The following is a 141840-nucleotide window of genomic DNA, read 5'->3' on the forward strand; positions in this document are numbered from 1 at the left end:
TCAATAACTGCAGCAAGTCTGTGACCCATTGACGTCACCAAACTTTTGCATTCTTCCTTTTTGATGCTTTCCCAGGCTTTCACTGCAGCCTCTTTCAGTTGTTGTTTGTTTTGTGGGGTTCCTCCCTTCAGTCTCCTCTTAAGCAGGTAAAATGCATGCTCTATAGGGTTTAAGTCTGGAGATTGACTTGGCCAGTCTAATACCTTCCATTTCTTGCCCCTGATGAACTCCTTTGTTGTTTTGGCAGTGTGTTTTGGGTCGTTATCTTGCTGCATGATGAAGGCTCTGCCAATCAGTTTGGTTGCATCTTTCCTTAAATTGGCAGACAAAATGTTTCTGTAGACTTCCGAGTTCATTTTGCTGCTGCCATCATGTGTTACATCCTCAATGAAGATTAATGAGCCCGTCCCAGAAGAAGCCATGCAAGCCCAAGCCATGACATTACCTCCACCGTGTTTCACAGATGAGCTTGTGTGTTTGGGATCATGAGCAGTTCCTTTCTTTCTCCAAACTTTAGCGTTTCCATCACTTTGGTAAAAGTTAATCTTTGTCTCATCAGTCCATAAAACTTTGTCCCAGAATTTTTGAGGTTCATCTCTGTACTTTTTGGCAAATTCCAGCCTGGCCTTCCTATTCTTCTTGCTAATGAGTGGTTTGCATCTTCTGGTGTAGCCCTTGTACTTTTGTTCATGAAGTCTTCTGCGAACAGTAGATAGTGATACCTTCACTCCTGCCATCTGGAGGTTGTTGCTGATCTCACTAACAGTTGTTTTAGGGTCTTTCTTTACAGCTCTCACAATGTTTCTGTCATCAACTGCTGATGTTTTCCTTGGTCTACCTGTTCGACGTCTGTTACTTAGTACACCAGTAGTTTTCTTCTTCTTCAGGACATTCCAAATGGTTGTACTGGCTATGGCCAATGTTTCTGCAATGGCTCTGATTGATTTTCCATCTTCTCTAAGACTCACAATTGCTTGTTTTTCACCCAAAGACAGCGCTCTGGTTTTCATGTTGTTTTCACCTCTGAATACAGTCTGCATAGACAAAACCTATCTTACCCAATCTGAACCTGAGTGTAGACATTCAGTGGTATTTATTGATTGAATAATGTATGTAATAGGACACACCTGGGCAACAAAACACACCTGTCAGTCACATGTTCCAATACTTTTGCTCACGTGACAAATGGGTGGGTTCGAACAAAAAGGTGATATTTTCTAATTTGTGCATCAGATCCTGATGTAAATACCTGGAAATAAAAGCTGAAACGTTGATCTCTGGTTTCACATTCATCGTTTGATGTCAAGCCCAAATGTTTTCAGTCTACAGCAAAAATAAAGGAATTGGCCTCACTGTTCCAATACTTTTGGAGGGCACTGTACATCAGTTAACACAATTGAACAAATCAAGATGCCTTAAACTGTTACTAAATATGCTGCTGTTTGTTTGTGTATTTAATCATGTAAATGTCAGAGTATTGTATATATGTGTTCAAGGCTATCATTGTAAACATTTATTATTATATTTAATCATATTATTTTATGATACGTTTTCATTCTAACAGATTTTTATATCATGCAAAGACTTGAGTCTGTTTACTATATAAAAATCGAAGCCTATGTTCTGTTAGCTTTACATGGGCTTCGTTTGGTCAGGTGGCTGAACGGTGAGGGAATCGAGCCGGTAATTAAGGCCGCCAGTTCGATATCCGGCTGAGCCAAATGACGTTGTGTCCTTGGGCATGGCACTTCACCCTACTTGCCTCGGGGGGAATGTCCCTGTAAGTCAGTCTGGATAAGAGCGTCTGCTAAATGACTAAATGTAAAATATGAAGTTGTCATATGAATATGATGTTTTAACAAATGACTTTGTCAGTGCATTTCATTTAGATCAGTGATCCTCGACCTGCTATATGTAGATGATTCTGAACTAAATCATCTGCGAGATGAACGTGTTCTAGATTGATAATACTGTACAATTAACGCAGTATCCTAATCAATGCTAGTAAAAGTGTTTACCAAAAACTTCAATTGTTGCTTGCTTTCCTACAGGTACACTCTTGCACTTTTGAGGTTCATGTTGATTTATTTGTAATTTGTCTTATGCTCCTTCCTCATGGCACTTATTTGCTTTTCACATTGTATGCTTCATGTTTTGGCTACCAGCAATGATTTTGGGGCATTATTTATGATCATTGACCCATGCTCTTTTGTAAAGCTCTCTTGGATAAAAGTGTCTGCTAAATGAATGAACACATGTTAATGCGTTTGGCACCATACTGCTGAGCAAAAAGAACCCTTTGAAGTACACATGAACGCTGGCCACATACTGACTAGCTTAACTGTCCGTTTATAAAAGGATGGGGGGGGGGGGTTGAGGCCGGGAGTGAGAGCTGTGGGACATTGCAAGCTTCAGCTCTGGAAGCGTACCAGACAGGTTATCTAGAAGTGCACTCAAGAACCAGAAAAGGAATGCAAGTTTTAAGTTGAAAGTTTTATTTTGGTTAGAACCGTACAAAGACGGTAAAAAAAAAAAAGAAATCAGGCACTCCTTTGCCTTCGGATGAACCAACGACATACAGTGCTTTCAAAACCTCAACCTTACAATGTTTGACCTCCTAACCAATCAGGACGGGTCGCTGCAGGAGTGGCCACAGGTTGTCGGACAGCACTTCTGCTCTCCTGGACAAAACCCCTCAGGCCCAGAGAGGCGAGGTGCATTGGCGCCCACATCTGTTAGGACAGCATTTCTTTTTGTCGGGACAGTCGCAGTCCATGGAGCACAACTCAGATGGGCAGATCCCATTTACGACTGTCTTGCGAGGACACACTCCAGGCTTTCCTGGAAACGCAGCGTGTCAGGTAAATCATACTGTGAGCTCAGGGGGGGTATTCCAGAAAGCAGGCTATGCAACATAGGCGGCTAAATTAACCCACCAGCTGATTCAATGTTGCAGCAACCTAGTGGGATTAAGGATTCTTTGGGGACCCTTTCTGAACAGTTGAGATTGACAGGAGATTCAGGGGATAATCAAAGGGGGGGGGGAAGACATGTATAAAATGTTGCAAGTTGGATTCAAACCTGGGGAGCTGCTGTAAGGCCTCACCCTACATGGTAAGCGCATTACCCAGTGTCATTTTACATGTAACCCCTCAGCCCCTGATGTTTACCTGTGTAGGGGGCGATGCAGTGATGCCCACATCCGGTAGAACAGCATTTCTGGTTGCCGGGACAGTCGCAGTCACGGGAGCATATCTCCCCACAGTGCCGTGGTCCCCATCCAATGCAAGGACAAACTCCTGGCTTCCCTTTGGAAACACAGCGTGTCAGGTAAATCATACTGTGAGCTTAGGGGGGTATTCCAGAAAGCAGGCTATGCAACATAGGCGAGTAAGTTAACCCACCAGCTGATTCACAATGTTGCAACAACCTAGTGGAAATGTTGCTACAACGCTGGGTGTCAGCTGGGGAGTTAACATAGCCAGATATGTCACATTACCCCCTGATTTCTGGAATAGTTTTTTAATGGTCTATTATCTTAGCCATGTGGCCTCTGCAAAAAAGCCCCAAATACCTTCATGCAGCAATTAAGTTCATGCGCATAGTTTTTTTCTTAGAGCACTAAGGCCAACTGAAATCATGTTAACAATCACAAATCTGAATCACAGAATGACAATCAATAAATTAAAGAAACGTTGTTTGCAATAAGCACTGTCTGGGGATCAATGTCATTTTGTCCTAATTTAAGGATTAGCTACGCTCACGAGATGTTTATCGCTAGAGAAATTCAACAAAAAAAATACATGAATAATTAGGCTTAAGCGTACCTCAAAGTTAATAATTATGAACATAATAACATTCGTTTATAAAACATCTGCTAATTAGCTACAGCCTTTGCAAAACTCACTTAACGCACTTACCCAGTGTAATTTTACATCAAACCCCTCAGCCCCTGATGTTTACCTGTGTAGGGGGCGAAGCATTGATGCCCACATCCGTTAGAACAGCATTTCTTGTTCTTGGTACAGTTGAAGTCATCGGAGCACAACTCCACACACGGCCCTGGTCCTTTCTCACAAGGACACACTCCAGGCTTCCCTTTGGAAACACAGCGTGTCAGGTAAATCATACTGTGAGCTCAGGGGGGTATTCCAGAAAGCAGGCTATGCAACATAGGCGAGTAAGTTAACCCACCAGCTGATTCATAATGTTGCAGCAACCTACTGGAAATGCAACACACCATGTACTAATTAGAAACAGCAAAACTCACCGTGAACAGGTGGGCCTATTGAGGATCCTGCGGTACAAACTACAAGTGTTAAAAACAGAACAATAAACCCCCAAATCGCTGACGAATGCATCTCCATGCTGTCTTCGCTTCGAGCTCAATACTAATTGTTCGGACAAATATTCCAATATAAAGAGGCAGCGCGTGCACACACTCACGCACGGGGCCACCTGCGCTCTTGCTGGGTCCCTAAGCCGCTCATTTTACATTCTCGTTCATGCGCCCCTCAGGTCACATTCAGTAACTGTAATCATGGCCTACCAGTTTCCAGATTGACTTCAGTGCAGAGCAGTGGCGATTTCTTTAAGACGGCAAGGTTAACTCGTCTTCCGCTAAAATGGTCAACAAATTAATGGTCAAATATTTACTATTGTGTCAACATTTCAAATGCGTGGTTCCCAAACCTGGTCCTCGGGACCCCCTGTCCTGCATGTTTTAGATGTTTCCCTGCTCCAACACACCTGATTCAAATGATAGGTCGTTAACAGGCTTCTGCAGAGCTGGATAACGACCCATTCATTTGAATCAGGTGGGTTGGAGCAGGGAAACATCTAAAACATGCAGGACAGGGGGTCCCGAATACCAGGGTTCGTTCAGAATCAGCTACATATAGCAGGTCGACTCAGAGGCAACAGTTAAGGGACGCAAGTTTGATATCAGCTTTGGAAGGAAGATCAGTGCGAAAAAATCGCATTAATTCGAGCGCAAATATTGTTTTTTCATGTAATATAGTTTTTATGTTTTAATCTAAATACAAATTAACGGTAGGCCTATCATTATAAACCATCTTTAGTTTTGTAATGTTTTCTTAGACTACAGGCCAAAAGTATTGCAAATGCGTCTAGGACGAACCACAAAAGTAAAACGTGTTTTGCAAATGTAAAACTTGTTTCGCAATTATAAAACTGGTTCCGCAAATTTAAATTGCTTTCCAATTACTGAAATGGATTAGGTTATTTGACAGAGCATCAAATGGCCACCTGCAACAGCCATGAACAAAGATCCAGTTATAATAATCATTTCTTTGTTGCTAATGTTAATGGATTATGTCTTCATGTATTGATAGACTTACAGTGTTGAGTGAGAGAGAGGGATGTCCTGCTACTCTGTAAATAAAAGATGAACAAAACATGTATTTGGATGGTTTTATTTGTTGAACTGACACATTGATTCCGATGTTATTACATGCAAACTGCTTCTACTACACTGATGCTTTGCAGTTTGAAAAAGACTAACGAATCTTAACCTTTAACAAGTTATTTCTATATGGATAGGCCTACTTATTGTAACAGCAATAATGGAACCATCACACTTCCAGGGGCGTCGTTAGACCCTTTTTACTGGGGCATGTGCCCCAGTATAAATCGGCGGTGCCCCAGTGTAATACTGACTGAGGGAGTCAGATGGCTGAGCGCTGAGCGGTGAGGGAGTCGGGCTAGTAATCAGAAGGTTGCCGGATCGATTCCAAGGCACTTCACCCTACTTGCCTCGGGGGAAAATTGAAATTTGCCAGGATATTTTCAGTGACCTTCGGGTCTTGAATTTTTTTTTATCATGTTGACTGAAATGTTTGTATACTACTTTAATATTGGGGCTATTATTCGATAAACCAACATAACTGTGTTTATGCTTACCTATCAGTTTGAGTTTCTGTCATAGCCTATACTCTTCTAGGAAGAGTCATTGGATACTGATTCAACTTCAACTTTATGAGTCTCAGAGGGAAATTTGTTTTGCAGCAAGACATAGAAAACACATTTACAATAATAAAAAATGCTAAAACGTAAAGGCCACAGAAAACGGAGGTGGGATATACAGAATGTTACCGACTGAGGGAGATCAACAATGGTGCCAAATTTACTTTCCAATCATGGAATCATAGGAAAATGAAGTGCTGAAAAGTGCTTTGAGGAATAAAGTGCTAAATTTCAGGGCAGCAGTACTACAAGAACAAGACACTGTCACTGATATATAATATGGATGTATAAATACAATTCAACAACCTTACGTAAGCAACAGTGTAAACAAACAAGAACATCTAGTTTGGAACCTAGATTCACTATTCAGATGGGATACATGATGACATGATGTCAATGGGTGGTTAAACGGTATTGTAATTTACCCTCGTTGAAAACTCCGTCAGCATCTTAATGCCAGATCCGTATCTGGCGGGGCGTGGCCTTTCAATATAGCCTAGTCAAAGTGTTACGAACTTCAACCTAAAGCGTTAAACTGCTCCATACCAGCCAGAGTCATTAGTCAAGTTATTAGCTTGCATTTAATGTTCATGATTTGAAAGAGCCAGACATACTGACTTAGTTATTGAATTGCTCTATGATTGGCCTGCCTGCCTATGCCGTTTGGTTTCGTTACATTTTCTGCGCCACGCCCACGGTTAGACGATACTTCCCAGAAGACTTAAAAAGACAACCTTTGTTTTACTTTTCCTCTTCGAACATGTCGACTGTGAAAAATATTTCAGTGACTTATGATGCCATAAATGAAACCAACACCTTTTCCAGCGGAGATTCTATTTCGGGACGGATAACAGTAGAATTAGCAAAGGACTGCACGATCAAATCTATGTCAATCAAAGCCAAAGGGAAGGCCGACGTTTTGTGGACAGAGAGACATGGTCAAACTACTGTAGTGTACCATGCTAAAAACAAGTACTTTAGTATGAAACGTTTTTTAATTCAAGAGGAAAGGAAAGAAGGTATGCTCTGAAAAGTAGCCTAATCCGAAGTAAAATAGAGCCTCAGGTAGACCTACAGGTAAAAACGTATATTTTTTATTATCAACACGCTGTTGCTTTCTCCCCAGGAAATGACTATCAAACCTTCACAACGGATGAAAGTGAAAAAGCATGTAAGTGAAAATAAGTATGGTGTTTTGATTACAGCCCGCACCATCGCACAACAACAGCTATATGCGTAAAAGGACAAGCTTTAAAAAAAAAGGAGAGAAGGTTACATATTCTTCTGCAATTCAGCTGTGATGCGAATCACATCAGAATTGCATGTCTGAAAAAGAGAAAGTAACTAAAAACAGTGAGTTCCTTTTATTTCGTTCATTTGTTGTCATTGTGTGACCTCGTCTTACTGGTCGAAAATCGAAGCTGGCATGAACAAGAATCTACTTGTTCAGAGATTTTCAGAGAAGTTGTTATATTTAGAAAATTGAGTCAAAGTGATTTGATTTTTTTATTTATTGTATTTTTTTTCAGATTGCAATGTGGTAGCTCCAGGGTGCCATGTGTATCCATTCACATTCCAGATCCCTTCACAGTAAGATTGCAAATATACCAAGAAGAGTTAAAACAATGACCGGTATTGTCTATAACTATGTGCATTGTTTCTATCTGCGGTTACCAACTCGCCAAAGCATAAATTGCCATAAATAGTAGGTGTAGATTTAGGCTTGGAAGCGACCATTTGTTCATCTTTTTTATTTCCTACCAGAGAGATGCCATGCTCCTTCAACGGCAGCTCAGGTAAAATCATCTACATACTGGAAGCCAGGTTGAGCAGATCAATGAGGATTGACAGCAAAGCTGTAACAGAGTTCACCTTTTTCTCAAAGACTAACATCAACAGCATCCCTGAAATAATGGTATGTTTTTATTCAAACTACTCACAAACACACACACGCACACACACAGTTTGTATTACTAATATTATTGTTCTGATTCATCCTAGAGTCCTCAGCATGGCACAAAGGATAAGAAGATGACGTTCTTCACCTCAGGCACAGTGGCCATGGACATCAACATTGAGAGGATGGGTTACCACCAAGGTGAAGAGTGACACATCAACCATATCCACTTATATTTGTACATTTTACTTGTAGCAGATCTTTTGAGCCAATGCAACATAGAAATAGTGCATATATTTGAAGTACAACTGTATTCAAGGATTCAAAGTAAACGGATCTGTATATTACCAGGCACAGTGCAAATATAACATCTCAACTACAATATTACATGGTGGCACATCAAAAACCAAGATGATATCTTAAGTGCAAAATCATAATCAATGTCATATGTGCAATCTATATACGATGAAGCGCTACAACAGGATCTCATATGACCTGCGGAAAAAGACAACTCTCTTTCTTGAGTAAAGCCATGAAATGGCTAGATAAATGTGCATGTACATTATGTGTTTGAAGCCTACAGTGTAATATTGTTTGCTACAGCACTTGCATTATGGTGGGGAAGTTGTGTCTCTTAATTGGGATTTTCCATACACAAATATTCTACTGAACACTTGAGTGGCTGAACCAAACATTTCTATGTAAACATGCAGCTCCAGAAACCACAAATGCCTAAATTTTTTGTTCAATTACATCATTTACATGTTTACAATTGACGTACAATTACAGTATTATATGCATTTCAAAGATTCTATTGGAAGATATTTGCTGCACTTCTCTCTGCAGGAGAAGGCCTAAAAGTGTTTGCCGCCATTCAGAACAACTCTAGTCGTGAGATTAAGCCTAAATATTTACTGTACCAGAAGCACAGCTTCTTTGCAAGGGGAAAGAGGAGGCTTCACACCAAAGACATCCTGAAAGAAGAAGGAGAGCCAATCTCTCCTTCTACTAATCAGAACGTCACCAAGGTCCTCCACATCCCTCCTGACATTGGTGTTTCCATCCTCAACTGCAGCATCCTCAAAGTGGAGCACAGGCTCAGGGTGAGTATTCAACCCAACATGTCTGTTATATGAGGGCCTCTGGGGGTTCTGCCCACACAACACAAACGTATTTCAAAGAAACCCTTGTACAAATACTCTTGTCCACCAAACGTTGCTGTTGATCACTTTGAAATGCTTGGTAAAATATAACCATTTCTATCCAGCAAGACTTAACATGTGGGTTATATTAACAACACCTGCCTCCTAGATTGTTTTGTGAAGTTTAATTGATTAAGTTTAATCGCCACTTCTCAATTGTTCCACTCATCAAGTAGTTCCCACCTGTGACATTGAATTGCTAGGTTTTGGTTGGCATAGCTCATAGACCCAGAATGGGCAATTGCAGGCACATACAACTAGTTTCACCAAACAATTTGTCGGGGGGGGGGTCATATAGAAAAGAAACACAGGATATGCTCATAGCAAGACATTATAAAATAAATATATGAATGACAAGTAATGTAATACAGTTAAAACTATTATAAATGTGTGGCAGTAATGGCAGGGGCTGATTTTGCCTTGAGGCAGATTTATATAGATATAAAAATGGGATACAGGATAATATTGAATTTAATTTACAACATGCTTTTCTTGACCCAAAACCCCAAGTGACCTAAATGAACATAAGTCATCTGTGTCTGTTCTAGGTCTACTTGGACGTACCCTACGCTTCAGACCCAGAGATCAAGTTCCCTGTGGTCATCCTCCCTGCAGCTCAGGCTCCTGGTCAGGGGGAGCTGCAGGGACCACCTTACCCAGGATTTGGTGTGGATTGCTTTGGGAACCCAAACCAGCCTTCGTGGAACAGCTCACCTTCTGTTCCACAGTACCCAGGAGCCTCACAGTACCCAGGAGCCTCACAGTACCCAGAAGCCTCACAGTACCCAGGAGCCTCACAGTACCCAGGAGGGCAGCAGTTCCCAGGAGGGCAGCAGTTCCCAGGAGGGCAGCAGAAACCAGGAGCCTCACAGTACCCAGGAGGGCAGCAGTACCCAGGAGGGCAGCAGTACCCAGGAGGGCAGCAGTTCCCAGGAGGGCAGCAGTTCCCAGGAGGGCAGCAGTTCCCAGGAGGGCAGCAGTACCCAGGAGGGCAGCAGTACCCAGGAGGGCAGCAGTTCCCAGGAGGGCAGCAGTTCCCAGGAGGGCAGCAGTTCCCAGGAGGGCAGCAGTTCCCAGGAGGGCAGCAGAAACCAGGAGCACCGGTGTACTCATCAGTACCACAGTTCCCAGCAGCTTCAGCCTCTGGACCCCCACCAAGCTATGGATCTGTTTACCCATCCTTGTTTGATTATGAAAAGAAAGCATAATGAAATAGGTACTTTTTCACCCTTCATAAACAGCGATCACACAATATTGCCGCAAAAAAGTCCCCTCATTATGCTGGCTTTGCTTGCTAACACTGAACCCAACAAAGCCGGTATAATATCGCCTTGTGTGTGATTTTACATTTAGTAATTTAGCAGTCGCTCTTATCTAGAGCAACTTAAATCTCTCCGAGGCAAGGAGAATCTAGAATCAGCTCTAGAATCAGCTATTCATCTTCTGCTAAAAGTCTACAAAGTTAAACTTTGGCTAACTTTTTAGTGGACCTGGATGATCTTTGAGGTTATCAATTTTCACAGACAATCAGAATTTGACAGAATGTTCAGCAGTGCATCTGATTCAACTGATTTTCCATCAGCGGGTTGTGACATGGTTTCCCAACCACCTTCTGTGCTTTTCAGTTGACGGAGGAAATGTTTCATGCCCTGCTTTAACATTTTGGAATCCTTCTTACTCAAATATATTTGCATCATTTCCTGTTCCTCATATACATTATATTTTTCTGTACCATTTCCGCCAATAAGCAGGAGGTTCATGAACATCAGACCTCAAAATTATGTTTGCTTTTGTCCATTCTGGTACATTAGGTACCTGCGTAGTGGGCTGGATGAATTAATATGATTAGTTGACAGACTTGACACAACACTGTTTCCTATCTCCTGACTCATTTGTTTGATTAACTCAGGGAACCTTGCTGAGCATGACACAGACTCCCTCAACAAGGTGGTTCTCCCACTCTTCACCAATGCAGTAGTCCATTATGTCAGTCTGAATTGTCGAGTGTTATAGTACAATTATACCTATTTATTCCTGTGTTCACACATTTTGTCAAACGTAAAAAACAAAACAATATTGTGTTAACACTCCGACTGTAGTTTTATAATCTATACATTATGAAATACAAATGGACAAACCATTAATCTCGATATGTCTTAAACTATCACAAATATCCTGCCATTTATGTTTGAGAATGTAATCTTGTATAACAGAGGATATTATTGTATATCTATATTTCATAAAAGTCTAGGCTTCCTTTGTCACCTTTTTGTTTGTCAATGTTCATAATGCAACTGATTGTTTTAAAAACATACAAATAACTGAGTGAGTTTACTTTATCAGAACAAATAGGTTTACCTGGAAGACCATTTTAAGCATTAAACTATACTATAAGGTTATTTACACTCCCCTTCAGGCGTTTCCAAAACGAATCACATCATGTTAGTTCATGTCGGCTGAAATGTCATTTCAGTCAAGACAATCACGTATTAGATTTGAGCATTTATTGTTACATGACATGGACATGTAAATTTACTTTGGCGGAGTGGATGATCTAAGGGAAGCACTCCCTGCCTCCTCGATGCAACACATACATACATGACATATGAGGCAGGGAGCAATAGAGATATAATCCCCCGTTGGATATACATACAGACAGCATGGGGGAGAGGGGGACGGTGGAGGGTGGCAGCAGCACTGATCATGCAACGACCGGGGTGAGTGTGTGCAGATCCGCGCGTCTTTTAAAGACGCCTTATCGGACGTGGCCCAATAGATATGCGCTGCTAACATGGGTGTGGTAGTGGGTGGAGTAAGGAAAGTGGAGTGTACGTCCCCGATAACTGACTGACGCGCGCTGCCCGATTGCTCTGCCAGAACTAGCTGCTCTTATGTATTCTCATTTAATCAACAAACCAAGTTTTGAGTAGGACTGTCGTACACCTGTAGGGAGCGGCATTGTTAGTCTACATGTAATTTACTTTCATGTGTTCTTATTCAGAATCATAAGACCATGTCGTCTCCACGCATACACGGCGGGACGGCCTTTCAACATTTCTAAAGACAGTCAATAATTTATTTAGGAACTTCAAGCTAAAACGGTAAACCGCTCTAGCCGACAGTCGCACAGTTCACTTGATCATTATGATATGACTTTGCCAGACAAACAAACTTAGTTAATATTTGACATTACAATTGGACTTCCTAGGGAGGGTTCATATGTTGGTTTTCTGCGGCACGCCCATGTGGGGTTTAGACTTGGAGACCAAGCAGACCAGAAGATATTCTTTGCTTCGAACATGTTGTCGACTGTAAAAAACATTTCTGTGATATATGATCCCATAAATGAAAGCAAAACCTTTTCCAGTGGAGATTATATTTCGGGACGGATTTCAGTAGAATTGGCAAAGGACTGCACGATCAATTCTCTATCAATCAAAGCCAAAGGGAAGGCGCAGGTTCGGTGGACAGAGAAGCATGGCAAAACTACTACGACATACCATGCTAAAGAAAAGTACTTTAGTATGAAACAATTTATAATTCAAGAGCAAAAGGGACAAGGTAAGTAGCCGACGTTGTAAGAAGTTGTAGTATCCTTCTGTACAGATTTTCGGATTTAGGGAAACTACATTTTTGATAATGGTTTGCATCCATGTTTTATTAATATTTAAATTCTGTAAACACATTCATACATTTTGGCACATGTGAAACGGATAATTTGTGTCAACCCGCTATTGTTCTCTCCCCAGGAAGTGACCATCAAACCCTAGTAACTGGACAAAGTGGACAAGCATGTAAGTTAATTTAACATGATGGTATTGCTTTCAGTACACTGTTCCACCCCAACACTACTAGGCGTAAAAGGACAAGCTTGCCTTCAAATAGGCACATTTATGTAAACTTGAAATGCTAGAACAACATAGCCTCCTTGAATAACTTGTACTTTTCAGATTGTAATGTGGTAGCTCCAGGGTGCCATGTGTATCCGTTCACCTTCCAGATCCCTCCACAGTAAGATTGTGCAAACACACCAAGATGGAGTTAGAATAATTATTGTCTGTAACTATGTCCAGTGTGTCTATATCTGCTTTTACCGATTCGTCAAAGTATCATTTGCCATGGGTAGGGAGTGGAATATCGGCTTGGGGACCTTTATACCTATATATTCATATTTTTTATTTCCTCCCAGAGAGATGCCAAACTCCTTCAAGGGCAGCGTAGGTAAAGTTATCTACATACTGGAAGCCAGGTTGAGCAGATCAATGAGGATTGACAGCACAGCTGTAACAGAGTTCAACTTTGTCTCTAGGCCTAACATCAACAGCATCCCTGGGATACTGGTATGTTCTTCTTAAAAGCACACGCTGCAAACACACGCACAGTTTGTCGTACTAATATTACTGTTCTGTTGTGATTCATCCTAGAGTCCTCAGCACGGCACAAAGGATAAGAAGATGACGTTCTTCACCTCAGGCACAGTGGCCATGGACATCAACATTGAGAGGATGGGTTACTACCAAGGTAAGGAGCAGAACTCACGAAACACAAACTAATACTCCACGCCTTTTTCCATCCCTTTCACATTCAGTTTAATGTAGTTGTCTACAACACTTTCCTTATGGTGGGGAAGTCAATTAAAACACTATTCCAGATTGAGTTTAGCATTTGAGTCTAAAGTTTGTGCACGAGAACATTCCCTGCTATGATAAGAAAGGCCCGGTGTCGAAACGATGGAACGTAATTGTTAGGTTTAATCTGGTCAACATTCCAAACCTGCAACTGGTGAATGATTGTCTTTTGACCTCTGGGATTTCCCATACACAAATATTCTATTGAACACTGCTGAACCAAACATTTGCTTGTTAACTTTTTTGCATGCAGCATCATTGAGAACACCGCTTATAATATTATCAGTTCAGTTACATAATTGACATGTTTACAAATACAATTGCAGAATTGCATGCATCCCCCCAAAATACTGGAAGATATTTGCTGTACTTCTCTCTGCAGGAGAAGGCCTAAAAGTGTTTGCCGCCATTCAGAACAACTCTAGTCGTGAGATTAAGCCTAAATATTTACTGTACAAGAAGCACAGCTTCTTTGCAAGGGGAAAGAGGAGGCTCAACACTATAGACGTCCTGAAAGAAGAAGGAGAGCCAATCTCTCCTTCTACTAATCAGAACGTCACCAAGGTCCTCCACATCCCTCCTGACATTGGTGTTTCCATCCTCAACTGCAGCATCCTCAAAGTGGAGCACAGGCTCAGGGTGAGTATTTGACCCAAGAAGTCTGGAAATGCCATCACTTTGAAATCTTTACTTTTGGGGCATGGCCTATGGCGCCCCCAAAGGTCCATTCTTAGTAATGGCATTTTGTATCTATGTGCCAAATTAAAAAAAATGTTTTACCAATGAGTTATTGGGCCAAATAGGTAATTAGAATAATAATAAAGAATACTAACAAATACAATAGGTTTCTTCCTTCCCGTTGGAATCCTAATGAATAGCCATTCGTGTCCAGAAGCCTGGCATATTGTCCAGCTTTAGTATTAATAGATAGAATATCACTTACATGGTAGTCAATGTAACATTCATGTCAAATGTAATCTTAACATAAACCTTTTCTGTTTTTCATTGTTTACATAGAGAGGGAGTGGAAGTGAGGTCAATTGATTGTAAAACCTATTACACAACAATAAGAGTCTGTGGAATCCTGGACACTAGAGCAAAGGCTTTTTCCATTCCTGTGCTATTGAGTTTTTCATTTAATACAAAAATGTATAAGTTTTATGAATTCTTATGCAACAATATTTCAGTCAATTTTCAAGATTACACAGGACTAACATGTTAATAATTTTATTATCTATCTACGGGACCTGTGTCTGTTCTAGGTCTACTTGGATGTACCCTACGCTTCAGACCCAGAGATCAAGTTCCCTGTGGTCATCCTCCCTGCAGCTCAGGCTCCTGGTCAGGGAGAGCTGCCTCCACCTTACCCAGGATTTGGTGTGGATTCCTTTGGGAACCCAAACCAGCCTTCGTGGAGCAGCTCACCTTCTGTTCCACAGCACCCAGGAGCCTCACAGTACCCAGGAGCCTCACAGTACCCAGGAGCCTCACAGTTTCCAGGAGGGCAGCAGTACCCAGGAGCACCAGTGTTCCCATCAGCACCAGTGTTCCCAACAGCACCACAGTTCCCAGCAACTACAACCTCAGGCACCTCTGCCCCCCCACCAAGCTATGGATCTGTTTACCCATCCTTATTTGATTATGAACAGAAATCATAATGAAACAAGTACTGAAGTTTTGAAATTCAAATTAATCACTCAATGAACTACTCACCTTTTATACAACAGTGAATATCACTGTTTATACCTCATTGTTTTCATTTCCTCATCTCCTCTTAAAGCCTAGTGTGTGTATGTGGTCCGACTAACTCTTTCTTTGTGAAAAAAAAAAAATATATATATATATTGTAATTGTAGAATATTCAAATTTGGTTGAAAGTGTAAAGACAATATAAAGACAGTGTGTTTCCGCCCAGTGAAGAGTTTTAAAGATTCAGTTTTACGCTATACAATTGTGATACCTTTTGTTTGCAGTTAACAATTTCAGTATGACAATTAAAAGTTCGATTCGAAAAGTACGATTCGAAAAATGAATTAAATATGTTTTCAAGGGGAGATCATCAATCACCAGCCGCATTGTATTCATGATTTCTCATGAAACTGAAGTTCGTACTCTTGTCTGTTAGGGCCAAGGGGAAAGCAAATGTCATGTGGACAGAGTGTTATGGGCTAAACATTCGTTTAACTTATCATGCAAAAGACAAATATTGACTTTTTAAAATAGACTTTTCTGAAGGAATGCAAAAATAATGGTAGGGTTCCTCTTGTGTACCCTTTTTATATGAATAACTTGACCGAATATGAATAAATAATTTAATAATAAATGGACGAATTATGGAAATTGATTAAAATTGAATAAAGTGCACCCTGCTGTACATTTATTCTAGTTTGTTTTATAATTCCATTGATAGGATCCAACGTTTTGACACCAGGAAAACATCCTTTCTCTTTCAATATCCCTGGGGATATCGATTCAATTTGTCTCGTTAAGGATGCTAGTGAAAAAGATAGCTGCTCCCATTTTAGAGATCTATTAGTAAGAACATGCCATGTTATATTTCCTTGGAATAGTATGTGAAGTGAATACTTCACTACTTGTGAAGAGAATACTTCAGTACTTGAAGCATCTTATTCCATTCATAATTCAATACCTCCTTTAGAGATTTGCCCAATTCTTTCACGGGCACATGTGGTAAAATCTCTTATACTCTGGAGGCCAAGCTTACAGGCCTAAGAGGGTGGCATGCAAAGCCAGAACAAAGTTCACTTTGCCTGCAGAGGCAGACATGACAATCCCTGATCTATTGGTAAGAACATATTGTGAATAGCTTCAAATGCCTGTTTTGCACCCGGATGCTAGCTTAGATCAAACTGTGATCGGAGCAGCTCCATCTCATAGTTACCGCAGCATAGGAACACGGAAAAGCATGTGAAATTCTTTAAGCTTGGCAAGATTTCCATGAATGTTCACACAGGTTACATGCAAGGTAATCATACTGCACTGGTCCACACCTAAATAATGTTTAAATGGCAGGCAAATGTCAGGCTGACGTGAGGCTGTCTATATGTACTGCCAAACACTGTGTTTTTATAAAATGTGATCTTACAGAATTTCCAGTCATTCCACTGCCAAACATCCTTCTGATTCCCTTTGACAATCCAGAACCATAACTACACAGGAATTCCTTCGTAATCTAATCAATTGAGATTTTTTTCATTGCCATTTCTTCCTTCACCTTCCAGATCTTGTCCCCAGCCAGTGCTAGTGCAGTACAAGCCTACTGGTTTTCAAACCTTCTGGTTTTCAAACCTTCTGGTTTCCCAGTTGTGCGTTCACCTATCCGTCTGTCTTTATCACCAGATTCATCACAGATTCCTCAGAAAAGTTTGAAAACCAGTTGGCTTGTAACACCGGCCCTGTCCCCAGCAAAACCTGTTTGAGAAGTAGGCTACCACCAGTTTGCATTCTTTTGATGAAAAGTGAATATCTATTGTAGTTCATTCAATATGTTTGGAGGGAACATTTGGTTAGCAATAGTAGCAGTAATCTGGAAAGTGGAAGGAAGAAATGGCAGAGATAGTATTACTGGGAGGATCACAGTGGACCTATCAAAACAAATTAAGATTGAGTCTGTCATCTTCAAATCTAAAGGAAAGACCAATGTCTGCTGGACTGAATATTATGGGCAATACAGTCAATTTACATACCACGCCAAGGAGAAATACTACAGCATTGAGCACACTATACAAAGAGGAGGAACCGATGATGGTAATGTTAATGTTGAGCAAATGTGCTAGCTTGTCTCCTCATGACAGTTTCAAATGGTTTCACTTAGGCCTATATTTAATAATGAGAGATGTGACAGAAATGTCAACTTTACACTTGCAAAGTAGTTTACACAATGAGTGTTTGAAACAAAAGCAATGAAACATCATTTACTCCATAACGGGACAGGAAAATCATTGATGGTAATTAGGTTGAATTTTGAAATTCATGAGGTTCATGCTGTTTAATTGTAGCTTGTCTAACTACATGCTCTAATGGTTCTTCCCTTCTTATTTAGTTTTCACAATGTATGCTTCATTTTTGGCTACCCACAATGTTGTTATGATCAGTGATCTATGCACTTTTTTAAAGCTCTCTCTTGGAAGTCACTTTGGATAAAAACTTCTGCTAAATACATAATTGTAAATGTGATGATATGACAAAAAAAACATCTTGCTGACAAAATGATATTATGTTTAGTCATTTATGGGTTTCTAATGTACTTTAGCTACTTATGGTAGAGCCTAAATGGGATGTGAAGTCGTTTTTGCTTGGGTTGCCCTTGTGAAATGGACACCTGTACCCCTGATCACATGATGCATGACACAGATACACACTTCCTGGATTCCCCTCCTCCGCTAGTGAGTTAGCATGGATGTTATAGAAGACAAAAAAGCCTTCACAAGATGACATGACCTACATTCACTGACTCACTGTCTGGACCTGTGTGAGAATCATTATTCATTCTAGAAGCAGCTCGTCTGATCCTGGTCACCATGACAATCAAACAGTTCCAGTTGGACTACGACACAGTGAACAGCCGAGGCACCTTCTCCGCTGGCGACGCACTCTCCGGACGGGTCACCGTGAAAGTTTCCAAAGTAACCAAAGTGCAGTGTTTTTGGATTAAGATCAAGGGCAAGGCTGAGGTCATGTGGTCTGATCAAGATGGCCAAAGTCCTGTTCTCCACTGCAACAAGAAGAGATATTTTTGTTTTGAGCAAATCATTTTGCAGGAAAGGGGTGGAGACGGTAGGTTCAGTGGCATGGTCCTCAGTGGACTGTATCCAGTACTGTACCTGCACGGTGGATGCTGTGCTAATCCTGCTGTCCTCTCCACTTTTGTAGGCTCTGAGATCATAGCTCCTGGGAAACATGTTTACCCTTTCACCTTCCAGATTCCCAAAACGTATGTGTCCCATTTTGTGTGTGATTCTGTTTTTCTTGTTTGGATTCATTTGTAACAGCAATCATTTCTGTCTGACTAAATAAAATAACAGTACTTGTTTTCTCAGGAATATGCCCTCGTCCTTTAAGGGGAAATGGGGTCAAATCACATACAGTCTGAAAGCAAAGTTGACGCGGACTATTTGGATGGTGTACAAAGTCAAAAAAGAGTTTACCTTTGTCTCCAAATCAGACTTACCCATCACCATCCTAGGACTTAAGGTATGGAATGCTTTCTAACTTCACACCAGAAACTGTATAGTAATGCTGTGTGTTTCTGTACAGTATACTGACTCTCTGCTTTTTGGCTGAGATCATACAGGAACCTCAGCGCGGAACAAAAATGTCTTTCCTTCCTTTTGGAATTGTCACAATGAATGTTATCTCTGAGAAAATGGGCTTCATTCAAGGTAATTACATAAATAACATTAAGTCAGTTTGGTTGTGATGAATTGTAATCAGCTCCACACAGTAAGAAGAAGAGGGATTGTACGAACCAAGACATACACGAACATAGTACACTCATTTTGTTTTTCTGAGTGAATGCTTGAGTGACTTATTTTGACCTTCATAAATTCAAAGTAACATAACCTTCTCATTTTTGTAGGTGAGGCGTTTGAAGTTCAGGTTGAGGTACACAACAGCTCAACGCGTACGGTCACCCCTAAAATCTACCTGGATGAAAAGCAGACCTTTCTAGCCGAGACCAAGGGCAACGTCCACACCAACGAGATCCAGTTAGGAGCGTGTGACCCTGTCCCAGCCTCCTCCAGCCTCGCTGTGTCCAGAGTCCTGACCATCCCCTCTCACCTCCATCCCACCGTTTTCAACTGCTCCCTGATCAAGGTGGAGTACAGACTCAAGGTACATCATCGTGGGATACATTACACGCACAGGCCATCTGACACCACGCCACCTGGTGTCTGTAAGTGGACACTACAACCTTTGACTTGGGTTTTTCCATTGACAGGAATTGATGCTGCATACTTTGATGGTACGCTATATTTTTCCGTTGACGGGTATTGACGCAGCATCATATGAGTTTTCCATGAATGGAATTGACTGTCACCTGGTTTAGCCAAACCCTAACCATTCCCTCGCGTGGTAAGAGTAGATGTCATGTGATCTATCGTCACTTTTCTAGAGGCCCCCCCTATACATTAGAGGCCCTCTTCTGGGTCAGATTTCAGTCGAACCGGTTTTGCAGCTCTGGCCTAAATCACCTCCTTACAGTGCACACTGAAACAGCTCTAGGTCAACGTTACTTAACCAACATTAAATGTGGACTGGTATCATTTGTTTATTCATGATTTTGATGATGATCCTTGGTTCCTGTAAAGTACTCATTATAAATGTGTTTTATCCTTAGGTTATTCTTGATGCACCACTGGCCAAAAACCAGGAAATAGTACTACCATTGGTCCTTTTCCTAAATGAATCCAAAACACCAGAGGCACCTAAGAAGAAATCTAGATGGTCCAGATAAGGTTAATCTGCTTTCCTATTCCTGTGTGCTGCAAATACCAGGAGATGATATCATGACGTTTATCAAAGGTCATTTGTGTTAACTCCACCCCCGAGTGCACTTTACTGCACTATAACCTTTGTCCACTAGATGGCAGTATGTTGGTGGGGGAGCCAGTCGGACAAACCGATCAACACGACCGACATCAGTCTGTTCATGAACATGTCGACTTGACGTTCTTGTGCTGTAGGTATGCATGTTCGTGTGACTTCACAGGGGCAGGAAGTGCTGGACTCTACGTCCTGGTTCCCCTGCAAGGCACAGATTCAATAAACGAATGTGAGCCTACCTCGGTGTCCAACTCATTCATTCCTTTGAGACAGACAAGGCCCAAAGCTAGCACTTCTGCTGCCTCAAGTCTGCATTCGTTTGTTTACCAGGATGAGGTGTGAACGGTGCATGTCAGGTGGATGGATGTAAAGGGTGAGATGGGGCTTACCGCTACCTGACTTCTGGTGGTTCAGGGGAACAGGAGCACATTGGAGCACCGAGAGATAAGCTAAGACTGTTTTACAAGACACTCTCTCAATGCGGCTCATGGCAAAATGAATGACAGGCTGGCTAGGGAAATTCTCCCAATCCTCCACGTCCAAGAAGCACTTCATCAAACGTGTCAATTATTTTTTTAAGAAACAAAGAATCATATTCATGATTCACATGACATGTGTTACCCAATAAGAGTCCTGGGGTGAAACCATGCCAACGCTCTCGACAGATACTAAAGGGAGCCCTTCCCAGAAGGAGAGTGTGTTGCTGAACATTTTATGGCGCAGTTCCATGCTGAAACCCTCACATCAGGCAACTGGGACACTAGGACTGTGGAAACACACGCACACACACACACACCGAGAGCTCTGCTGACTCAGCAGAAAGATTCACAGGGGCCTAACTCTCAAGTTCATCCTAACTAAGGCAGGGGAGAACCGCCGGGGAGCAACTCTCATTTCTCCTACGCAATAACAAGTTCATAGTCCTTTCAGCCGCGCATGTGAGCATGTGAGCTGGAGCCCGTATGCGCCTGTGCCCCTTTCCGAGAATAGGTGCAAATTGGGAGCTTCGAAATCCTGTCGGCACCGATGCTGGACTGGTTTTCCGAACGCAGGACTGCAGGGATGAAAGGAGGGGGGGGGGGGGGGGGGGGGGAGAAAATGATTAGAAGCAGCTCAAATTTCCAATTGATTTCTCATCGGCCGTTCGCGGTTCTCGAGTCTACCCAAGTCTACAAAGCATCCTGTAACACCACACGACCACTGGATTATGTTTTAGTCATCCTAATAGCACGCCAGGCAGTCTGTGGATCTGCTAGCGAGCATAATGAACGTGAAACTGAAAGGCAGGAAGTGAGCCACATGATCGACACAGAGAAGCCAGTCCTATCCTGCTCCGGCATGCATGTGCTCATCCACAACACAGTCACCGCATGACACAACATCTGGATTGACAATGTCGATGATCACTCGCGACAACGATGAATCATGACGACGCCAAATGCACCGCACCGGTTGTCAACCAGAAAACAGTAGGATGGATGTGCATGTTTGACATAGAGATTATGAGAGCGTGTCATTATCTGTAGTGAAACTGAACTATGGTCTAATTCTACAGAGCTAACACTGCAGTTATACTCTTCTGCCTACATGTGAAAGTCTGGTCGCCAGTCTATTTTAATAACGGCTGATCTCGACTGAGGCACAGCCTGCCTGGTAACCACGCTGCCTACAGTCAGAGCTCCCTGTGCATGCCTCAGCCCCAACCCCAGCCTCAGCCTCGGCCCCAGCCTTAACCCCAGCCTCAGCCCCAGCCCCAGCCCCAGCCTCAGCCTCAGCCCCAGCCTCAGCCTGCTTTTGGAACGGTCTGGGGAGGGAGGTGTGGCCTCTGGCGTCTCCCGCCCCCGTAGCCAGAGTACCCATGACAACCGTACAGGCCTGCTGGCGACTCCCTGTCTTTGCCGGTCGGGGTTGCCATGGCGACTCCCCGCGGGGCTCCCGCAGATCAGCGGGAGGGGCGTCCAGTTGACTAACCCTCTCCCAGCTGGGGAGCAGCAGAGAGCAGCCGAGAGAGAGAGAGAGAGAGAGAGGGGAAGGGACAGACTGGAAGACAGGCAGAGAGAGACTAGGTCGGGAGCGAGAAGGGAGAGAGAGAGATAGAAATGTGAGGGAGGGAGGGTAGATTGGATGGCAGAAATGTGTGTGAGTGTGTGTGTGTGTGTGCACGCACGCGTGTGTGGCATGGCACAGCAGAGCCCGGAAAAAGGCAGGCAACCGAACGCAGAGAGAGAGAGAGAGAGAGAGAGAGAGAGAGAGAGAGAGAGAGAGAGAGAGAAAGGGAGAGAGAGAAAGGGAGAGAGAGAGAGAGAGAGAGAGAGAGAGAGAGAGAGAGAGAGAGAGAGAGAGAGAGAGAGAAATGGGAGAGAGAGACAGAGACAGAGAGAGAGACAGAGAGAGAGAGAGAGGAGGTTGAGCCGGGGGAGGAGAGGAGAAGCAAGGGGGGAGCGAAGAGACGGAACCCCCTAGAGATGAGCCCACATGAGAGGACGGCCCGACGGTCTGAACAATGAAAACATGCACTAACGACAGGCTCCACAGTCACTCTTTCACCTCCTGCATTGTGGCTGCCTGCCTCTCAGTCAACATTAAAGACAACAACACCATAATGACAGTGTGCCGAACTAAAGGTTGTAGTTTAAACGATCCGATTCTGCCGCTGTTCTCAATTGGAAGTCACTATGACTGTCTTTTACCCAACATAAACACGTCAATGTTCTTGGACTAAAGACGAGAATAAACGAGCCGGTTTCGCGACGCGACCTCTCTTCAACCTTAGTTTAATCTCTCGAGGAGAGCTCTCGGAGAGCCTTCTCTAACAAGAGGATACGGTTGAAGGAGTTTGCTGAGAGCAACTCTCTCTCTTTGACCTTTCCTCTCCGCTCCAACCGGTCTCTCTGACAAGCACCACTCCTGGGTAGAGCACCAAGGGGTGGCTGCTTCACAGATGGCTGTGCCGGGGTGAGGTTGGAGTGTCTCCCAAATGGCAACAGTGTCCACTGGCAGGGAGAACAACTCGGGGGGCTTTTTCTGCCCTGTAATTGCTCCAAGCTGTGCCCCCTTGAAGGTCTGGAACCAGCTTTACGTACATGGTTTGAAGAATCAAGATGGAAGACATCTAAATCCTGGTAAACCAAAGTGAATCCTGTTTGATGTCATTACAGCGCGCCTTGTTCTTCCCACATCCATTCGTCGGTTCATAGAGGGCCATTCTTTCAGATTTATACACAAGCTGTGTGAGAGTTAAGAACCTCGTCAAGAAGTATTTATTTTGGAAAAAAGGAGAGATAAACTTCCCACAGTAAACATTTGATGAAGTTAAGTGCAGAAAAGATGTCTTCAACGTTTGCTTTTCTCATGTACATATAAAAAATGGACACATTTTCATGGTATAAAAAGGTGTGACACAAGGCAAGTTTGTCAGTGTTATAAAAAGGCAATATGCCAAAAAACATTCTACTAATGCAAACGAACTACAGTATTTCTGTTTCTTTTCTCTAGTCATTCGTGCAATAATACATATTCTATTCTACAACTTAGAACAGACTACTTCTACTTTGGATAAAGTGTGGCTATACTGTGCGTCAGTAAGAGACAACCTTTGGATTTTATAAATTGTTTAAGTATAAAAAAAACAAAACAAAAAAAACAATGTATCCTTTTGACACACGTCGACACGTCTCGACGTCGAGATAGAAAAGAGGGTTCATTTGTGGAACTCGGAGAAGCATCCCCCTCGACACAGGTGCACGTTGCATATCTTGCATCCGAAAACGCTCTCGTGGCGCAGTCCCTTATTGGTACAGTTCCGGCAGCGGCGCGAGCGCTCCGACATGCGCTCCAGCCGGTGGCCGTACTCGATGGGCGAGTCAGCGTGGCGTTTGCGCGCCGCCCGCTCCATGCCCCTGGCCCCCTGGTAGTCCCCGATGAGCTGCTGGGCCAGGCGCACCCGGAAGTGGCGCTGGGTGAACTGCTTCCCGTTGAAGCCGGCCGGCGGCGCGCCCCCGCGGCTCTCCCGCAGCACCACGTAGGCGTTGACGATGCAGAGGTTGACGTAGAACCACAGGAAGTAGCGCCACCACTTCTTGCAAGGCCGCCCCACCTGGTAGCACTCCCTCAGCTGGTCGCACAGGTCCACGCCCCTCATGTTCTCCTGGTACAGCAGCAGGGGGAGGGGCCGGGGGATGGCCACGTACGACGCCTCGCCCCCTCCCGCCGAATCCACGCTGTCGCCCTCGCCGTCCCTCTGCTGCCGCCCCGGGCTGATCCCCACGATCCCCGGTGCCGAGTTGGTTGACAGGCAGCTGAGCACCTTGGCGTCCCGGGTCACCGTGGCGACCAGGTTGCCACGCTGGCACTGGTAGAACTCGCCGGGCGCCAGCTTGCCGACGTTGCGGGGGCGGAGGACCTCGGGGTATCCGCGGCGGGAGGGCTGGGTGGGGCCACAGGCGTACAGGCCGTCCCTAAGCAGCCTCTGCAGGAGGGGCACCGACGTGAAGAAGCTGTCCATGAAGATGTGGTGGTTCTGGCCCTCCAGCCCCCGAACCAGGGAGGTCACCACGCGGTGACTCAGGGCCGTGGCCGCCCCCTCTTCGCTGGGCTTGCCCACGTAGATCCGGGCCCTGTGGCAGTAGCCGGAGCGCGAGTCGCACAGCATCCACACCTTCAGGCCTTTCTTCAGGGGCTTGGAGGGCATGTACTGGGTGGGGGAAAAGCGGCCCTTCACGGCGATGGCGCACGTGTCGATGGTCAGGCAGCGGTTGGGCGTGTACGCGTCCCACATGGTGTTCTCCACCACGTCCAGCAGGGGGCGGAGCTTGAAGAGGGCGTCGTAGCCCCGCTCGCCGCGGCCCGGCTCCGACTCGCGGTCGCAGAGGTGCAGGTTCTGGGTAAGCTTCTCGAAGCGCCTGGCTGTCATTGTCTTTTTGAAGCCGGCGTTGCCGATGAAGATGTCGCTGGCCCAGTACATGCCAGAGTCAGGAAGCTGGTTGATTCCCATGAGGATGTTGAGACCTATGTAAGCTTTCATCTCCCTAAGGTCAGTGGGGTGCCAGTGAGGATCTGATTTCCCACTCCTCCTTTGCCGATAGAGGGCGTAATTGTTTGTTTGTTCTACCATGTGTTCAAAGAGTGAATCTGGGAAGAGTAACCGGAAATAGTCACGGCTATCAGCATCATCCCCAAGCGAATGCTGAGGGCCACTGACAGCGGAGAATGGCTCTATTGAAATCACCTGGTCGGGCTCTCCCCAGAAGTCGGGAGAAGTGCAGTCCTCATCCAAGTCATCATCAAAGCTGAAAAAACTCGTGCGCTCCTCCTCCTCCAAATCAGAAAAATCAATATCCGAGTCGTTTGACGTGGTGTCAGAGCAGTTGTTGGAGGCAGAATAAAAACAGTCCTCTGCGTACTCCTCCTCCTCGTGCTTGATTCCATTACCAGTGACCAGAATAATATTACAGCCGCCTTCTGCGATGAAACTGGCCGTGTCTGCAGTCTCCGCCGCGGCTTCAATCCCCCCCTCGCCGTCGTCCTGTACTTCTTCTTCCTCCTCCTCGTCCGAGTCTGGCTTTCTGAAAGGAATTTCAAACCACTTCACATCGGCTGATAGATTAAGTGGAGACTCCTCATTGTCGGAGACCGTGGTAGTTTCTGTGTCCGCGCTAGTTTCCAAAATAGTAAAAAGCTCTCTCCTTTTTCTTGCCGCCATGTCGGGGTATTGAACTGTCCCTGCATGAGTCTTTTATTTATTTTTTTGGCTTAGAAATTATCCTCAAAACTATCCCTTTCTACAAAATGAACGGACCTACACTTAAAGACGCCCTCGCAAACTTACTGGTCCCCTAACCACGCTGTTTCTATAGGCTTCATTCTCATTGTTTCCGCTCTTGGTTTTTCTACGCTTTGTAGCGCAGTGTGGCCGCAGACGTCAGAAGCTGCATGCATGTCCTGCTTTGTAGGGCGTTTTGCGACTGCAGCTGGTGGGGTTGCTAGTTCGCTAGGCTGGCAGATGGCCGCTTGCTGTTGTAATGCCCGCTGGCATTCGCCACTATCAATAGCTGGATACCTACCTCAGGGGGCATGGAGAAAAATAAGACTTATTTAATTCATATAGTGTGTCCACTCTTTGTTTAATAAAATAACGGTAGACCGCTATCCTCTGTTTCTGTGAAATTGGATGTGTTGTCTACATAATCAATGTTGGGAGTTCGCTTACTTATAATAGCCTAACAACACTACGTTTCTGTCTTTGACTTTTTCTTTGTAGCCGCGTAATTACGCATAACCTATTAATGGGCCATGATTGAGTTGTACTACTGACAAAATGACGAATGATGACATCCTACCATGGTGCAGACTATTGATTGCAGTCATAATAATACACCAGAGAGTTCAAGCAGAGCACGAACCCAGCTCATTCATTCATAAACATGTTTCCTCCAACAGGTTCTTACACGAAACTGAAGTCCCATAGGCTATTGTGGGAAGTTGGGCCGGCCCTCTATTCTATGAATGTGGGCTGTCCCTATTCTTCACAGGAATGTTTGAGATAGGCTATGGTTGATGTCTGTCTACTTAACTGTATACTACATAGAAACAGTTATCTCATTTGCAAGATGTAGTGACGTGATGCAATAATACAATTTAAACCACCCCCCCCAAAAAATGGTGTGCAGATGTTCTGATGTGTATACAAGGAAATACCCCCATGTTGCATTCCATCGAGTCAAACACTATAGCTCCGGTATGTTCTATTAGAAGGGCTTTCTAATACCTGCTTTTACACCTGAATCGTCAGATACTGAATGCACTGGTTGACATGACTATAGGAAAATCTGCCCTTATGGGTAAATAATACATACATTGGAACTAACCTGTGCAGCCCATGTTGACCTATATACCTATTTGGATCAATGAAAGTGAATGTCCGGTCATACTATGCCTGTATGGTACAATCACATGCACAATTCACTAACGGCTCCCTTGGCAAACCACAGGAAACTCAATAACCCTGACAAAGCTATTCCAGGTAATTAATTTTAGCAGCACTAGTTATTCCGTAGTGGTGCTGGTTTCGCCTTTGCTACAGCTTCACAGAGGTGCAGTTCACAACGGGGGCAGGAAGCTAGGAGGCCAGAAAGCCTAGCCGAGGCCGATTTGCCTGAGAAGAAAAAAAAGAGAGGGAGAGAGAGGGAGAGAGAGAAAACAAACCCTGGCCGTGGATTCCTTGCACAGGAGCCTTAGGTCTAGGAGGAGGCAGCCCAAACCGTGTCCTTCCACGGTGGGGGGATGGGCAGAGAGGGAAAGAGAGAGAGGGAGGGGGTGGGGGCGGAGGGGGGGGGGGGGGGTTTCTCCAGAAATTCTGCAGCCGCGGCGTGACTGCCTCCATGGTTGGGTGAGCACTTGGTCGCTGCCCCTAGGCCTCACGGGGAGCACAAGATTTATGTCTCCTCCTTTTTCCTTATTCATGCACGGCTGGCCGTGGACCGCGTGGTGTCATGTTGCCCACTGGCCTTCTCTGGGCCGCTGCTGAGTGCTCCTGGAGAATCTTCATTGTGTGTCATCCGTCGGTGGATCGGGACCCGCGTGCAGCCGTGTAGGACACAGTGAAAACGAATGTGCTAGGAATAGGAGGGGGTGGGTGGGGGGGGGGGGTGGGGGGGGACGGGGGGGGGGGAATGAGAGAGACTGTGGTCTTGTGCTTAAAGATATCCGGCCCTAAAATAGAAGTAGGGGAGAGAAGGAAGAAAAAAAAGGCTCGCTCCAGCGTTTCCAGGCCCCCGGAGCGCAGCACTGCAGCAGACCCCTCAGAGACTCCCGTGGTGGGGTGGGGAGACGCCGACCAATGGGGGCTCAGGCACCGCCAGTGTGCGTGTGTGCGAGTGTGTGAGTGTGAGTGCGGCTGACTTGAGCCTCACGTTTTCCAAACGGGCAGGATGGGTTGGGAGCTGGTTATAGACTGCGTGCGGAGGTCATGGATGTACCGGGTTCTCGACGCAGCAACATACACGGAATGAAATGTTTGTTGTTGGAGATGGACCTTTCAGACAAGCAAAATGACCGTCCTGATATCTCGAGGATGGCAGACATTGTAGTTATCGTGGTAACGTTTGCCCCTACATTCATCCACAATAATCTAAGCCTGGTTGAGTGAGGCACTGTTGCTCCTGCTCAGTGGATGCAGCCAGGGGCAAATTGTGACCTTGAATAACATTCACCTGGTGGCCTTATCCCTCCAGATAGCCATGAACACACCTCCCCCTTGTGGGGGACAATGAGAACGGCATGTATTTCCTAAACCACACTTTTGTCTTTATAAAAAAACTCATTTGTTTTGTAACTGTAATAAGCCTCAGATTAAAGTATGCTAGTAGTAAGTGTATTGAAAAGGAAAATGCTCACCTTTAGTGCAAAGTATAAACAACTGTCACCCAGTAATGATTTAAATAAAGGAATTTTGTGCAAGCATATGTATACATTGTCTGCATACATGTATGTTCAGATGTGTCCTAGAATGAGAGGTAATGCGAAGGCATGTTTATTTACTACAGTAGCAGTGAACTGGCGGCCTCAGCTGTTCTGTGAAGGGAGAACCATGGAGATGTTTGAATCTAAGCCACTAGATGGTGCTAAAACACAAGGCTGCAGCCGGAATAACTCTTGTCCGAACGGATGACGTCACGTACCCACACAATATTGTGGTTCCAAGTCCAGTATTTAATCATTCAAACGTGTTGTGGCGAAAATAAATTTCTAGGAAGAAAAGGGAACAGACTTCAGTCGAACAGATGATGATGTTAAATGATTTTGCTGCCACTGAACTCGTCTAAGAATTCAATTGTCAGGACATGGGTGACTGATATGTGGTAGAGAAAACCTGCCCCGTCACTGTAACAGGGGGAACCCTCCAGCTTTACGAAGGACAAGGCCAAACGTGTGCACAGCCAAGACAACAGACAAGTTTGAATGAGGTGTAGCTCTTCACCCCCATGCAGAGCACAGAGAGTTGATTAGATGTTTCTCTCTGCCTTACTCTGCTCTCTCTCTCTCTCTCTCTCTCTCTCTCTCTCTCTCTCTCTCTCTCTCTCTCTCTCTCTCTCAAACGCATACACACACGCACGTACACGCGTACACACACACACAGCTCTTGTTTGGTTGCCATCGTGGTGGTCAGGACATGTGTTCCTCATTAAAGCCACTTTGTTGGAGCACAACAGATGGACTGGATCAGAGTAGCCTTGTCCAGGGTCTGGTCCCTGGTCCAGGGTCTGGTCCAGGGACAGTTTCCGAGCCTTCTCTGTTTTAGACCTGCGACTAATTTGTCAAGGGTATTCTCCAGGATGGAATACATTTGAAGAATACATGGATATCATTGAACATGAGTGAGTACAAAGGAGAGAAAACGTGTGAAACCCAATGGAATGAAACAAGTGAAAAGCCCTGTTTCCATTCAATGATCGGAAGCAGTCCAGTTAGTCAGTACCGGGGCCCACTGGCTGCATCCACTGACTGTGCATGTACACACGAGCACCCATGAAAGTCAGCCAGTGGATGATTACGTGCAATTAAAACCCCATTTCCAATGTTAACACATCTCTACTGGTTCAACGGGCCGTCAGCCACCTTGGCCCCCACTGTCTGCCTTACTCTCCCTGCAGATGAACAGTAGTATCCCCCCCCCCTCATCCTCTGGTGCCAGACTAACAGGCAGAGACGGGGGTCCGGGGCCGACAACAGGTGAAGATTATGTTTTCATTATTCTACTTGTCCTTTCAGGGCAAAGGAAGATTACTGAATGTGTTGAGGTTTTTTATGGTGCTGTTGAGGAATACTGTAAAGCAGGGGTGTTCAAATGAATGGTGGTTATCAGGCTTCCACAGAGCCCTGTTGAAAAACTGTCTTTGCTTCCATTTTTATCTAAATGATTTTGGACGAGAACGTCCCTTACAATTATCCGTTATTCCATATCATCAGTTTGTTTCATAAAAAACGGTCCTGACTTTTAGATGAATGTTGTAGTCATATCCAACTTTTCTCAGGCTCTGGTGCTTCCATTCTCAATGAGACAGTAGGGAATTGGTTGTGCAAGAGTTTTATTGGTCTAGCCCATTAATTCGATTCATGATTACACCGCCGGAACCATTTGAACTCAGCCGAAGGTCGTAAACAAATAGACTTGCCTTCATTTTTTTTATGTTGTTGTCACAAATCCTTAAACCGTTTCCATAATTCATACCATCTTTTGTTTGCGTGCGAAAATAAGAACGGTTGTTGATATGTAGAGCCTAATAGACTAGAGTCTATTATGACATCCATTGTGTGAAATGTTGGCCTCACCCAAAGATGTGGTGGATCATCGGTTTATTTTCCCAAGCTAAATATTGCACTGCTTCTTTATTACATCCATAAATAGTGTTATGTCGTTTTGTGATGAAGTGCCCTTAATCAAATTAATTGTTGACATGTCACCTGTAAATTGGTCCTGTCGTGTATCTTTTGAGTTGACACTGAGATTGTCTAGGCCACAAGGCCTACTGTGAGCATACAGTGGTACAGTGCAGCACTTCTCAATGAATAATTTATCACTTAATAACCATGGGAAATCAGTGGGCAATCTGGAGTGGGTCAGAGAAGGTTTGTCTTTGGGAAGACAAATATGGCGCGAGCCAAATATTCAGGGGAGTCTAGATGTTTCTCTTTCGCTTTATCATCAGTCTAGACGCATAAAACCACCAGATTCTACACAGACATAGCTGAGTGGCTTTGTGTTTGTTTGATATCTGCTCTGAACCCCACCCAACAACTGACTCAGAGCAAATATTCTCTTTCTCTTTCTCTCCCTTTTCTCCCTCTCTCTGGGGGAGTAAATCACTAGTTTTCCTGCAACTGCCATCCTGTTAATCAGGACCTGGGGCCAAAGGCAGGAAGTGGCCACATATGGACCTTGTTACTGTCCCCTGGGCTTGGCACGTTTCTTACATCACAGAAGACCATCTATCTTCGGACGTGTCACCAGCTCCTCTACATGATCTAGTGGATACGCCATCTCTAACTCTACCTCCACCATCACATTCACAAAAGGGCTCCTGACCTTAAGCTTTGAAGAATCAAAGCTTAAGCTATTGTGTTCACTGGCTTCATGTGTCTCTGCCGAATGGAGTAGGAAGGGCCAATGCTTTCTAGTAAAACAGTCTCCTTCCACCTTCTGGGGGCATCATCTAAACTATGGACGTAGTTTGGAGCTTGGAGCAGCCTCCATCATCTGACAAAGTCTTCAAGTTGTTTTCTTTAACACCTCATGTACGCCACAAATACAGAAAAGGTGACAATTCCAAGATCAATGCGTAGACACATCACTGAAGGCTTGTTGTTCTGGTGCCTTTCCAAAAGGCCCTGTGCGTCAGTGGATTCTAATGCTGCGGGCTGTCATTGACGTCAAGAGTATCGCGCAAGACATGGGCGATTTGGGATTCCTTCCTTCTTGGGATGATGATGCTGGGGATATCCCTCTTCAAATCAGTCATTTAACCACTATTGTGACAACAAATTACATACCAACCCCACCCAGGGAAAGCAGGATATTAATGTTGGTTTGGGGGATTCAACAATGCAACTGAAACAAAACAACACCCACTTGCACAGTTATGGAATTAACAGCAGGACTTGTCACTCCTCGAAAGATATTCACTAAACCGTTACAGCTGTTAATAAAGAGTACCAAGGCAAAGAAGAAGAAGCTTGTGATAAATCAAGTGATAAAAAGTATCCATAGCAAAACATCTACCGCTATTGTTATAGCTTAGACAGCAGAGTGTAACAAACTCCTGTTATTTGTCATTTGTATGTGTTCAAACTTTCAGTTTTTTCACGGAACATGGTAATCTTAAAGCTCAGAGCTCTCTTTATAATTCTCAGTCAAGACCTCTGTTCTCAGACAGAGAGGAAGACGTGGCAGACTGTCTGGGGGTGTCTCCAGCGTTGCCATACCACCTGGTTCCCATGGTGACCTGAGCTGAGCCTGCAAGGCATCTCGAGTCCCTAACAACCTGTGAACTGGAACGCCTCCATGTCCAATCCAGGTGACATGCGATCCGGAAATATCCCTTGTACAGTACACACTCACGGTAACGGAAAGGCTTTTAGCCCGTACATTTGCATCGAACCCGTCATTCGTCACATTGAAAAACCATATGGGTCAGCCATGGAGCCAAATTGCGCATCTATTGTGGGCAAAATGTCGATCACTCGAGAGGGCATTGTGACTTCGGCTCACACGACGGCAGACCTTTCAACTCAGGCCCATTTTCACATCGCTGTGACACGAATACGCAAATACCTGCCATCCTTTCTCTCCAAACAGAAAAGAGCTGGCTTCCAGTGCCGCAGAAAGTCTGAACAGGGAGCTGTTTACTGTGGCCTGGACCCCCCCCCCCCCCCTCTCGCTGCAAGGGCATACCCTCTCTGACCATCACTGTGGATGGCATTTGAAAGTAAGGGTCCACAGCCCTCTATTTAGGTCTGACGGACCTTCACTATGTGTGGTACGATCCCGTGACCTCCAGCCATTTGACCTCTAACCTCTGACCTGCCCATCCCAGCAGAGTCCAGCTAGTTTGTTTTCGCCGCAGAAAGAAAGGCCTTCATCGCGGAATCCGGATAAACAAGGTGTCGCCCCAAAAATGAAATAGATCAATAAATAGCATCTGCTTTTGGAGGGATTAGAGAAGGGAATGATCACCAACCTCAGGCAGAGTGAGACACTCAAGAGGCCAGGGCTGGGTGGAAACAGCACTTCCTGTTGACTGATGAGTTGATGAGTGTGATTGATGTCGCCTCTCTTCTTCATGAGGGCGTCTTGAGGAGATGTGAGACACGCGTTTTCTCCGTTCAAGTTTTCACAAGGCTCTTTGTGAATACACAGATTTTTTTATTTTGAAGATTGGTTTTGAAGAAGTAAATCAGACTTGTTAGAGTGGACCTTTCCACAGTAATAGTAATGTGTACAGTGTGGGCATTTCAATACGTTTCCTGTTCGACGCTGTGATTGGACACAGCTGTAGCTTTGTGAGGAGAGACACGGTGAGATTGTTAGAAAACAATGGAGAGCAGTGTGTTTGTGTGTATGTGAGAGTGAACCAGCTGGAATAGTCTAACTGTCTGGATTCATCTAAAACGATGATGTCCCTCTGTCTTAAACCAGTCCAGAGGTGAGGGGTTCTGAATATCAGAGAACTCACCCAGACTACTCAATTTTCTTGCTTCTGTCATCATGTAGATTGAAGAGCACTGTCTGAAGTACTGAGATCTGAAGGGTCAGTGAAACAGCGGGATACCGCTGGAGGCCTGATATATTCCAATATGTTTTCCCCGTCTCGCTGAACGGTTTCTGACAGTGCTTTGGTCTCACAGTCAGGACAAGATCACTTCCTACCCTCATCATTAGCCAATTATCAAATCAACCATTGAATTTAAAATGACGTACCTCAAAAAAAAAAACATTCTTCCCATTTCCACAGATCAATCCAAAGACTGAGATCAGAGTGAAAGGGGATTAAACATCTGGGCAGAATGTTAGACGTTTCTCCCGCCTTAACGGATGCTTCTGGAAAAAAAAAACTGCTAATCCAACCCTTCTCACAGAGCTGTCATACAAGCAGAGGTTGTTCTTTGTCTCTTTCTCCCCTGATCCTAAATATGTTAAATAATAATTTCAATTGAATCATTTCATAATTTCAATCATGCTAAAGAAGCCCACATGTTCCACACATTCACAGCCAAATAAAGAGGAGACAGGGATTCTATGTCGCTTCAACGTGGAGAGCAAACACAAACAGTCTTCCTCTGCTTTAGCGTTAGCTGTTTTTGGACCGAGCTACAGTCGCCCAATGAGGATTGTACTGTGCCCAAAGTCGGATCACCCATGACAACGGCGATCCTCTGGAGGATTTGAGCAATGCAGTCCCTTTTTTATCTGTGCGAGCTGGGAAGTTACACAGTACTGCATCAGGGGCTTATCCAGTCAGCAGGGATGAGGATGGGGGGGGGGGGGGGTTGTGCAAGGTAAGGGGGGGGGGGGGGGGGTCATGTGTCATTGCACCACAATGACTCCTGGTTATGGTGTTTTTGTTGTCACTGTTCAAGTCTTTGGAGACGTGCCGGGAAAAAGACATACCCACATGTGCGGCCGATACAAACTTTGACCAAGGATTGCCAACGTCTCAATCCCATTTCTGTAAAAGATGATTTCTTCTTTCCAGTTTGATTGTTTTAAGGTAGGAACGTATCTTATTTATTCGAGATGGTGCTGAACAGGCTCAGCTATTTCTATAACGTCTCTGCTTCTTCAACGATAACTTAATTGTTTATCAGCCTGGGCTTTATGAAAGGCACCATTGTTCTTCATCCAAGAGGAGCAGGCTGGACGGCAGTGACCTTGTTCTGCAAGAGCTCTGAGGAACACTGAAAAAAAATAAAACCAGGACTTGGATGGAAGAGCACAGTTCCCAAGACACATCTTAGAACATCTCCCTCCCTACCTCCCTACCTCCCTCCCTCCCTCCCTCTCTCTCTCTCTCCCTCTCTTTCCTCCCTCCCTCCCTCCCTCCCTCCCTCCCTCCCTCCCTCCCTCCCTCCCTCCCTCCTCTCTCTCTCTCTCTCTCTCTCTCTCTCTCTCTCTCTCTCTCTCTCTCTCTCTCTCTTTCTCTCCCTCTCCCTCTCCCTCCCTCCCTCCCTCCCTCCCTCCCTCCCTCCCTCCCTCCCTCCCTCCCTCCCTCTCTCTCCCCTCTCTATCTGGTCTCAAGGACCCTGATGCCAAAAAAACGAGATATCAGCATGAGGAAATTGAACAGGAGCGTAATTCCTATAACAACAGCTCGGTGCCAAGTCCCTGAGAAATGGAGAGCATCAGAATAGGGGCTGATGGTTGTCTGGCTCCGTCCAGCCACACATGAAGGTTCTGTTGTTCCCGTGAAGCCCTGACAGATGAGGTAAGAAAGACGAGAAGGTAATGAAGACAGAAAATCCCTCGAGCTCTCGCAGCTCATGTTTGGACCCTTGCCAGCTGGACTCGGTAGTCCATATCAAGTGCCTGAGTGGAAACACACTTCAATCCCGGAAGTCGGGCCGAAACAGAAAAGGCTGCCGTTCAGCGGACTTCGTCTTTTTTCTTCATTGGTCTCCAAATCGTTTCAGCAGATTTAGAAACACTCGACGAAGCAATCGCGTCGCACACCTTTCTTGACATACTGCTGAGCAATTTTACCATGGGAATTCCATGTTATGAATGTGTAACTCTGCAGTTGAGAATGAGGCAGTGATAGTGGTGAGTGAAAGCAGTGTGAAGCTATGTTGGCTCCACAATACGAGCACAAACGACCATGGTTTAATAGGGAATATATTTGCTTGGGAACATTTATTCATGTATCAGGTTCACAGATCTGATGTCCTTCTGTTCCAGACTACAAAATCAAACTGCAGACATTCGACACACACACACACACACACACACACACACACACACACACACACACACACACACACCCACACACAAACACACACACACCCACACAGTCCAGGTGGGTGGTTGCTGGACCAAAGGAAGATGAAACACTCTGTTCCAAAGAGGAAAAGAAGTTAATGTTACTGATAGTCAGTCCCCCTCTCTCCTGTAAAACTTCAGTGAATCTTTAAATGGGTGGTGGGTTGTGTTCAAATGGAAAATGGGATTGGCTGACCGTAGTAAACATTGCACGCTCTTAAACAAGCCTGCTTGGGTGCCAACTGAGACCTCCCACACGTGCTGGCTTGATACACAGATATAACATTTGGACGTTTCTGATATCCAGTCCTGTTAAAGGTACTGTGGGTTTGGCAACAGTGTAATACGGAATTTTATAATTCTGACTTTCCCATGACGATGTATTACAGGAGTATTGTCAGAACCACCTCCACCATCCAGCCCTGCTCTAACGCCCATGGCTGAGACAAAGTCAAGCCCTCCTTGCATCAGTCACCATCTCCCCCTCAGAGATATCTCCTCCTCTCCGCTCGCTTGAGCCCCAGTCACGACCTGTCTCCCTGTTATCTTTACCTGTTCTACCATCCCATGATACCGCATCGCCATCAGAACGAGTCAAGACTCTAATGGTAGCCTGGTGTCAGCGCCATGGCAACAGCCACTCAGGAGTGAAAGGTTAAGATACCGCTTCTGTCTCCCTGAAGACCTCATTATCTGTCAGGGGTTCCCATACGGCACAGACTTCAGACCACACCTCAGTTTAGCTTGGGGTGCTGACCCGTCACATAAGTTCGAATCCAAAGAGAGATCTTCATTTGCTTTGACACATGTATTCACTGTCGTTTTCCATCAGGGTTAATGCTATAAATCGGACGTCAAATTTCAATGAGCCGTGTTCTCTTTGTAACTCGGTTGTATTTGGAAGTCACTGTAGACTTGACATGTTACAGAGTGGGCTGACTGAAAAAAAAGCTAAATCAGAAACAGAGTATCTCGTTCCCAGCATCTATCTTGTAGTCTGGGGAGCCGTGACCCAGATTGAGGACAGATTTCCACAGCGGGAGGCATTGGGGGGGGAGGGGGGGGGGGGGGCGTAGGTGCTCCCGGCGCCACCGGGTCAGGTGAGCTTTGAAGGTTCACCACAGCCCTTCCCAGCGAGTGCTGAGTCAGCGCCCCAGCCCAGCATGCGAAGACCGTTTTTTCTTCTTTTCCCTCCCAGGGCAGAATGGACCGGAACAAATCGTCCTGGGAGCGATCCTGTCTTCGGAGGACCTGCTCGCTGCCCCATTTTTCTGCGGCCGTAGGGAGCTACCCTGAAGGACTTTTGTTTTCGCTGTCTCCCTTCCATTCTTTGTGGGGTCCGAGCTTTTGATAGATCAATGACATTGAGTTGAAAGTGACCTACAGAATCAGAATCACAATCAGAATGGGATTTATTCGCCATGAAAGTTTGCACAGACACAGAATTTGCTTTGGCAGGAAGGTGCATACAGTAAACATATAGGAATCTTAAATTTAAATATGTGGTCTAACTATACTAAGGATACATAAACTAGCAATACTAAGTGGAATACAATTAAAATAAAATATACAATAAGTAAAATATAAGTAGAGTACAGTAGAGGTCGTCGGCGTTGATCCTCTTTGTGCTCGTATTGTAACGAAGCAACTTCATCTATGTCAGCGACCCCTGCTCTGGCTAGCCATTCTTCATCTTAAACTCCCTTCACTCACTCTAGATTTCTCTCTCTCTCCCCCAAACACAATTACTGTAGACACACACACACACACACAGTAATCAGGCAACTCACAGACCCTGCACAGCAGATATCGGTGGGGTTCCAGTTGGCCACAGCCCTCCTGTCACCCCTGCGTTTGTCCCCCCCCCCCCCTTCCTCCTCCGAGGCAAACCAAAGTCAGCAGAGCTTTTCATGGATACGTGTAAATGGAACAAAGGCAGGGCCACAGGACTGACGTCAACCCAACACACAGGGAGGATATTGTTGACGTTTTGTGTTCATTTCTGTCTGACTAAGACTCCAGTAGGGAGAAGTCTACTGCAGACTTAGCTGCCTGTGGCAGCCCATGTGATACCACAACAAGAGCAAAATATGCCCACAGCTCGAACAAACAACCGACCCGCAGATGAGGAAATACAAAGCAACACCAATAACAAACACAGGGTCAAAGAGAGGTGAAGAGAGACAGACTGTCTCACTGTAGGACAGATATGAGCAGATGAGTTCCAACCACACCACCACCAATGCTGTATGGCTCACTTCTATGGAACATGTCAGAACTGCAGGATTGAACCATCCCTTCCCTCTCTTTCTCTCTCTTTCTCTCTCTGTCTCTCTCTGTCTCTCTCTCTCTCTCTCTCTGTCTCTCTCTCTCTCTCTCTCTGTCTCTCTCCCTCTCTTTTCTCCAAGGCCTCTCCAGCCTTCCGGAGAGGTGAAGGACCGCACAAGCTCCTGTTTTCTTCTCAGGCGGTGGGACAAAAATGTATAAGCTACATTTCCTTTGAAGTAGTCCAGCTTTAGTCGACAGGATGTTTACTATTGGTGTCGCACAACCCGGACCCCACATGGACACACTGTGGCAAGTCTCCCCTCCCCCTGGGAAGAGATTGGACTATCACAACTGGCCCTAAGCGGTCAAAGATGCATGGCGTCGGCACGCTCATCCACCAAACACAGTCAGGAGACACATGGAGAGAACGTGACCCTACTACCGGGCCTTTGGAGAGTTGTAACTCGATTCCATGACACTGCTTGCTGTCATTTATCCTGGTTGTGTGTTTTACCTCTCATAACCCAGGAGGTCATCTGAGTTTATACCGCAAGAGGCCCCATTAAGTACCAAATTACAATAAATTTTTTATGTTTTTGTAAGCCACGATGAAACAGGAAATCCAGTGTATTAAGTGAGGTGGATGATCGTTAAAACTGATCAACCGCGACCAGAGAGCTCACCAAAAATATTCATTGCATGCGGTGTGTGCTTTTCTATCCACGGTTGACATGGTACAGAGTTTCTTTTCTTCAATTTTTTTTCTTGAGCAGCATCCAGAACGCTAACATGAGCCCAACAGCGACAGACACAGCTTTGTGCTCTCAGCTCGTTCTGTCATCATCAGTATGTGAGCCACCGTGGAGGAACTTCAACAGCTGTGGTTACCTTGCTCTTCACACATCCAAACGTCTGTTTCGCTCTGTACAGTCAAGTCCAGTGGGCTTAACAGTGTAACCAAATTCATATCTTAAACTTATCCTGAGTTTAACATTGTACAACTTGAATGGTTTCTGGGAATTCTGAAACATGCACTGTCTGTTGTGATAGGCTCTAAGTAATGAAACTACTGTAATGTCATGTTTAGTGTGTTTAAATGACATTTAAACACACTAAACATGACATTACAGTAGTTTCTTGTATTCCCTATGGTCCTTACCCATGTGGCATCCCTGTAGGTAAATATAGACTGGCCAACAAAAATACATTACCAAGAGTCAATAGAGATTTTATAGTTGGGTTTCTTTCTCTTTAAGATGTATACTAAGTAATATGAATTAGTGTTGTTTTTGGCAACCAATCATAAAGTAATTGCCAAGTATTCCTTCTTGTCACTGGCAGACATCAAGCTATCGAACTATAAACCAAACATCAGAGATCATTTACATGTCATGAATCTCAAAATCTGTGACTCTCTCATGATTTTCAAGTGACATCCCAAAAAATGAACAAAGAATTAGGCATTTAGAGACTGGAACCTCAATATCTGACTGAGCAGGGCCACCATGAAGACACGAGGATAATTATTTCCACACTCCAATAAACGACAAACTATCAACAACATGACCTCAGTTCACATGCGGTTTTCCTTTCATCCTGAACCAATTCATCAGTTTGACTCACTAGCACACAACTGCTTCCCCAGGTCCATATCAGGCCTCTTAGAGATAGCAGCACATGACTTGAGTTCATTTCTCCTCCGTGGTCAGTGTCTTCGTCACGGGCCTGATCATCACTGCATTACTGGCAGGCTTCGCTTGAAGAGTCATCTGGACCGATGTGGGCCGAAACAGATACACACTAAAACAGGTCAGGCCATGAGCAGTCACTGCCGGTAAAACGGTGTCTTAGGTTGTAAAAGTGTCCACCTACTCACCTATACTTAGAGGAATGTTCAAAGTTAGTGTCCGTAAAGTCATATTCTATTACACACAAAAGCATAAACTGTTTACCGTTGAGGTTTTATGTGGGAGACCAAAGACGTCTTAGACCATGAATCATCCCAAAATAAAGTCAGGTTGCACGTCTCAAACACACCATACAGTAAATGTTTTGAATAAACATTCTCAGCTGGATGACTCAGTAGAACTTCTTCAGTAATGGAGGAGTAACGAGTGTCAATCCAGTTCATAATGGGCTCTCCACAACACGCAAACAAATAAACCAGACTTCATATGGAGAATTTCAAAAAACGGTTATTTAATAAATAGCGCCAAAATGACACATTGTAAAAACCACCACTGCTCTCTGAGGTGAACATTAAGACATGAATGAAGCCCCTCGGCTGGTCGCAACCAGCTCGTTTGATCCGGAACCCTCACCGACATCCAAGTATATCATCGCTGCAAATGAGTATCCTAAAATACACAACAGATACCGTCCAGTCCGCACTACAGACAGCCAGATCACGTCGATCACGCATTTCCATTCCCAGACACAAAACTACTTGTGAAATTGATAATAGCTGATTATAAGACATTACAGATCTTACATACTGGATAGGGCTTACTTAGTTGATGACGATATTAAAAAAGAAAAGTGTTACAAAACAGGTTTAAGAACAACAAACAGATGCGTGAATTGCTTGGACCACCCCTAGCCCACAAGACAGTTTGTTTTCATGATACAGAAGAGGAAACATTGGTCCTACATAACATGACGGGTGTAAACACTGGCCCTGACACAACAGAATCCATGGTGAAAGTTGCTCACACTGCGGGGCAACGACGACCCTCCTGGCCCCAGCCCCTCCCACGTCCTCTCCCCACATCCATGACTTGTGGCGGCGATGGGTATCCCCCCCACAATCCAGGTGACTGGAACTGGATTTTCGGTTGTGCTTCTTGGATTATTTTTTAAGTCCGTGGTCTGTCTTTGTTTTTCCCTTTTCAGATCCTTGCGCTAGGTGTCATGCTACTGTACAAACAAGATGCTGAACGCCATGACGACACAGCAACAGGCCACCCAAGGGCTCTTCCGCTCACCTGCACAGGAAAAGGAAAGAGAGGGAGGGACTTCATTTGGGTTTGACAGCTTAGCATGTACGTCAATGTTATTCACAGTCCAACTGACTTACCTATTCTGGCACACTTCCAGAAAATCCCCAGGAGCCTAAAGAAAATAGTAAATACAAACAAATTGGTATGATTAAATATTTACACCTTCAACCACGTGAAGCATCGATGCAGCCTCTCATTATTGCAACCTGCGTTAACCCATTCCGAGGCCACATTTGTGCGAGCGAGTCTACAAAACCATTACGCGAACCAGGCTAACCCTCTTTTCCTTTTGAAGACAAAAGATCCAAACGTCGTCGGAAAACACTCGGCTCCCGATATAGCACCACAGTCGTTATCACCCGGCTCCTAGTGTGGGCCTGACTGGTGGTGGTGGAGGATTAGAGGGGTTAAATATAGGGGCCAGGCGCTGAGGATGAGCGGCCGGCGTGGGAGGGAGCCAGGCTTCCCTCGGTCACCGCGGTGACCACTGGACGATAACGCGGGCCAGAGAGACCGGAGCAGGGCATCGTCCACCGCGTGGTGCCGAGCGAACAGACAGGCAGGCCACATCCGCACCCTTGTAGGAACTCTCATTCCAGGCGTGGAGGATGATAAAAGATATCTCCTTTCCCAGTTGACAGTCCACACCGGCAACTCCTTTGTGTTTTTGTCAGTAGGGACGCTGTTTTTCATTCACGGGATGCAAATGAACCCGGTCCCTAACTCGCCAGAGGGTTTTCCGCATTCCATTCGAAATATCGCTGTTTTGGAACTATGTTGCAGGACGGCTTCTGCAGGCTGTGATCTCGCTTAAAGCTTTCTACATGAACACAGCTATCCTCTAAGGGACAATTACATGAGACGTCCTTTGTTTGTAAAAGTTTAAGCAAATTTTGTGCAAGAAATTGGGTTGTGACAGACCAGGAATAAAAACACTGACTCAAGACAACAAATTAATCTTGAGCAAAAGGATGCATTTCCCTAAGGGGAAAATCCTCCCTATATCCACTGATGCCCCAGACTTATTAGAGAGTATATTGTGGATGGTGTCCTCCCGAAAATATAATGACTCAATGGTAATGATGATGAATATTTAAATGGCTGGTCTCCATGCATGTTCATTAGTTCAGAAACACACAAACTTTCTTTCGGACTACTTGGTGTTGCTGGGAAGGGGGGGGGGGGGGCGTTGTGCGATGTACCTACCCCGTCTTGTTTTTGTCCAGCAAACTTGGGGCTAGGGCTCTCAGGTAAGCACATGTACAGATGAGCAACAGAATCACCGTCAGCAGACTCTGGAAGTTGAAAATGGCAGACTGCAAGGAGAGGGGTGGAAGAGGGCAAATGGCGCGGGTGGAAAAGGAGAATTACATTTATTCGCAACCAATATTGAATTACAGATACGTCCCAGTGTAATAAGCTTCAAAACAACCAACAGGTCAGCTGCATCCATATAATGCTTCCCCTACAAGCCATGCTCCGATCACACCTGGAGTTAGCTATAATAGTTAGCTACCAGCTCTATTCTACCTGTAGACCAGCTTCTCACTGAGAAACTGTAGGTGTCTCACTGACACCTACACATCTGTGATATCCAACGCAATGCAGACCAATCTCACTTGGCTCGCCCTATGCCTGTGGCGTGCATGCACTGTACATCGTAGACGTGGCACCGCTGCACACAGCACAAGGCAAAGGTTGTTATCATAGAATGGGTTGATTGTAAGATACAGCTAAAAGCTACAACTTCATGGATGTCGCCGTCTAAATGTAAGAAAAGCACCCCAGTACAATTAAGGGAGAGGTATAAGACTGTGACAAGCAACAACAAGAGTGTTCGTTCAATGGAATCCTCAAATGTTTAACTACTACTACAGTAGCTGCTAATATAACGCTTGCTAGTTTCCGCTAGATTGCTACTGTTTAGCTGGCACCATCACTACGAAGCTTCATCATAAAACAAATAAGACGTATCGCATTATGAAGTGAATAGCGGTGAAGGAGTGAAACATGGGCTTTGCCACGGTTAGAGTTATTATGTAGCTAACAGGTTAATTTCGTTTGAATGCCAACAACTTACCATTGTTGTTGGTTTTCTCAAAGCCACATCACACTTCCCTTTCGTCCCTGGAATTTACGTAATGCGTAGCTGAAGGGAGGCAGTCTGTGATTGGCTAACACTTGAATATGTTTTTGGGCTTGTCAGGCAACATGCTAAAATGCGCAGTACATGCGTTTGCTTGAAGAAGTAAAACAAACAATATTGCTCACTAGATCAAAATGATTTTTTTGTGTAATTCTTCACACATACGCTTAAACTAAATGTTCGGGGGGTTATTAGATTGTGTAGTCTTTACGTGAACATTTCTTGGTGTACAATGTGTACAATTCAGTTCTGATGCTCAACAGCAGAGCATTCGTGACGTCAGACTAAATTATATGAATTGAAATCAAAACTAAACCCATGTTTCTCAGGAACGCGGAAATCATTACATTTGAACTGGATTCAACAACCGAAGTTGGCTATAACAACTGTGCTATACAACTGCATGTTTGGGTTTGTATTTCCACACAACAGGCTACACTATACGTCATGTTTTGCTAATGAAATTCAGAAATTAGGTAAAAGGGTTATAACTTGACAACTAGGGTGGGCGTAAACTAGAATCGAGCACTTTGACAGTATAATTGCTGTAAATTATGGCCTTACATTAAATGATGGTGTTGTCTTAATTGTTCAATAGTAGTGTAATTGGAAAGGCAAAAGGAGAGGTTGGGTTAAGGGAAATCTGTCATGGAGCCATTGGAGGTTTACTGTAAATGAGGCCTCGGGAGTATTGTGCCCTGCTGACGTTAGACTGAAATGCTTGTGGTCCACTTCCCTCTGAAAGTTTTCACAATGGGTCTCCTCCCTACAGCCATGCACAAGTGACAGCATCTTGATCACATTTAAACCATGTTTTCTGATCCACCCCACCCCACTTCCCCCCCCAACCCTTGCGTCCCAGACACTCCTCTTGTGCCATGTAAGTAAGCAAGCAAGCGATGGGGTATTTCAACCACACATAAATCAATGTATTTTACAGCAAACGTGCTGATAGGATTTAGCTGTAAATAATGTTTTTCAATGATTTCTTGGAATAGAGACACTGGTACATGAGCTCCCAGATGGATTGTGGAATCCCTTAGGCAAGATGTGTAACATGGCTGGATTAGGAATCAGGCAGTTCCCACCAAGACATGATTATTCTGTTAGCCTCATGTTCTTAACCTTTCCTAAACAAACCCTTATTTTTAGGTTAGTGTCCTTGGTGTGCACTCATGCTAGTCCGTACCGTTGTTGAGGCCTCAGTAGAAGGTCCCGGTAAATTCCTTTTGTTGTCATAGTGAATCATACAGTAGGCCTAAAACGAGCTTTCTCTGATGTTTCCGCCTATGAGCAAATCACAAGTTAGTGCAAAGCATGAGTATAGGGAATGTGAGTTAATTACACTGCTGGTTGGCCAGCCGTGGCTGTGTTGGCAGTGGTCTGTGTTATTAGGGAACCACTAATCTCTAACAAGCACCTTGAATTAGGGGCTGAGGTTATGTATGGCTTCACCCCAGTTCTCACAACCGTAACTCTTTCTTACTGCTGAGTTCTATGCAAAGCTGTATTGTGAGCCGGCTCAATATAGATTACAAGGAGCTTCACAAGTCTTCAGGCTTGTCCTGTGTTCGTTGCTTGGCTACACGGGAACATTTGTTTGACTTCGAACAGGATTATCCGAGGTTGTTTCCAAAGATATTGAGCTTTTTATTGTTTTTTAATGATGATTAATTGTTGCTGTGCTTAGGCCAATTTTTTTTTGCAATAAATAAACCTAGCTGAAAAACACATCCTAAGAATAGGCCAAGGCTATCGGCTTGTTAGGTCTAGGTAAAGGGGTGAAGGGGTTTAGTCTTTTGTGGAACAGCTTCTTATGTGGCACCCGAAGAGGTGAATCACCCTTCAGTCGCATCCATCACCTGGGGACGGCAATGTCTTATCACGCCTATGTGGAAACACACTGTTAGGCTTTAACCAATCATCACCTCATTCCTATATCAACAGCGTCCGCTTTGGTCTGTAATCAGACTTGCTTTACATTTTGGCCACTTAAATCGGACCTTCTGGCCTTCGCATGTCAAGACGGAGGTACCGTGTGTACAGTACAGTGCGACAGCCTCAAATTCCTCGGATGCATGTCCAGGACAACGCTGCCCTTCTGTCAAGCTGTTTTTCAGGCTAGCAGCTCGTTTGGGGAAGTGGAGCTTGCTGAACATCGTGTGTTGAGACATGCAAAAAAGGTCAGGCCTCTTTTCCATGGCACTTTTTATGTCTCAGTCATGGACCCTTATGTCAACCAGTTTGACCACTCACTTGACTGCGCTCAGTTAAGGGGTTGTGAGTGACTGAGCATTTTGCCCTGAACCACACTGTGTTGAACTCTGATCCTCGCTTCCCTGCGGTCCATTATTCATGTCAGTCAGATGTTCTTCGCTGCAAGGCTTGTACTGGACGGTTTGTCCTTAGCAAGTCAAGTTACCAATGTTTTCAGTGCTTGGCCCCTCTGGTACAGCTGTTTTAGTCGCAAACCTGGTCAAATATTGGAAGAAGTTTGGCATTTAACCTCAGAACAAAGCGGGGCATCAGTGTTATTCAAATGTAACAAAGGTTGTCAGGTGAGATGTCCAATTTGTATGACGGCAGTGTCCACCCTCAGGCCCCCACCCTGACCTAACGTACAGCACTTAAACGGTCACTTCACTTCAAACAATGAACTATGGTGCTGACCAGTCAGGTCAGCATTGTGTTATGCTTTGGTAGTGATTCATGGATTTTATTGAGAGATCAACATTTTTTTTTTATATATGTGAGTGATAACGTAATATAGCACAATAAAATAACACTATTTTTTTTATTGAAAGCATCACAGAGCCTTTTTGAAGCTTCAGATGAAGGGGTTTGGACGTGCTTGCTCAGCAACATCCATCAACCAAATCACAGGTTGTCAATCATGAGTCTGCGAGCTGATTTGCTTGAGTCCACGCTGACTGACACATTGCACGGGGGTTAAATGCATTCTACTGATGTGAATGCAAACATACGCTCTTAATCTTTGGATTACTGTAATCACATTTTCTTATGACCCTAACCGAGGATTGGACCTGCTTCAAACCTGCTTCTCCAGCTGTACTCTACCATTGATAAGGGAAGCAGAACTGTCAAATGCAATTAGAATCAAAGACTATAAATATAGAAAATGTGATTACAGGAGCAGGGGGAATGGAGGTACCAACAGAGGATCAAAGAACAAAGAGAGGGGGAGAGAGAAAGGGGCAGACAAGTGTTGGAGGTGAAAGGCAGAAAGTTGAAGTGATGATTTAGGGATCCAGAGATTGGGTCCAAGTCAAGGGATAGGGCATGGTCAGGTATCCAGAGTTGGCTTTGAAGCCTGTCTCAGTGCGCTGGTCTCCATTCCTGAGAGAGAGAGAGCTCTGTTTATTTAATTGGAGTGTCCTTCTGTCATTACAGTAGGGTCATCGTCCCCCGAACAGCAGATGTTACCATAACTAATGAATAGCCAGGCTCCCTTTATGAGGTTAAAGTTGAAGCCCGTCCCTCCGTCTCCCTTAATCTCTCTGCCCCTCAATCCTGCCACACCCCCACACCCTGCGTGGGGCTCCTGAGGTCAGCTTTAATCTACCTGGTGCTCTGTGTGCGGACAGACAGCATGTGCATGTGTGTGGCGAAAGAACTCAACGTTCTAGCCCTGGTTTGAAGTCACCTTGACTTGCTCCTTGGGCGTCGCAACTTACGGCTTCCACTCCAAAAGGGCCAATTATCTTTTCTTCTTTTTTTTTTCAAACGTGTCCAAATGGCCAACTGCCAATTAAGCGTCCCTTTTCTCTAAGTCTGTACACAAGTTGCCTTGTACTTAGCAGGAAATATGTCCGACTCACTTCTCACCTCACGTGAAAGCTGTAATCACAGCTTCTGGCATAAGACATACGTAATCAAGTAAAAGTGTGGCCTCGTTTCCCGGGACTATAAAACTGATGATTTTTGTGATTTGCTTGATTAGAATGTGTTTGCATGCACACACACAGGCACACACACACACACACACATAAACACACACACACACACACACAATAGACAGACACACACTATTAGGCCAGTAGGCATTGTCCAATCCCTAAGATAATTTTCTTGGGGTCCGGTATGTACTATAAAACACAAGATACAAAACCACCTCGCATAGATAGAGCGGCTGCTAATAATTAAAGGCCTGTTTCTTTGCGGGTAAAAACACAGAGTAAGGGTAGAGCTTGTCCTTGTGATTTATCATGGTGGCGTTTATGACCCTCATCCGAAGCTCCTTGGGTGTTCATGGTGTTGTGTTTTTCTCGTCCACCCTTGCAGGTCTGCAGCGTCAGGCCCAGGTCCGAGCTGTGGGGGCAGACATGAGCACTACGGTCTGCCAGATCGACGTGTCGTCGGACCCAGATAAGCCCTACTTCCTGCGGGTGGACTGGGCCGCCGACCTGGGCGCCGGGTTCACTGTCGTCCTCAGTGACTGCATCTCTGCCTGGATGGGAGAAGGTACACAAACAGTGGGGATCGTTGGATATCCGTTTGTACACCCGTGTGGTCCCTCACAGATGCAATGGATGGCAGCACAGACTAAGAAAGGGATCAAAACTATTATATTAATAACTTTTATCATCATTTTTAAATATTTAAACACAAGATTTAAACCAAAAAAACACAACTTGACAAGTCTTCAAAGAGCCACAAAGACATGCCAAGCCATTGACGTACAGTGTAATACTGGCTAGGCTATATGACAGTTGTAATGACGTGAAGTTGAAGCTCTCTCCACAGAGAGCTTCCAGATCGTGTTGTCAGTAGATATCCCTCTCATCACTGTACTGAAGGAGGCACCTGGCCTAACTATGCATCCCAACACTGACTGGTGAACTGTTCCAGGAGAGCAGTCATGACCTTGTTTCATCATTCTTCCTCACTTGAGAATAACAGCTTACAGGTGTACAACATAGAGTTGTCTTTGTGTGTGTGTGTGTGTGTTTGTGTGGTGTATGTTTTGTGGGGCTTTGAGGAGTGTTATCAGCAGAAATGTAGGCTATGGGCAGAAATATCAGTGTCACTAGAAACCGATTTTGAATCATTTATATTTGAATTTGAATCATTCAACTTGAATATTCAACCTTACCAATTCAAATGAGGTGATTCAAATTCAGTTTTTTAATACAATTATCCAAGTTTAAACATTCAAACGATTCATATTCAGTGTCTAGTGAATTATGTCTGCCCATAGAGCGTGTTTTGCCACAGCTTCAGGGAAAAAATGAAAGTTCAGATGTAAATGTATTGTAATAAACGTATTTCTTTTTGCATGGATGACAATGTGCATCTTTTCTCTGTGTGTTTGGTACATGTTTGTATGTGTGTGTGTGTGTACGTAGGTTTATGACTGTCCTTCTCTCCCAGTGCACCTGGAACATACCTGCTCTCCACTCTGCTCCTGTCCACCTTCAGAGATGACAGGCGGAGAAGGGACTGTGACAGACACGCATGAATGTGTCTCTGTGTCCTCTGTCCGTGTCCGTATGTGCGTGCAGCACCGTTTCTGCGTTTGAACCTGTGCTAATTGGGCCCGTGGACCGACTGTGAGCAGCTGGAGACCAGCTGACACCCTTAGGCCCGGCTTCCTGAGGGCCGCGCTTCAAACTGCCGCACACGTGCAGCCAGCCTTTTTCTTTGTTTGTGCGTTTCCTTTCGGGCCTTTCCGTCAGTGGCAACTCGTTTCGGCCGTTTGTTCGTAAAGGGATGTTTAAAACTCCAAATTGTTGTTTACAGTGTCGGAAGAGGAGTTGACGAGGGAGGAGCGACGCGTGGGTGTGGAGAGAGACGCGTACGTCGAGGATCTCCATCAGGCCTTGACAGGAAAAGGAGGAAGACGAGGCGGGGGCCAAGGAGGCAGGGAAGCTTCCGGAAAAGAGGTGTACTCGTTCCACCTCTCGGCAGACCGCTGTCATCTATCGTACGAGAAGAACCTCAGGGGTGTCCAGGTGAACAGCTTGCACGGGGGGAGTATAAATTGATACAAACTCACAGTTACATGTGCGGTGAGGCATCAACGCCAGACAGCACTCCTTTACGTCCCCTTTGAAACGAGGCATCCCTACTCACTCTGCTATCTAGTCTCTCCATCACCTTCCATCAGGTCGACCCAAGGACGTTCGTCCATAACGGCGTGCAAGCACATAGTGAGGAAGTCCACGAGAGGTTTTACTGGGGGCTGTTTCTAGATAAGCTTTATTGTGTCTGGACAATAGCTACAGCCGTAAACCAATCAGTTCCCCTTAGGCTGCTAAGGTGGTAGCCCAAACAAGGGGCCTTAAATCAGGCTATTTGTTTACCAGTCATGGTGCTAGAACAGCTAGGTCATGATAATGGGTTTGGTTTAAGGATTAACCGTGCGATGAGTGCGACGGACCGGTGCTTTCTACACCATGCCTGTGTATATGTTAGGTGAGGCTTCTTGGAGTGCAGGTTACTGGGGGTCCTGAGGCCCTTTCCCAAGTAGACAACAGGGGGAGGCTGGAGGCTGCGGTCAAACAGGCCTGTTGTTAGCCGTGGACACAACAACTTGATTTATGATCTGCCCTCTGTAACAAAAGGTACAGGACAATAGAGTAATTTCAAAGGAATAGCCACAAGCACACTTCCGTGTTGTGTACTGCTGTGTGTGTAAATGTGAAAGAGAGAGAGAGCGTAAGCAGAGATTTAAAGGCGTGCTTACGTTTTTCTATTATGTGGCAGGATTTCCTTGTACAAACGCTCACACCAAACCCTCTTAAACTAAACACCAACAAACAAACAAAATTAATTTAGAAGTCATAGCCTAATTCTACAATTCTACAGTCTATTAACTTCACATCTGTTACATTGACTTTGCATGTCCCATATCCAACTTTTCACATCTCCTGTATCCTACATTTGATATCTCTTCAATTTCCCTAATCACATCGTCATCACAAGAGTATAACAGGGTCTCATGCATGAGTGTGTGTGTGTGTGTGTGCGGTAGGTAGGTAATCTCAGCAGGCTGTTTGCATTAAACGTGAACAACCTCTCTGGTTAACACCTGCTTCTTTTCTTGGCTCCTTCCCCCCCCCCCCCCCCCCACCCCCCTCCGCACCTCTCGGTCTTTTCTGAACATGTCCCCAAAGTTTAAAAGTGTAACATAACTTCTCAGCAGGATAATTTCAGGGTAGAGAAATGAGACAGGCTTCCTTCTGCTGCAGAAGAAAGACATCGAACCAGGTGGTGAACTTAACCTGACATTAATCTTTTATGAATATGACCCCTGTAGTCGTAATCATATGTGTAATACGCAATGTTGCCGTTAAACTGCTCCCAAGCAGGTGTTTAAGAAGTCCTACTCAAACATCAACTCTGCCCTAATGTGACTTTAACAGTCTCTTCATCACTTTTTGAAAATATATGGCTTTTCAACATCATGAATGCACTTTTCGCTTTTTTTATTTGATCTCCACATGGAAATATTTTCCAGTAGGTTATGGGTTTTCTCCAGTGATATTTGCGCTGTGCTTTGGGCATAATACAAGGTCTATACGAGTCCATATGAGATCTGCAGTGTGTTGTTCATTCAGCGACAGACAGACAGCTTAAAAAGGATCTCTGTGTTGGGCCAAACGAGCTCACCATCAACCCCAGCAGATGTCCTGCAGGGCAGAACATGTCAACAGAGACGAGCTCTGTCTGTACCTCAGCCTCCAGCAAAGGAGGAATACACAGAGGTCCTTCACAGTCCTCACCTGCCACCTACACCTGCCCCTGCAGCAGGACGTGAAGAAGCCTTGAACACGATGACACCGAGTCTGAAATCGGCTCTTTGTTTGGCCCCGTGAGAGCACAACAGATGTGATGATTGCCATGAGGATGAGAACAACGATTACGTTGAGGACGATGGTAATAATGATGACGGCTGTTAGACCAAGGATGATCACGATGATGATGCGAACGCGAGACTTTGCCATCTGGTTGTAGGGTTGCCAGGTTTGCCCCAGTGCCTCCCCCAGTCAGAGGCAGCTGATGAGCATTCTGTAGGAGTTGACTTCATCGACACAACAGCCTTCCCTGTTCGCCCCTGACCCCACCTGGGTATCACAGCTATGGATGGCACCCCTCTTCAACCCGCACCGGGGTCAGAGAAGCCCTTTTACTCTGAGGTTTCAGAGCGAGCAGCAACACCTGGATATTATCTGTGGAGGGGTTTGTTTACGGCTCACACAAGCACAGCTCCTAAATGCCTCTACTTCAAGGTTTAACAGAGTTAGATGAAAAGAGATATATCTATCTATCTGTTGAGCTGGACCCATTTTACTGGTGTAAAACAGATGTTTTACTGAACATCATGTACCGCTAGTGTGGTCTTGTTGACAAAGACCAGATAGCCATGACAGATAGCCATAAAGGGGGTGTAAAAGATAGCTATTTGTGAGTGTGTGTGTGTGTGAATGTGTGTAAGTGTGTAAGTGTGTTGTAAAGTGATGACAAGCCCACACACTGAGTCACCTGCATATTTGTGTATGTGTGAACATGTGTGTGTGTGAACGTGTGTGTGTGGGAACGTGTGTGTGTTTGTCTGCCTGTCATCAAGCAACAATTTGCTGGTTTTCGACTTCAATGTCATACACTGGATGCAAACTCAATTTGATCCCATTATGGTTACTGTAGTCTTTACAACCCTGCTCTCCCATCAGCTTCATCCCAGGCAGACCACCCTGATCCTGGGGAGAGGTGTTAATTGAGACCCCCAGCTCCTGGGTGACCCAGGCTGAATTGAGCATTGTCTCATGTTTGTCAAACAGCTCTAATGTTACGACTCACCAGGGACCCCTGACTTCCCAGCAGGACTCGGACTCCAACCAAATTAACCTCAGGCCTCCGACTGTCGGTGTGTGTGTGTGCGCGTGTGCGTAATGACACCGTGAGAAAGACAGTTTCAAGTCATCTCTGAGAGAAAGAAGGAGAAAGAAAACGATTTGTGACGGAATATTGCCCAGTATCAATCTCCAGCCTTAATTCCTTGTACAAAAACCTCAGAATGGCAGATCTCAAGGATCTCCCCATTTCCAGTCCAACTGGAGGCTGGAGCCTCAAAGGCTAAATTGCTTCAATGTTGAAGTAGTCTCCCTGTTACAGCCATTCCTGGATGGTTGTCTCCATTCCATAGACCACAGCTTAATGAGTGCGGCTCATTCTTTTGGCTGTGGAGGGGTGGGGGTGCCGGGTTTGGGGCGGGGCAGCCCCCCCCCCCCCACCCCCATCCCTGGGGGAAAGGTGGATGATGTTCAGATGGAGGAGGCTTCACGGATGAAGTCATTCTTGCTGCGTATCCAATGAGATGTTTGCCTTGTTCAGGGCCTGTGTCTTTCTGCCAAAGGCTTTGACGAAGGGAACGGACAACATTTTTTTTTTGGGGGGACGAGCGGTACTCTGCCTGCAAAGATGAACTTTATCCGTCCGTTTCTGATACTGTTGCTTCAAATCAACAGTGCCCGAGACTTGCGTCAGGCTAATCGCGTTTGGTAGGAAAAATCGTTTGTGCTGCCAATACATGCTACTTGGCATGCTACTTGGCTGTCTATAGGAGTGAGGTCTTCTAGGAAAAGCTCCTCATCTCGCGGCTCTGTGCGAGCGTGCTTATCCACGCGCCGATAACACGGGACCCCCTCCTGCCCCGTTGGGGGCCTTGCCAGCCGAACGCTGGGCCCTGCAACATCCAGGGGCGACTCGACCCCATCCTCACTATCAGTATTTATACCCCAGGACACCCCCGCTGCCGCCCTCTCCTCTGTCTATCTCCGCTGGGCACAGTGTCGTGCCAACGCGGTCAGACCCACCGTGGGAGAGGGGACGAGGGGAAGTGTGAGAAATCGGGATGGAAGATGGAAGGGTTTGATGGACGACGTCCACGCCCCCAATGAAAACCAACCGCAGATTAAAAACCGGCTGCTGGATAATGCAGTGTTGTGACGTGCTAGCCCAGGTCCTTGGCTATAGGGTTTGAAGTGTATGGATTGCACTGTGGGCTGATACGGAAGGGTACTGTTGGAGCTGCCAACTGATAGAGGGGAACCGTGCTGGAGGAAACTGGAGAGGAACACGCTGGGCAGAACAGTGACTCCATATGTTCCGAGAGGCCTGGCTGGGGGAGGGGGAAGGGTCCAGGGTCTGGATGTCTGTCTAGACTTGATGCTCTTGGTTGTCTCGTTCACGGCATTGTTCTGGGTTCTGAGAAACGACAATCCCGCATCAAGATGTGTTGTGGCTTCATGCTGAATAGTTTGATTCCAGGCCAGACCTCATTCGGTTTGGACAAGCTGAAACCGTAACAACAGATGGTGTCCAGTTTTGTTTTCCCATTTTTGTGACTTCAATTTGATGAGTTGTAAATTACCAAAACCAGACATCCAGACCAGAAAATTGTCCAATGATAAATTAGCATAACAAACCTGTGTGTTTGGCCTCCGATTTATGAAATCAGAGAGGAATACACCACAGCGGAATGCACGTCAATGGGAAAATAACAGTGTGGTCAAACTGAGAAGCGCTGTTCAAACGCAGCCCCAGAGAACACAGAAGCCCAGAACGTCCTGCCTTCTCCGTGTGTCCTGTGTTTAACTTCCTAACAAGGTTTGAGGCGACACACCTCTGCAGTACGCTGTGTTGTCTCGTCTGAGGACTGGATTATCCGACACGTACAGTATCTAGCATTGTGGGTACAGGACTTGTGACTCATTCTTGTTCCAGATGAACCACCCCCGTTATGGAAAGGGTCCGGCTTATCTCCCTCTCTCTCCCTGTCCTCTGACGCCTCTCCCTTCCTCCTCCTTATCTGAGGCGCCGCCTCACAGCGGTGGGCACGAGAGCTGGGGGGCACAGCTCTCTCCGGCGGGCACCCCCGCTTCCCATACTGAAGGCACGCTCGTCTACTCACCGGCCGACACAACCACACGCCACACACACACAGGCACACACACACACCGAGTGCCTGGGTTGACATGTGATGACAGGAAAAGAAAGGAGCCTTCGGCCAACATTTTTGTTGATGTTCAAGACTCCAGATAAGACAGGACAGCGTGTCCTGGGGAGCCCCTGTCCTGCACGTTCTAGATGTTTCCCTGCTCCAGCACTCCTCGTTCAAATGTTTGTTATCAGGCTTCTGCTGAGCTTTATAAACACCCGTTCATTAGCATCAGACGTGTTGGAGCAGGGGAACATGTGGAACATGCAGGACAGTGGGTCCAGAGGACCAGGGTTGAGAACCACTGTTCCAGAACACTTAGGACAGTGGTGTCATCAGCATCCTTTCCCCCTCCTGTGTGTCACTGTGGCTGCTCATGACCTCGTTACTTTGATCATTTACACCTGTTGCTGTTGGTTTCTCCATTTAAACCTTGTCTGTTCCTCTCCTCTTTGCCAGATTGTTTTGCAGAACTCCTGTGACTGCTGTGTTGGTGTCAGACTCCTCGTGTCTGGAATATTATTTGGAATATCCCGGAGCATGTCGTTTATTTGCAGGTGTGTTGAGGATAACCTCGAGCATTCAATATTTGGTGGTATTTTTCCGAGTTTGGAATCCTTGTTTTTGTACTCTTCGAGACCTGATTAAAGAATTCTTCTTTTTGACATCCGCCGCATGTGATTCCTACCACTCCCCCTGACAAGTGGGTCCCGAGGACCAGGGTTGAGGTATTAAGGAATGCTTTATTGCCATTGTGTTATGGTAACATTTTCACTGAGGTCAATGTTCCTTGTCTTTGTCTTCCACACCTACACCCACACACCCCTACGCCCCTGTCTTTCTCAGTGTCTGACCTTCACTATTGGGCACTGGCTGTCTGGACAAACAAACAGCCTCCCCCTCACACACACGCACACGCACACACACACACACACACACACACACACACACACACACACACACACACACACACACAGGGAAACACTCCCATCGCTTTTGCCTCTATTGAGGCCATGCTTATTAGTATCAGATACAGCTATTTACTTATGAAATCCACAGATCCCTGTTTCTCTGCGCGATTGCTTACACAAGTGCTTGAACTTATCTCTTCACATGCTATCTCATGTCAACGGTAGCTTTCTCACAGATTACCTGTGCTGGAATGATCTACCAGACCATCTACTGCGCAAATCCACCCGCAGGGTTAGCGCCATATGAAATGTTTGCTTCGTGGTGGTGTTATTGCTCAGGAGAGGACTGGGATTGAAGTGTCAGAGAGATGAATGACACCCATCCCAACAGTTTTGTGTTATTTGTCCTCCCGTGTAGCACAGGGTGGTAACTCCCATATTGCTCGGTGGCTCGCTCATGGGACAGTTAGATGCCAAGACCAGCTGGCACGGTCTGGCCGATTTGACCTTTTCGCTTTATCGCCGCTTCTCAGAAGGGCTAAAAGAAAGCACAGGGATCGTGGGAAAGAGACAATAGAGAAGGTGACGGCGATTGCGCCGGCAGCCTTTCCACAGGGACCCTCCACCTCGGGAAACGAGCGCGTTTGCCGCCGTTATCACTGATCACAGGGCCAACAAGGGATTTCAAGCCGTTTGTTTCCTCTGTTCGCCTGCTAGCTGTTGAGCACTCACTCGCCTCTGTACCTCCTTCAGTAGGAGATGGAGATATCTCTCGGAGAGGCGTGTTCACGTCGATACTTAAACAGTTCTACCGCCTCAGTCACTCGGAGGAGTAGACGTTTATTCAAACACAAATCTTTCCTTCACAGCGAAGCTTTGTAGAGTTGCCAAATGCTATGATTACCCCCGTATTCAAACTCGGATCTGTTATTACTGTTCAGCCATTGTTGAGACAGCACTTTTCTCCGACCCATTCGGGCGCATCCTGTAGACCTAACCAACAGGGTCAAAGGCATTTACAGTAGTTTACAGTAGAGAGCCCCACCAGACCTGTCATTAGAGCGCGGTAATGACTAGGAATGGGGACTAACCCCTATTGCACAGCGCATATACCAGAGGGGGAACGGGGACGTCAGTGTGACTGTGTCACTGTCTCTGCCCTTACATTAGGACCTCTCACCCGCCTGATTGATCACCTCAGCACTTTCTACTGGACGCGTCAAGGGGCTGACACGTCTTCTATGGCACGTGGGGCCAGGTGTACTGTGGGAGGGAGGGGGGGGGAGGGTCGCTGGTGGTAGAAGCAGAGGGGGGAGGTCAGGGTTCAAAGGGGAACTAGGCACGTGACCCAAAGCGTGAGCGGGATGTGTTGAGTAGATGCACACATGCACAGGTTCTCCATGGGATTGGTAGGTAGGTAGAGAGGCGCACAAGGATGAACAAGCATGTTTGTCTGTGCGTCACCTCTTCCCTGCTTAAAAGAAATACGTCAAAATGCTCGAGCTGTTTCCAAAACGCGCCATAGCAACAGTGCCAATGGTGTCGTTAAGGAGCATAATCGTTCTATTTCAAAGGACGGCGGCAGAGACTGTATCATATGTCTTTTCAAATGTTACAAGTCGCACGTTTTTGAGACCTGGGTGACGTGTATTCATCGTGATCAACAGTTGCAAAATGTCAGTACAACTTTGGAAATCTTGCCTCTCAACCACACGTTTCAGTGGAATGTAGAAAACAAAACTGCTGACAAATCTTTGTTTGTGTTTCCAGAGTTGAGGCTCTGGCCTCCTCACTCACAAACACATCCCTGGCGATCTTGATCTGCAGTTAAAGGCTGTACCGCTGAACTATACCTATCCCCGGAGACAGATGAAAAACACAGAAGCTAGCAAAGAATACATTGTGATTAGACAGAAACACAGAACTATTTCTTGACAGTTTCCCGAGGCAGAACGGTACAAATATTGCTGGCCTGCAGTTCATCAAGCAAAATGTGTCGAACGGCATGTTGTGTAAACCAAATCGATAGTCTGTAAACATAAATGAGTGCGTTTGCCTTGAATCAGGCTGCAGGCTGTTGATGAGAGACAGACACAGGGGAATAACGGTTGTGTGGGTTGGGGTGGGCTCCACAAGGGTCGTTTATCAAGGCAAATCGAAAAACGGTGAACTGGAATGACGATGACTGCGAGGATGCTGTTGCATTTGCCGTATCGAGTACCTGAGCTACGAGATGGAGCGACGATGGAGCAGAGGGGATGGACGGGTGGAGAGGGGAGGGAGGGATGGGCGGAGAGAGGGAAGCGGAGAAGAGGGGAGAGGAGGACATGCAAACAGGCAATGTCAGAGAGGCGGAGGGATGAGCCGTGTACTGTCCGTTCTGTTTTCTCGATCAGAGGAGCCGTGGAACAGCTGTATGACCTGCCCGGACAGCTCCATACCTGGACCAAAAATGGCAGGCATGTAACGGTGCCGTTTGAAGACGGCGGCTTTATTACAGTGGGTCGACGACCCCAACGCAGCCCGGCGAAGATTTAGCACCCCAGCCTTCTGGTTTGCCCTACATGGATGGGCCACTGTGGATAGGGCCTCTCATGTTCTCTCTATCTCTGGTTCTCTCTATTTTTCTCCCTCGCTCTCTTCTTTCTTTCTCTCACCTTCTCTCTCTCTCTCTTTCTCTCTCTCTTTCTCTCTCTCTTTCTCTCTCTCCTGGGTGCGATAAAATAAGCCTGCATCAGCTCTATACTGTACATGACAGTTGTTGACAGGGATTCAGTTGAGGCATGGTCCAAGTCCAGTATAAATGGCTCTGCTATTTCACCATCCTGTTTCACCATGTTCTCCATGGTTTTAAAGTTTGAAACAAAGCTGGAAATATACTTTTTTGGTGCACTAACGTTGGTATTTGATCCCCAGAAGCGAAAGCATGACCACATACAGCTGTAGGCCTACAGTCTATCTAAATATATTTGTGCTGGTACAGCTAGCCTGCATAGTTTAGCCACTGAACCTACAGCGAGCTGACCCTGTCAGACTTCCATGTTCTGGAACATTCTCTGCTGCAGTCTGAACCCCTCAGAGTCCTTCCTGCACAGAGACACCAGCTCACAGTGACATGACCACGCCATCTCAAAGCAACGTTTCGCTTTGAAGGCATGTCACGCGAAGAGAGGCTATAAAACAACTCCCATCCTGTCTCTGTCCAATGAGCTCATCCCTGGCAACATTTGATGACATCATCCTCATACTTGTTGAATGGCTCCTTCTTTTCAACTTGTCTGCAATGGTAAAATGCTCCTTCCCCCCACAGGACTGTAGAATGGCCTATAATCAGTTCTGTGCATAATCAACTTTCTGTCGGCGACTTTCTGCGTGTTTTGGTGCTGCGGCCTTTGTGGTGCTGTGCGTCCCGAAGTCAGAGACGCACACGGCCGTAGACGAACAACGCGCCGCCTGTTGTGGTGCTCTCGCTTGAGTGGCGGGATGGGACGAGAGGGACAGGTCAAAGGTCAAAGTGGAGTGGGTAGCTTCTGTCTTTCTTAACCCAGGGGTCTCTTTAAGCTCTGGTGTGTGTGGGTGTTTTTCGGGGGCGGCGGGGGAGGGGGGGTTTGGTCTCCCGAGATAACCGATAACCCCTAACCCCTCTGGGGGTGAAGAGGCCGCCTCCGTGGAGCTGGGTGTCCGCCGGAGTGTGTAGAGAGTGGGCTGCTTGATGCTGGAGGAGCTCCAGAGGTGATAGCAGGGAGGACCACACTGATAAGCCCTCCCCTATCCCTCCGTCCTCCAACTCTCTCTCCAAAACCCTCCAGTTCAGAGTCATGGACCCTTCCCCCTCCCCCAGCCCAGCCTGTGAAGTCCAGCCTATTCCCATACACTTACATGATCGCCTCTTCTGTTCTTCTCTTCCCCTATCTCCCCCCCCCATTCGCTCTCTCCTTCTCTAGATGAGTATGGGTTCGGTGGAGCTACTTCCTGCTCTCGATCACATGGCGATGACCAAGGATCTGATTGACCACAGCGTGGAACGCTGCTCTCAGCTGCAGTTGGAGAACAAACAGCTGTTGGAGCGGAACCACACCCTCAGACACAACCACCAGCATCTTCTCGCACAGTAAGGAAGCGTGTGCGTTGTTTGGCCAGCCCCGTTTGTTGTGGTCTAGAGGTTGTTAACAAGTCTACTTTGTTCAATGTTGGGCAGACAACTCCTTTCTGGACTCATCCAGCAATGACATCATCCTCTGACTCAGCCACAACAAGGAATTTGTGTCATTTCATTTGTATTTACTTCTGTGGGGAGAAGTCTATTCGCTCATGGGTGGATGGAGGAAGGTCAGCACACAGGCCAGACAGCACTGTCTCATCATGGGCAGGGACCTCTCTCTCTCTCTCTCTCTCTCTCTCTCTCTCTCTCTCTCTCTCTCTCTCTCTCTCTCTCTCTCTCTCTCTCTCTCTCTGTCTCTGTCTCTCTCTCTCTCTCTCTCTCTCTCTCTCTCTCTCCCTCCCTCTCAGGTGACCCCTCTGTACTGTTTCTCCCCCAGACTGGAGCAGTGTGTCGAGGAGAAGGTCGGCATGGAGACCGACCTGTACTCTCGTTTTGCCCTGGTGCTGCACGAGAAGAAGGCTCGGATCCGCGGCCTGCAGGACTCCCTCAGAGGGCTGCAGCAGCAGAGCAGCCTGGACCGGGAGGGGGAGGGGGAGGAGATGGAGCGGTTTAGAGAGCTTTAACACGCACACACACACACTCACTCACCTGCACATATACACACCCACTTGAACACACACACACTGACTCACAGAGGCTTTATGGCAGTTTTTATGAAAAAGTTATTGATATATCGAGCCTTTCAAAACTATTACATTATTTAAACACCCGAGTGCCCACTGTGAGAGCAGTGTGCAGGCCTCCTGGTCAGTGTGTGTGTGTGTGTGTGCCCGTGCGTGAGTGAGCGTAACCCAGCCACACCCATGGCACTTGTAAATATGGTGGTTAATATATTTCTACTTTTGTTTTTACACCTCCCCTAAGTGCTGTAAGTACAGTCAGCCTCATTGCTGAACAGTGGCTTGTGTTTGGCTGTCACTAAGGCCATCTTGGCTCACATAACACCTCTCTCTCTTTTTCTCTCTCTCTCTTTCCTTCTCTTTCTTCCTCCCTCTCTCTGTCTCTCACCTTCCTTCTTCCTCTCATTTTCTCTCATTTTTCCTCTCTCTTGCTCCTTCCCTCTCGCTCTCTCTCCTTCTGTCTCTCGCCAGGGAAGAGACAGTGACTGACCAATCAGAGTGTGGCGACAACGTTCCAAAGATGGGAGAATCATCCCAGAGCTTCCGTTGGTCCCAAGCCCCAACCGTCCTCATCCACAGAGGTGTGTGTGTGTGTTCATCAATCATCCAATTTGTGTGTGTGTGTGTGTGAGAATGAGTTTAAGTGCAATGTTTTTGGAACGAATGTTTAACACAGGCACGTGTGTGTGTAGCGTGTGTCTGAGTCTGTGTGCATGTTTGCATCACAACACCTACACGCTGTTGCAATTCCATTGCTACGCCATTTGCAGGGTTTAATTGATTGAAGTATCCCAAGCTTTTGAAATCGACTGTGGGTCAAGTCTTTTTTGGAATGTATATATTATTATCAGAACACAACTCACAAATGAAGGCTGAAAACAGACTAGAGGCCATTAGGGACAAGTCACCGTCCACGTTCCCATACTGTGTCTAGGGTTGTTCAGACCAGACCAGTGCGTACGTAGGTGTCTTCGACCATAGAAATGCACGACGGTTAGGATATCTTCAACTCTTGCCCAGTTCGCTGGTGTGTGGTACCAGATTGGGTGGACCACAAACAGAGCACGCTATCGCCCCTTCCCGGTAATGCGGGCTGATGAGGTCACGGGTCACGTTATGACTCAGCGTGACGACACCAGCGAACACGGTCTCTCCCACGCACGCGTCCCTCCCCTCCCTTCGCTACACAACACTTCACTGCTGTAGAAATCAGCCCCCAGATCCCAGGCAAGTGCACAGCGGAAAGGGGGAGGCAATGGGGCGTGGGAGGTAAGGATGGGGGGGGGGGGGGTTCAACTCAAACTGTCTCCCAGAGGGAACGGAGATCCGGGAAACACTCAAGTTCAGAGTCCTGCCCCCCCCACCCCCCCCTCCTCCCTCCAGCCCTCACCCCCCCCACCCTGTGAAGTCCTGCCCACCTCCCAGGACTCCAGCGTGGCCATGTGTGAGGTGGTCTCCCCCTGCGTCAATGAGAGCTGGTGATGATGTCACACAGGCGGAGTCACCCCTCTTATCCCTCTTAACCTAGTGGGGCGGGGTGGGGGGGGGGGGGGGGGTGCAGTTGTGAAACCGTGCTTTAGCTTCTTCTAGTTGCGGAACTAGACAAACAGTTATAGTCCTTTCACTGTGGAATCATTGAACTGGTGATGTGCTGTGCCCTACTCTGTTTCCTCCGGGTAGAGTTCCTATATAGATCTGTTTCGAAGGTTTTGTTGTGTCTTTTTGAACACACACCGAGGGGAGATTGAACCACTGTGGCCTACCTGGCAAATATCCCTGACTATAATAGTACCCATGAGCTCAGACCACCTACGATACAAATGCACGTGTATAGGAGTGTGCGCGTGTGTGTGTGTGTGTGTGTGTATGCTTGCACATGTGCGGCAGTGTTTACAGTCGTTCACCCATCCAACAAATCCTGAGTCGCTGGGCGTTTTCCTCTTGGCTTGGAGGGCTGAACTGAAAGACACTGCCCAGTCAGATACAGCCCCGGCTGGCTGCTGCAGTGTCAAATATAAATGTAAAAGAGTGCATATAGTAAGTAAGAAAGGCAACAAAGAAGCAGAAAGGCACAGATCTAGCTGTATTTCTGTGGTTGTTGCCATGAGACATGCATTTGACAGCTACATTCATGCACATTTTGTAAGTGCGGTTTGTTAACAGTGTTGATGCATTGTCACTCCATAGTGTTAATATAAGGCTTTGGTTTTGCTGTCTCCCTACAACCTGTAAAGAGAAGTGTTTTTAAAGGGTTCACAATGTATTTTTTAACTGTGGTGTGTTTGTGTGGAGTCATTTGACCTCCCTGACCCCGGTTGACCCTTGTCTTTTATAGCAGAGGTAACATTTTATTGGGCCTAATAAGAGAGATAAGATGGACAGACTCAAGCAGGGCAGGTAGATGAAGAGATGGCAATCTGAAGCACAAACCTGCAGCACAGGAAGAGCTGAAGACGTGTGAAAGGATGGATGGGTGGGTGGGTGGATGGATGGAAGGATGGATGGATGAACGGACAGGTGGATGGATAAATTGATTGGTGGCTGGGTGGATGGATGGATGGAGAGAGAGAGAGAATGGCAGTGAGCGAATCCTCCGAATGTTAGGATGATTTGGAGGCAGGTGTCAGAGGGCAGGAACACGACACGTCCTCTGTCTGTAGAATATTCACCGTCAGTTCAGCCCATATGTTCCTGCGCACAGCCCCACCTCTCTAGATGTGCAACTGTTGCCTGAGTCCAAAGGTAAAGAGTAGGACTGTGTATAAGAGTGGGGGTGTTCCATGTATCTGTGTCTGTGTGTGTGTGTGTGTATGGACTTGTTGTGGAATGCTCAGTCTGTTATCAGTGGTCATCAGGGTTATCTAAGGTCATCACCCCTCCTAGTAATTGGTCATTGGATGTGCGTTAATGTGTAAACAGTGTTAAAGCCCAAGCAAATATATACTTCAAGTACAAAAGGTACTTATATACAGTATATTCAAGTTTCCAGTAAGAATGTGAACATATGATTTCTCTTATACTTGTACCATATGCCAATGTTGTTAACAATCCCATGTGAAAGTTTGTATTATTTTTAACTAAGTGCGTGTGCATGTGTGTGCGTGTGCATGTACGTGTGTGGATGTGTGTGTGTGTGTGTGGCCTAGACGTCAGCCCGGAGAACTCCATGGAGGACAGTGTGTTTGACAACTCAGGTGTTCTGCCCTGCAGCAAGCCTCGTCTCCTCCATCTTCAAAGCCTGGAGTCTGGACAGGAAATGAACCCTGAGGTGAGGGAAACATCTCCTCAGACATTCGAGAAGATTCCTAGCCTGGGAACCAGACAAATCTGCCGATTCACGTTTTAGTTGCACTGGCAGATTGGTCTGGCCACCCTCCCATTCAAATGGATTTCCATCCAACTGGTATCTGGTCGGGCCAATCACATTGGTTTATTTGATATGGGGCGGGTTTAGTACGAGGACGACCGTTGAGGTATTGTAGTTATCAACCAAGATGATGTTTCGTTGCTCTGATTGGTTGTATCCATCCAATTCTATCCAGTCGCATTTTGGTCTGTGCCCGTTGAATAACGCCACTTGGATATGCATTTGCAAATTGGTCTGGATATGCCTGGTAAGATGATATCAAGTGTCTATTTTAAATAATAATAATTTATTTATTTTTTACTTTTATTGTAATTCTTATCGCATACTTTTCTACAGCCTCCAGGTGATTCGTCACTGAATTGCTCTTTGCAAAGTTTCTCCCGTTTTTTCTTTAGGGTTCTCAAGTTTTCTTTAGGGTTTAGGTTGGTTATAGCTGCTAAGCTGTGGAGGTCTGTGAAGGCCTCTGTGACATTGCTTGTAAAATAAGATTTGTTTCAGTCAGTGTATTTTGACATCGAAACTGTTGTAGTGTATGTGTGTTTACACAGCGGCCTCTGATATTAGCAAAAAAGAGAAACAGATGGTATAGGAAGACTGAGTTTCTAGTATGTTCTAGGTCAGAGAGTGTTGGTCTGACCCATATTCTTCTCGTTGGTTTTCCGATATAATCCATTCTAAATGAACCAAAGCCATAGATAAACATCTATCAAATGCAAAAATCATTATGTTTGTTTAGACACCCAAGTGGCTCCCAGAGAAATTCTCACAGGGCACATATAGGCCTTTATCTTGGACCTTGCCTGTCAGTGCTGTTCTCTGGAGGTTCTCATACGACATCCTGGCATCTGATTCCAATCATCTCCTGGAGTTATTAGACGTCCATTACACTACTCACTACACACATGTATCTTTCATACTGGGGCATTGAGTCTGAGGTAAATATCTGCAAACTAGGAATCTACAGCCGCACTGTATTCAGAGGGCATCCTGGATTTGAAGTTTACTGTCACTCATCGCAGCATAACCTAATGTGTGTACTGTTTACTGTCGCTCATCGCAGCATAACCTAATGTGTGTACCGTTTACTGGGCAGACCTTGTCTCTCATTCACAGCAATATGTAGTGACTCATCAGTTAGAATTATTGCAAATGTCCGTTTCTCGTTTCCTATCTCATACAGAGAACAAATAAATATATTTACCCCTTTTGTCCCCCGCCCCTCAAATAATGTTATTATTTGACGAGATGTGACAAAGAGATCCCCTAGTTCAACAGCTTTACGGCAGGAGAACATTGTCTGGCTCCAGTTCTGTGATGATCAGAACTCTCGTCTCTCTGTGTCCCACCTTCATGGACGTATCCCAGTGAGTTGTCTAATTAACCACCTCACCAAACACTGCGTGAAACAGCTCGTTCGGCGACAGGAGGTGTTGACAACAGCATCTTGTTCGCGTCATTAAAACATGCGGTTCTCTCATTTGGCACCCTAGCTCTTCCAGAAGGCCTGAGTTCGACTCTTAGCTTTGCTTTACTCTAAATAAATAGCACCGTTGCCCAGAGTGGGATATACAGTGTAATTGAGCTCTGGCTTGTGCGATGGCCTGATTGGAAAATATTAACTATTAGCTAGCTTTACTCTAATGTATTTCTATTGCTCTCTCTCTTTCTCTTTCTCTCTCTCTTTGTCTCTTTCTTTCTCTCTCTCTCTCTCTCTCTCTCCCTCTCTCTCTCTCACTCACTCTGCTTCTCCCTCTACATATTTCTCTCTCGCTTTCTCTGTGCCAGGAATCAGCACCGCCCTTGCCCGAACACAATAACAAACACAACCAAGCCATCTGGAGACAGACTGTATGTCTTGTCTGGACACTTTGATTCAGACTCTCTAAATCATACTCAGTATTGTGCATGTCGATTTTTCTCGTCAGTCGCAAAGGACATAAGTTGCGCTCCAGTTTCTTTCCGTGATCTTCATTCAGTGTTCTGGCAACGCGTTGGTGATGACAGCAACGGGGTGGCGGTGGTTAATGACGCCGAGGCCACAGTCGGGGCAGGGGGGGGCCTGGGATATGGAAGCAATTTCTCAACAAGAGTTTGACTGCGCCCTGAGCTGGAACAGGCTGCCAAGATTCCCAAGGCTCAGAGTGGAGATTCACTGAATGGATTTATACATGACATGATCTGCCTGCCTGCCTGCCTGCCTGCCTGCCTGCCTGCCTGCCTGCCTGCCTGCCTGCCTGGCTGCCCCAGAGGTGTTAGCTTAGCGAGGGCAGGGTTGGAGTGAGGCTTCCGTGTGTGCGACCTTTGACCCCTTGGCCCTCCTACAGTGCGCTAAGGACCCAATGATACCTACACATCTGCTCCTGACAACAGGAGGTTGCTGGGCTAATCCGACCACGCGCTGGGTAACCCGGGACCTAATCCCTGCAGGAATGTCCCTCTGTGCCTCTTCTTCCTTAGACACAAGACACATTTCCAGAAGTACAGAATAGTCTGAAATCAAGTTTTAGGGGGAGTCAGAATGTAATATGTAATACTTTGGGGGATTTTATTTTGGGGCACAGAGAAACTGGAAGAAAAACGAAGGAAGAAAACGCATCTGTATGTCTTATTTTGTTGTTATCTTGTTGTTATGCTTGTTCATCTTTAAGCAGATCTGAACCTTTAAAAGCATCGGATTTGACCTTGTGGGGACACAAAACACCAACTGGAGGTTGGTGGGTCAACGCTAGCTCGTCACCCTCGGTTGAAAAGGGTTAACCCTGTTGTGAGGGAGCGTTGACGGCTATGCTAGCTTTCAATTAAGCGTCCACTGACCTGCTTATCATTGTTATCCACTTAACCGTGCACCTGTGCCCTGCTCCCTATCCAGGGGGGAGGACCGGCCTCTTCCTGTCCTGCTCTGTTCCACCGCTACGTCGAGAACGAGAGAGGAAAACGAAAGGAGGGGGAGAGGAGGGAGACTAAGAGGTCTTTGTGTGCATAGGGAGCTACCCCGTTTTCTCACAACCTGCAGAGCTTACCCGAGACGGCTCTCACATTCAATAAGCCATCGTTTGAAATAAAGATGTGAAATAATGTGAACGACCTTGCTGGTGGGGATTTCCCATTTAGCGAGACAGACAGAAAAGGGGCTCAGCATGTCTGCATCGCAGACCCCGATTAAAATGGTCAAACAGTTTGACGTTCGACGAGTCAATCGTTTTTTTTTCCCCAAGATCCCCTCGTGGCTACACCAGCCCGACTTTGAAGTGTCAATTGACAGTCGAAACCCATAAAAAATGGAGGACGCACAAGTGCTTGTTTTCGCTTCTCGGCACGTCCTCTCTCAGCAGCTTAATTGGGTTTGTAGCCACAGTCGTGTCATAGTGCATTAGCCGTCTGGCCTTCGGGCCTCTGTGGGCCGTGTGGCTGTGCGTCAGGGGCGCTGCAGGTGTGCGAGTAAAGCAGCACGCTGGCAGTTGGATCAGAAGGAATACATTTCAGAGCGATTCAAGCGCTCCAGGAACCCCTTCCTGCTCTCCTGCTTTAAACTGACTGTGCCAGCGTTGGCAGATGTGTGTGTGTGTGTGTGTGTGTGTGTGACAGAGAGAGCTGCTATATCCACTTTATCAATCCCAAAACAAGTTGGATCCACATTAGGCATTCAACTTTAGTGTGTGGTAGACCTTCGTAGGCTTCGATCTTTTCCCATACTGTGTGAATCCTCACACGATTACTGAATGTTCAACCCAGGGCATGGCGTTAGAATATGCTTGTTTTGGAATAACAGGATTATATAGTGCTCACTTGGCCTTTGTCAGTGTCATGACATAGGTCTTCGAGCAAACTGCTACCAGATGCAAGAGAAAGACGTGAGATGGATATAGAATGTCTGCACAGACATAACTGTTTACCTTTTACTTCGATTATGTTATAGATGATGTCATAGACGAGGGAAATATAGTGGCCTGTTACTCTGAAGTTGACAAATTCAACTTGGAAAACATTTTAAAGTCGAATGGATTTGGGTCAACACATGCTGAAGGCAGGGCGGGTTAAACTCTCAGGGCCTCTGGTGTGCCTGTTAGGATGTATATTTTACTGGAGGACTCGGTCTTCCTAAGAGCTTTTACTGTCCTCAGTGGGGAGGACCTGACCTTGTGAAAAACCTGAGGTGTTTACTTTTTCCGTGATCAGAACCTTCTGGACCGCTATCTGTAGCCTACGTCTCCTTTTTAACAGGTTTTTAATGTTTAATGTGCGCCCCTATGTTCTTTGCTGGACCCCTAATTGCCTCACAGAGGACATTGAAGTCCTCTTTCCTCCTCTTTGAATTCATCATTCGGTCAACGAAACAAATGAGCCAACCAGTGGTTCCTGGTCTGATCACATGACCCATATATAACACTGCGTGGCTTCTTTGAAACTGGCATTTGATTCGTTACAAGTAACGAGTGGTTTGTCTGTATAAAAAAAAGAATAATCGAGTGCTTTCGGATTTGTCTAATTATGTGAAAGTAGCGCGAGTGTCGTTATCGACTCATGAGCTGTTTGTTTTTAATGATATAATAGCCTTGCTGATATAATTTTAATAGCCTTGCTGCCTAATGGCCTGGAGCACTGGCATAATAAGACCAGGGTTGAGATCAGCTCTGGATTATACCGTTGAATTTGCAGATTGTTTGAAGTGTAAACTCCCCTCTCAGTGCTTGACACCTCAGACTTTAGGTGGGTGGCCCTGCTCCTTTGACCGAATCATTTTTCACTTAAACTGTTGCTCATCGAAATGACATGATTGGTTGAATACAAGAATTTTCTTGTGAGCGGTTTGGCAGTCTTATGAGTCATCTTCGTCTTTGTCAGAAAGCACCCAGGCAGAAAGCCTTTCCTGGCTGGACAGTCGACTGTACTGTACTTCCTAAAACATCTGAACCAAGAACCAAGAGCTCACGTCTCCCTCATTGATGTAGCAATTGGGAACCGGGGGAATTTTGCGAGGAGACACATTTATCATGCCATGGTCAGGGGTGGGGGCCGGGGAATACACATAGCCCACACTCCAGCTATCTATTTACCTTTCATTCACACGTCTGTGAGTCAGTAGACTGGTTCTGGTTATCCAAAGCCCATTTGTCTTTGTTTCTGTCATATGTGAATGGGGTTAGTTACTAAAGGGTATCGGTTCTCAAAATAATTGATTGTTTCGGGCAGAACAGACAACAAACTTCATCTTGACTGGTATTAAACTCAGCCTGGTCGTTTTCAGTAAAGGTGTTCTAGTCTTTACTTTCCACACGCATAGTCATGTTGGATCAAAATGACTGTATATTTGATGTGGTCCATTCTGTAAATCCCATATAGTCACGTGAACGAATCAGAAATTCAGATTAGTGTCCCCTGCGTGGTGAGAAGTGAGCCTCCTTTGAAGGAATCTCTCGGCCCTGTTCTCCCCAGGCCCGTCTGCCTCGACCCCCAGGCAGAGGACAATGTCCACCTGCATGTGTCTGTACAGGAGCCCCACTAACCTGAAGCAGCTGTCTGGGTTTGGCCCTTCTGCCCTCCCCCACCCTCCTCCTCCCCCAGCCCCTGATGGGAACCGACCGACCCCCGTCACCGCCACTCTCTCCCTCTGTCTCGATGCATCCACCTGACTCCATTTCAATACTCTTGATCTCTTTCTCTCTCCGTTGGGTTAACCCCCCCTCTGTCCCCCCAAGTGGACTCATGGTCGTGGAGGATCCAGCTCTGAACAAAAAGGTATGGAGGTTAAAGGCCAGTGTGAGTAGCCCCCGTTAGGATGGTGACCTAGCCCATCCCAGGATGACCCCTTGCCATTGACTGACCCGTCAGCTGTCTCGACATGATTGACAGCTCTGTGATTGACACCTGGCGTCTGGCCCGCTCTCATGATTGACATCTGTTAAGGGCACTCAAGTCCGTTACCCTAGTCTTCCCTCGTCGCCTGACAAGATTGTTTCTGTTGACGTTCCTTTCTCCTTTTCATTATTTTTAAGGTGTTCGGAAGTGATAAAATAGAGGGCGGGGTGGGCTAGGGAGGACAGAGGCTCTCTGTCTAGCATAGCTGTGTCTGGACTGTTCTTCTGGAGTCAGACCCAAATGTTGTCTAAGTGCTGGCCTCTTGATTAGGGTCTGGGGCACAACAGCTCAGACTCGGTATAACAGAGGTTGGTATTACCAACTCCATATACACTGACTATTCAAAACATTTGAATTGGCAAATTTTTTCAGGAGATACAATATGAAGATCTTTCATGTAGATTGTTTTTTGGGATTCATTTACAGAAACATTCTTCAGTGGCTCATATTTGGTCAAGTCATATTTACAGCGCTGGAGCAAAACTGGGAAACATTCTCAACTCCAACAGGCCTGCTTTGACCTTGTTATGCTTGAGCCTTATGGAATACGATTAATATCAGCTCCTGAGCTGCCTGCTTAGCATACCTAGCCCAGAGCTAAGACTGGGGGGTTCGGCCGTGGTGGTCTTCCCCTGCATCACAGGCTTCTGGGGATCAGCGTCCAGCCCTGTCTGGGGGCAATGCTGCTTTCCCACATTTGGGCTCCGATCGGGGGGTTCACATCCTCCCTGAGCCAGCACCCCAGCAGCTTGGGAGGGCGTCGGCTCTCCGTCGGCCAGCATCAGCCATCTCGCCACGTTCGACACTTGAGTTGTGCACTTGAATGTGTTTTTTTTTCTCCCCCAAAGCAGGGGTGCAATGTGTGTTGAGTCGTGTGAGTTGTTTTGAGGCGGGTTAATCGTTTTGGTTTTGGTCCCAGTTGTTTTTAGCTCGATACACTGATTAGATGTGTGACTAAATGTTTCGGGTCGCTGGATGAATGAGAATGAATGAATTCCCTCATGGTTGCATGGGGATTGCTACAATGTACAGTACTGCATGTATAGGGAATGAAGTGCAAACTAGCGGGATTCAAATTCACCTGCAACCTCTCAAGCTTAAATCGCCGAACGTAATCAGATAGGCTGTGTGTAATTCGAACAAGACCCGTTTCCCAGACTGGGTTCGGCGATGGAACGTGTCCTGTCGGGTCAGGGAAACTTAACGGCCATTTTATTCCGTCTGAGGTGGCATGGTGCCGGAGGTGGACCACCTTTTATAGGTCATGTGATATGTGGGTCATCTCAGGGCCCCCCCCTTCAGCCCGGCCCATCTCCAGGATCAAACACTCTTTGATTCCCCGTTTCGCAATGATTTACAGGCTCTGGAAAGCAACAGGACTTCCTGAATTTCAAACAGACTCCTTTTACACCGCAGCGGCTCTTCACGCTGCCTGAACTGTGAGTCAGTAAAGCGGGTAAAATGACTCAGTGGTAGCCGTAACACCTATGGGAACAGTCAAATAATTTGAACGTACTCGTGTGGTAAAATTCACAGGATGAATCAGGTCAGTGGTGACCTGATTTTAGTTTACAGACCTGGGACGAGTCACGGGCCTCCCTTCGATGACATCAATGCAGCTTCTTTTTCAGGTTTCTCCCTTCTAGGGCTGTCCAGATCTTGGGCACAGTTGTCCAGTATTTAACTGGTGTTCAAGCCTGGGATTATTCCATTGACAGGCATGGAAAAGACACCTAATTATTTTACAAGGACCCTCAGGGTGGAGGCCTATCTTCATTCCAATATTCGTTCAGTTCACCTTTTGCTCTAGGTCTCATCTGGTCATTGTTACACACAACAGTTTCACACAATTAGCATGCGCCGCTAGCGTTGCTAACTTGACCTGCTTGTCATAGTTTGGCAGTGAATCAGAGAGCTCCCTGTCAACGGCCGTTATAAAGAGCTGTAATTAGGGCATTATTAGCACTTTACCGTGCTTAAGTAAACTAACCGACTCAACTTTTGTATGTGCAGGTGAGGGACCTTCCAACTTGAGACTGCCTTCATGAGAATGCTGCTCTGCCCACTGTATTCACAGTTGTGGTTCTAGAAAAGTTCACAGTTTTATTTGTAATGCATTGATGTTAATATTGATGTTCAGATTTTATGACATTTAAACATACCAATGTTTACAATTTAAGTTTTACAACTAAAACAATGTTTTACACGAACCTTTTCACAGTTTTATTGCACTTTGATTTTGGATGTAAAAAAAGATAATCCTGGCTGTTGACTAAAGCAGGGAAAACATTTAGTCAAAACCAGTGACACACAGGGGATGTAATATATATATCTTTTTTTTTTATCTTCTCATTTACAAAAATGCATGCAGAAATGAATGAATCCCAAATACATATTTTTTCCTGACCGTCACTGAATAGGTCTACTGATGTGGTTGTTTTGAATCCCCTTCCACTGAGATAATTATAAGATGTTGATCAAAGTAGATATACTGTATATCAAATTGTAACAACTGAGGTCAGCTGCTCATTTGGATGTCCAGGTCTTGAGTACATGGTGACTGTGCTAAACAAAATCTCAGGGTTGGGCAGCGATATCCAGACAATTGTGGGTTCTAATCACTTAACTGTTTTGGAAAATTGGTGTGCTGAAAGTTGACAACCAAAAGTCAATAACAATAATCCCCATTCTAGAAATCTAGTATGTATGATGTTTGTAATGCATCTATGTGTCTTGTCACCAAAATCCAGTTTGAGTGCCAACAAAGCTTCTATAAATAATAAATGGAAGTACTGATTAAAGAAGAATAGGAATAGAATAGCAAAAGTAATGTGAGTAAAAGTACAAGCAGCATGAGATAAAAGAAAAACATCTGTAATTTCATCCTTTATGTCAACAGGTATTTGCTGTAATCCCATTTTTTCAACATTAAAATCCTACAAAAACGTTGGTGGTTTTTTTCAACTTTTCAACATTGTAATAAACTATCACACTGACGTAAAAGATCATCTTGAACAACTGCAATCGTTTCTGGGCAGTAGGCTGCAGACATGTCTCCGAGGTTTGGACGCCTCCTAATAGAAGTAGCCAACGGCGGTGATTCTCCGACAGCAGGTAATGAACCGTACGTGGTCCGGTCTCTCCCCCGTGTGGAAAAGACATGCACAGTGGCTTCTCGCATGTCATCAGAGGCCCGTTACTGGCTCTCGCTGTTGCCTCGTGCTTCTGCTAAGACGCATCACAACGCATAACTGGGTTTAGCGAGTGCTCGATTCCCAAGGTGTTCTGTCCCCATTCAAGTGAACCTTTCGCGGCCACTGTGAAATGGTTAAATACTTTTGATTTGTTCATTAATTGATCTATTATTAGTTTATTTTCACGCACCACAAATCTTTACTGTAAAGAGCATGCGCAAAAACACATTTTAATGAATTAACCGTTATGGGAGGATACAAATGATGTCAGAGCAATATGTGTGACCTCCTCCCCCATGCCACAGTTGTGAGTGTGATGGCTCAACTGTGCGAGTAATGTTAGGAAGTTTATCCAGAGCGGAGGTGATCCAGTTGCAGCCTCTCCAATCTTCGTTCCAGTGCGCGCTTGGGTATGCGCTCTCATAGAGCATAGGTTTGGACACCGCACAGTTATCTAAGGTATTGGGTGATTTTCTAAATGTATGGGCCTAGAGTGTAATTAGACATGGATGCCATGAGCAGAATATCACCTGTGTTTGATCTGTAACGTAATAGATGGTTGTTTGACAAAAAATACATCTGACAAGATTGAGTGGCCCCACGTGAGGACAAACTCTCACTAAGTAAAGTCTGACCAGTGCAAGTGATTTGTGTGATGTAGCAACGACGTTATTGGATAAGGATGCTCTTGGACGTGTAATTATGCGTTTTCCCTCCCTCTCGTAGGTGTCCACTCACTTTCGGATGGGAACGGTGCCCCTCCTCTCCAAAACCTGACGAAATAACAGTGGATGTAAGGCGAAATTTACCTTGAAGACTTCTGGCACTTGTAAGTTTGTCTTGCTCGCATCAGAACATCCAGCGCTGTGGAGTGGTTCCCTGTGCAGCAAGCGCACAGGAGGACAGGCGCAACCGGGAAATAAGTGCCACTGCGCCCGATCTGAGGAGGACATAATTTGGGCACTTTTTACGCATGCCTAAAACTCACTGGGACTAACTGGAAACAAGGATATTACAGTTACAGTTTATTTTCATGGAATTACAACTTTGTTTACGGTGAGGTTTAGAATTATTATTACCAAGTTCAATTAATATGGCGTTTAGGTTGTTCATTTTACTATTTGAGTTGGAGTTGTTCAATTTATAGTCAAACCATTTTTCTTTTTTCACTCAAATATTACACCTGGAAATACAAGTGCTTAAGGAGACTGACCAACAAAAAAAAACGCAATCCCCAGAGTCCCAATCTGGTCCTCAACAGACATTGCTTTAGTGGTGTTAACACACAGTTTATTTATACTCCAAGTTTTTAGTTTAGTATTTTATCTTCAAGGACAGAGACTGCAGGTGTTTTTTTGAGCCACTTACAAACTAAGACTCTGGAATACTTTGTAATACATATTTTATTCGCAGGGACACATTGGCAACTAGGCAGCAGTCGGTAACCTCACACGCTCTAAAATCTGCGACCAATTAGACAGCCGTACAATGATGCTAAAGTAGATACGACGTGACTGCTAAACTTTCCAAGAGCGCAAGACCACGGCAAATGAGTCTGTGCGCAATGAGGTGATTAATAATGTAATTATAAAAAGAAAAAATGCGCTCCCCCCCAATAAAAGCCAAATTATATTTGTTTATTGATCATTTAAGTTTTGGTGTCTGACTCATCTCGGACACTTTTTATACATTTCAGAAACTTTTTCCCTTGCATGAATCGTTGGGGTTCGCTTTAATTTAAAACAAATCCAGTAGTAGCATTGTATCCAAACGACAATGTAACAGTTTTACAACCTAGGCAATCAATAAACGTCTTTTGTTGCTTTTTCATTTGGTTGGGAGACCAAGACCTGCCGTGGGGTCAAAATGCAACAGCCGCGAATGTGACCCGGAACTCGTGTTGACATAGCAGCGGAGCAAATGAGGGCACTCAGGAGGTCTGTTTAGTGTCCCCCTTTCTCCCTAAAGTCTGATTTAGCCCCCGTTGGTTATCTGTATGGGGTACTCAATCTCACCACCCACGCATTCAGAGTAAGTGACAAATTAGACCACCACAGACAGATAATACCCGCCAAAAGCCCCCTGGGGATGCTCTCGTGGACAAAAGCACAACACTAACACTCGGATAGAAAAGAGCATTAGGCCTACGTTAAATTCTATCCAAAATAGATTTTCAAGGATTTTCTTCCACTGAGATTGTCAACTAACATTTGTTGTTTAGTTTATTTTGCAAGGTAAGGATGTTCTGGTATCCATTACATGAATTCATTCATATTCTCCTTACATCACTCAGGCTCAAGATGATGCTGAACGTCAAACATATCCTGTGGTTATACTGTCTTTGCCAAACAGTATCTGGGAATGGTAAGTCTTCATCTTTAAATGAGAATTATGCAGAGACATAGAGACTACTATGTGTCAGTGAATGAGTGATTGATTGAATCATTGCCTGTAACCCTGGATGCAGTCCGCACAATGACTCTCCAAAGCATCTAGAGTCAAATCCTACCCATGACATAGGGTCACCTCCCTGTTGGGCTTGCTAGGCCTGAGCAGCAGGAGGTTGGGGGTGGGGGGTATTTGGGGGCCCAAGTCCCTGGCTGTCTCCATAGGTATCAGGGGGAGTTGGGGACACCTTTCAATTAGGGCATGGTCCCAGTCTGGAGCTAACAGCTGGTTTGACCTCTTATCCTAATAAGGCCCTGTATTTACTGCTCTCATGCCTCCAGGGCAGTCCCACCGCTATCCGGAGCATTCCCCACATTGTTACAGAGTTGTGTTCACCAGTTTCCCATCCGATGCGATAATTCCCTGCCTGTAGCCAATGATGATTCAGCCTGTTGTCATGGAGTTGCGTCTGGCATTTTCTTTTTTTTTTGAATCTGTGCGGCTGTGTGCTCAAACAGACCCCGTAGCTGTTACCCAGTAGCTTTGCACAGGGTGTATGACCTGACGAGGTGGGGGCGGGTGGGGAAGGATGGAAGGGGGGGGGGGGGGGGGGCCGGAGGAAGCACCAGGATTAAACGCCCACTGTTTACTCCTAAATGTAGCAATAACAAAAAATGGCTGACCAAAGTTGCCATGTTTGACTCCCATAAAGATAACAGAGGGGAAAACTGTGAATCAGGACCTTCAGTCATGGAACTACTTGGATGAAGCCATGCTTCACTAGCGTAACTCCTTTAAATGTCACACACGTGTTCACTGTATGACATGGCCAATCTCTACACCCATCATTTTAAGGGTGAGGATTGACTTTCCGAGAGCCATTTTAGGGCTATGATGCATGTTGTTTTATAGTCTGGGAGTTGCTGCTACACCCTCTGTGCTTTATTGAACAGGCAGCTCACAGCAAAACAGCAATACACATGACACTGTAAGCGAAGCAGTTTAAGGTGTCCACAGAAAATCATTTAAAGCCATGTAGATAAAGACTGATACAGCCTCACTAGTTATATAAAAGACCAAGAACCCTGACTCCAACCCCAAACATGTATTTTTTGGGTTTCCCAAATCTAATCCCACCTCACCCACAGTCACTGTAGTGCATCTAGCTCAATCTGTTCTTCTCTGCCTCCCAGCCTCCAACACGTTAACCATGATAAGACCAGTGAGTGGATCTCTCTCGGGGAAGGTCGTCCTGCCCTGCTACTTCTCCACCATCCCCACCTCCGTACCCGCCATCGGCGCCACCGCCAGCACCGACTACCTGCGCATCAAATGGACCAAGATGGAAAACGAGGTGGAGTCGACGGTGCTGGTGGCCCAGAACGGCGTCATCAAGATCGGCTCCAGCTACAGGAACCGCGTGTCGGTGCCCAGTCATCCGGACGATGTCGGCGACGCCTCCCTGACCGTGGTCAAGCTCCGGGCCAGCGACGCCGGCACGTACCGCTGCGAGGTCATGTACGGCATCGAAGACACCCAGGACACGGTCGACCTCGACGTGAACGGTGAGGAGTCGGCTCCTTCTTCCTATCTCCTGTCTCCTCTCTGTGGCGCTCGCCTCAACCAGTCCGTTGATCCGTTGCTCTGAGCAGTTTCGGGCGATGGTGTCTGTATTGTCTTACCATGACTTCTACCTTACTTTGGGGTGTTTGCCGTCCTAGAGTTGTTTTATCCTTTCTAGGTAAAGGTGCTCTTAGGAAGTTTAAGGACTGGAGTTAGTTCTCCTGTTTTCCCTCATGCTGTTGGACATATGTTAAGCACGTTGATGCACTGGAAAGTTACTGTTGGAAAAGGATCCTGCGTTTATGAGGTTGGTGAAAGACTGTCTGAGTGCAGCAGGAGTTGGGGTGGGGGGGATGGTGGGGGGGTAGATGAGCACTTTTTCCTGATGTGTCACTGAGGGATGATGAGAGGAGACCACATGTGGAGACTGGGAGTGTGTGTAGCTTTGCCAGATATCCTGTGAGGCTCCATAGTTCTTGATAGCTCTCCTGGGTTGAATGAACATGGTTATTCATCATTGCTGGAGTACTTACTATACTATACTAGCTATATGCTTGCCAGGATACTTGCTAGGATATTAGCCATAGTATCTAGACTAACAGATGCGATTAAAACCAAATCTTCTCAGATTTGCATCTGGAGGAGGGCAGTGGATACCATTGTGATAAATGTCTGCTTTATCTCTCACAACTTATCAACCTTATATTCCCTTATTTAAAGAGAAAGATTGAGTAGAGAGAAATCTGTAAGACATCATTCATGAACGACGAGGTTGGGGAACAGGCGTGATAGAATTTAGATAGTTTTGGCTATCGACTGAGCCCGCCCCAATGTCTCAAACTCTCTGCAATGTTAATTGGAGCAATCAGTCATGTCTTCAGCGTCTCATTGCTGTCCACAAGTATGAGGAGTCAGGGCCGTGGCATCGTCAAACTCATCCACAGATATCTTTGTGTTCACTGCAACAGTCTGACTAGTCTTCACAATCCATTGCCAAGTCTCCTAACAGACAGCAAAAAAGAGACACAGATTTATTGGTTGGCATTACATGCATTGAGATGTGCCTTGATTTACAATGCACTGGAGTCTGTTTGAGGTGGGGGGGGGGGGTTACCGAGACGTGTTTATAACAGGGCGTGTTGCTACACGGGCCCTAATTTGTGTGTTTGTTCCTAGGTGTTGTGTTTCACTACCGGGCAAGCATCAGCAGGTACACCCTGGACTACCAGAGTGCTGTCCGGACCTGCCAGAGCATTGGAGCCTCCATCGCTACCCCAGACCAGCTGAAATCAGCCTACGAAGACGGCTTTGACCACTGCGACGCGGGCTGGATCTCTGATCAATCAGTCAGGTGACCTGCCATTCGACCTACCATCAGCTAGGACTTCCACTGTATCTACCAGATCATATCCGTGCCTCTCTTTCGAGATGTTTCCTTCTCTTCTCTAACTCTTCGGATCCTCTCATCTGTAGGTATCCAATCAAGAGGCCCCGATCTGGTTGCTTTGGTAACCTGCTTACCAAGCCGGGCGTGAGGACGTATGGAACCAGGAAGGCCACCGAAAAATATGATGTGTACTGCTACGTGGATAAGCTGGATGGTAGGAGAGAAGTCATGAACGATAAGCGCTGAGCAGAGTTCTAAGATCGCCATTCGTTTGACCGTGCAGCTTAGGAACCCAGCAAGAATTGGATGAGAAGAGGCTGCTAGTCTCCCATCTCTCAAATGTCATCCCATGAATCACCCTCGCACGAAGGCTTAAATAGACACCAGGAAATATGTGCTAATGTGAGCCTTAAACGCCTCTGGCACTGTTGAGGGGGGGGGAAGTGTGACTGCAGCTAAGCCAATACACATTTTATCTTGGTGTTGATCCACTGTGATTCAACGGCTGACGCGCTGAGCTCCCCTCAGAGCGTGTCTGTGACAGCACGACCGCACCAGCTCTGCTCCAGTTTGTGAGGTCGAGGATGTATTTCCAACACGCAGTCCAACCCGCAGATTCTGTAGGCGGTTGTTTATTCAAATTGAAAACGTTTAAATGTGTCCGTCCGTCCCCCTTAGTCGTATCGGTTTAGCACAATGTTCTCAGTAGCCTGGGTAACATCTGCAATAGTGTTTCCGATGGCTGGCTGTGAGCTAAAGAGCGCCCCTAAGACACCTGAGACAGACGTTTGTTTTTGTTCTGCTCATACTTCCCCGTGATGCATGTGTCAGCGTGCCTTATTTAGTCAAACATAATTCATACGCATCTATATTATCATTCACCCACTTTGTGAACAAACCTAATCAATAATTGAAGCAGGGTTGCCAGGTTTGGTCAGATGTCGGCCACACCTTTTACTCGAAGGGACATGACACTGGACAACATATGCCAGTTCACAGACTTCCTGTTGTTTGTTGTTGTATTGGACGTGTGATATATGTCCTTATAGAGGCGGGTAAGAAGGGAATGTCCGACTCATTCAGCAGTTGTTAATCTAGGGTGTTAATATGGAAACCACTTTGGAAGACGTTTTGAAAGTCACACCCACATTTTTATAAAAACATGCAGGGTTCCTCTTGGCTTCTTGGCCTCTTGTTTTGATTAAACCTCAGTTGCTCTTCTGTGAGCAGTTTGTGTTGAAACGTGAAATGATTACAATGTTCAGTAGATTCCAAAATACATTTTCCGTCGCTGTTTCCGTCACTGACGGTGGCCTGCTGGATGGAGCAATGTTCGTGGATTGACAGTGTTAGCATAGCTCACGCATATCAGGATCACCCAGCAAAAACATATCTACTGTTAGTGAGGATTGTGGGCCAGAGACAACTGTAATTCAGGTCTTATTTCTATCTCTTGATCAGACATGTTATGATTGAATGCCAGAGTCATACGGACGTTTTCGCACATATCAGTGAGTCTAAAATCCCTAGCAGATGTTTCCCGGATGCTAAGTCAACTCTCTGTTCCAGGCGAGGTGTACTTCGCCCCTGTGACCCGTAAGATGACGTTCGAGGAGGCGAGGAAGGAGTGCGAGAGGAGGGGCTCCGTCCTGGCATCTCCGGGGCAGCTGCACTCGGCCTGGCGTCAGGGTCTGGACAAGTGTGACTACGGCTGGCTGTCCGACGGCAGCGTGCGTCACCCCGTGGCGGTTCCCAAGATGCAGTGCGGCGGAGGCCTGCTGGGAGTCAGGACCATGTACCGCTTCAGGAATCAGACCGGCTTCCCGGAGCCTTCCACCAAGCTGGGAGCGTACTGCTTCAAAGGTACAGGCGTTCCTTACAGATTCATCTTGTGTTCTTTTGACCATTTTTGACAATTTCACATCCATGTTTCTGATGAGACTGAGGTTCATTTAGGGTTAGTAACCATGACAGCCGTGAGGGCTGTGAGCCATCAGGATGTAACCCCCTCACGGTGTAGCTGTGGAAGCATTCCCCTCCGTCCTCCGCACCCCCGTTACAAAGGTCTCACACTAAAACCAGAAGCCAGAATAAATTCATTCCACTTGTCATCCCTTTTTGGAGGAAAAATATCGATGTAATCTAAGAAAACGAGAGTCCCTTTAACAAAAGAGCTTTGTGGCTTGCTAGACTGCAGCAGCAGACGGCTGTCAGTGAATCACTGACCTCACTGTATTTCATGTGGAGTTCCCGCCCGTTACCATGGTAACTAAAGTGGAGTTGGCCAGGAGGAGGGTGAAATCATAGTTTTAAACGTCTGCTGTCTTTGAACTTAATTAACGCCTCAATCTGAACAGAATGGGTGATTATTGACCAATGGTTTGTTGAGAGTTATTTTCTGAGTTGTTAGCTTGATGACTTCCAGACACTGCACAGCCTGTATTGCTAATCTGTGTCCTCATCTAACCTCTGGTGGAGAAGAAAATACTCAGTAACTACAGAAAATCCTATTAAATCCAATATTAAAACTAATTTTAATTTTTAATCGAAATATATTTGTTCTCTCTTTTAAGGCTGAGCTAGTTCGGATAGAAAGCAAACTGAGCATATAGGTTTATAAATGCACATTTCCCTAATCACTCACCCCCTCCCATTCCCCCCCTCCCATCCCCCCCCCCCCCAACTGACAGTCGGTATCAGCTTCTGGTCAATGACATGGAAGCTGCCATCACAAGACCTGTCAGCCATTTTAGTCCCACTATCTCTCCCTTATTTTTGTTGTTGCCTTTCTCTTCTCATTTCCGCTGTCACAGTTTGTCCTTTTCCTGTCACTCTCACTTGTACTTATCACAGCAGACGTTTGGATAATGGACGGAGCTACCGGCGGACTTCTAAAACCAGTCAGCCCTGCTGACCTCCGACCTGCCCTTTCCATCTCCCTTAACCAGGGTCGCTCAGATAAGCCGCACCCTTGGCCCGGCCCTTTAGCTCCGCCTGAGTCACTGCTGTCTCCTGGGTGATTACTCCCCACGGGGTTCAGAGGGCACGCAAACAGGCCGCCCCCACCTCCTGGCTTTTGTATTGTGTTTCGGACTCTCTCGGTCGTGTTGGTTTTACTCCTGGCTAAGTGCTTTTCAAGTACCTCCTTTTCCATACAGGGGATGGAATACCCCTCCTCACCCCTCCCAGTCAAATCTTTATTATTATTATCCTTTTCTTTTTTTTAAACATTGACCCCTAGATCTTACACTTAGAGGAGAGAGTTATACAGGAGGAGAACGTGGAATATGAGGAACATCGGAGGGGGGGGGGGGGGGGTTTATGTGGGAGGCAACAAATGCCTCTGCAACACTGACGCCTCACAAACACCAGTGAGATCATGCTATCTGCTCCAAAAAGAGCGGGGCCTATTCTTCCTCCGAGGGGAAAAAAGTGTGTCACACCTTACATCAGAGATAGCCAAGGAGAGGTAGAGGTGAAACGCGTCATGGACAACAGCTGGAGTCTGCTTTAACATGGCCCGTCGCCACGGAGAGAGGGAGGTAACAGAGAGAGGAAAGAGAGAGAGAGACAAAAGAGAGATAGGGAGAAAACAAAGGGATGGAGAAAGAGATGGTATAGTATAAGCAGGCATCCTAGATTACGTTTTGCGAGAGACAGACACAAGACACAGGAAGCTAATTACCCTCTGATGATTCACCAGTAAGAGTGTTTCCTCAGCCTATCTGTGCAACAGCCATAGCTAAAGGGACTTAACAGTTTTAATTATATGACCAGGGGCCACTTGCAAAAACCACAACAATTGACATTCCTAAACTTTATGTGCTATTTGATACTGTAAATGGCCACATTTTAACTCTGACATGTAAAAGAATTGTACTTATCTCAAAATTTCAAACTGAGTGCTTTGAAAATAGCCATGAGCAAGGAGAGAACTGCTTAGATAAATCACCATGTCGTAATACTCACTCTGAGCCAGTCAATAGACACAGTTGTGTATGTTACTCAACCATTGTTAAGATTACAAGCCCCAAGGGTAGATTCTGTGAAACAGCCTCGAACACAAGGGATCCCTTTATACTGGGGAAGATTTTTAGAACCATTTCATAGTAATACCACGATTCTGTAGAGTAGGGTGAAGTTGTCTCACCTCTTCAAACTCGCCTTCACCTGCTAACCCCTGCTCCCTACCCTCCAATACATGACTCATTCCGCACAATTTTTTTAAATAAAATGTTCTGTTTTGTTTGATCCTCTGTCTTTCATATCTTCGATGTTGTATTGTTTTGTTTGTCTTCGCACATGTAAAGCGTCTTTGAGGATCTGTAAAAGCGCTATATCAATATAAATGATTATTATTATCATTATTATTATTATTATGTCTGGACTACTGTTAACAGCTGTTACAAACAGCAACGTGACAAAGCATCGTTGTTTACACATGGAATCTCCCCATGCCCCATACTCCCATGGAAATGGTTGGCCATTGATCTGTGCTTGCTGTGAACTTTGTTATTCCCAATTTCACCTCAATTAATGACAAATAAAAAATGTTTTGATTTAAACTTTATTTTGGGGGGGGGGGGGAGGGTTCTATTGAGACACTGCTAAGGGATCACAAACGCCTGTGAAGACAGCATCATAGACAGTGACACGGCCACTCACTGTGTGAACGGCTTAGTGCTTCTGAGGACAGTGGGACCTATGTCGACCTGAAAGCCTAGCTTTTCAGAGTTGGTTCTGTGCTCCTTGGAGAGTTGACGAACAGGAGCGCGTCGGCTGGATTCAGAGAGAATGTTCCACTGTGTGAATCCTGGCAGACAGAGGCAGCTGTCATCGTCCCGCCAATACAGACATTGCCCTGCTGCCAGGCAGGCAGCCTTAGACAGGAGGTGTCTAGTTTGAAAATAGAAGCAGTGATCCCAGATGAAACATAAACATGGTCTCCACAAAAAAACAAAAGAATTGATACGACGTTGCAATTGTCGTATACTGTATACTAAAAAACTGTATACTGTGACCAATATGAATACTTTTTAAGAACGATTAGATCTGATAGTAAATGTGTTTTGTTGGAGGCTTTTTTTCCAAACAGCTTTGACAACCATATTCTCTCTGTCTTTGTCCTTGTAGGAAAGCGGGATGTCATTAACCAGACCACATGGGTTGACGTGTCAGTGATTGGTGTGACTACAGACTCCCCCATCATGGTTACCTCAACCCTTCAGCCAACCACAGCCCTCGCTCCCCAGGACAGTAGCCCCACCCCTCACTCCCCTGAGACTGCGTCTGAAACGGACGAGTCCCCTGAAGCTGCCCCCTCAGAACCACCATCCATGTTCTCAACAAGCATGGCTCCTCCTCGTCCCACACCAAGCCTGGACGACGATGCCCTCGAGGAGGTCACCACCCCACCGGCCCCCTCGCAAGAACAGACCGCCACCCCTACCGCTGTCCTCGACGTCGACGACTTCACCGATAAGAGCCTGAGCTTTGTGCAGTCGCTCCCTCGGGGAGATGTGTTCCCAGCACCGTCCACCACAACAGGAAGTCCCCCAGTTGTCACAGCTCTGTCCCCTGCCATTGCCGCTGTCCAGGTCGGGGAGGTCCCCCAGGAAACCACCCTCACGTCCTCCAGCGCCTCCACCCAGGCTCCAGCGGGCAGCAGTGAGGGGTCCGTTTCTGGACGTCCTACGGCCCGGCCGTTGAGCAGCGAGGCTGGGGGGAAATGGTCAGAGCTGACGGAGGAACCAGAGGACGATTCAGTGATTGTCGTTGGGACGATTCCACCGGACGTTCTTCTCGAAGTGGCCTCTCCTAGCACGGCGTCCATGTTTGTTGTTGGCAAAACCGAGGAAGCCACCCTGGACGGACTCACTACAGAGATGACCTCAGATCTGTCAGACTCCACAACAAAGCCATCTGTTCTAATCACCTCAGAGGAAATAACAGTTGACCTCACTGGATACACTTCTTCAATCGAGAGTCTCACTAGCTCAACTCTGTCCTCAAGTACAGATACTATACTGGAGGAAGACTTCCACACAACCCCCTTCCCCGAAATTGACTATAGTCCGGATCTCTTCTCCCCTGAGGATGAGATACAAACCGGAGTGTATGTGGAGGCCTTGCCACATACGAAGCCAACAATCACCTCTGAGGAAACGACGGATGACCTGGCCGGACAACCCACTTCCATTGAGAGTCTTACTGTTTCAACTCTGTCCCCAAGAACCGGGGCCACAGCCGAGGAAGTTCTCCACCCAACATCCCCCTTCCCCGTGGAGATCCTAACCAGCACCCCAGACTCTAGTGCAAGCCCTGCTGTTCATTCACCACAGTCCCCATCCCCTCAAAGAGAAGCTGTAGGCCAGGTGATATCTTATCCTGACCCGAGCAGTGGAGAGACCATCGACAAACCAGACACTGTGGTAGACTCTAGTGCAAGCCCTGCTGTTCATTTACCACAGTCCCCATCCCCTCAAACAGAAGCTGTAGGCCAGGTGATATCTTACCCCGACCCCAGCAGTGGAGAGACCATCAAAGAACCAGACAACTCAGAGGAGACCTCCACCACCAGTGTGTATCCCTCAACCACATACCCTCCCATGATCACAACCACCTACATGTGTAACACAAGACCTGGTGACACCTCGACACCATCTGAGTCAGAGCCCTTGGAGGAGTCGGACTATTTGTCGCCAACAACTCCATCTCCTGAATCCACACCGGATCCTTCCACCACAGACCCGAGACCAGCAACCGTGGCGGCGGCGTCGCACGAACCCCCAGCGTCCCCTGCGGCTGTGACCTCCCGGCGCCCTTCGTCGGTGACCTCACCCTCGACGACGACAGCCGCGGCCGTCCTCATCAACGGCGACATCTCCGCTGAGGACTGGACGTCTGGCGTCAGCGTCATCGACGAGTCCACCACTCGCATCCCAGAATCCCCCAGGGACGCCTCGACGGAAAGGCAGGAGACGACACCAGACATCGACGCCGAGTACTTCTCATCCACCTCCATGACTTCCTCTGTGTACGTGCCCACGAGTGCCCCGTCTACAGTGGCCCCCGAGGGACAATCCATCCAAGTCACTGTTGGCCACGACGACGAGCAGGCGAAGAATGAGTCAGGTAAGGATCCATTCTCGTGTCTTTCGATAACTGACTGTTTCAATTTCCCTATTAGCTTTCTTGCATTTCTATTGCTCCACAACTTGTGTGAACTTTAAATGATTCTACTGTCTCAGTATTGCACTCATTCATATCTAATACATAGCATGTGAGTGGATCAATATTTTAAGCGTCATCCTTTTTGTGGTACTTCTGATCGCTGTTGAAGCATGCTACTTTACATGGCTAAGACAAAGTCCATGTCTTATTCAGTTTGGATGTTGGTCATTTAGTCCAGGTTCAGTTTATGTGTGTAGCTTAAGTTTCAATCCCATCCCCTGGAAAATATCAAAACGTTGTCTTATTGGATGTAGCGGTCATGCGGCGGACATGGGTTTTGTTCTCGAAACCCTTCCCAGGGAGGGAGGTGGCTGAGCGGTTAGGGAATCGGGCTAGTATTCTGAAGTCGCCAGTTCGATTCCTGGCCACATCAAATGACGTTGTGTCCTTGGGCAAGGCACTTCACCCTACTTGCCTCGGGGGAAAGTCCCTGTACTTACTGTAAGTCGCTCTCGATAAGTGCGTCTGCTAAATGACCAAATGTAAATGTAAATGAAGCAGTTCAGTCTTCTCCAGTTTCAGGTCAAATGTGTTTGGCTTCTTTGATGAAGTGTGCCTTAACCTCCTACAGAGGAGCTTTAAGCCGTCTGCGCGGCCGTGCACCGGTGTACATGCGTGTACAGTCGAGGGGCTTTATGCAGACAGTGGAGCCTGTGCTGTCCAGGGTCCTGAAGTGGAGGAACTGACTCTCTGCCAGTGAGAATGTATAGAGGGAAGGAGTTTGGTGCTGCATTCACCCAGACACAGCGGATGTAGCCCTGGGCTGTCTACAGTCGGCTTAGCATGTGCTGTTCATGGTGACACCATGTGATGGGACACAACGAACCAAACAGGTTTTTGTTTTGGCATTCTTCTGAGATTAATTACAACCTATGCCATGATACCTTGGGTTTTAGTTCCAAACCTCTACTCAAAGCAATTATAGACCCTGGAAATAAACTGTCCGATTTCATTTAGGGGCATGGAATCACTCAGAATCACTCAAAATAGCCAGGTGACAAAGACTTTTCTTGCCCTGCCTGTGTGTGACTCATGTGTAATTCTAGGATTTAGCTCGAGTCATCATGTGCTCATAGATCAGTTCATGGGCATTTTACAGTTAGTGGTTTGGGCACTTTCCGTTCCCTTCAGCTCAATCTGCGTAACTAAATCTGTGAGGCGTTGTACTCAAGTGCATTGGCAAGGCAAGTGGTGTTGTTATATGAATCAGTGGCATGACGTTCTAGGTTCTCCACTTGGAATCGAGTTTGAAATGCTTTACAGTTCAGACCTTTTTATTCCTAACAAGGAGGCCAGTGGCAGTCACACACACCGGTGACATCAGCTTATAGTTTTTTTGGACACCAGAGATGACTCATGTGTTCCTGAGCCTCACTGCTCTCTTACTGCAGGGCTCATGCAGTCAGGTGGACACCTGGCACAGTGACACTCAGTAGGTCCAGCAGTCAGCCGTCAGCTCCATGGGGCCTGAGCACAGGTGATGTGGGGCCCCTCTCAGAGTGTCTGCCAGTGGAGTCTTGAGTGCGGCAGCAGTGTGTGTGTGTGTGTGTGAGAATTCTCAGTCTGCATGTGTTTTTCTCTGTATTAGGTTACTAAGTGGTGTGTTTTGGTGTGGTCGGTGTCATGTGTTTTCACGAGTTTTCGTAGTATGAGGAACGTGTTTACACAATTCATTTTGTGTGTGTGTGGGGGTGTGTGGGTGTGTGTGTGTGTGGGTGTGTGTGTGTGTGTGGCTGGGTGTGTAGGTGTGTGAGTGCGTGGGTGTGTGTGTGTGGTGTGTGTTTGTCTGTGTGCGTGCGTGTGTTTGTGTGCGTGTGTGCGTGCGTGCGTGTGTGCGTGCGTGCCTGCGTGTGTGGGTGTGTGTGGGTGTGTGTGGGTGTGTGTGTGTGGCTGGGTGTGTGTGTGTGTTGGTGTGTGTGTGTGGTGTGTGTGTGTGGCTGGGTGTGTGTGTGTGTGGGTGTGTGTGTGTGGCTGGGTGTGTGTGTGTGTTGGTGTGTGTGTGTGTTGGTGTGTGTGTGTGGCTGGGTGTGTGTGGGTGAGCCCCAGCCAGGCAGCCAGGCAGCAGCTTGGCTGTCTACCTGAATAAGCACAGATGCCTTTTAGTAGTCTGGACACCACCTCAGAGGTGATGTCACCACTAACAGTAACGTCTACCCTCTCTGTCAGGACAGAGAAGATGAGCGCGGAGAGGAGGATTATGAGATGGTCCCGCGTCACGTCGTTTGTTGGGGACACTCGTTTTAACGTTCCAAGTCTGTGGGAAAATGTTCTGGAAAATATGGTGCACTATTTGAATATGGATAGATGTCACATTGGGTTATAAGTTCACAGTAAACAAAGGGCTGATGGATTTACAATGGGTGTAGATGGGAACAGATGTTATCATGATCATCCATGGAGAATAGTTTGTTTGTTTTCATTGACATGTTGCAGCGGTGGGGGTTGTTGTCTGTTTTTCGTGGAGAAAAAGCATCTGACACGTTAAAGACGTGTTGAAATATGGATACATGTGGATGCAGTCAGGTTGAAACTGCACAAAACAAAACAAAGATGATTGATTTGGTCCCACCAGAGCAGAGAATAATTCTACTCAATGTCACATTCAAAAAGTGCCTGTTCTTTATCATTTACTTTGGCTTTCATATAAAAAAAAACTTTGTTTCGGTGTGTGCTCTGATCTTGTCGTCCTTGTTCTGTGTCATGGCTGAGTTGCCACATTGCTCCAGCAATCCAATCGCACAAGTGCCTACTGTACCTAACCACCAAAAAAGAGTAATGATTTACGAGTTGTGAGGTGAGGTCATGATTTGCGCACAGCGAGGCGTCTGTGTCTGCTCTCACAGGAAAGGAGAGGCGATGGAACCGTCGCCGGCTGTCCCAGTGTTGGTTTTCATTCAAACAGATGTGTAATTCAGCACCAGGACCTTGGACACTGGTCACTCGTGAAGCTCAGAGGGACTGCAAGGTTTCTTTCAGAGAGTAGACAAGAAAAGGTGGTAGGAGTGGAGAGGAGGGAGCGAACACGGGTTGGTAGGGGTTTCAAGTGAGGTAAGGACGCTTCAGTAGAGAGGGAGGTGTGTGTGTGTGTGTTTTCGTGTGAGTGTGAAAGCAAGGGGTGGGTTATTAGACCTCTGTGTTCCCAGGTTGGCTAGCCTTAAAACAGATGTCTGCCTCTCTCGTGCACGGCTCTCACAGGGCTTCGCTCTCAGAGGCGCTGATCTCTCTGATCCACAGCTGGTGAGAAACGCCTCTCCTCAAACGGAAGACAGGGAGCTTGAGAGACTGAGATAGAGAGGGGGATTGAGAGGGGGCTGGGGCCAGGAGAGGGAGAGGGGGAGGGGGGAAGGAGAGTGAAGAGAGGGGGTGAGAGGGAGAGAGGAATGAAAGAGAGAGGGGAGCGGAGCGGAAAGGAGGAGGGTGCGCAGCGCGAAGAATCCATCCCTCCTTGTTGTCGCTTGGATTGTAACACGTAAACCATGGTAAACAAGCAACCGGCCCAACAATACCAAACTGTCTCCGAGAGACCACCGCTGAGACCTCTGTTTGTCCAAACCATTTGCCACCTGCTTTAGACATAGCTAGGGTTGCTGTGGTGAGGCCAGACAAGGGCGTGAAGTGTCCGCTGACTCACGGCGTTTGTTATTCATTTGAGGGCAAAGAATGGGAGTTGTCCATGTGTGTGTCTTTTTTTTCCGGAACAAGTTATGTGTGTTTATGGGACACGCAAGCTCCTCTCCAGGGAGACTGTCAGACATCCAGAAGGAGGCGTGTCTCATGTCCAGGGCTGGTCCCCTCAACTGCAGGCCCTGTTTGCCTTGCCGGGTAGGGCAGGAATAGGATGTCTGTCTTTGCTTAGTGCTTCCTGCTTCCTTGAGCTCTTAGAGAGACCTTCCAACACACAGAACAGGAGCTTAATTTCCTCCTGTGCTCACCCATCATATCCCCCCCATAGGAGATAGATATTGAGGTCACATCTTTGCCAAACATGGTCACCTTGTTACCTAGCAAAGTACTCTGACTAAGTTTGAGTGCATTTTGATCTGAGGGAAAGTTTAGGAAGATAGTGGTTTGTGCTAGAGGTTTGTGAGTGGCATTGCTCTTTTGTTCACTTTGTCGTAGAGGGCGAAGGACATGAGGCAGCTGCTGATGTGTGAGATCACTATAGGTCATTGAACCGTTATGTGTGTGGTCTGTGGCGCTGTGAATGTTATGATGCGGTCGGCCTGAAATTTGTGAAGAAATCGGTTCGCTCTGCGTTGAGATAACTGGCTGCCACACGGAAGTTTTACTGAGGCAGTCGTGTGTGTGAAATGAAATGGTTATAGCAGAACTGCCAAACACAGAAACATATTTTTGTCATTATCAAACTTATAAACATTTAGAGACAAAACAATTCCCAGAAAATGTCCAATTACATATTTGAGTTCTCGATAATATTTGTATTCCAAATTAATTTCGGGCTGCAAATCAGAATTGTGGTTTGGTTAAAATTCAGTCAACAGGAAGAAGCGAGATAGTATTTCACTGTTCCCATTTAAATATTGTGAGGGGGTATTATGTGGTGATGTGTTTGTTTCTTGATGAAAAAACACTTTCCTCTATCTGTCAGACACAACCATGTGAACAGGAACTGAACAGGTCCGACGGTTTTGTGATGCCTGAGTGGCCCTGAACAAGTTGACAAAGCAGGAATGTTGGATTGCTTTTTTGGGGGGGATTTCCATTTACTGACTGTCTCCACACAGCCTCAGGCACTCACCGTTACAAAGAGAACTGAGGACGTTAACCAACTGTCTCAGTTCATGAAGTACGAACAAGACTGTGTTTTCATTCCATGTAGCCTACTTTCAGTATTCTTTCTTGGGAAAATCTTTAAACATAACATGATAACAAGATGTTAACAAATATTAGTAAAGCCAGGTCCTAAGACAATATATCACTGACCAATTCCTCCATAATCGAGGTAGAGATATAATACCATATAATAATATATTCGTTCCTTTTCCTCTTTTTTCAGATGGCTCTCAGTTCCCGGTAATCCCAGTAGTGCCTGATCAGGCCACGCCCTCCCTGGTGGATGGGGAGCCAATCCTGAGCAGTGGCGACCTTGACCTGTTCTCCTCCGTCGCCGTCACCATCACTCCCACCCTCAGCTTCGTCAACGGCAAGCATGAGGTCACCTTGGAGCCTCAGAGCGGGGAGGTGGAGAAGGAGGCCCGAGGAGACCAGTTTGAGAGAGTTTCCCCGGCCAACATGAACATGACCAGCCCTGGAGACAGTGAGCAGACAGCCACCGAGTTTGACTACTCGGTTATAGACCTGGGCTTGACTGACCATCTCAATGCCACGGAGGAGATCTTCTCGGATCGCACAGAAGACCCATTCTCGACCACCACAATGCCAGCCGTGACAGTTAACTTGGATTACGATGATAACAAACAAGACATCAGTCCAATGGTGGAATCCACCCCCCCTAGTCCACTCCCCGACCGGAGTGATGGAATCCCACAGGGCCCAGCGCCGACAGACACGAGAGCAGATGTGACGGTGACCTCGACACCCGATGCGTCAGCGGAGGGGACCGCTCGGTCGGATTCAGAGCAGACAGCTGCTGCCGTGACGCCAGCCGCTCCGGGCCTCGCACAGGGACCCAGTGACGTCACAACTACCTCCACGGGCACTGTGTCCCCTGTCGCACCGTCTGGCAGTGCAGTGACAACAGCTACAGAGCAAACCCAAACATCCCGTGCATCCACCACTTCTGAGGAAACCACAGCCAGTCACCTGGAGGAAGAGGGGATGAAGGTGTCCACCACGGAGGGCGACGGCGACTCCGAGGGGCCCCGGGGGTCTGGAGAACACTCCTCCACTGCCGAACCACACGTGGCCACAAAGGACCCAGAGATTGCAGAGGGAACAACAAACCCATCTGTTTCTCCGGATGTTTCTGTGTCCACTCAGAGCCCCTCGCTTGCTGTCTCCACCCCGGCCTCTGGGGACAGTGACACACAAACACCGGGAGCTGCCACGAGTGACGTCACAGGCTCTTCATCTGGTGAGGACGGCTCATCACAGGACACACACCCTCCCGAGGAACACCTCAGCACTACGCCGCCTCCGTCGATGACCGATGGCCAGACAACCTTAGGAAAACCCACCAAGTTGGAGGTGACATCCTCCACAAAGGAAGACACCACAGAGTTACCCTCTGTGATAAGCCAGGGCCAAACTGTTACTCAAACACTGTCCGCTTCTCCTACTGTTGAGCACGCTACTCGAACCGCAGAGTCCACACTAACCGATGATGACGGCTCAGGACAGGAAACACCAGATATGTTCACAACCAGCTTCCCACAATCTGGGACAGACACATCTGCAGATGCAAGTGCAAGCTCATTGGACTCCACACAGTCCAGTACACACTACACAGAAGCCCCAGCTCAAACCGGACTAACAGAAAGCCCAGAGAAACCTACTGCTGATGTTTCTACTGACAGGGAGACTCCTGTAGATAAGACAACTGCTTCTCCAGTGACAGAATCTTATGTCACACATGGTTGGCCATTGTACAGCACTATTGAAACAATATCTTCCACCATGGCATCCCTAACAGACTTTGTCATACGGCTCACGAGTCAAGCACCGGAGCAAAAAGAGGAGACGACAGGTGGAGAAATGCCGTCCGTCACTCCTGTTGTTTCAGAGGAGGAGGGTTCAGGGGAGCTACACCCTGGGACGTCCCCTAGCTCCTCTGTAGCGCCACCTAGCCCCGACGTCCATCGTTCAGAGACAAGTCCGGACACTGCGACTGTGTCTGCCACTGAGAAACCAGAAGACGTCATCACAACGACATCATCCGCGTCGACTGTGACCCATGTAGCAGAAGAGACCTTGCAAACGTCTGATCCAGAACAACTATCAGCTACTGCTACGACTAAACACACAGAGTCGAGCTCAATCATAACTGAGGAGGACACTTCCAGGGACCTGACACCTGATATGTTCACTGAAGAGACCTCAACATCTTCTTCAACATCTTCTCTCTACAGCACAGAGAAATCAGTAGTGACAGCATCCTCACATGAAACAGGAACAGCAGATATGTCAACATCAGCCATTACTGCAGCCTCCTCTCTGTACAGCACTGAAAAGCCTACAACTATGACCCAGGAAACAGCAGAGAGTGAAGCCACAGACAAACCCTCAGTGACTCCTGGAACTGATGTGACAGGAACCAGCTCTACTCTAACATCTACAGATGAGGAGGGTTCAGGAGACCTGACCCCTGATATGTTCACTAAAGAGACCTCTGAAACCACAGTGTCTTCTCTCTACAGCACAGACAAACCAGTAATGACAAGTGTTTCACATGAAACTGGAACAGCAGACATGACAACAACAGCCATTACCGCAGCCTCCTCTCTCTACAGCACTGAGAAACCAGTAGTGACCACAGCATCACCAGTAGTGACCACAGCATCACATGAAACTGGAACAGCAGATTTGACAGCAACAGCCATTACTGCAGCCTCCGCTCTCTACAGCACTGAGAAACCAGTAGGGACCACAGCATCACCAGTAGTGACCACAGCATCACATGAAACTGGAACAGCAGATTTGACAGCAACAGCCATTACTGCAGCCTCTTCTCTGTTCAGCACTGAGAAACCTACAACTCTGACCCAGGAAACAGCAGAGAGTGAAGCCACAGACAAACCCTCAGTTACTCCTGGAACTGATGTGACAGGAACCAGCTCTACTCTGACATCTACAGAAAAGCAGGGTTCTGGAGACATGACCCCTGATATGATTAACCAGACTTCCTCTGTGACACCAGCATCTTCTCTGTTCAGCACAGAAACACCAAGTGTTGCTACAGCTACAGTCAAACCAACTGAGGAGGGGGATCCCCTGAAGGTTGAAGCTACCCCTGACCTTAACGAGACAACCTCAACACCTGTGGAGCAATCTACAATCATCCCATCTGCTCCTTCAACAGACACAAGCTCACTGTTAATTCCTACAGCATCTTCATCTTCAGAGATGGATGTAACCCCAGAGGACTCCACATCAACCGTCACTCCTGAACCTTCTGAAGGCTCCTTGTCTTTATCTGGAGTTACTAGTTCACCCTTGATTTCTACAGAGGTCATTAAGATGGCCACCACAGCTATGCCAGAAGTAACGTTTTCTGATGAAGAGGTGGACTATGACAGTTCAGGATCTCCAGCTGTTGTGGAATCTATCCCTGCTACCATCCCCTCTTTTGCCTCCACTGAGACAAGCTCAGTGTTAATACCCACAGATGAAGACGGTTCAGGGACCCTGAGTCCTGATATGTTCTCTAAAGATACTGCTACTACCACCATTACTTCCCTACATAGCACAGAGAAACCAGTAATGACAACTGCCTCACATGGAACAGAAACAGCAGACTCATCAAAGACTACTGCTACTGGAGCCTCCTCTCTGTTCAGCACTGAGAAACCTACAGCTATGACGCATGAAACAGCAAAGAGTGAAGCCACAGACAAACCCTCAGTCACTGCTGGAATTGATGTGACAGGAACCAGCTCTACTCTAACATCTACAGATGAGGAGGGTTCAGGAGACCTGACCCCTGATATGTTCACTAAAGAGACCTCTGAAACCACAGTGTCTTCTCTCTACAGCACAGACAAACCAGTAATGACAAGTGTTTCACATGAAACTGGAACAGCAGACATGACAACAACAGCCATTACCGCAGCCTCCTCTCTCTACAGCACTGAGAAACCAGTAGTGACCACAGCCTCACATGAAACTGGAATAGCAGATTTGACAGCAACAGCCATTACTGCAGCCTCTTCTCTGTTCAGCACTGAGAAACCTACAACTCTGACCCAGGAAACAGCAGAGAGTGAAGCCACCGACAAACCCTCAGTTACTCCTGGAACTGATGTGACAGGAACCAGCTCTACTCTGACATCTACAGAAAAGCAGGGTTCTGGAGACATGACCCCTGATATGATTACCCAGACTTCCTCTGTGACACCAGCATCTTCTCTGTTCAGCACAGAAACACCAAGTGTTGCTACAGCTACAGTCAAACCAACTGAGGAGGGGGATCCCCTGAAGGTTGAAGCTACCCCTGACCTTAACGAGACAACCTCAACACCTGTGGAGCAATCTACAATCATCCCATCTGCTCCTTCAACAGACACAAGCTCACTGTTAATTCCTACAGCATCTTCATCTTCAGAGATGGATGTAACCCCAGAGGACTCCACATCAACCGTCACTCCTGAACCTTCTGAAGGCTCCTTGTCTTTATCTGGAGTTACTAGTTCACCCTTGATTTCTACAGAGGTCATTAAGATGGCCACCACAGCTATGCCAGAAGTAACGTTTACTGATGAAGAGGTGGACTATGACAGTTCAGGATCTCCAGCTGTTGTGGAATCTATCCCTGCTACCATCCCCTCTTTTGCCTCCACAGAGACAAGCTCAGTGTTAATACCCACAGATGAAGACGGATCAGGCACCCTGAGTCCTGCTATGTTCTCTAAAGATACTGCTACTGCCACCATTACTTCCCTACATAGCACAGAGAAACCAGTAATGACAACTGGCTCACATGGAACAGGAACAGCTGACTCATCAAAGACTACTGCTACTGGAGCATCTTCTCTGTTCAGCACTGAGAAACCTACAGCTATGACGCATAGCTGTACAGCAGAGAGTGAAGCAGAGAGTGAAGCAACAGACAAACCCTCAGTCACTCCTGGAACTGATGTGACAAGAACCAGCTCTACTCTAACATCTATAGATGAGGAGGGTTCAGGAGACCTTACTCCTGATATGTTCACTAAAAAGACCTCTGAAACCACAGTGTCTTCTCTCTACAGCACAGAGAAACCAGTAATGACAAGTGTTTCACATGAAACTGGAACAGCAGACATGACTACAACAGCCATTACCGCAGCCTCCTCTCTCTACAGCACTGAGAAACCAGTAGTGACCACAGCCTCACATGAAACTGGAACAGCAGATTTGACAGCAACAGCCATTACTGCAGCCTCCTCTCTGTTCAGCACTGAGAAACCTACAGCTATGACGCATGAAACAGCAGAGAGTGAAGCCACAGACAAACCCTCAGTTACTCCTGGAACTGATGTGACAGGAACCAGCTCTACTCTAACATCTACAGATGAGGAGGGTTCAGGAGACCTGACCCCTGATATGTTCACTAAAGACACCTCTGAAACCACAGTGTCTTCCCTCTACAGCACAGAGAAACCAATAGTGACCACAGCATCACATGGAACTGGAACAGCAGATATGACAGCAACAGCCAATACTGCAGCATCTTCTCTGTTCAGCACTGAGAAACCTACAACTATGACCCAGGAAACAGCAGAGAGTGAAGCCACAGACAAACCCTCAGTTACTCCTGGAACTGATGTGACAGGAACCAGCTCTACTCTAACATCTACAGATGAGGAGGGTTCAGGAGACCTGACCCCTGATATATTCACTAAAGAGACCTCTGAAACCACAGTGTCTTCTCTCTACAGCACAGAGAAACCAGTACTGACCACAGCCTCACTACAAAATGGGACAGCAGACACGACAACAGCCATTACTGCAGCCTCCTCTCTGCCCAGCACAGAGAAACCAGTAGAGACTACAGCATCACATGCATCAGAAACATCAGACTCATTAAAAACAGCTGTTCCTGCAACCTCCTCTCTGTACAGCACTGGGAAACCTACAACAGGAACCCATGACTTAGCAGAAGAGAGTTCAGGAGAAAAAACCTCTGATATGATTACCCAGACTTCCTCTCTGACACCAGCAACGGTTTCTTCTCTTTTCATTACTGAGAAGACCACCATCATGGTGGATGAAACATCAAAGTTAGACAGCACAGAGGAATCATCCAGCTCAGAGAGACCATCTGTGACTGACTCCAGCTCAGTCCTCACACCTACAGAGGAAGAGGGTTCAGGAGAACAGACCTCAGACATGTTCACTAAAGATACTGCTACTACCACCTCTTCTTCCTTGTATAGCACAGAGAAACCAGTAGTGACAACAGTCTCACTTGAAACTGGAACAGCAGATATGACAACAACAGCCATTACTGCAGCCTCCTCTCTGTACAGCACTGAAAAACCTACAACTATAATCCAGGAAACAGTAGAGAGTCAAGCCACAGACAAACCCTCAGTGACTCCTGGAATTGATGTGACAGGAACCAGCTCTACTCTGACATCTACAGATGAGGAGGGTTCAGGAGACCTGACCCCTGATATGTTCACGAAAGAGACCTCTGAAACCACAGTCTCTTCTCTGTACAGCACAGAGAAACCAGTAGGGACAAGTGCTTCACATGAAACTGGAACAGTAGACACGAGAACAACAGCCATCACTGCAGCCTCCCCTTTGTGCAGCACTCTGAGTGCCATTAGTGAGGACGATGGTTCGGGAGATGAAACTTCTGATTTGTCGACCTTGACCACATTGACCACAATTGCTCCTTTCACGCATGGTACTGAAAAATTCACATCGTCACCAATGGACGTCAGCAACACTTTCACCACCCCTTATACCTCAGCTGAACATTTAGCTTTAGATCACACAACTATATTTGTAGACATGGAGGAAACGTCTGGGGCCACAACTGTCGAGACTGACCAAACACAAACTCTTCCTGAAAGCTCTGTAAAGGAGGAACTAGTGGAGACAACCACTAAACCACAAGACCTGTCCATTCCAACCACGGATGAGACTGAAACAGAAGAGGCTGAGGACACATCTGGGACAACCGAAACTGATGAAACACCCCTAGACACTCCCACGACATCTACTCAGGCTCTAGAACCTTCCGCGGAACAGACAACCGGACCAGAAGCCACCATAACGCCATTCGCTGCCTCAACATCAAGTAAAATCTTTACAGAGGATTCAGGCTCGGGTGAGCCGACTGATCTTTCCACGACAGCGTCCCCAGAGCACGCCAGTGCACACGCCACACAGGCGACATCTACCTACGTAGACATGGAGGGTTCTGGAGCTTCTACCACAGATGACGACCAGGAGACATCTCATCCCGAAGGCTCGGGAGATGAGGGACAATTTGAGAGCACCACTAAACCCAAGGACTTGTTCACAGTGGCCACTGATGAAACCGAAGGGGAGGAGGCCGATAGCACGTCCGGCCTTGATTCGGTGACAAAGTTCACCCAGGAACCTACATCCACCCATTCTCCCCAAACAACGAGTATAGATTCGTCCAGAGAGGAAGGCAGTGCCGATCTTTTGGAAGAGACTACAGCGGAGACTGACGGAGTGGAGGATGAGAGTTCGGGTGATGACACCTCTGAAGTTTCCACTCAGCATGTAGTCGCAACAGCCACCCCTTGGCCAGCCAGCATGGCGTCAACTTCCCATACGGACAGTTTTACAAGCTCGACAGAAAGGCCGTTGGTACCTTCCATTACAGATGCAACTTTTACAGATGACAAGAGCTCATATGCCCAAACCTCTGAGATTGTCACCCAGACAACCTCTGCGAGGACAGCCTCCTCTCTGTACAGCACTCAGAGACCTACAACTATGACCCAGGAAACAGAAGAGAGTAAAGCCACATATAAACCCTCAGTTACTCCTGGAACTGATGTGACAGGAACCAGCTCTACTCTAACATCTACAGATGAGGAGGGTTCAGGAGACCTGACCCCTGATATGTTCACTACAGAGACCTCAACATCTACTGTCTCTTCTCTCTACAGCTCAGAGAAACCAGTAGTGACAACAGCATCACGTGAAACTGGAACGGCAGATGTGACAACAACAGCCATTACTGCAGCATCCTCTCTCTACAGCACAGAGAAACCAGTAGTAACAACTGCCACACATGAAACAGAAACAGCAGACATGACAACAGCCATTACTGCAGCCTCCTCTCTGTACAGCACTGAAAAACCTACAACTTTAATCCAGGAAACAGTAGAGAGTGAAGCCACAGACAAACCCTCAGTTACTCCTGGAACTGATGTCACAGGAACCAGCTCTACTCTGACATTTACAGATGAGGAGGGTTCAGGAGACCTGACCCCTGATATGTTCACTATAGGCACTGCAACAACCACCACTACTTCCTTGTATAGCACAGAGAAACCCGTAGTGAGAAAAGCCTCACATGAAACTGGATCGGCAGATATGTCAACAACAGCCTTTACTGCAGCCTCTTCTCTGTACAGCACTGAGAAACCTACAACAGGAACCCATGACTATGAGGCAAAGGGGGGTTCAGGAGAGCAGACCTCTGATGTGATTACCCAGACTTCCTCTGTGACACCAGCAACGGTTTCTTCCCTTTTCAGTACTGAGAAAACCACCATCATGCATGAAACATCAAAGTCAGACAGCACAGAAGAATCATCCAGCTCAAGGACACCATCTGTGACTGACTCTACCTCAGTCCTCACATCTACAGAAGAAGAGGGTTCAGGAGAACAGACCTCAGACATGTTCACTAAAGAGACCTCTGAAACCACAGTGTCTTCTCTCTACAGCACAGAGAAACCAGTAGTGACAACAACATCACATGCTAAAGAAACAGAAGACTCATCAAAAACAGCTGTCACTGCAGCCTCTTCTCTGTACAGCACTGAGAAACCAGCTGTGACTACAGTCTCACATGAAACTGGAACAGCAGACATGACAACAGCCATTACTGCAGTCTCTTCTCTTTTCAGCAGTGAGAAAACTACAACTCTGACCCAGGAAACAGCAGAGAGTGAAGCCACAGACAAACCCTCAGTTACTCTTGGAACTGATGTGACAGAAACCAGCTCTACTCTGACATCTGCAGATGAGGTTGGTTCAGGAGACCTGACCCCTGATATGATTACCCATACTTCCTCTGTTACACCAGCATCTTCTCTGTTCAGCACAGAAACCCCAAGTGTTGCTACAGCTACTGTCAAACCAACTGAGGAAGTGGATTATGACAGTCCAGATCCCCTGATGGTTGAAGGTACCCCTGGACGTATAGAGACAACCTCAACAACTAAGGATGAATCTGCAATTATTACATCTGCTCCTTCAACAGACACAAGTTCAGTGTTAATATCAACGGATGAGGAGGGTTCAGGTGAACTGACCCCTGATATTTTCACTAAAAATACCTCTGAAAACACTGTGTCTTCTCTCTACAGCACAGAGAAACCAGTAGTAACTACATTATCGCATGTTACAGAAACAGCAGATTCGGCAAAAACATCTGTTACTGCAGCCTCCTCTCTGTACAGCACTGAGAAACCTACAACAGGAACCCATGACATAACTGAGGAGAGTTCAGGAGACCAGACCTCTGATAAGATTACCCAAAATTCCTCTGTGACACCAGCAATGGTTTCTTCTCTTTTCAGCACTGAGAAAACCACCATCATGCTGCATGAAACATCAAAGACAGACAGCACAGAGGAGTCACCCAGCTCAGAGAGACCATCTGTGACTGACTCAAGCTTAATCCTCACATCTACAGAGGAAGAGGGTTCAGGAGAACAGACCACAGACATGTTCACTAAAGAGACCTCTGAAACGACATTGTCTTCTCTCTGCAGCACAGAGAAACCAGTAGTGACGACAATCTCACAAGAAACTGGAACAGCAGACATGATAACAGCCATTACTGCAGCGTCCTCTCTGTACAGCACTGAGAAACCTACAACTATGACCCAGGAAACAGCAGAGAGTGAAGCCACAGACAAACCCTCAGTTACTCCTGGAACTGATGTCACAGGAACCAGCTCTACTCTCACATCTGAGGATGAGGAGGGTTCAGGAGACCTGACCCCTGATATGTTCACTAAAGAGACCTCTGAAACCACAGTGTCTTCTCTCTACAGCACAGAGAAACCAGTACTGACCACAGCCTCACTTCAAACAGGGACAGCAGACTTGACAACAGCCATTACTGCAGCCTCCTCTCTGTCCAGCACAGAGAAACCAGTAGTGACTACAGCATCACATGGATCAGAACCATCAGACTCATCAAAAACAGCTGTTACTGCAACCTCCTCTCTGTACAGCACTGGGAAACCTACAACAGGAACCCATGACTTAGCAGAGGAGAGTTCAGGAAAGCAGACCTCTGATGTGATTACCCAGACATCCTCTGTGACACCAGCAACGGTTTCTTCTCTTTTCAGCACTGAGAAGACCACCACCATGGTGGATGAAACATCAAAGTCAGACAGCACAGAGGAGTCATCCAGCTCAGAGAGACCATCTGTGACTGACTCCAGCTCAGTCCTCACATCTACAGAAGAAGAGGGTTCAGGAGAACATACCTCAGACATGTTCACTAAAGAGACCTCTGAAACCACAGTGTCTTCTCTTTACAGCACAGAGAAACCAGTAGTGACAACCGCACCACATGTAACAGAAACAGCAGACTCATCAAAGACAGCTGTCACTGCAGTCTCTTCTCTGTTCAGCACTGAGAAACCTACAACTATGACCCATGATTCAGCAGAGAGTGAAGCCACAGACAAACCCTCAGTTACTCCTGGAACTGATTTGACAGGAACCAGCTCTACTCTGACATCTACAAATGAGGAGGGTTCAGGAGACCTGACCCCTGATATGATAATCCAGACTTCCTCTTCTACACCAGAATCTTCTCTGTTCAGCACAGAAACACCAAGCGCTGCTACAGCTACTGTCAAACCAACTGAGGAGGTGGATTATGACAGTCCAGATCCATCCAAGGTTGAAGCAACACCTGACCGTATCGAGACAACCTCAGCAAGTAAGGAGCAATCTACAGTCCTCACATCTGCTCCTTCCACAGACACAAGTTTCATACCTACAACTTCGACAAATCCCACAGCACACCCAGATGTTTCTGAAATTAACTCCAGCAAGCCGTCCTCAGAGGAAGTGACTTATGGCGAGGCAACAGGTGAAACTGAATCTTTTGTGTCAGTCACCCCAGGTCGAGATCAGGAAACCTCACAGGAGATTCATGGCAGCCCTGATGTGGAACCAACCACCAGCCCACAGCACATCTCCACACGTGATCCTGCTGATGTCACTGCTCCTCATCAGACAACAGTGGGTACCCATTTAACTGAGAGCTCAGGACTCGAGCACAGAACCATGCACGACCTCACAAGTCCAAAGGACCACACAACTGTGAGTTTAGCCAGCGGACATGTCACGTGGTCTCAAGCTTCCGGGACCCCTATGACCACCCCGATCCCTTCTATCATCTACCAGGGAATCACCGACCAGCAGGTTGTGATCATCAACTCAACCAGCAGCCAAGCCGCATCTGATCTCGCCGACCATACCCCGACCATGGTTTTGCACAGCACCAAGCCTTTCACCGGCACGGCGATCATCTTCACAGAGGAGGCCAAGAATGAGGAAGAGCTGTTCTCCACTGTCACCAGCACTGTTAGGGAAGGTAGCCTCGCTCCGGAGTTGATCACGAAAGATGACGTCATCATTGATGCCGACACTGTGTCTGTGGTGCCCTCTTCGCAGCTCTACCTCACAGTCATGACGGAGGAAGCAACTGGCATCCAGGCTGTTACCATGACTCCGCAGACCTTAATTCCTGTGACAGACGAAGTGGAAGGTTCAGGGATTGATGACAGTGTCTCTTTCACCCCTGAAACATTTACCGTGTCTACAACACAAAATCCATCAGTCGCCAGTTCTGTCCAGACATCTTCAGAATCAAGTTCTTCTGAATCAACATCCTCTGAATCAGTATCCTCCGAATCAACTTCCGAATCATTGTCCTCAGAATCGATTTCTGGATCAAGGAGCAGTTCTACAGAAGTGATAGGTCATTCAGGGACAACAAAATCAACCACCCAACCAATGGAGGAAGTTTTCAGTGAATCGTCAAGTTCAGAGACCCTGCCATATGTGTCTCAACCCACTCAATACACAACTATATCCACAATCTCCAGCTCAAAGATAGAGTTTACCACACCACAGACAGTTTTCTCCACAGAGGAAAAGTCAGCGCACACAACCAAACCAACCATTCAAACATTAGTTGATGACCCTAATGAAGGCTCTGGGGTAGAGATGTCTAACACTGGAGGTGAAATAACCCAGACTAGCTCTCCTCCCACAAGCACAACAGTTCCTGTCGATTCTGAGGTGACCGATTTTATGGTCAAAACCACGCCAACATCAATGTCCTCAGAGGAAGATGCGACTGTTGAAGACTCGACATTAACCACCACCCCGGAACCTTCTAAAGGCACCTCATCTTTATCTGGTGTCACTATTTCAGCCACTTCTGTGGACTTCATTTCTACAGAGGTAATTAAGATGGCCACCACAGCTATGCCAGAAGAAACGTTTAGTGATGAGGAGGTGGACTATGAGAGTACAGGATCTCCGGTTGTTGTGGAATCTATCCCTGCAACCATCCCCTCTTTTGCTTCAACAGAGACAAGCTCGGTGTTACTACCTACAGATAAAACAAGTTCAACTGACCAGATCACTATGTTCAATGAAAAGACTGCTACTACCACCCTTGCATCCCTATATAGCACAGAGAAACCAGTGGTGACAACAGCATCACATGAAACAGAAATAACAGACTCATCAAAGACTACTGTTACTGCAGCCTCCTCTCTATTCAGCACTGAGAAACCTACAACTCTGACCCATGAAACAGGAGAGAGTGAAGCCACAGACAAACCCTCAGTTACTCCTGGAACTGACGTGACAGGAACCAGCTCTACTCTGACATCTACAGATGAGGAGGGTTCAGGAGACCTGACCCCTGATATGTTCACTAAAGAGACCTCAACATCCACTGTCTCTTCTCTCTACAGCACAGAGAAACCAGTAGTGACAACAGCATCACATAAAACTGAAACGGCAGATGTGACAACAACAGCCATTACTGCAGCCTCTTCTCTGCACAGCACAGAGAAACCAGTAGTGACTACAGCATCACATGAAACTGAAACGGCAGATGTGACAACAACAGCCATTACTGCAGCCTCTTCTCTGTACAGCACAGAGAAAGCAGTAGTGACTACAGCATCACATGCAACTGGAACGGCAGATGTGACAACAACAGCCATTACTGCAGCCTCTTCTCTCTACAGCACAGAGAAACCAGTAGTGACTACAGCATCACATGAAACTGGAACAGCAGATATGACAATAGCCATTACTGCAGCCTCCTCTCTGTTCAGCACTGAGAAACCTACAACTATGATCCAGGAAACAGTAGAGAGTGAAGCCACAGACAAACCCTCAGTTACTCTTGGAACTGATGTGACAGGAACCAGCTCTACTCTAACATCTACAGATGAGGAGGGTTCAGGAAACCTGACCCCTGATATGTTTACTAAAGAGACCTCAACATCCACTGTCTCTTCTCTCTACAGCACAGAGAAACCAGTAGTGACAACAGCATCACATGAAACTGGAACAGCAGATATGACAACAAAAGGCATTACCGCAGCCTCTTCTCTGTACAGCACTGAGAAACCTACAACAGGAACCCATGAAACAGATGAGGAGAGTTCCGGAAGCCTGAACCCTGATGTTGTCACTGAAAAAGATTTGACTTCCACAGTTTCTCCTTCCCATAGCACAACCATACATACTTCAGTAACAGTAGGAGCATCGTCACTCTCCAGCACTGAAAAACCGTCAGTTGCTTCCATTGTAGATATTACAGAGGAGAGCTCTCGTGACCACACATCTGATATGTTAAGTAAGACAGTGACGTCAGCAGCCTCCTCTCTCTATAGCACTGAGAAACCTACAGTCAGTCCCAGTGCAGACATAACCATGGAGACTACCGCTACTACGTCAATGATTCCTGGGAGTGACAAGATTTCCGCCAGCACGGTTTCTTCTCTTTTCAGCACTGAGAAAACCACCATCATGCTGCACGAAACATCAAAGACAGATAGCACAGAGGAGTCACCCAGCACAGAGAGACCATCTGTGACTGACTCCAGCTCAGTCTTCACATCTACAGAAGAAGAGGGTTCAGGAAAACAGACCTCAGACATGTTCACTGAAGAGACCTCTGAAACCACTGTGTCTTCTCTCTACAGCACAGAGAAACCAGTAGTGACAACAGTCTCACATGAAACTGGGACAGCAGATATAACAACAACAGCCATTACTGCAGCCTCCTCTCTGTACAGCACTGAGAAACCTACAACTATGATCCAGGAAACAGCAGAGAGTGAAGCCACAGACAAACCCTCGGTTACTCCTGGAACTGATGTGACAGGAACCAGCTCTACTCTAACATCTACAGATGAGGAGGGTTCAGGAGACCTGACCCCTGATATGGTTACCCAGACTTCCTCTATGACACCAGCATCTTCACTGTTCAGCACAGAAACACCAAGCGTTGCTACAGCTACTATCAAACCAACTGAGGAAGTGGATTATGACAGTCCAGATCCCCTGATGGTTGAAGCTACCCCTGAATTTATAGAGACAACCTCAACAACTAAGGAGGAATCTACAATTATCACATCTGCTCCTTCCACAGACACTAGTTCAGTGTTAATATCAACGGATGAGGAGGGTTCAGGTGAACTGACCCCTGATATGTTCACTAAAGAGACTTTAGAATCCACTGTCTCTTCTCTCTACAGCACAGAGAAACCAGAAGTGACAACAGCATCACATGGAACAGAAACATCAGACTCGTCAAAGACAGCTGTCACTACAGCTTCCTCTCTGCACAGCACTGAGACATCTACCGTTGCTGCAATATCAGGCAGCACAGACAGAGTGAGTTCAGGTAACCAGACCCCTGACGTCTTCACCAAACAGCCTGTCACAGAAGCTGTGTCCTCTCAGCACAGCACAATCAGTGGTGATGCCGTGTCATCCACTCAGTCACCTGCTACTGGAACAACAAAGACCGTGACTTATCCAGCTTCCTCGTTGTACAGCAACGAGGAACCGACGATCACTCATATTTCAAACGTTACAGACGAGGAAAGCTTTGGGGCGGGAACCCCTGCGACGTTCGCTCCAACCACAACAGGGACTCCTCCGTCCAGCAGCGAGGAAGGGACGCCAATGACCCCGGAAACAGTCCCGTCGAAGACGGACAGCGCCGAGGAATCGTCCGGCTCAGAGGGAACGCCTGTGACCGACTCCAGCTCGGTCATTGCACCTGCAGAGGAGGAGGGTTCAAGAGAACAGACGTCGGACACGGTCACCCCAGAGCCCGTCAGCTCTGCAGGGTTGCCATCGTTCAGCAGTGCCACCTCAACCTTGTCACCTGATACGTCTTCATCAGATAGTGAAAAGATGACAACTCCCGTTTCCTCTTTGTATAGTACAGACACAAGTGAGAATGACTCCTCCCAGCCTCTTTCCTCTCTCCTCTCAACCACAGTGGCGCCGTCGGAATCCGATTTCACGGTCCAATTTGTTACTACGTTTGATCCCATACATGACACGACTACCGTTGGGGAATCCTTCCAACAGGCTCGATCGGAGGTCGCGGTCACGGAACACCCTCCTACCAAACTCTCCTCAGAGAAAACAGCCACGATCACGACCAGCCCCATGCTTTCTGTGGAGGAGCCAAGCCAAAGCTCCGAGTCACTACTTCCCTCCTCAGTCACCCCAGAGGCTGATGCTGTACTGACCTCTTCAGGGGAGCAGGTTGTGGCCTCCTCTCTGTACAGCACAAAGAAACCAGTAATGACAACAGCCTCACATGAAGCAGAAACAGCAGGCTCATCAAAGACAGCTGTCACTGCAGCCTCCTCTCTGTTCAGCACTGAGAAACCTACAACTATGACCCAGAAAACAGCAGAGAGTGAAGCCACAGACAAACCCTCAGTTACTCCTGGAACTGATGTGACAGGAACCAGCTCTACTCTAACATCTACAGATGAGGAGGGTTCAGGAGACCTGACCCCTGATATAATTATCCAGACTTCCTCCGTGAAACCAGCATCTTCTCTGTTCAGCACAGAAACACCAAGCGTTGCTACAGCTACTGTCAAACCAACTGAGGAGGTGGATTATGACAGTTCAGATCCCCTGATAGTTGAAGCTACCCCTGAACATATAAAGACAACCTCAACAACTAAGGATGAATCTACAATGATCACATCTGCTCCTTCCACAGACACAAGTTCTGTGTTAATACCAACAGATGAGGGTTCAGGAGACCAGGTTTCTGAAATGTTTACTAAAGATACCTACACATCCACTGTATCTTCTCTCTACAACACAGACAAACCAATAACAACAAAAGAATCACATGTTACAGAAACAGCAGACTCATTAAAAACAGCTGTCACTGCATTCTCTTCTCTGTTCAGCACTGAGAAACCTACAACTATGAACCAGGAAACAGCAGAGAGTGAAGCCACAGATAAACCCTCAGTTACTCCTGGAACTGATGTGACAGGAACCAGCTCTACTCTAATGTCTACAGATGAGGAGGGTTCAGGAGACCTGACACCTGATATGTTCACTAAAGAGACCTCGGAAACCACAGAGTCTTCTCTCTACAGCACAGAGAAAACAATAGTGACAAGTGCTTCACATGAAACTGGAACAGCATATATGAGAACAACACCCATCACTGCAGCCTCCTCTCTGTCCAGCACAGAGAAACCAGTAGTGACTACAGAATCGCATGTTACAGAAACAGCAGACTCGTCAAAAACAGCTGTTACTGCAGCCTCCTCTCTGTACAGCACTGAGAAACCTACAACAGGGACCCATGACATAGATGAGGAGAGTTTAGGAGACCAGACCTCTGATGTGATTACCCAGACTTCATATGTGACACCAGCAACGGTTTCTTCTCTTTTCAGCACTGAGAAAACCACCATCATGCTGCATGAAACATCAAAGACAGACAGCATAGAGGAAACATCCAGCACAGAGAGACCATCTGTGACTGACTCCAGCTCAGTCCTCACATCTACAGAGGAAGAGGGTTCAGGAGAACAGACCTCAGACATGTTCACTAAAGAGACCTTTGAAACCACTGTGTCTTCTCTCTACAGCACAGAGAAACCAGTAGTGACCACAGCATCACATGAAACTGGACCAGCAGATATGACAACAACAGCCATTACTGCAGCTTCCTCTCCGTACAGCACTGAGAAACCTACTACTATGATCCATGAAACAGCAGAGAGTGAAGCCACAGACAAACCTTCAGTTACTCTTGGAACTGATGTGACAGGAACCAGCTCTACTCTGACATCGACAGAAGAGGTTGGTTCAGGAGACCTGACCCCTGATACGAGTATCCAGACTTCCTCTGTGACACCACCATCTTCTCTGTTCAGCACAGAAACACCAAGCGTTGCTACAGCTACTGTCAAACCAACTGAGGAGGTGGATTATGACAGTCCAGATCCATCCAAAGTTGAAGCAACACCTGAGCTCATGGAGACAACCTCAACAACTAATGATGAGTTTACAGTTATCACACCTGCTCCTTCCACAGACACAAGTTCAGTGTTAACACCAACAGATGAGGAGGGTTCAGGAGACCTGACCCCTGACATGATGACCCAGACTTCCTCGATGACACCAGCATCTTCACTGTCCAGCACAGAAACACCAAGCGTTGCTACAGCTACTGTCAAACCAACGTCCACCATTGCTCCTTCAGATAGGACAACCACATCCATGTTGCCAAAAACAGACGTGTACAGCACTGAAAAAACAACATTTGACGTGACCGAGGAGAGCTCTGGTGACCACACCTCTGATATGTCAAGTAAGACAGTGACGTCAGCATCCTCCTCTCTCTATAGCACTGAGAAGCCTACAGTCAGTCCCAGTGCAGACATAACCATGGAGACTACCGCTACTACGTCAATGATTCCTGGGAGTGACAAGATTTCCGCCAGCACGGTTTCTTCTCTTTTCAGCACTGAGAAAACCACCATCATGCTGCACGAAACATCAAAGACAGACAGCGCAGAGGAGTCACCCAGCTCAGAGAGACCATCTGTGACTGACTCCAGCTCAGTCCTCACATCTACAGAAGAAGAGGGTTCGGGAGAACAGACCTCAGACATGGTGACCCCAGAGCCTGTCAGCTCTGCAGGCTTGTCATCATTCAGCAGTACCACCACAACCATGTCACCTGAACAAAAAACGGTGGAGAGTCCAGGAGAGAGCGGGTCTGGGACATCAATAGATGACACTGAGGCTGGCTTAGCCCCTTCCTCAACTGAGGAAGACCGCTCAGTCAAACCGACAAGCGAGATTTCCCCAACCGATACATCTGCAACAAAATCTCCCCTCTTGTCCAGCAGTTCCAAAAGCACTCAGTCACACCAATCCTCACATTCAAACTCAGTTAGTGATTTCCCCACTTCGACACCAGAAACAGATTCAGAAAGCACAGAACCAAGTGTCGGCCATGTAGAGGAAACCTCAACCAGTTTGGAAGAGGAGAGTTCTGGAGATTTAACCCCATCAATGATTACTTCAAGGCCGACTGTGAGTCTTTCTCTAAACATGACCACAAAGGACGAAGGAGTAAGCCCCCCCCAGCCTTCCATCTCATCTTCTCTCTCGACCACAGTGGTTCAATCAGACCCTGATGTCCTGATCCAGTTTGCCACAACCCTCGCCCCCAAACCAGACCCGATAACACCAAAAGAAACTTTCCAGCAGGCCATGTCTGAGGTGGCCCTCACCCACCGCCCCCACTCTGGCCTCTCTGAAGAGTCTGCCATGGTCACAACCAGGCCAATGGTTCCTGAGGGGGAGACCAGCGAGGCAGCCCACACACCAGATCAAAGCTCAGGATCGCCTACCGTTTCCTATGTTACTCCAGAGACGGGTGCTGTGTCCTCCACTTCACAGGAAAAGGGACGGGTTGAGGGTTCAGGGCAAGAACCCACTGTTGAAGCAGCTGTCAGCGGTGTTGAAAGTCTCTCAAACAAAGATGAAGACGAGGGAGAAACTGATGCTGTTGTGTCTCCGGTGGAAGCGGCTTCTCCCAGCCCGCCATCCTCCACGCCTGAAACGGATGCAAACGTGGATGATGACTCCATCTCAACCCCGGCACTTGTCGAATCGAAGCCACCGTCCTCGCCTGACACAACTTCAAAGCCCACGGAGGAGGTTTCTGCTGTCACTCAATCTGCCATGTCAGAGAGCAGCTCCCGGAGTAGCGCAGAGGACGTGACGTCACCCCCTGTTGCCGCTCAAACAGCACGCGACGGAGCCGTCTCTATCCTGCCTACCATCTCGACATCAGCCGTTGAAACGTCCTCTTCGACTGCAGAGAGTGCCACCGAAAGCAGCCACTCAGAAGAAAGGGTGACAGGGGTGGGGCCAGACAGTGACAAATCAGAGCAGGCCACCACGGTGCTGTCACCTGCTATCACGACCCTGGGTACTGACACGGTGACCTCCAGCTCTGAGAGCGTCTCACATGCGACACCAAAGAGTGACAGCAGGCAAGAAACGACCCAATCATCAGCCGGGATTCAGATTGCCACCACCCCAACGAACCTTCAGTCCCCAGACACACGGGTGGAACCTGCCAGTCCTGAAAGCTCCTCAGAGAGACAGGAAGCGGCTGGCCAAATTGAGGAAGTTGTCACTCCAGCCAAGGGAGCATCGACGTGGGAGGAGCCAGAGCCTACTACTGCATCACCAGCTGAGACACGGAGCCAGGCTGAGTCTGAAACGTCGGTCCACACCACTCCCTCACCTTTCTCTGAGGAGGTGGAGACCGTGGACTACGGTAACACACTTCTCGAGGGCGAGCCTCCTATCAAAGGAGTGGAAGCAACAACCTCAGCTGAAATAGGACTGGATTTGGGACACACTATCTTCGGCGAGACAGTTGAGATTGCCGGTATGTATTTTCTTCAACACAATCAAAAAAGGAATTCATGTTTTGTGTATTATACAGTATATTTATAAATCTATTCAAATATTGCAGGACCAAAATGCACACTTTGGTGTAACTTAACATAACAAGCCAATGAAATATGTGTGTTGTGTCCTCCATCTCTCTCTGGTTGAAACCTCAGGCATCCACACGTGCTCCGAGAACGTCTGTCTGAACGGCGGCTCGTGCCGTCGAAGCGGGAGCGTCTCCTCCTGTAGCTGTGCCCCCGGCTACAGCGGAGACCGCTGTGAAACAGGTAACAGACGCCCCACCCTCTCCACAGCCCTGTCGCCCGGGCGTTGCTCGCGGACGCCTTTCAAAACGTCTCCTCTGTTTCTCGCCTCTGCTCAGACATCGACGAGTGCCACTCCAACCCCTGTCGCAATGGAGGAACCTGCGTGGATGGTCTGAGTTCCTTCACTTGCGTGTGTCTGCCGAGCTACTCTGGGCTGTACTGTGAAGAGGGTAAGCTTCCCCACTAAACTACTTACTCATCATGCAGTCTTAGATATCCGTCCACTCTGGCGTGAAGTAAACACTGGCCATGTCCTTAGCAACATTGAAGAGAGAGATAGAAAGACGGAAAAGAAAAAAAGAGAGGCAGGGGTGGAAAGGAGAGTTCGATTCATGCAAGGGGGAGTAGATCTGGTGAAGTGTTTGATGTTTGACAGGATGTTAAGATCATGTTATCCTTTGGGAAATAAAGCTGGTCTGAGTCACTCAGACATTGGATACACAGTAGACAAATACCTCGTCGCGTCCCATCTCGCAGTCTCCTAACCTCACACGCAGACGGCGCGTGAGTCACGCACATCGTCTTTATCGCATCAGGATGTCTGCCACTGACAGACTTGCGTGTTGCCGCGAGGTAGTCACTCTGTTAGCAGGGGAAACTTATTAAAGATATTTTCAGATAACCTCGAGAGCCTCGGGGCACCAGACTCCACCAGACTCAGACAGTCCAGTCCCTGCTTCCCCCAGGTGTCTGCCAACACAAACCGCTTTCCTGGATCAGACAGGTGGCGCACGCTCGCGACCGAGGTGCGAGGAGTCACAACTGCACACCTCCGACCAAACCCATTCTCTTCTGGAGAACTGTCCCAATATTCACTTATCATTTTCGTCAAGAGAAACGTTACCATGGGATGTTTATCGACAGTGATGGATGGAAGCACTTTGACGTTTTTGTTGGCAGTTTCTCGTTTCCTCCGTGATACTGCACCCCCATTCTCCGTCACCGCTTGGTCAAGCCGGGTCACCGTCCTCTGCTTTCAGTGCTTCCTCCCCAACTATAAGCGCGACCTGAATGTTGCTGTCGTCACTCGTGAGTCAGAACCAGTAACCCTGGATGCTGAGTCACAGCTGTTTTCTCAGGCTGTCCTGCCAGCAAAGAAATTAGCAGCTTAAGGCAGGACAAGCAGAGGAACAGGCCAAGATGTCCGCCTTCTGTTTGGTCTTAGTGGGCTTCACAGCTGGAGGGTGGGGCATGTCGTGTCATGACATAGATCTCTCACAAGGCAAAAGCCTTGGCCACATACATACACTGATTTTACAGAGGAAATGAATAGAATGCTATAAGTAAAATGAAAAAAGAAGCAGGCTCAGTAAGTGACAACTGCAATTTTTTGATTTAGCTTATGATTGTACTTTGGTCGTGTAATGCTTTACATTGTGACCAAAGTATGCTAAACCACAATGATAGATCACCTACGGTAGGAAAGCCTTGCTCCAGAAAATGTAGTAGACTATCTGCAATTCGACCTATATTTACCTGAACCAAAACACATGGGTGAACATTTACAAAAGTTTTCAACTCTCAACACAAGCAGAAGAGCACAGAAAAGGAGTCATTGTACAGTAGACAAAGTGCAGAGTGCGTTACACCTCCCTCCTGTTAAGTGTGACTCCCCCTCCACCCCAGCCCCTTGCCACCCTCCTCCCTCCACCCCCTGCCCCTTAGGGGTGTCGGGGCTAGGGGGTTTAGGTGGTGACCTGTGAGCACCCATCTCTTCGTTCTGGACCTCCTGATTACAGAGGCTATTCACTGACAGCAACATCCCCCCCCAGGGCTCAAGATAACCTTATTAAGACACACAAATACCCCCCTCTCTGTCCCCTAATTATCTCCTGTACCTTACTGGTGGAAGGTGGAAGATAAGAAGGAATTGTGATAACAACACAGATAGTTAAGTTCTTACCGGTGTTGGAGAGATTAGGGCAACATATAATCACCTCTAGCAAGACTGATTGGTGGGAGGGATGAGATGTTTAGTGTGTGGACCAATAGAAAAATAGAGAAAAGGAATTGTAAATAATCAAGATTACTAAGTTAGAATCCAACAAACTACATTGTTCCCTATATTTACTGTATGGTAACTACAATTTACTGTACAAACTGACATTCTGTTTGAATATGTTTAGGGTAGTGTCCTGATTCCTGTCCAAGCATACGGTCTAAAGCCCTGGGCTCTCTCTCCACAGATACGGATATGTGTGACTATGGCTGGCACAAGTTCCAGGGCCACTGCTACAAGTATGTCCCTCAGAGGAGGAACTGGGACATGGCAGAGAGAGAGTGTCGGCTCCAGGGGGCTCACCTCACCAGCATCACCGCCCACGAGGAGCAGCAGTTTGTCAACCGTGAGTGTCTTCTTCCACGCACAGATCCCATTTAGGTTGACTCGACCCTTACTCAACTTATAATGCACCTCGTTCTTTGAGAAAGATAGTACATCATATGTTCTATGGCGCTCTGGCTAAGAGGGGGTTTAATCAGACCTCAGGACAGCTGAGCTGATGTGTATTTTCCGGCTGGTTTGCTCTGTCGTTGGAAAAGACGGCCAGCTTTTGGGGCGGAGAGGGAAAGAGAGAGAGAAAGTCGAATGCAGGCAGGCAGAAACAGGAAGAGTGAGGCTGGCATTGAAAAATGTCAAAAGTAGAGGATTGGTGGAGAGCCTAATAAGGCAGTAGAACCATTCACTCATCGACCATTTGTGTTTCATTCTGTGATGTGGGGCAGGTCTTGGACAGGACTACCAGTGGATTGGCCTGAATGACAAGATGTACGAGAACGACTTTCGCTGGACTGATGGAAGCTCTATGGTAAGCTTACGCCCAAACAAACATGGAATGAATCAATGTAAATATTTGGAAATGGTGCTGACAACCAAAACACAGTCGTCTGGGATGCTGGACATTTTGCTGTCACTTTCTCATGACGTATTTTGCCCTCCCCTCTTCACCCTGCTGGAATCTGCTATGACGCGCTCAGCCTGTATGTGCAGTCAGTGGTGGTTCCGATAACACTGATCTCTTTGTAATTTGCCAGAGACAACATCATCTAGAGCAACCCAATCACTGACATTAGCGCAGTCATGTCGTGCGAGCTGCTGTTTCTTTTTAAATATATTTTTTTGGGGGGGCCTTTAGTGGAAAGATAGAGAAGATAGTTGGTGGAAAGATAGAGAAGATAGTTGGTGGAAAGATAGACAGCAAATGTCGAGGCAGAGACAGCAGGGAAGACATGCAGAAATGGCCCGGGCCAGAATCAAACCTGGTCGTCTGAGTTAGGGTGTCAGCCCGTATGGTGAAGGCCCGGTGAGCCACCCGGGGCGCCCTGAGCTACTGTTTCTGTGTGTGTGTGTGTGTGTGTGTGTGTGTGTGTGTGGGCTGTGCGTGCGTGCGTACGTCTGAGTAAACACAGGTGTCCCGAGAGTATGTGTCCATCTCATCACAGAAGTGGCGGCGTCTTGCTCTGTTTGTTTGCGCGGAGTGGAAGCTGACTGATGACCCCCCCCCCCCCTCCCCCCCACCACCACACCATATCTAGACAGGAAAGTGGCTAATTGCTACGTACAGCCATGCCGCTTCACTTCAAACGTTAAGAGGGAGGAGGGGGGGGGGGGGGGGAGGGGAGGGGGATGGAAGACAAAGAGGGCCTGGGGGGGTAGGAGAGAGACCCCCCTCCCCCCCACGTCCACCTTATCAGATGGGAGTGAAGGCGTGGGGGACGCTTTGTGGCAGGGCTCTGACAGGTGGAGACAGGTAAAGCCCTCCCCCCTCCCCCCCCACCACCACCACCATCTCCCTCTCTCCTCAAGTAGCCCAGCAGGCAGCCTGCCACTGTGGGGTCGGCTCACCACCGTGCAGCCAGACACACAGATGGACAGCACCTGTGCTGGGCCACAGACAGGCAAGAAGAGGGGGGGGGGGGGGGGGCGGGGGGTGTGAGGGGGGGGGGTCTGCCTGGGTGGTCAACTGCAGAAGATATAACTGGGTTGACTTGAATACCGATATATTCTCTCATTTTGAACTTGTGGCTATATATGACGTGAGCAAAAAAAAAAGTTTTCAAACCTTTCGCTTTTGACTGTGTTTGTGTGTGTGTGCGTGTGCGTCCGTAGGAGTCTGTGTGTCTGTGTTTGTGGGAGTGCGTGTCTGGGTGTGTGTGTGTGCTTGAAGGAGTGTGTGTGTGTATGTTTATACGAGCGTGCGTGCGTCTGGATGTGTGTGTGTGTGTGTGTGCAAGGTCTCACTGGGCGGCAGTGGGGGTCGGAGGGGGGAGGGGGGGGGGTGGGGGTTGCGGTGTAACTCGTTAGTAACCTCTCACTCAACCAAGCAGGAAGCCACAGTGATGTTTGCTGACCATAATAACAGGCTAGCAGGGCCCGAGGGCAGGAAGAGGGGGGGGGAGAGCGGGGGGGGGGGGAGAGCGGGGGGGGGGGGAGAGCGGGGGGGGGGTCACGGCTTTGAAGATAACGTTTGAACCCGGAGCCTCGCCGAAAGACTGTAGGGGCGATCAATGCTGCGCCGCATTCCACCCCGGAGTGGCAGCTGTGTCTACACACTGTGTGTGTGCGTGTTCAGAGATTAGCCATGTTCAATTAGGGTGACGCGCGTGATGTCATGCTGTCTACATGATGCCATCACATAGCACCGCACAGGCCCCTCGTTGTGGCGGGCTGTGACCCCTGACTGAAGATGCTACGGTGTTACGAAGCGCTAGCTCAAAGAAGCGAAGGAGAAGGAAGGGCCAACTTCAGTGGTCGTGAAGCATTTTCCCCCGTTTGTGTTTGCACTGTCGTGGGAATTGAGCTCTGGTCGGACACAGGGAAATGGCTCCCTCTTGTGGGCAGTCTGAGAATCGGCCTCACCTGAGACCGTTGGCACGTCTTCCATCTCCCAGGACCTCTGGCTGTTTTGACCTTTCTCCTCTCACAGCTGCTCAGGCAAGACAGTCCCACAGGAGCGGTAATAATACACGCAGTGTGTAGATGACCTTTGCCCTCGAGGTGGACAGAGTCTGGGAGAGGGTCGACCTTATCAGCTGTGCTAACTATACAGCGCGAAGGATGGTTCCTTTCAGGGGCCTGTGTGCGTCTGATGACAGAAACGGCGATACAGATGGATTGAGCAATGGTGATAATTGTCTTTTTAAATCTATTTTTGACATTGTGTCTTCTTTCCCTCTCAGCAATACGAGAACTGGAGACCCAACCAACCAGACAGTTTCTTCTCCTCGGGCGAGGACTGTGTGGTGATGATCTGGCACGAGGACGGCCAGTGGAACGACGTCCCCTGCAACTACCACCTCACCTTCACCTGCAAGAAAGGCACAGGTAACCCCCCCCCCCCTCCCCCCATCCACGCCGCCCGGGCTACCTGCACAAGAGGCAGAGAGGAACGGAAAGAAAGGAAAAAGGGTGTTTGGAAAACTGTTGCGACTCACCTCCTCGTCTCTCGTCCCCCAGTGGCCTGCAGCCAGCCCCCCCTGGTGGAGAACGCCCGCACCTTCGGCAGGAAGCGGGAGCGCTACGAGATCAACGCGCTGGTGAGGTACCAGTGTCGGCTCGGCTTCATCCAGAGGCACGTGCCAACCATTCGTTGCCGAGGAGACGGCCGATGGGACGTCCCCAAGATCGCCTGCATTAGTCGTAAGTTCGCGAAAAAGCACCGATTTGGGCCTTCTTTGGGCAATATTTGGATTGTGTTGGTGGCGGTCCACCAACAGTACCTTTGCTTGATTTAGTTAAGTTAAGCCATCGCATGAACCTGAACTCCTAAGCGATTTGTTTTAACCACTGCTTTGTCTGTCTTTCCCCCCAGCTTCCAGCTACCAGAAGGTGTTCACCAGGAAGCAGCAGGCCAACACCCTGTACACCATCAACAATCTGATAAGGCGCTCCGAGGGAACGGCCCTTCGTCGCCACGGCCACAGAGGACGGCGAGAGAGGACGGAGGAGAGGCGGAGGCCGTGATCGAGACAGATCCCTACGCCGTAGGGAAGCATGACTGTCCCGGGGGGGGGGGGGGGGAAACCAGGAAGAAAACAAAGACATTTCAAAGGAATTTTTTTGAGACACGGAAACAGGAAAACGTTTCAAGTGCCTTCTTGAAAAACATGCTGTTTTTAAGAATATTCTTATAAAGGGACACAGTTTTTATACCAATCTGGACACCTTCCGCTGGCTTCTGGACAAAAGGGAAGAACAAACCTTTGTCTGCAGAAGTACTTGAACTTTTGAAGCAAGTAGAGAACTCTTTAACCGTGGTACGTTTGTGCCGATGTGCAGGACTGTGCAATCTTTGAAGCGTGTTGATGATATCAAGGGCGAGAAAGAAACATGCATTCACACGCTTTCGTGAAATGATAGCGCTTAAGGTCAATCCAAAAAAAAGTCCGTACAGCAAGACGTGTGCCCGTCACGTCAACCAAATGCATGTCCTGTTTGTAATACATATCTCAGACGTTGTGCTTTCTTTCAGCACTTCAACAGAAGCATAATGGTTAATAGGACAACTATTATACTGTAACCATTGGTGGCTTTCCCACCTAATTTTTTACGATAAGGACAATAATTGCCAGGTTCTCACTCCTTTTGTCCTTATGGAACATGGCCTTTAGACATCTGCTTCAAATTAAAGTGTTACCGTAGTGTTTGTATCTGCTCTTCTCTCTTTGTGCCATGACATGTTTTGCTGAGATGAATAAAACGTTGTTCGATCTATATTTTATGGAGAGGATGTTTCATGTGACAACAATGTGTTACTGTTTGTGCACATGCATTTTAGACTTTTCTCCGACACGGTACACCACTTGACTGAAAGCCATTGCCTTTCTGAGTGTTGACCTTTGGGGCCTTAAGCCGTTCATTGAAGTAAAGCCACAGACAAATACTTTATTTGGTTTTGTAAAAGAAAGAAAGGGTCATTTTCTTTTGTTTCTTTTGTTTATTTTTTATTGACAACTAGTAAGGTTGCGTTTGACATTACAAACCAATGTTCAGTTTGGTCTTTTCCGGCTCACAGTCCGAAAGCTGTCTCCTCAGAGATACAGTGTCTCCTTGCTTTACGGCTCTATGTGTGGTATGGTGTTGCCTTAGGTCAATGTAAAACTACGATTGAGAGAATGTATTTTTGTGAAACAACTCAAAGAAGACTTGAACACGATGCCTGTATAGCAGAGATGCAAATAATTTATTTTTCAAGCTGCTCCTCCGCCTCTATCGATGAATGCTTTCAAAGTATTCTCGCAATGCAATGATGCGGCCCAGTTTCGGTCTCCATACATTGTCGTTGTGCTTGTGCTTTCCTGGAGACAGATGACTTCCCAGTTTGTATTCACTGTTATGAAGGTAGTCTTTTATTTCGAGCTACATTAGAGGCCTTTTTTATATGACATTAGGGGTCAGCTGTGGACCAAAGAGTATTAAGGGCTCCTGACACGTAAGTAAGCCTGGTTATATGATAATAGTGCTATTTCTGCTCAATACAATTGTACCCATTTGTGAAAAATCATCCATTTGTGGAGTCCCCTGTAGTTGTTTCCCTAAGACACATTTGTGTGTGTGTATGTTTTGTTTTGTCTCACTGTTTTGTTTCAGCATTAAAGTGCACATAATAACATCTAATATTTATGGTATAACATTTATTTTATAATGTGAATGTCTGGGATGTTTTGTGAAAGAACTGTTTCATGAAAACAGACTGCTTTAATAAAAACAGCATTTTCTTATTGTATTTCACCTATTTATTTTAAGTACGTGTTTGTTTTGTCTCAAATTTGTCTCTCTTGTTTTGGTCAAAAAACATGAATTAAGCCTTGCTCTTTAACTGTGAGTGGTGATTGCCTTTGTTTGTTTGTTTCTTTGTTTGTCAGTAGTACAGTTGTATCACCAGCAGATAGAGCTATGACACTAATGACTAGCCATGACAACCAATAGTCTAATTTCATTTAGCTGAGGTAGTTGTATATAATGTTGTAGACTCAATGGTATTATTTAACCCGTGTTAGAATGGCTTCTTCCGTAGTATGTAGACTGACTAAGTCTTTAAGTGAAGTATATATGTGTAAATCCAAATTTCCTAAATATACTTTGGGGAAAATGTTATTGTAGAGTAGGAATCAAACTGTATAGCTGTATGAGCAACGTGAGCCAAAGATTAGTGTGCAGTGGATGTTCTCACGGTGTCTTTTATAATCATCTTCGATTTCAACACAATCTCCTCCAGTCTTTGAGCTGTGACAACTGCTCAAAAATTGTTCTCTGTTATAAAATCTTCAGCATTACATGAGGATCTCTGGAAAGTGGATTATACTTGCTCCAAAAGCCCCTGGACAGACAGACATTCATACGGGAAAACGCAGGGATTTGGAGTGTAAATTATAGTGAACAGATGGAACACAAATTGGGGGGCGAATTGGGGCTCTTGCCCAAATGGATGACTGTGCAGAAACAGTAACCTCCATAAATATTCCATTTTGTTTTCCCTCTTTTTTTGTTTTCCAGTAGCATGTGTTAAAGTGCTCCTCTTGGCTGCAACTCAAGTTGATGTGGTGGAGCAGGAAGAAAGTGGCCCAGCTCCCCAGACAGTACAACTGGAGACCCACCAAACAAGACATGTAGTTCAGTATTTACCAGTGTATGGACCATCATCCTGGCCTTCACTGCTGGGATGCTTGCCGAATCGTCACCAACTGACGTGTATTCAGGGACCAGGCATTCATTATACAGTTTCTGTATTTGTAGAAATTTACTCTCTCTGGTTTCTGGTGAATGGTTTTGTTTGTCTCGCACAGACAAGCTTTCCATCATTAGAGAGGCAGAGACTTGGAGTGATTACAGAGTACGGAGAGAAACAAACTCCGGTCTTTCTCGTAAAATGCAGGCGTCCCGTTGTGAAAGCAACGAAGAAAGAAAAAAAGTCTCTCAGCTGGTTCCTCGAGGATAACTGAGGGGTTTCTGGGATTGTTTTCTTCCCCTGAAAAGAGACACAAGTTTTGGAACGGAAATGGGCTCTGGCTGGCCCTGGTTTCCCGATCAACTCGGACTCTGTCTCAGGCTAATGCGGTGTGACCACAGCTCATTCACCACCCCGGGATGTCAGACACCTCGGAACTTCATCTGGGTATCTGGGACGAGACAGAAACGTGCGCCGTGTGAGCGGGTTACTCCTTCTCCTCAAATGAACACACATGTAACAGAGTAGAAGGCACACCAACACACACCAACACACACACAATCTGGAAATCTGTGTGTAAAATGCAAAAAAAGACTTATTGTCTGGTCTTCATTAATACTTCTGGAAGAGGCTATTGTGCGATCTTCTCAAATCAGACAGTGGACTTTTGCACGAGCGAAACACTGTCTTTTTTATAAATGGGGCCTTGTAATGAACACTGTTGCACGTACTGAAGTTTACTTGAACTCAACCCCATCTGCACATTGTTTACCAAGATCAATAGAGTCACGCTGAGTTGTATCTTAAAAGAAACCCGAATCCATGTCAGTCACACCCTTAAACCCTTGAAATGCATTTTATGAATAAAGTCACGGCTGCAATGGTTTTTATTTAAACAACTTTTATTTTGTGTTTGGTCTTTTGTTCGAAAAGGTACATGAAATTAGGATACCCCCTCAAAAAAAGAACACCGCCAACAAGTGTTGTGGCATGAAGAGACGGCAAAGATGGGGCAACTCTGCAATGTTTATTAGTTTACTTTTCGTTTCCGTGAAACCAGATTCGACCAGTTCAGCTGCAAGCAACCTTTACACTATACTGTAGTTACCAGACGTGACAAAGAGAGAGAGAGGGCTGAATGCAAACCAAAAAAAGGAAAAGCAAGACAAACACATTCAGTTCTTCAGTTATATTATACACTGCATAGATCATTGTTGGCTGGCGGTACTGGCTTTCTTAGTTGGTTACTCCCTAGTGATCTAGCACAATTGAGATGCAGAGAAGCTGTTCCAGTTGAATTTCTACAATCTTTCTCACAGTTACTTTGAGCTTCAAGCTCCCACTAGCTACTGCCCATTGATCCCTAGTTCAGAAATTGGGCCCCTAAGGATCCGAATCATTAGAACATTTGGTCGTGTGAAATCCCCTCCTAAGGTTTATTCTGTTCTGCTGAATGGATGCCTATGACAAGCCCCACATTTAATGAATTGTTACATGAAGTAAAATCATACCAAAGACTGAACAGAATCTGAGTTGAGTTTCCCTTTTTTAGAGTCCTTCAAAGGTGCTTTGAAGGATACCCCAAATTGTGTTGGGTCACCAACAAAATGGTCATCTTGAAACCATTACTGTGTGTCTGTGAGGGCGTTGTGTGCCTTGTGTTTGCGACTCCTCGTAACCTAAGCAACTTTGTGGGATTGACTGTACTCGGCGTGAGCAGGAGTTTGGATCGGTGTTGATCTTAAGTTGGCTGCCATTGCAGTGTGACACACATACGGCTGCTACCGCTGCCAATTGCAAATGTCCGATTACCTCACGGCGAGCAAGGATGAAATTGAATTCTGATGCAATCGTAATATACTCTTGGCTGTGGATGCGAGTCTGGGGATGATGTCGGGTTTGAGGAGAATGAGTATGTGCGACATGAAAAACATAACCAAAAATGTATATCTGAGACCGTAATTTATCACACACTGTACATACAAGCTAATGTGAGGGATGATATGGTATCGTCAAGAGAAATAGTAACACAGACATTAAAAAAGAGTAAAAATACAATATGCCATGACAAACGAGACAAAGGAGAAAAAAATGACATATACACACATTAGAAAATACAAACTGTTTGTTAAAAAAAAGCAACGCTAAGGGTTACATTTGTTAAATGATGTGTGAAACCTGATTATCCCCTCATCCGATAACAGTCCTGGAAACAAACATTCATTTCACCTCTGAACAGAAACTTGGAGAGATTTGAATCCCAGCTCATGCTGTGGAACAGGACCCTTCAGGGTTTTGAGTAGTGGGGGAACAGAGGGTTTTAAGTCGTAAAATCCATATGAAGAAACAACTGGCAAAAAGTGACATCCAGAGGGGAGAGGAGAAATAACTTTTCTTAACTTTCCAAAACTTCATGTTGAACACACCTTTACCCAGTTATTTGTATTTTTATGTGCAGCATTGCCAGCCTATTTGACACTGCTTTGTGAAAGACACAATATGAGAGTGTTGTGTTTACTTAACTGTGTAAGTGTTAGTCTTATTTGAATAATGGCATGTTACTGCCTTTTTTTATTTATTTTTTTTACTTCAAATGTTATCTATTAGCTTATGCACAGGAGGACACCTGCTCTAGATATGTTCTCCCTTTCACAAATCTATATATGGAAGACAAACCAAACTCGGATGCTGTTTCACAATCATCCCGTTTCTGTCTCTGTCACAAAGTTGGACCAAAGTGCAGTGTTTTGTATGGACTGTGTGTAACATTGATAGACTATTACAGAGAATGGTGAAAAGCTACAAAATATACGAGGATCGTTGCAGTATGAAAATTAGCTTTTACAGTATTCATTCTTTTGTAAGAATAAAAACAAAAAAAAAAGGTTATCACAGTTTTGGTAAGGTAATGAGCTCATGCTTAGTTCATGCGAGTTAAGTCCTGACATGTAGCTGTCTTTTATTGCTGTTGTTGTTTACTGTTGTTTCTCTTTGGTGGTTGCGTCGGCCTGATGCTGAGCCTCTCGCCCTCACTGCTGGTGTTTGAAGCAGTACACGCCGTAGAGCTTCTGCTTCTTGTCGGGGAAGCCCACGAAGCGCACGGCGGCCTCCGTGGGACTGCAGTTCTTCCGGGGTCTGGAGATGGGGTAGCGGACGCTTCCGTCGGCGAGCCAGCCGGAGTCGCAGCGGTCGTAGCCGTGCAGCTTCCACGCGGCGAACATGTGACCCACTTTGGCGATCTCGGCGCCGTCGTCCTGGCAGGCCTGCACGGCCTCATCAAAGGACAGCCTCAAGGGTTGGACCAACCAATAGAAATAACCTGAGGGGGCAGAGACAACAAGTTCCGATTTATTATTCTTTCTTGTGTTATTATGATTAGTAATTATACAATATGATTAACTTTGGCAAATAACAAAGATGAAATATGTTAATAATTCATCTTTTACCAATACCTACACTGAGTTCACATCCATAAATACTTTTTCAAATTGCAGTGAGACTGACAAATGAGCCATGACCACTCAGTCTGCTTCAGTGCTTCAATAACAGTGTCTGAATATTTGTGCTGTTTTTGGCCCAATCAACCCCCTAAAATATGATGACACCATAATAAATCATGGACTTGCCGTTGAGAGCTGAGGTGAAACAGAAGACGTCGTAGCGGCTGTTGGACTTGTCGCGCTGGCCGTAGTTCCTGAGGCCCGCCCCAGAGTTGGTGCCTCCGCAGGGTTCTCTGGGGTTGGTGATGGGGTACTGGACGGAGCCGTCGTTCAGCCAGCCGGCGTTGCACCAGTCCAGACCGCTCCTCCAGGCCTCGTAGAGCTGGTCGAAGTTGGCCACCACGGCATCCTGTCCCTGACAGGCCTGCTCGGCGTCATGGAAGTTGAGGTTGTAGCGGCCCAGGCGAGGAGAGTAGGGGAACACCACACCTGGAGGAGACAGAGTTGGACAGAACTGTTAAGCTAAGAAGACCTCACGTCCTCACGACTCAATGGAGTCCCTCAAAGGAAACTATGTCATACATCATAATAAAGTGACATGGCATAACATGACAAACACAAGCATGTGGATGTTCTGTCCAGTCATTTAGAATCTGAAGGGAACAGTCAGGTCCATTCATTGGCGACATTTTCCTTTTTATGGAGGTATTATGTAACCATGTAATGTATTATGTAAGCGTTTTTCGTTTATTTTTCAGATGCTCATTGTCAATCTGATTTATAGATCCGACCTTGCAGTGTGGGTTGACGAGTGTGTGGTCTCTCGTATATACCTAAGGGAATAATGCATTGGCTGACATATGATTTGATGTGTTAGTAAGTTTCAGGCCTATTACTCTTTCTAGCGAGTTGGGAGTGTTGAAGGAGCAACCATCTCCACAGGGGCGAGACTGAAGCTAACTGCCTCATTTCGCGTCTGTCTGCCCCTCAGCAGGGAAGGAACAGCTCATCTCACGCGAGCTGAAAGGTGTTACCTCAACTGCCTATTCCAAAAGTGTTTAATTTCTTGGCTGAAATAGAAAGACAACTTAGCAGGCCAGACTCACACACACACACTGCAATACTTGCTACTTTTTTTGACAATATGTGTTTTCAGAAGACATGATCTAAGGGAATTTGTAACTACGCCCAACTGACAAATTGAGCATTTACCCACTTCCAAGCATAAGGTCTACATCCACACCAGTCCTTGTATCTAATTTGAATATAACTCTGCGGTCGGTAAAAGCCAACATCACAGATGTTCAACTGGTTTTGCATGTTATATATCTCTAACAATGAATCCCATAGTGGTCCGCAGTGAGTTGGAGAGCTGGCTACAGTGTTGTCAGATGTGGAACTGCCCAAAGTAAGTTCACATTTGATTTGATTACCCAGAATCAAAGCTTTACATTGGACGTGACTGTGACTGTGCCAATGTTAACAATGGCTAGTTGTGTCAGACTGTTTTGATTATGGCTAGAGATCCTGCTTTTGTTCCCTCGGAGCCAAATCTGCTCTGGAGGTCTTGGCCCAGACTAGAAGCTACTACGATCATGTAATAGGACTGGGTGCATGAAGACTGCTGACTCAGTATTACCAACACAATGTATAACAAGCAAAGAACCGTTTTTCTTTGTTATATAATCTACAATATTTGTGCAATGTATACTCAGAAAGGACAAGAGTCTATTCATGATCATTCAAGTGAAATGAATGTTCCGGAAAGTTGGGGCGATGGATTAGATCAACTGGAAAATTAGTTTTACCTTACCGCTGTTACAAGCTGCTAACGGTCAATCATGAAAATATAGAATTACTTTGCAGAGAAAATGAACAAAAGCGGTTGGCTCTTTCATCTTTCTCGACAGATTACGATGTTGAAAGTGGAAGTGTTGAAATGAATGAACTCAAGAAACCCCAAAGGAACCTTGAGAGACGTTGATGTGTGGACTAACGTCTCCAAACTGATTCCTTTTCACCCGATGCAATTATTGAAGTGATCACATGAAGTGATGAGATGAAGCCCATGCGAGTTGAGAAGCCAAGTATAAAACAAAAGGGAGGGATTTACCATTGCTTTGGCCCGTCACCTCCAAAGTCACATCCTGAACGGTGTCGTCCATGCCGTCGATGACCTCGCAGCGGTATTTCCCCATGTCGTCGCGGGCGACGTTTTCGATGACCAGCGAGGCGTCGTCCTGGTCGGCCTCCTGCAGGCGGATGCGTCCGTTGTAGCTCCCGTAGCTCTTCTTGTGGAAGCCCATGGACACCAGCACGTCCTCCTCCGTGCTCTCGTCGTCCGACAGCTTGGTCCACTTCACCCTCATGCCCGTGCTGCCGAAGGCCATGCCAAGCATCCGGTGGAGCTGGCAAGGCAGAGTGACGTTGCCGCCGGGGGCGGCGAGCACCCTCACCCCAGTGCCCATGTCCGGCGGAGGTCCACTCTCTGGGAGGGGGGGGGGGAGGGGGGGGTAGAAAAGATTTGGAGAGGAAACTGATTTACACGGTTGTCTTTTTTGATGTCGTATCTAGAGTGGCGTTTTCTTCTTCAAACGTGAAATCAACGTGTTGGTTCTACCGCTGACTGGATTGCAAACACACGAAATGGACTGAAGATTGATCTCAGAACTGTGGCTTGGCATATGTGGTTAGCTACTAAGTATCACTGGATCGAAATGGCCTGCTTGATGACTACGTTTTGGTAGAGAACAACATTAAGAATCGCTGCCAGTTGAAATAGAATGCCTTGTAAAGTAAACTCCAATCCCTCTTATTTCGGCCAGCCAACCAAACCTTGGATTGTGAAATCAACTCACTATAAACTGCATGGCCATCATTATCACCAAAACCTGTTTCCCATACAATGTATAGGATTGGATGAGGTCTACATTTTGCAATAGAGCTTTCATGCAGGGAAACATGTTGGTTGTATTTACAGCAGAGTTACAGTCGCACACACTACAAACGTACACACACACACACACACACACACACACACACACTGCAGAGGCCAGACTAAGCTCTGTCATCAAAGTGGCCCCGGGGCCCTGATTAGAGTCATCTCTCTTTGGGCATCAGCCAGTCTCCTTACGGCCCCTGGACACAATCAGCAGCAGCAGCAGGCTGTATACGGACCCAGCCGCACCACAGCCAGCAGCCCCACTTATCAGGCTCCAGGTTGTTTCACATTAACCCCCAGGATCAAATGTTTATCTTTCATCCGCCCCAGCTGACTTGTGTAAAACATGACCCGGGCATCCCGCCAAGGCATGGAAACAAAGTCCTCTATTCAGCCCCCCCGCCCCCCCCTCCCTTCCCCCCTCCCCCACCCCCCTCCCCCGCCCCCCTCTCAAAAAAAAAGGTGACAACTACGGGTTAGCAAAAACAGGCTGTTTGTTCTCACACACTCAGAGGTCTGAGTCATTCTTTTCCTCTCCCTTTCTCCCTCTTCATCCTTCCATGCCCACCAGGCCACCTTCAGGGAAGCCGGTACCGTTAGATATTCCTAATGCGTTCCCACAATCTCCCTGACCTCCAGGGCTGGGCAGCCCTCAGGGACCCCCACAGTGTGACTACCAGGCTGCTTAGCCCAGGGACAACCTGGTGGATGCACTTGACCTATGACCCTTACACCACCGTATCTGTCCTGACTAGTAAAAGCTGGAGTTTTGCCAGAAGATCTGCAGTTCCCTGGGCAACACACACCACATACGAGTTACGAATAGTCTCTCCTTTTGGTCGGATACATTTAAACCCTCTTTTGATCAACACACTTGGTTGATATATCACAATTTAATGACTCCGTACAAATGGAATTGGCATGGAAATGGGTTCTCAGAATTAAAAACAGGGGATTGATTGTTTTTGTGTAAGCAAAGCCAGAAGATTGTTTGGCAGGTTTGGACCCCGTATCCCTTGTTGCAGAGCTTGCCTGCAGATGTTATGCAACTTTTCGTAAAAAAATCAAAACGAGTTCCATTTCAGAATCAGACAGTTCGAAGGGTCTTACATTCATTTGTAATGTATTTAGAGCAGAACATTTCTCATTTTCTTGTGCGTGCAGTAATCAGTCTCTTTCCACATCTCTCTTTCTTTCTCCGTCTCTCCCCCCCCCCAAAGGCTCTTTGCTGCATCTGTCTGTCTGGCCAGCCCTCTCACAGAGTCCCATGTCTACATCCCTTCAGGCCTCTCCATCCTCACCACCAGCCATGACCGGAAAAACAGCTCCTCTGGCTCCTCAACGAGCAAAACCTTTCCCACATGTGCCATTACGGATGCAAGGAATCACTACCAGGCGGTCTGGGTTTGCTGCCTTCCCCCTCTGATCCGCCGTGACCCACCTCCCCCTTCGCCGGGTCTCACCCATGTACGTCCTACCCTACTCCATCCCCATCCCCATCCCCCCCCTGCCCCTGACCTCCTTCACATGGCGGACACGTGGCTGGACTTTATGATACGGCCTACGCCATGTCAGTGGCCCGCCATCGTGTGGAGTGATTTAATGAACAGAAGCTGTGCTGTTAAATTCTTCTTTTTTTCCCTCCACCTCTAACCCTTCCTCCTTGAAAAAAAGATTTCCTTTGGGTTTGTTCCACCACCATCATCCTCCCCGAACCTCACACACACACACACACACACTTCCAGACACCTCACTTCCAGCCAGGCATTGAGACCAGACACACACACCTCACACTTTGTGAGGCAGAAATGACCAATCCCTTTCTGCTGCCAATCTCAGCGGAAACAATGCAAAGCTCTTTGAAGGTCCTTCTATCTCTCACGGATTACTCACGGCTTCTCTCTGCCCCATAAACTCTATGTTTGGGAAGCCACTGATGGGAGTTGTGATTGGAAACTGAACGCCCTGAATGACAACATCAGTCTTCAAACCCCCGCGGTTACCATGACAACGTCGGCTCCTCGCCAGCTCGACTCGCCGGGAGATTTACGCCGAACCATTTCCGATTCGGATTGGCCAAAGATTCGCACGAGGAATAACGGACTTCCTTGTCTTGTTTCATGGAAACATTGTTCCAGATGAATGGGCCCATCGTCGTCTGGTTGTGATTTCCAGTGCTCAGACGTGTGGTTGAGCAATGGGAATGGGAAGTACATGGGGGGAAACTAAGACATCACATGGGACGGTCGGATCCAGACTCCAGGACCATGCACCGTACAAAAGATACCCTGCACAAAGAATAGCCACACACAGCAAGTCGAAGGAAGACATACACGACTCTATCCACGGAGGAGAGCCGACGCACAAAAGCACATTGTGACAGACAGATATATAGACGAGCGGACATGCTTCAGGTCGGGAGAGAAATGGAGGGAAAATAGGGGGTTTTAAGAGTTCTTCCACGCTGTTTCCTGCTACCTCAGTTACCAGTGGATATATGGCCCCTCTGGGAGAATGTGCCCCCAATCCCTGAACACATGAGGTGACAACCTGGCATGTATTTAGGCTTATTGGCAAGGGGAGTCCTTTTCCCCGTCTGTCCTTTGTCACACCATGGCTTATGTATATAAGGCTGTTCCTGTGAGGTCGAGGGTCACCACCAATTTGAAGGATTTAACATATACAGCTGGGTCATTACGCCATAGGCACGCCCTTTCTCACCGAATATTTTCTTTAAGGAGACGGGGGGAGAGGGAATGAAAGAGTGAGGAGATTAAGTCAATGAACACATGTGTGCGACAATAAAAAAAAAGAAAAGAGGAAAGCACTGGCCAAGACCTACTGCCATTTTACGACCATGCACAATTCTCTCTCACTCCGTAAAGACGACACACCACTCAGCGATTGGAAACAGCTGCGTCTTTGAGGGGTAGCAACATGAAACTATAAATTTACTGTAACATCATAATGGTCCGAGTGACACGTATATGTTCTGAGTCTGCAGACATTTAACAGTTTAGTTAACAATCCTTTGTAAAGTTTGCCCATTAGTGGTGCCAAAGAAGTCAAAGAGGTTGAGTAGATTAGCAACTAATTACCCAGTCTGAATCTGCAAGGATATACAGGGCGAGATAGTATGTTACACAGCTGTAATGTGTGTGTCATTGACTAGAACACCACACCCTAACACAGGGCTTCTAAACATGGTACGCTTTACAACATCCTACATCTCTGCAGGCAGACTGAGTCAATATGTTGAGGGAATTAACAACCACAGCTGTGACCAGACACACATCTACACATCTACACACACACACACACACACACACAAACACACACACACAAACACACACACACACACACACACAAGGCAACAAATGTGCACTCAGAAAGTACACAAAGCACATAGGTACAGTTGCAGGCACACACACACACATGCTGGGCATGTTAAACTAATCTCATCTTGATACCCTGGCGGTTATTCATGTCTTACAAATCAGAAGTACATCGGTTTGATTTACTGTATCTGTTTTCACTTATCATACATAAAAGCACACAAAAGCAATGCTCCACAGTCCAGACGACACAACCCATACCAGCTGGTCCTCTGAGCCCCAAGCTATGTTTCCTGAACCTATCCCAATCCCAATCCCAATCCCAAATCCTTATCCTCAGCCCTAGCCCCAGCCCCGGCCCTGGCCCTGGCCCTGGCCCTAGAACTAGTTAGAGACCCAAACCTTAGCCCTTACACTAGACCAATCCTAGCCCCAGCCCTAGCCTAAACTTCAGCCTCAGCCCCAGATGCAAAAAACCCTGATGAGACCATGAGCTCAGAGGGAAAGGGAGAGTCATTTGGAGCGAGTTCAGCAAAGGGCTCTATACATTTCAGTGCGGTTGTTAATCTTCACTCCAGTCCTGTCAGGATGCATGTGACGCAGAGAATTTCCAAACACTCGGAGGGTCTGGGTGAGTCAGTGGACCAGGCACACCCCTGGAACAAGCATACATCAAGACCTCGCCATATGGCCAGTATAAAGATCTACTGTATGGACGAGGGCTGTGCCGGCCAGAGTCAAGGCTCTGACATCATGGGGCTCGAAACACAAACACACTCACTCACACTTACACACTCTTATGTACACACACACACACACACACCTTCAGTGTGACATCATGAGCCCACAGGAGTGGTGGGAGTATTTTACACAGAAAGGGCAGCCCCTCATCTCCATACCCCTGAGACCTGACGTGTACCTAGACTTTTCTAGAACTAACAACTCTTTTGATTTGCAGGGCAACAACAAGAACCGCTATTACGGTGCGCTTGATATAACATTTTCGTTCGATCCATCCTATTTCTCTCTCGGTGAAATGGATTTTTCGAAGGAAACCTTACTTTTCAGTGTACAGATGGGATTTGAAATGAGACCGAGATGTAATGGCTCCCATTTAATCTATGGATGGGGGGGGGGGGGGGGGGGGGGGGGGAAATTGCAGACAAAAATGGCCACAGGGCGAATCACCCAGAACACCTCATTTCGGATGCAAAAATATCACACATCATTTTCGGCATTAACCCCATTTCCCTCATAGTTGTACAGAGTGAGTCATTTTTGTGTGTAAAACCAGTAGTCTGGCCCCCATCCAGTGGGGTGGGCAGAGGGCCTCTCGGAGTGACAGGGTGATTTATCCTCAGCCAGCGAGAGCTGGGAGAAGAGAGCCAGAGAGTCAGTAGTGACTCATTCTGTGGATGGCACCCCAGAGAGGTTTCCATTACCAGACACTACAATGACCCTGCTGTTGCATGAGTCTGTCCCACCATTTCACTGAGCTCCAACACAACACTCAAACAGTACACGCGCGTGCATTCACCCGCGCACACAAAGGAGACGCACAAACGCACGCGGCACTTACACGGAGGGGGGGCACGCGCAGGCATACAGAAATGGACACACACACACATAGAGAGACGGGACTTTGCGCACCCTACACACACACACACACTTTTCATCTTACCTGTGATTGGATGAGCAGTGCTGTTGGCTACATCACCGTACACACTGCTGGCCAGGCTGAGGGAAAGTAATGCGCTGCATAGCAGACTGATCATTTTCTTGTCTTTGTTTTTTTTTTGTTTTTCTCACACCAGAGGGCCCTTGGACTGGAAATGCAAAAAGAGGTGCACCGAAAAAAGCAGATAAAAAAAAAAGACAGAGAGAAATGCACTGAATGTTTTGCTCAGCAGCAAAGATAGTCTGAGGAAGAGAGTTCTTTGTTCTGTGCCGGTAACCCTGGTGCAGCAGCTGCCGATGGTGCTACTGGAAAGTTTGGGCTCCTCAGAGGTCCAGACAAGTGCCTTTTATTGTATCCCGGCACGACGGAGACCACTCCCCCTCCCCTCAGACAGAGAGAGAGAGAGAGCCCATCACCCTCCACAGCTCCATAGAGACTCCCCTCAGCAACACCGTACCCCTTCTCCCCCCCCCCCCTCTGTTCCCGCTGTTCCAGAGGAGCAGGGGAGACGTGCATCAGAGTCAGAATGCCTTCAAACGCATCTCTGTACCTTCTTCCCCCGAGCCCCGAGGGATCGTTCCACAAGGAAACGCTTTCACCTCAAAGGGAAAATCACAATGTCGTCGAAAGCGAGTGACAAAGTCACCAAACTAAAAGTTCGACTCGTTCTTTTCTTTGTGTTTGCGGTGTGACAGTTCCACAACAATGCCAGTCCACGTTCCGTAGCCTGGACCACGGCGCCGGTCCCCGGTAATGAGCTTTTCTTACGGTGCAGTGTTCCATTTGGAGAGCTTCACGTTCCCAACGTGCGAGCAGGCAGAGGGCACCTTTACGGCTGAGACTGGGGAGCGAAGTACCTTAAATAGAGGCTGCGCCCACCTGCCCCGGGTTGCAGAGGGACCCCCATGGGATCAGGGTTGGACTGACGTGTGCCTCGACCATTGATATTTCTCTCATTTCCATGTCCAACAATGACTCGAGCCCCTTAAAACATACCGGGTTGCAGAATGACGCCAAACACGTTAACGGACCATGTGGTGTTTTTACTGCGTGACTTTTTTGGGGGACATCCCCACAAACTCTTCTTGTCTGTGCCTCGTTTGCCATCCCAAAATGTGACAGTCTTTACAGTAAAAAAAAGTGCTTATGGTCTATTTTGATTTGCTCGCACACAGCACGCGAGTTGCTCTTTCGCAGAGGTGCCGTACAACGGCTGACTAGATAGGGGACCAGACGAGATAGTGTCCACTCCACTGAAGAGGTTTCCACATTTAAACTGTAATCTCTGGAGGTCTCCTGGTCTGGGCTGTTTCCTTTCCATGGATGGGATGGATGGGATGGCTGTGTGCTTCCAGGGATGGATGGGTGTGGGGGGTGGGGGGTTTGTCTAGCCAGGGCTGTGTGTGGGTGTGGCTGACTTGGGCGTGGGGAAGGGGGTGGTTGGGGGGCATGTGTGGTCTCTCCTAATCGTTTTCTCAGGCGTTCAGCCCGGACGGGTATGAGTGACAGCAGCGCCGAGGGAGGACGAACACGGGGCAGGTGGCGCGGGCCTCCTCCATCACTGGAGTTGTTACAGCTGGGGGAAATTCAAACATGTCTGCCGCTGTGTCTCTCTTCCTCAACCCCTTGCTCGCTCTCCCTCCCTCCCTCTCTTTTTTACACCCCTCCAGGGTTGTGACAACACCCGTGCCCCCTGAGAACACAGCGAGCCCCTGCCGTCCCGACTGAAGCCCCAGTTGTCGGCTCACATCCTCCACGCACTGATGTCTGAAGCCACTGGAGGTGCTGGAGTGCTTACGTAAGCCGGTCATCCCCTCCGCCTGGCACACAATCCAGAAGATGAACAAATGTGACGCAAGCTCCCCGTCTCATGGCACAATCCTTGCAGTCCTTGCCATAAGAGTGTCAGAACGCAGGGGGCTAACCTGGCAACACTGGTGGGATTCTGTTTGACAACACTCCGTGTGTATGCTAATGTGAATCACGACGAGGGCCAACCCACACTCGAAAGGCTTTTCTCTGAAGTTGAATTGTACAAGCGATATTCAGGCCACATGCTGTTTCGGGTAATCAGAATACTTATGGCAGAAGTGTTTGGCAGTTCATTTGAAAACTTCTCTCCTGCTCCAGGCTGGAAAGCAACTACAAACGTGCAGCTCTGCAATCACTGTGGGATCTCATCTTGACACACAGTTCTGTGGTGTTTCCAGCCTAATGACAGCAAGCAAGGTCGTGATTGCTATCATTTTCACCCACATTGAGGGAAACACTGACATTTAAACCACATGAGCAAATGTATGGCTTTCAACTACTCTCTAGTCAACTAGGCTTGTTCAGCATTCAGGCCCCGGGCAACAAGCATTCTCTTGATTTTTATTCTGAGCAAAAAACCTTTAATCCCCCTCTCATCTCCTTTATTGCTTAGATCTCTCATCACCCACCAATTCCACCTCTCCCTGTCTGCATCTTTTGTCAGGAGCAATCCTTTTTATCATTTTAAAACCTGTTGCCTGAATCGAAGCCAGTGAACAACTCACACAGCCCGCCCACCTTGTTACTGAACTATATCAGATGTTGAACAAATTGGCCTCATAAAGAACTTGCAGAGAGATGAAAAGTAGATTAAAAACCTCCCACTAAAACATAAAGTCACAGGAACATGACAAATGCAAAGAATTCTGTTGCCTACTGCACATTACCTCTAGAAGAACATGCCTGGCCAGATGATGGTGTGCAAACTGTATAATTATGCAAAGTAGTTCCTACAGCAATCATTAAACTGCCTGCTATGGTTTGGAATATGGCAGAAAACTGACTTCTCTCAGCACAGGTAATTAATAAGCAAAGAGTCAACTAAATTACCTGTCAGAACAAAGAAGCCAGGTTTTTACAGACAAACTACCAAAATGCCAACATATAACAGGGTATATAATATTATATATAGCAATGGGAGAGAGCCCAAGATAAACACAGCTCACCCTGGCTTAATTCAAACTGCTATGGAAGCCACAGTGGAAAGTAGTCGTCAGCATTGTAAACATGTCATTTGCTTTTGTGTAAGTGCATGTATGTGTGTGTGTATATGTGTGTGTGTGCGTGTGTGTGTGTGAGCGAGCGTGTATTTACACTTGCTTGTATCTGTTGGCCTTGCGCATTTACAAATCTCGGCTGTGATTCATTTCGTGTGCGTTCACGACTGTATCCGTCAGCCCGTCCATCTGTTGGCTCGTGGACTGGGCGTACAGGACATATAGATGTATACGGAATGTCTGGAGGCTCTGAACTTGGCGTCCCACCTAGAGACTCTTTCCCTGAGTCTGTGGCGTCAGAGCCAAGTCTCGGGGCCGTGAGCACATTCACAGCTGCCTCTCTCAAGGCGTGCTCTTCCTGCTCTTGGCAGGCTGGTATGTTTCCCGTAAGCGTATAGCCGGGCTCTCAGAGCCCCTGCCATCGGGGGCCACTGGACGGGGGCCAGACGACGACGGCAGGCCACCAGGGGGGGCCGTCCCGGGGGCCCCTCGAACAAACCTCCACAAAGACCCCGAGGACCGGGGGGGGGGTCAAGGTTGAAGCGAAAGAGGTCATCCCATGTTAGCGAAGGCAGCCTCCGCCAAACACATGTTCCTCATCATCTCCACAGACACAACATGTGATCGGGGTGGGGACAGACGGCGTAGGCCGACGCCTGGACAATGACTTACTTGCTGACAGGAACGCGAGGCCTGCTCAGGACAAAAACAAGGTTGCAGAGAGGAGTTGATGGGCCAGGGGAGGATGAGCACAGCAGGGAAGAGTCGGATAAACCCCTGGATCTGAGCGTGAACGCGGCCAGCGTCCACGCCACACAGCTGGCGGCTCGGCGCCTGGTCCTCCTCAGATGAGCTGGGAACAAAGACACAGTGTTTCGTTTCCCCCGTCTTATCGCATCTCTCATCTGATCCTGATTAGCGATGGATCGACTCGCGGCGCGGTCGTGCTGGCAAGGCTATTCCCAGCATATGCCATCTGTGTGCCTGGCGCACAGGGCGGAGGTGGTATGGACAGACGTGGGCCTTCGGCGATGCCAGCTCCGTGTCACCCAGCATTATTTCAGTCGGAAGAAATGCTGCGAATTGAGGTTTGCCCCGACGGATTCCAGATGGAAGCGCACACTCTACAAGGCAATGTTACAGTCGTGAAACTTCACTCCACGACCAGGGTTTGGGTGGTTGTGGGGGTTGAAAGAGTGTTGGCTGATGGCTGAACAGGGTTTAAGTCCTAACTCAACCTGTCTCACTTAACATTCATGTTAACCCCTCTTAAAGTTTCACACACCAGCCTTTGAAACTCTACACAACTTCTGATGGATCACGCGAGAACCGGCGGGCATAAAACACGCCTTGGGCCAGTTTATAACCACGGGGGAGGTTGGGAGCACATAATATGGAACAGTGTGGCCAGTCTCGTTGACTCTCTCCCCCTCTTCCTGATTTCCTTTCCTCTCTCTCTCTCTCTCTCTCTCTCTCTCTCTCTCTCTCTCTCTCTCTCTCTCTCTCTCTCTCTCTCTCTCTCTCTCTCTCTCTCAGTCCCGCAAGCCTCCCACTCCATCCTCTTTTCCCTGTCTGAGTCCCAAGCCTTTTTCTCTTGGCTGTGCTGTCTTCTTTGAGGGGCAAGGCTGCATGGCTTCACTTTGGCCACAGCTGTCGTCCATTCTGGCCATGGACCGTGGGAGCATCGCCATAATTGTTAAAAGGTTTCCTGAGTTATTACACCTCTTACGACGGCTTATAACAGTAAATCATGTAGTCACAGTACAGACCCTCCCCACTGGTTGTTGCTGGCAAAACGTGTGTAATATTTGTGGCAAATGTCTTATTTGCGGGGAGAATTGGACAAAAGTAGGTCGAAAAACATTTAAAAAAAAGAGCAGTAGAACGTTTTTCGAAACGATTATTGTTCGTTATCAAATCTCTGACAGCCACTTACTGTAAATCAGGCAACCCCTGGAAATGTCATCTCATATCTTTGCCCAGCACTTTGTTTCTGCCAGCTGACTGTTTAATGGATACATTAGTGGTGCTTGTAATGGAAAGGAGTGGTTTGGAGTATTTTCTCAAAACGTCATTTGTTGCAAAGACCATTGCGTGTGTGAGCTGCAGCTTGGCTGCCACCTCTCTCTCCTGCCAGCCGTTGGCTTTAGCTCACGTGTGGCCTGAAACTCTGACAGTGTCCTGGTGTTGCAGGGCAGGGCAGGACTGTATGGAACACCCTATAGCTGAGATGCGTCGTAAAACAAATGGCCCATGGTCTCAGTGAGAATCTGAGGATGATTGGCCTCGTCACAGGATTCATTTGACCCGTGTTTGGGTCGAGTCTACGGGGCTTTGGAACACGGAGTCAGCCATGTTGGAGACAGAAAGGGAGAGGCTAGGATGTGGGAAGAGCCCCATCATTTCCAGGCATGGATCTGTTGTGAGTGAGTCAGGGGGAGAGAGGGATAAGGAAGTGGTAGTCTGCAGAGCACATAGGCACGTTGGCTGGCTTCCTAACTTGTGTCCGGACCGAGACAGACATGTCTATGTTCCTTACAAAACAAGGGAATTCACTGACATGGAACAATCAACAATCAAACACTGTGTATTTTCTTGTCCTCTGTATAGGGTTGCTTTTGGCATAGCGCTCAAGAGCACAGGACAATTATGTGTTATTATGTATTATACTGTATGATTTAAAGCATTTGAAAGAAAAACATTCACAACCCAAAAACGATTTGTCTTCCATACAAAATCTAAAGATAAAGCTAAACGGATTGACTTGGAACTCAGATGTAATGGCTGCACAGTACATTCCCAGTCTCTTTGGAGAACATTAAGTTGGCTGTGTTAGCAGAACATACTGGTATGGTTAGTTTATATTTGTATATTACTCACTAGTGAGTGAGTGGTGCAATGTTGCACCGTCATTGGAAACAAACGTTGAATAAAACTTGAACTGTATTCAATTCCCATTTGACTGCATCCACTGGTGTGTCACCAATAAGCGAGGGGAAGCTGGAGCTCTTCTATGTTGTCCCTATGGTCTCCTTCAAACGGAATTTCTCATCATGGCATGAAATTGGTTAAACGCTTTCGTCTGCAACATTATCTTTATTTGTAAGACACTCAAAGAGAAGCACTCAGGGGAAAGAACACAGGAGAAAGTCAGGATTATGTGTTCATCTCTGGCTCTCGGTACAGTGACTGGACCACAGGCTCTTGCAGAGTCAGCAGCAGAGGCTGAAACCAGGCAAGGACGACCTCTGGCTCTTTCAGATGTCTAACTGATAACAGATTAGCTTAGCGATGACTGAACAGAGCCCGGCGCTGAACTTCATTGTTCTCATAAACATATCCCTTTTTGGAAACTATTCACAGATGGACACATGCTACCTGGAACGCAACTCGAGCCCATGTGCTTTTTGGTGTTTTTGAAACAATAATTCCTTTGTTTTGAAAGTGAATCCAATCCCTGCTGAAACGAATTGATGAGTTTGGACACCGCAGTGAAGAGTCTCCGAGGGCTTTAGAACATGTGCGGTTGGAGGCCTGTTCCAGAAGACGGGAGGAACTGACTCACAGCACAATGGAAGACACAAAGGGCTGGAGTGTACAGTAGTGAATCAGAAGGTGGATTCACAGCCATCATTGCATCCCTGGTGATTTCATGAATAAGGCGGGAGCTTGGCACAGCCCGATTTTACAACCACACGTGTGTGTTAATCATAACTGACTCAAGGAGCCATAAAAAGTAATATCATCGGGTGGACATTTGGGGCCGGGATCGAGAACTGGCCAAGGACAGGGGCATGGTTTCGTTAATTCACTTGGCGCTTAATACAAAAGAGCACTTTTCGAGCGTCACGTAAGTTGTTTAGCTATTTGCATTCCGTTTGGAATAATCAACATATTCTGTCCTCGCAAGTGAATGGCGCACACAGAATGGACGCGTGCGTCTGTTTGGAATCGTAAAATGGGGCGTTCAGTGTCCTACTGCCGATTGAAAACAGCTGCTTGAAACGCCGCGGCAGGGCTTGATCAAAACGCGATGCTTTGATATAGCAGACTGAGACTTGAGGGATCGCGCACAATTCCATGGCAGGAGCTGCACACTTTGTGCTTTGGAGAGCGAATGTCCTGACGTGGTTGAAGAGGACCAGGAAACACATGTAGCTAGAGCACAGCTACCCACTGAGAGTACGAGAGGTTCAGATGGATCACTTCCCTAAATCTACAGACAATACGATATCTTGGCTCAAGTTTTCTCCCTGTGGGAATACATCACCGAAGGCAAAGAAACGGTGCAATGAAAGGATAACAAAAAAGTATAATTGGGGAAATGAGGCTCTTAACACGTAGGTCTGAGATGGAAAGGAAAATATGCCCGCGACTCGGGTCAGGATTAGTCATTGGTTCTCAGCTGTCAATTTCTTTCACCCCTATTTAATTAAGTCTCTGTGCTGCACATAACAGGCCACAACAGCCCCACGTAACAGAATAGATGGCTGGTTAAGTCACACATGCAAAAGGAAAAAATCTATCTCTTGGGGATGTTTCATTGCAACGAAGCACTTACCACTGTATAACAGAATACTTACCTTAATACTGTACTTAATACTGTAAGTACAGTCTACAGTTTTATAACAAAGACGGAGATTGATTGTAGGAGAAGCATTTTTTGGGAACTGCTGTACTTAAAGTATTCTCTTTCAGTGGTGGGAGAGTTTGGGACCACACACACACACCACACACACCCACTCACCACCTCACAGTGGTAAGCCTCTATACTGGCCACATACAAATGGGTTTCCAAGTTGGACACATCCCCCTCGTGGGAAAGTGCACTCCACCTTAGCGGTATGCTGGTGCCTGGGTGAGCAGATCATGTCACAGGTCCTTCAGTCCTATTCTGAGACAAAGAGGTATCTTCTACAATCACCTGACACCTGTCAGAAAGACATCTAAAAATGGACATGGGATAAAATGAGTGTTTCTGGGTGAAGGTGCTCGGAGCTCTGCTGTTCCCTTGCGAAAACAACCTTAAATGACTTGTTCTGGTTTTGCATCTGACTCGGAAAGGTGTGCTCATGAACGCAAGTCTCTGGAGGAACGTTTTCTGCAAGGCGTTGTGTGAAAATGCCAAAGCTGGCAAATGACTCAGATGGCAATAACGTTTCTGGGAAAATGGTGATTAGTGAGATTAGTGAGAGGGTGTGGATCAGTTCGGTGTTTCTCTAGTAGAGTGTTAATTGCTCTGGAAAAACAAGCACTGGCAGCAGTAATCAGGGGATTCCTCCACTTTCTTGCCATCCGTATTCAACTGAGCTCTTTTCAATCACCAGCAATGGCACCGTTTCTTTGTCTTTCTAGAGTAATCGACAGAATTACGGCACAGAACCACCAACAAAATAATTGCAATTATTTTACCCCTGTACCTCTGTTGTAATAGAGAATTCTTTGTGTACCTTGGGAAAGACCAGAAACAGAAGAACAGTGAGGGGAAAAGTGGATCCACTCATTCCTCCTCCCAAACGCTATTTGAAGTAGAATGGCCTTGGGTCTGGGACCAGCTCAATCAATCCCTCAACATCAGTGGTGCTGTAATTACAGCCAGACCCCAAGACCCAGTTCATCTAAGCCCAGTTCAGCTGAGCTTCCCAATCGGATGTGGCCTCACGTCCTTAGACCTCCAGACCTGCCGGGCAGCATTGAGGCACCGTCCCCCCCATCCCTACCCATCACCTTTCCAGAGCAACATTTCCCCCCCTTCCTCCTTCAAAGCCCATACAGGAACAAGCAACAACATGGCAACGGTCATGTGTTCACCAAGAGAAGTCCATTAAAACTCAAAGGGAAGGGAGGAGAGCAGGGGGAGAAAAAAAGATTGAGAGAAAACAAAAATTGATTAAAAACACACCGCCGATCGCTGTTCCAAACGTACGTCTCTCTCATTATAGGTTTTTATGACGAGACTGGAGCCCTTCCCAGCATCTGATGGCGCACACTTTGAGGGGCCAAAGGGGCCCACATGTTCTGAGCCTAGCCCTGATACTAAAGGGCCAAAGCCAGGCGACTATCATCACACTCTGAGGTCAAACCTCGCAGTTTAGGGGTCAATGAGTCATTGGCCCATTGACGTACATGACCCAAAGTGATAGCTCCACAGCTTGGCCCAGACTGACTATAAACAAGATTGTGACGAGATAAACGTCAGATTAGAGATTAGAGTGATTCAACTCAAACTAAATCATTACAGGATATTTTACTGTGGTCGGCCCCTGAGTTCCAGACAAAACCACTTTTCATTCCCCCAAATCCACGCAGGAAATGTGCTCGATTATTTTTACAGGGGTTTTTCTGAGTCGGACTTGACTTTACCGTTAGTCTGTAAGTTATTGTCTGTAACAGTAAACCCTATGTCAACTTTGTTTACAAAGCAATCAATTAAGCAGTGCCTCTTGTATCCTCGCTGCTCCCTCACAAGCCCAAGAGGAAGTAACGTTCGCTAAGTACTTTGGGGATGGGGGAGACACGGACCACCCGACAACTCCCAAACACCACTGAGGTTAGAGACCACCCCCAACAATCTCAACTGGGTCGAGTGACGGTGTTGTGGTACAGTCCCAGCTGTTGCAGTTCCTCCCTGGCCATCTCCACTGAAGTCCTTAGGAGACATATCAACAACTGAGGAAACATATGGGTTTAATAGGGGCCTTTTGTTGAATCTAGGCTTTGGTCTTTTCCCCTGTAACTTCCTCTGATGCCATAACTCATAACGTCCCTCCCTATCCCTCTAGCACATACAATATCCCTTGGCTAATGAAATCCCTTCCCTCGTGAATACTTGTCCTGCCAGCTTGAAACACAGACTTGGACAAACCAGAATGGTTTTTCATATATTGCTATGCAAGACAATACTGTAACCCACACACAGTAGAAAAACGAAGACTTTTGGCCACACCAAAGGAGCCTTTCTCCCACTGCAAGTCTGTATAATATCAAAATGAAAGCTAATCGGCTTACGTAACAATATCTAAGATTCAGTTAGAGATGATGATCCGCTTTTTCAAATAGAGGCTCCACGATGTACTGCATACACTGTTCGGAACACGATGGCTGTGGTCCACCACATGAGTATAGAGAGTCCCTACTGTGCCCCTTCTACCAATGAGAGCACAGCACACGTTTTGCCCCCCTCATCTCCCCTCCTCTCCCAGAGCCTCTCTCCCTCCATCTTTCCCTCTTTCTCTCTTCCCTTCTCCCTCTTTTCTCTTAACCCGCTCGATGAAACAGCAGCGTTTTTTCCACGCTCTGCAAAAGCTCGGGCCGCAAAGTAACGGGCAAAGAGGAAAAAGAGAGAGAGAGAGAGTGAGAGAAGAAAAAGGAGAGATCCGCTTACAGCGATTACAACGGTCAATGGCCCGACCGTGAATCCAAGAAGAGGAGGGGAAAGGATCAGTGAGGAGAGCGCACAGCTCAGCAGTTGCTCCTCCGCTCCTCGTCCGATCACCGGGCAGCAGGCTGAACAGTGTGTTCCGCGTGTCACTGGCGGCCTGCTTTCAATCAGAGGGCCCGGCTGACTGCTGCTGATTGTGCTGCCGCCATTACAAGCCGCCTGCAGCTGCCTCTCACTTGTGTCCCGTTCCCATCCAGCCCAGGGGTCCCCGCTGCAACACGTGAATGGGTTCCACATGTTCTCTCCCCCCAGAGGAGGGGGGGGTGGGGGAAGGGTGCCGGGGGGGGGGGGGGGGAGTTTGGGGGGAGGTGGGGGCTTTCCCCCCTACCCCGCTCGTTGGTGAGCTCGGAGTGAAAGCGCTTTCATCCGTCTCGCATAATGAACCAGATGCCGCCGCGAGAGCGCGCGCGCGCGCTTTACGGACGGCGGGGGCGAGGCTATAGGACGCTTAGGAGGCGACGACATGGAATCCATTACCCTTCAACGTCCCACATGCACGGTGTGCTTGAAGCATGCCATGAAAAGGCAAACAAATTACCGTGGGCCTGCATATTGATATCATTATTTCCCCTGTTGGCGCCTGAAGACTACAGGGCCCAGCTCTCCCGGACAGCTCGCTGGGCCCCTCCCTGCTGGGTCGGGAAAGCTATTGGCTAAGCTGGTTCTCATCCAACGCTCTTGTCTTTCCCACCAGCAGGCAGTAATGGGATTAAAGCAGAAAGCGCTAGGGAGAACTGTATGGCCGCATTGTTCGACTCGGTATTGATGAGGTAGCTCTCGAAGATAGACGGACAGACAGAGGGCAGAGGGACAGGGGGACAGACACTGATGAAAGAAGGATATTAGTGTCAGATATCAGGTCATGAAATGATAGACACGGTTTTTGCATGAGGTGTCATGCATGCTCTGTGCGTGGCACAATGTCATAAATGTCATAAACACAATTAAAAATATATGTCACAATGTGCATACTTGACAAGGTTTAGGCATGAAAACTCAGAGCCTATGCTTAGCACTAGGAATTCATGTATATCAAATTGTTACCTTCTAGAAAAGGCCGTTAATGCAAATCTGAGCTAACGGACATCGTCCAAAGTGCCTGGAATGGTGTCAAAAACCTTCTGTAAAACACCTAGTAACTTCCATCGCTCGCCTTTAAGTCCACCCGGAAAGTTGGCCTGAAGTTTCCCATAAGTTTGGGGGTTAGAAAGGGAGCCAAATGGCACCCTACCGACTG

At 46.9% G+C, this 141840-nt stretch overlaps 9 protein-coding genes across 16 annotated transcripts; 5 read left to right on the forward strand and 4 right to left on the reverse strand.

Moving 5' to 3' along the window:
• Positions 1-2480: 2480 nt before the first annotated feature.
• Positions 2481-4578, reverse strand: LOC124486750 (WAP four-disulfide core domain protein 2-like). Its single transcript, XM_047048543.1, has 4 exons — positions 4271-4578; positions 3964-4098; positions 3171-3308; positions 2481-2841 (listed from the first exon to the last, which is right to left on the reverse strand). Exons 1-4 carry the CDS (start codon positions 4365-4367, stop codon positions 2696-2698), a joined length of 516 nt encoding a protein of 171 aa, XP_046904499.1. The 5' UTR covers positions 4368-4578; the 3' UTR covers positions 2481-2695.
• A 1913-nt stretch (positions 4579-6491) lies between these two features.
• LOC124486493 (arrestin domain-containing protein 3-like) lies at positions 6492-11405 on the forward strand. 2 transcript variants are annotated; one of them, XM_047048123.1, is made up of 7 exons: positions 6492-7062; positions 7191-7338; positions 7515-7575; positions 7750-7900; positions 7987-8083; positions 8729-8985; positions 9633-11405. In XM_047048123.1, exons 2-7 carry the CDS (start codon positions 7308-7310, stop codon positions 10290-10292), a joined length of 1257 nt encoding a protein of 418 aa, XP_046904079.1. In that variant the 5' UTR covers positions 6492-7062; positions 7191-7307; the 3' UTR covers positions 10293-11405. The 2 variants fall into 2 exon arrangements, with proteins under 2 accessions (XP_046904079.1, XP_046904078.1); XM_047048122.1 differs by lacking the exon at positions 7191-7338 and adding an exon at positions 7112-7156 and having other exon boundaries at positions 6493-7004.
• Positions 11406-11915: 510 nt separating this feature from the next.
• On the forward strand, positions 11916-16088 carry LOC124486494 (arrestin domain-containing protein 3-like). Its single transcript, XM_047048124.1, has 7 exons — positions 11916-12645; positions 12834-12878; positions 13035-13095; positions 13274-13424; positions 13509-13605; positions 14095-14351; positions 14975-16088. The coding sequence occupies exons 1-7, from the start codon at positions 12384-12386 to the stop codon at positions 15368-15370; spliced, it is 1269 nt and encodes a 422-aa protein (XP_046904080.1). The 5' UTR covers positions 11916-12383; the 3' UTR covers positions 15371-16088.
• Positions 16089-16173: 85 nt separating this feature from the next.
• On the forward strand, positions 16174-20543 carry LOC124486495 (arrestin domain-containing protein 3-like). 6 transcript variants are annotated; one of them, XM_047048126.1, is made up of 9 exons: positions 16174-17480; positions 18228-18509; positions 18606-18666; positions 18773-18926; positions 19027-19114; positions 19312-19568; positions 19675-19698; positions 20074-20191; positions 20320-20543. In XM_047048126.1, exons 1-8 carry the CDS (start codon positions 17219-17221, stop codon positions 20188-20190), a joined length of 1245 nt encoding a protein of 414 aa, XP_046904082.1. In that variant the 5' UTR covers positions 16174-17218; the 3' UTR covers position 20191; positions 20320-20543. The 6 variants fall into 6 exon arrangements, with proteins under 6 accessions (XP_046904082.1, XP_046904081.1, XP_046904084.1 ...); XM_047048125.1 differs by having other exon boundaries at positions 20074-20543; XM_047048128.1 differs by lacking the exon at positions 20320-20543 and having other exon boundaries at positions 19675-19808; positions 20074-20165.
• A 3436-nt stretch (positions 20544-23979) lies between these two features.
• Positions 23980-25980, reverse strand: LOC124486866 (piggyBac transposable element-derived protein 4-like). The gene has a single exon (XM_047048745.1). The coding sequence runs from the start codon at positions 25978-25980 to the stop codon at positions 23980-23982; it is 2001 nt and encodes a 666-aa protein (XP_046904701.1).
• Positions 25981-40258: 14278 nt separating this feature from the next.
• LOC124486539 (protein kish-A) lies at positions 40259-43244 on the reverse strand. Its single transcript, XM_047048220.1, has 4 exons — positions 43156-43244; positions 42282-42391; positions 41153-41187; positions 40259-41060 (listed from the first exon to the last, which is right to left on the reverse strand). The coding sequence occupies exons 1-4, from the start codon at positions 43156-43158 to the stop codon at positions 40990-40992; spliced, it is 219 nt and encodes a 72-aa protein (XP_046904176.1). The 5' UTR covers positions 43159-43244; the 3' UTR covers positions 40259-40989.
• A 93-nt stretch (positions 43245-43337) lies between these two features.
• Positions 43338-72031, forward strand: LOC124486538 (DNA repair protein XRCC4-like). 2 transcript variants are annotated; one of them, XM_047048219.1, is made up of 8 exons: positions 43338-43632; positions 47524-47703; positions 48982-49193; positions 59037-59203; positions 59631-59801; positions 60346-60455; positions 63021-63142; positions 71111-72031. In XM_047048219.1, the coding sequence occupies exons 2-8, from the start codon at positions 47565-47567 to the stop codon at positions 71129-71131; spliced, it is 942 nt and encodes a 313-aa protein (XP_046904175.1). In that variant the 5' UTR covers positions 43338-43632; positions 47524-47564; the 3' UTR covers positions 71132-72031. The 2 variants fall into 2 exon arrangements, with proteins under 2 accessions (XP_046904175.1, XP_046904174.1); XM_047048218.1 differs by lacking the exon at positions 71111-72031 and adding an exon at positions 63417-63512.
• Positions 72032-75889: 3858 nt separating this feature from the next.
• vcana (versican a) lies at positions 75890-116062 on the forward strand. The gene is made up of 11 exons (XM_047048746.1): positions 75890-76244; positions 77419-77593; positions 77716-77843; positions 79199-79492; positions 109921-110034; positions 110130-110243; positions 112260-112418; positions 112798-112880; positions 115252-115396; positions 115529-115711; positions 115884-116062. Exons 1-11 carry the CDS (start codon positions 75890-75892, stop codon positions 116033-116035), a joined length of 1902 nt encoding a protein of 633 aa, XP_046904702.1. The 3' UTR covers positions 116036-116062.
• Positions 116063-119623: 3561 nt separating this feature from the next.
• Positions 119624-130469, reverse strand: hapln1a (hyaluronan and proteoglycan link protein 1a). Its single transcript, XM_047048271.1, has 4 exons — positions 130137-130469; positions 124293-124667; positions 122366-122668; positions 119624-122058 (listed from the first exon to the last, which is right to left on the reverse strand). Exons 1-4 carry the CDS (start codon positions 130228-130230, stop codon positions 121769-121771), a joined length of 1062 nt encoding a protein of 353 aa, XP_046904227.1. The 5' UTR covers positions 130231-130469; the 3' UTR covers positions 119624-121768.
• Positions 130470-141840: the final 11371 nt, after the last annotated feature.

This window comes from Hypomesus transpacificus, chromosome 24 (assembly GCF_021917145.1).
Source record: "Hypomesus transpacificus isolate Combined female chromosome 24, fHypTra1, whole genome shotgun sequence".
Taxonomy (NCBI): Eukaryota; Metazoa; Chordata; class Actinopteri; order Osmeriformes; family Osmeridae; genus Hypomesus; species Hypomesus transpacificus.

Bases quoted from the DNA above. Each gene is read 5' to 3' on its own strand.
- LOC124486750 (XM_047048543.1), bottom strand. From the start codon at position 4,367: ATGGAGATGCATTCGTCAGCGATTTGGGGGTTTATTGTTCTGTTTTTA. The intron at 3,309-3,963 runs GTAAACATCAGG...GTGTTTCCAAAG, and splicing joins ATGCTTCGCCCCCTACACAG to GGAAGCCAGGAGTTTGTCCT. The intron at 2,842-3,170 runs GTAAACATCAGG...CTGCGTTTCCAG, and splicing joins CTGCATCGCCCCCTACACAG to GAAAGCCTGGAGTGTGTCCT.
- LOC124486493 (XM_047048122.1), top strand. From the start codon at position 6,623: ATGATTGGCCTGCCTGCCTATGCCGTTTGGTTTCGTTACATTTTCTGC. The intron at 7,005-7,111 runs GTATGCTCTGAA...CTTTCTCCCCAG, and splicing joins TCAAGAGGAAAGGAAAGAAG to GAAATGACTATCAAACCTTC. The intron at 7,157-7,514 runs GTAAGTGAAAAT...ATTTTTTTTCAG, and splicing joins GGATGAAAGTGAAAAAGCAT to ATTGCAATGTGGTAGCTCCA.
- LOC124486494 (XM_047048124.1), top strand. From the start codon at position 12,384: ATGTTGTCGACTGTAAAAAACATTTCTGTGATATATGATCCCATAAAT. The intron at 12,646-12,833 runs GTAAGTAGCCGA...TTCTCTCCCCAG, and splicing joins TCAAGAGCAAAAGGGACAAG to GAAGTGACCATCAAACCCTA. The intron at 12,879-13,034 runs GTAAGTTAATTT...TGTACTTTTCAG, and splicing joins TGGACAAAGTGGACAAGCAT to ATTGTAATGTGGTAGCTCCA.
- LOC124486495 (XM_047048125.1), top strand. From the start codon at position 17,219: ATGTTTGGAGGGAACATTTGGTTAGCAATAGTAGCAGTAATCTGGAAA. The intron at 19,115-19,311 runs GTAATTACATAA...TCATTTTTGTAG, and splicing joins GAAAATGGGCTTCATTCAAG to GTGAGGCGTTTGAAGTTCAG. The intron at 19,699-20,073 runs GTACGCTATATT...TTTTATCCTTAG, and splicing joins TGATGCTGCATACTTTGATG to GTTATTCTTGATGCACCACT.
- LOC124486866 (XM_047048745.1), bottom strand. From the start codon at position 25,980: ATGGCGGCAAGAAAAAGGAGAGAGCTTTTTACTATTTTGGAAACTAGC.
- LOC124486539 (XM_047048220.1), bottom strand. The intron at 41,188-42,281 runs GTAGGTACATCG...TATTTTCTTTAG, and splicing joins CTGGACAAAAACAAGACGGG to GCTCCTGGGGATTTTCTGGA. The intron at 41,061-41,152 runs GTAAGTCAGTTG...TTTCCTGTGCAG, and splicing joins CTGGAAGTGTGCCAGAATAG to GTGAGCGGAAGAGCCCTTGG.
- LOC124486538 (XM_047048218.1), top strand. From the start codon at position 47,565: ATGAGCACTACGGTCTGCCAGATCGACGTGTCGTCGGACCCAGATAAG. The intron at 47,704-48,981 runs GTACACAAACAG...TGTTGTTTACAG, and splicing joins CTCTGCCTGGATGGGAGAAG to TGTCGGAAGAGGAGTTGACG. The intron at 59,802-60,345 runs GTTTAGAGAGCT...GTCTCTCGCCAG, and splicing joins GAGGGGGAGGAGATGGAGCG to GGAAGAGACAGTGACTGACC.
- vcana (XM_047048746.1), top strand. From the start codon at position 75,890: ATGATAAGACCAGTGAGTGGATCTCTCTCGGGGAAGGTCGTCCTGCCC. The intron at 77,594-77,715 runs GTGACCTGCCAT...TCTCATCTGTAG, and splicing joins ATCTCTGATCAATCAGTCAG to GTATCCAATCAAGAGGCCCC. The intron at 112,881-115,251 runs GTAAGCTTACGC...TTTCCCTCTCAG, and splicing joins GGACTGATGGAAGCTCTATG to CAATACGAGAACTGGAGACC.
- hapln1a (XM_047048271.1), bottom strand. From the start codon at position 130,230: ATGATCAGTCTGCTATGCAGCGCATTACTTTCCCTCAGCCTGGCCAGC. The intron at 124,668-130,136 runs GTAAGATGAAAA...CCCCCCTCCCAG, and splicing joins CACTGCTCATCCAATCACAG to AGAGTGGACCTCCGCCGGAC. The intron at 122,669-124,292 runs GTAAATCCCTCC...TGTCTCCTCCAG, and splicing joins GGTGACGGGCCAAAGCAATG to GTGTGGTGTTCCCCTACTCT.